Genomic DNA, 144,179 nt, shown 5'->3' on the forward strand with positions numbered 1-144,179 from the left:
TGTGTTGGGGGCCCCAGAGCAGGGTGCAGTGTTGCAGGTAGGGTCTCAGGAGAGCAGAGTAGAGGGGGAGAATCACCTCCCTGCACCTGCTGGTCAAGCTCCTTTTCATCAGTCCTCAGGATTCAGTCGGCTTTCTGGGCTGGAAGCGCACATTGTTGGCTCGTGTTGAACTTCCCATCAACCAACACCCCCAAATCCTTCTCCTCAGGACTGCTCTCAGCCAGTTTTTGTGCTTGGGATTGCCCCAGCCCAAGTGCAGCAACTTGCACTTGGCCTTGTTGAATTTCATGAGGTTTGCACAGTCTCAGCTCTTGAGCCTGTCAAGGTCCTTCCAGTGTCAACCACAGCGTATAGCTTGATGTCTTTATCAAATTTACTGAGGGTGCACTTAATCCCACTGTTGCTGACAAAGATGTTAAACAGTGCTGGTCCCAATACCGATCCCTGAGTAACACCAGTCATCACTATTCTCCACTTGGATATTGAGCCATTGACCACAACTCTTTGAGTGCAATCATCCACCCAGTTCCTTACCCACTGTGAAATCTACCCATTCAATTCATGTCTATCCAGTTTAGAAACAAGAACACCTTGCGGAACAGTGTCAAATGCTTTGCAAAAGTCCAAGTCGATCTCATCAGTTTCTGACCAAATTTGTCAGGCATGATTTGCCCTTAGTGAAGCCATGTTGGCTGTCACCGATCACCTCCTTATTGTCCATGTGCCTTACAGAGTTTCCAGGATAATCTGCTCCATGGTCTTGCTGGTCAGAGAGGTGGGACTGACTGGCCTATAGTTCCCTGGATCTTTCTTTTTTCCCTTTGTAAAAATGTGAGCTATGCTTCTTCCCTTTTTCCAGTCAGTGGGAACTTCACTAGTCTGCCACAGCTTCTCAAATATGATGGATATGGATAATGGCTTGGCAATTTCATCTGCCCATCAATTACATTGCAAGTAAGCATGCTCATAAAATCATAATCAATACACTGGAAATGTTCCTCCCTTAAGCTATTCATAGTTTTAGACAAGGTAAGACTTGACAAATGTACATTATTTAAACTATGTGGAAAGTACAACAGTGTTCAAAAACACAACTGTTCAAAAATTCACTATGAACACAGCCAACCTTGTAGTGAGGGCTTCACTTTTGATCCATCCTACTTTGAAATGGTTCTTCTGTGGCTTCATCAGATCTCTTTACTGCTTCCACAAGGCTACGCAACATGGACACTGTTTAATCAGTTTGTACGAAAGCAAAACCACCAGTCATCCCTAGGAGTTTTAATTTAGAATGGCAATCTTTTGTAAAACCTTTTGTCTCTAGCTGTGCATTTTTAGGACAGGCTAATCCGGAGTTTCACTCCAGTGTTCTTGCACCCAAACAGGGGGACTGCAATATCAGTTATGAGCAGCATTGGCGCAGTGCTGTAGGAAATACTTGAAAAACATCCAACTGACCAAGCACAAGAGAGTAGCTACACATCCTGCAGCCCAACCCTAACTGTTTTTCTAATATTAGGGCCAGGAGCTGTTGATGTACCACACCCAGAGGAGTAAACAGGAAGGGCTGCATCTATTTCTTTGTTCAGTAGTGCTGTGTGACAAGGGGAAACATGGGATACCTCCAGGCAGACCCATGCAGGCAGATAGGAGCTCTTCACTGCTATGCTCTAAGACAGGGGACAGGAAAATGGTTGCATCTAGGCAGCTTCCCACTCACAACCATTTCATGTACACCTAACCTGGGGGAAAGGCAGAGCTCTGAAACACTTTTCTTTCTTTCTCTCTTTCTCTCCTTCTCTCTTTCTCTTTCTTTCTCTCCTTTTCTTCATCTGTTTGCCTGTCTGCCTGTCTGCCTGCCTGCCTCAGCTGGTCTCCAGTGTTGCAAAATTGCTGCAGCTTAGAAATGAATATTCAAGATTAGCATCAGCCATAAATTCCAAATGATGCACTTCAGCACAGAAGCAGGTTTTTCTGATCTAAAGGACTGTATCCTCTGACAGAAGTTAAGAAAGTCCTCTAGCACTTGCAAAGAGAAGAGAAGGGAAAGGTACCTTGTGGGGGGAGGTCCAGCATCAGAAGATATGGAACACAGTCATAAGTCACTGGCAAGGAGGATAAGAGAGGGATGATAGGAAAGGTCCCATGTCACCCAAAGCCAGGGCTGGGAACAGTAGGATCACTCAAAGGAGGGAGATGAAATAGAGGAGGTGCAGTCTGGGAGATGCTCTTTTCTTCTTTTCTTCTTTTATTTAAAAGATACATCTAAAACCTGATCTCTCTTTTTTACTGTTCCACTGATCATTCTTACATCTAGAGCTTTCCTTGCAGGTGTTGTGTTCCCATGCTTCTCCATGGGAAGCTTCTCTCATGTGCAAACTACTCCTGATGCACATCTGTGTGACACTGCTGAGCAACTCTGAAAATCCTGAAGCTAACACCAAAGAGCTGGTATCTCACCACAACCTAGCCAAGTGCCATTCACAGATGGTAGCTTGAACTCAAGAAGGGTAGTTCAGCCACTAGTCTTCACCTGAACTTGCCAGCTTAGGCATGGGCAGCTGTACCACTCTGATTTGCAGTCTAGTGGGTCTGGCTCTGGCATGGGATCTCTGAGCTCAGCTGTATGGTGGAGTCTTGTTGTCTGTACAGAAAACTGAAGTACCTTCTGAACCATGTAATCAAATCCCGTATTTCACTAGCTTATTTCCTATTAGTCACCATCTTCACACCTGAAGTGGTTCCAAAGTCAGTAAGGAATAATCTCCTGATTGCTAGTCCTACACTGACTTTATTTGCTCCCCATCACCCTTTGAGAGAATCTGAATACCAACAATTGCCTGTATCTCACAAGAGACTGCATGTATCTCAAAAGTCTGCTGAATGATTAGAAGACATTTTCTCTCTACTACTAACAAAGGGTCTGCAGACTTGCATGGCAAATGTAGCAAAGGTAACAGCAGTACCAAATTTTTCTGAGTCTTGCTACGATAAACTTCTCAATCACAAGGCTGTAATTTACCCTCCTTATATGCACCTTCTTTGTCCACTATGGTGAGACTTAGTATCTAATCTCTATACTGAATAATAATATGTCAGCTGTCAACTGCCTGGAATTCTCTGGAATTCTTACAGTGGGGGGGAAAACAAAGAACATATGTAAATGACAAAGCAAATACTATTCTAATAATATTTAGTCTTTGCTAGTCAGTAGTGGCAATGAAAACATATGTAACTAAAATAACAAGATTTTATATAATAATTAACACGATGTTGCCTCAATAACATAACATTGAGAGCCCAGCTGTGGTCTGTTTTACCTGTGCAGTCTCCTATTTGGCTTCAGGGGCTCTGATGGTCAGAGGCTGTTGCTGCTATAGGACATCTTTACTAGAAAATAGGAAGACCTTCTTCCGTGCTGCTGATAAATAATGCCTGATTCCAATGAACACCACCCAGGTCTCTGAGGTTTCTTTTCTTTAAAAGCGATATCTGAAGTATCTGTTGGGAGCTTGGAGGGGTGGGAGAAGGGAAAGCCACTACACTACAGTAGTAGAGTGACTATGCAACTCAGCCTATCTCTGCTGCCTGAGCGCTTGTTGCATCACCCTGCCCAGCTCCAGACAAACCCCACTTTGTGAGAGAGGTTATGAAGAGATAGAGAGGTCATGGTGTGGTGCGGCAGATGAGGGAGATGCAGCTCTGCCTGCTGAAAGATATGGGCCATCTATGTGTTTCTTCATCCTTGCATGTGACATCTGCGAGCTGGAGGTTGCTACCACAGTGCAGGCCAGGCTGCAGTTACAGCTGCTTTTGTGTAACAAGCAATGCAGTGAAAGTACACCCCTTCCCAAGCTGATGCTTAATTATTTATCAAGTGCAGGTTACAAGGTTTACGGCACAGTGCACGTTCCTGCAGAAAATGCCTGTCTGGATACTTTCTGGAATTGCAGTGACATTGGTGTAGCTGTGTTTGGTCTGGGAAAATCAGTCATAAATAGAATTTATTGCTGGTGTATCTCCACTGTCTGCTAACAGCAGAAGCTGTATAGTACTGCAGCTGATTTGTTTGTGGTTTATACAGGGTTCATGAATTAGCAAGAGGACAAGGTGGACCATTTGCAGTGTTAAAATGTAACTGGGAAAATGGCATAAGGGCATAGTATTTGCCTTAAAGGGAAATTACTTAGGTCAAAACTGCATGTGAAGCATGAGACTGTAGTAGCAGCATTGAAAGCCTTTTTTGGTCATCAGGTTGTCTCACAACAGAACGCTTCCTAGAACTGTCTTCTAAGTCTGAAGGCAAAAATTTTAAGAAAGATGCAAATTAGCTGAAGGGCACATGAAAGAGTGAATGTGCAGTGATTTTTCACCTAATTGCAATTTCTTCAAATGGAAAATATGCACCCTGCTTTGCATTAATGGCTTCACTGCAATGATTAATGTCTCTGTGCCTTTCTGTGATTATTTTTCACTTAAGATTGCGGTTGCCAGTAACAGTTCGTCAAAGAAACAAGTGATGGAACATTAGCCACCTCACCAAGCACTATGAAATTTTCTTTAATTAATTAAATCTATGCTGTTGTAATAGCCCCTTCTTCCTAACATGCATTCCCCTCCTTTTCCACAAGAATACACTTAACTTCCAAAATATATTGCAAGATCTTTTATCTTGTGTCTATGGGAGAAGACAATAGGTCCCTGTTTTTATTTATTTGTTTATTTATTTAGTTAGTTAGTTAGTTTTAAGGTTTTGTTTTTTTTCTGTGTGTGACTTCCAAGATCATGTAAATCAGCCCCTGGCAGCATTTCTGGGTTCAGGCTTTTGAGTGTGCTGACAATACGACCTTTAGGAATCATTGCCCTGCAATATGGCAAAGCTGGGTGTATTCTGGTTGGAACTGGGTATCTGGTTGATTGCTGAAAGCTTTGTGAATTTCCTAAGTTAAAGTATAAATGATAGAGAAACCACACTCTAATGCTTGGTTTGTTGAGTGACCCTCTGCATGTATGGAATATAAAAGTAAGTGGATAATCTTTTGAAATTAAAACTAAAAATAAATATGCATATACTTTTATTTTATTTTATTTCATGTGGAGCCATTATTTAAAAAGAAATAAACTGCCAGGGGTTTTGATGGAAATTAATGTGAATGAGGCTATACATTCCTGGAAAGTTACCTAAAAAGTAGTATACTATTATTGGCCTTGCCTTTACACAGATGTGTGCAGGGGCTTAGCCTTATGCCATTCAAGCTCACACTACATCTATAAATCTTTGTAAAAGGACTTTGTAAAAAGACTCTTCTAAACACAATTAGGTGTGATATCATTATAAGTTACAAAACTTCCCCAGAACTAAGAAACTGTACATTCCTGTAAATCAAAGTAATTCAAGTAATTATTGTTTGCTAGAAAAAATAATGTCAGTTATTTAAACTGAATTGAAATTTGACTTCTGAACATATGGGTTAGATTTGTGTGTGGTCCTGCTTCCCTCCCCACCCAAAAAACAAATATAGAGTTGTCAAATATTTTATGACACCAGCTTCTATTCTCTATTATGTACTTAGCTGCTTACAGAAAAAACTATCAGGAGCTGCATCCTCCACAATCTGCTCAGAGAAGGCAGTTTTCACCTATGATGCCATCTAATTTTGAAAACCATGAATTGGTCAGAGCTGTAAACAGTTCCTATTTCATAGGGGTTTTTCGTGCATTAGAGGTAGTAACAAGCTGGAAAACAGAGAATCAAATTTTACAGTTAATTAACAATTTTTCCTGGAATATCTTCATGCAAGCAACAAGGCCAATAATAATAACAGTATTCACACACTGAATCAATACATGAAACTTCAAGCTTGCCTATTATACTCCAAGCATGCCTGATGCCATGGCTGGGAAACCTGCCCCACCAGTTGTTTGTTGTCAAAATCTCCTTTCATTTTGCAGAGAGTAAATAAAAAGAGTTGGTATTAGGAACAACAGGTGAGATTAATTCAAATTGATTTGCAAAAAGCTAAATCACAGTTTTTCAGCCAACCACTTGGATTCATTTCCAAAGCCTCACTTGGCGATATGTGGGGCATTTTCACTGTCAATGGGCAGCAGCTGCCAGCCAGATCTCATGCCTTTTGGACCAGCCAAGTTTGACATGATCTAAACCTTAAGGCTAATGAAGTAACATACAGATTTGAGTGACCCGTCTTTGGTTATACTGCTTAAATAAAAATAGTCCCAGGATCCCCTATATACTAAAATACTGGGAGGGATTCTTTTACTGGGGATTATGTATTCTTATGTCATATTACATGTGACAATTTACACTGATGATTTTGGATATATCTATCATACACATTACTCCTATTCCTACTAGCACTTCTTTGGAAGTAGTATTTTTTACTATGACTTCTGTCTCCCTCCCACACGCAAACATACAATTGTTTGCAGGACTGCTGCTGGCTGCATTTGGAGCAAGTCACTGCATTACTAGTTGGGTGGGGAGGGAAGCAGGAAAGGAGGACCACACACAGATCTAAACCATAGTTTGATAAGTCAGATTTCAATCCAGTTTACGTTACTGGATTTTTTTCCCAGCAAACAATAAACACTTGAATTGTTTTGATTTACTGGTACATAGCATTTCTTAGTTATAGGGAAATTTTATAACCTGTAATGACATCACAACTTCCCTGTAAACAGGAAAGTCGAGTCTCTCTTCCTACGATAATTGTATGGCTTCTGTTATCACAAAGTGCCTCCCAGTCTGATACAAGGCATCCTAACAAGAACTTTAAAGCATGTGAGGACCATCAGTGCCATTGCACAAGGCGCACTGGACCATATGGAAAGTGTCTCTGGCACCCAGGGTGGGCTAAAGCTCCCCCTAAGTGTTGGGCTCAGCAGAGTAGATGAGTGGGGTTGGCTGCAGAGGTGGCAGGCACCTGAGCATCCCCCTGTATTCCCCAAAGGGGGTGCTCATGCCCACAGGGTGTTCAGCTCACACCTATTACACCTGTAAGCTCACATTTCTTTTGCAGAAATAAGGGTCCTGCTGTCTTCCTCAGTTCATGGGGGTGCAATTCTTTAGTGTATTGGAGATGACAGGTTGGAGTTTATAATAGTGGGGTAGACTGTTTTTGAACACAGCTATTGTGTCCTTTCTGATGAGAATGGGAAGTATCAAGAGACGAATGCAGGTTTTACAGGTCAAGCAAGAAGAGAAAATTGTCTAAAGATAAAAAAAGCTGCAGTGTTTGCAGTAAGAGGTGTGGCTGGTAGGACAGACTATTGTGTTCTGGGACAGTGGGTGTTCCCCCTATCTTTCTGCCTTGGTCCACCTTAGAAACACTTAAAAAAACTGAGCCTGAAACATCAACAAAGGCCAAACAGTGTCTGATGGGGTGTTGGAGCAGGGATTTTTTTGTGATGAGACATGAGCATCACAAGTATTGAGCTGGTGAGTTATCAGTGACAGTCTTCAGACACAGGAAAATGCACAATTAGTACAAATTGCTGACAGTCTTTTCCTTTGCTTGTCAGAATAACATCTCTCTTGTTCAGGATGAGCTCTAGGACAGCTGTTCTGCCAAAAGCTAGCTTGGAAATATTATTCTGTTATTATAAGGGTCATAAATAAGGCAACAGTTAGGCAAAGCCTGACATCGTTTCCCCATGGCTGGTACCATTTCCTCTGATCAGTACCCTGCACCTGACAGAAAAAGGTCAGCAACATCCAACATCTTAGGACTCTCCAGGGGAAGAACTCTGCTCTGCAGAGCCTTCTCAAGAGGATTCATGGAAGATTACCTTGCTTCTTGAAATGCCACAAAGAACTTCCAGGACAAAAAGCTGTGAAAACCAGCTTAAGAGCCACAAACATCCTCTTCACTGGGATGTACCCAGCCCCACCTCCCACCCTGGGTGATGACCTGCCTAACTTCCAAGGTGGTGTTCAGCCTCCAAGAAGAGCATTTGCAGTGTCACTGCTGGCAGAGGAGTGTTGGAGTCTTGCCTCCGTAACAAGGGCCTCTCTGACCTTAATGTCAAAGCACAAACTGTAGGGAACATGGTGAGACGCCTCTGGTAACTGCCATGGCTGAGCTATTAGGCCTCAATTCAGGTATGACGCGTATTGCAGTGTCACTGCTGTGCTTTCAGCAGCAGGCAGCACTTTTGGAAACATTCCCATCATCTCAGGAAGGAAAACCGAGTGCTGCCAAGCTCCACAAGCACGGGCACTGCAGTGGGGTGGGAATCCCTTGAGGGCTAGGAGGTGTGTGGCAAAGATGGGCACCGTGCAGTGGTGGCATGGGATGGGTGAGATGAGCCACCCAGCTGCATGAGGGGTTCCAACGCCTCTGCACCTGCTTGGTGGCAGTGGTGGTGGTGCAGGACTCCTGTGGGCCTGTCCTGGTGTCAAACACAAGACACATTTAAGATTAATCACAGAATCACAGACTGGTTTGGGGTGGACAGGACCCTAGAAATCATCTTATTCCAATCCCCTGCAATGGGCAGGGACACCTCCCACTAGAGCAGGTTGTTCCAAGCCCCATCCAACCTGGCCTTGAACACTGCTAGGGGTGGGGCAGCCACAGCTTCTCTGGCCACCCTCTGCCAGTGTCTGTGCAGTGCCTCATGACACTCACAGCGAAGAGCTTCTTCCTAATGTGCAATCTAAATCTCCCCTCTTTCAGTTTAAAGCCATGCCCTCTTGTCCTATCTCTTCATGCCCTTGTAAAAAGTCCCTCTCCAGACTTCTTGTAGGCCCCTTTAGGTACTGGAAACTGCTCCAAGGTCTCCCCGGAACGCAACCAGCTAAAACAAAAGAAAGGGGATAAAAAGACGCCGGGCGAGCGCCGGGGTGACGGCAGAGGAGGCATGCGGGACCCTCACCGCCTCGGTCCGCAGGCAGGGCCGCCGGGGGCGGGGCGGGGCGGGGCGGAGCGTAGCGGACCGGGGCTGCGGGTCGAGGCGGGGACTGGAGCACGGCGGAGTTGGGGCATTGCGAGGCGCTCACCGGCGGGGGGCGGGGGCTCCACCTTCTCCGCCGCAGCGCGGCACCGCCTCCCTCCCGCCACACCTCCCTCCCCGTTCCCCCCGCTGCCCCGCCGCGCGGCTCTGCGTGCGCCGCCCCGTCATGGAGCAGGGGCCAGCGGGGGGGCCCGCTGCTGCTACCGCCGTCACCACCACCACCGCCACCGCCGCCGGCATCGGGGGTCTGCTCCTGCCGCTGAGCGAGAGCGAGCAGCAGCACTACTCCGAGCTCTTCTCGCGGTGCTGCCCGCCCCCCGAGGCGGCCGCCGGGGGCAGCAGTGTGGGCGAGCTGTTCCGGGCCTCGCAGCTGCCTCCGGACACGCTGCACCAGGTGGGTCGGGGGGGGGGGCCGGTTCGCCCCGAACTTGCGGGGTGCAGGGAGGGAGGGGAGCGGACCCGCTCCCTCAGCCCTGCGGGAGAGGCACTGCCTCTGCTCGAAAGTTAAGGGCTGCGCGGTGCCCCTGTGCCTCTGTGGCGCGCTGTCCGCGGCGGTGGGTGCGGGAGCGGGGCACATCCTCTCAGCGCGGCGGCGCGGACGGCGGCGGCGGGGCTGCTTCGTGCCCGCTGTCTTGTCAGGCAGGCTCCCCGTGCTGCTGGTGTTCTGCAGCTGCGTTCCTTGCCTCCTCTCGGGTGCTGGTGCCCGTGCAGCGGCGCGGGGTTCCGCACAGCCTGTGCGGAGCGCGGTGTGCGGGCTGGGTCGGTGATGGTACGGCTTTCTTCAGCCGGGCCCCTGAATCTCACACAGAGGCAGCTGTGTTCGCAGAGCTGTAAAGGACATGTGGTGTGTCCAGTTCCTGCTTTAACACTGGTACTCTTTAAGTGTTAAGTGACAGAAATGCTGTAGGTGAAATGATGTTGCAGTATTTACATGCCTGTTCTTGAGAGCAAATACATTCAGGTTTGAAGTAAGAGGGTCTCATGCGATCAGGGCAGCAGGGGCCCAGAAGTGATCCCCAACAGTGTTAGGGAGACGCAACTCTCCTTAACTGTGAGGAGAAGCTGTCGGCGGGCACGAAGGCTTGTGTCTTCCACTTTCCAATGACAGGGATATACCGCAAGCTGGACTTGCGGTATTCCCCACCTGTGGGTTAGTGATTTGACCAACGCACCATAACTGCATAATACTTCTGACAATAAACTAAACAGGTAGGGTATTCCTGCTTTTCTGAAGTTTTGCTTACAGGAATTCTATTCTTCAGGAGCTCTTTATTTATCAAGCAGAAAAGAGTTACATTGAAATTGAGCTGAAATATACTTCTACCTGGGTACTGCCTGAGGGTACCAACCTCGTCTCCTGCTTTCCTGATAGCTATCAGGTCATCTCCTAATGACTTATATAAATTCACATTATACAGGTGATTATGAATGAAAATTATGATATTTCAAGGATGTTTTCTCTCTCTTACTTGTGTTGTTTACCAGATCTGTAAAATCACAAATGTTACCAAGTACTGTAGTACTACTTCATTTTAAGCCGCACTGGGGCCTTGGTCTTGCAGGTGAATGGGATGGTGAAAGTACATTTTTCATGCAGATCTAGCACCAGGAGTTGGTCTTTTGCAAAGAGGAAGAAGAGGGCATTTAATTTCAAATAAGGTATATTTAAGAAACTTGTTAAAGACTTATTAGTCAATTTGTGTGACTTTGGTATTAGTAATTTTCATTTTCCAAAGAAGTATGGAAAAACCCTCGTATTTTTGCTTTGTACTTCCTTACCTTATCATTTAAGTGAAATTTATTACCATATTATTATCAGAATGTGTTTTGGGGGGCATTTTATAGTATTGTGTGAATTAAGCCTCTGAATTTTGGGGTTTTCTTTAATGCTTTTGTTGGCTTTTACTGTTTTTCCAGGCATATTTATGCTGTGAGGAGAATGTTACTGGAAAATAGCCCTGTAATTGGCTTTAGGAATATTCAGAAAATAAGGGCAGTGGGATCTGGGGATGTTTGGATGTTTGTCTTCCTTCTTAGTGCTGTCCCCCTCTTGTTTATATGGCGTTAATCATAGGCTTTCTGCTCTATGGCTAGAGTGCCTGTCCTCAGAACCTACTGCTGTCAGGTGTTCTTACTAATATTTAATGGAATTCAAGTAAAAAAGAATTAACATAATGTATTTGGGGGGAGGGGAAGAAAAATGGAAAAGTGGTTGTTTTTTTTCAGGGGGAAACCCCCGCAAAGTTGTTTGAGATATTTGCTGATATTTTGTCTTTTATAATACTCTGAAAATGCAGTCTAATAGTTTCTGTTTAAAGAACCCCACCATTCTAACAACTGTGGGAACAGGCACAGAGGTGCATGGTAGATGTTTTCTGCTTATTACAGGGAACACCCATTTTAGGCAGAGGCAGCTTGTGTGGGTTAAGATATTGAACTAATTGTTGACCATGGAAATTTTTTTCCTTTTTAAATGCTTTTTAAATCCTTGTGTGTCACAATTGGTGCTATACAGGCATCCCTACTGACTGGCTGAGAAATGGTCATGCTGAATTTTGCTGTGTCAGAAATGGGAAGATTTGGACTAGAAACCAGTTCTGGATTTCTACTAAGCAGAGCCTGCACAGGTGCTTTACACCATTCCTCGGCTCTTGTGTGGGCTGTGACAAGGAGCTGCTGTGGACCGTTAGTAAGCAACATGCAGTTTACAGCTTTTTATTCTCAAGGTATTAATTGAGAAACAATTTTACAGATCAGTATGCTTCTAGAAGTAGGATTTAGTGCCACTGGACTTGAATTTGTACTTGTGTAATAAGTGGAATAAATCTGTAAGAAAGAATGAGCCTTTCCTTATAGCCTGATGCTCATAACCATCATGGGAAATTTTCCATCTTCGTTAATGGTAATGGCAGGGTTTGCCATCTAGACAGAAATCACGTGGGTACATCCTGGCTGGAGTACTGCTGTTAATATGTCAATTCCTGTGGGAAAAACCAGGGATGCATGCTCCCAGACAGCAAACAGGCAAGGATTTTGATTGGTTTAAAGGTTAGTTTAGCTCATCCGAGAGGCTATTTAGGTGAAAGAGGCTATGTAACAGTGAGCCGGTAGGGAATGTCAGAACATGTGCCAGAAGCGGAAATGCTGGAATAAATGGAAAAATTCCAGGCTATGGCCAGGTCAGTAGGAGCAGATGGTGTGCACCCGAGTCCTGGGTCTTGCTAAGAATGAAGTGATTGAACACAGATTCATTACACCTAGTCTCATTAAAGCTAGCTATTCTGCTGGACAGTAGGGTACAGCAGAAGTTGTATGAACTTGTCGAGTTATTTCAGTTCTGGAAAAATGGGTGAAATTACCACTAAAAATAAAAATGTCAGACACTTTGCAGGGTGGAGAAGGACATGACAGGGACAGAACAGCGTATTTTTTGCAGACTGTATAATCATACCTCCCCCGTGTGCTGAAAGTCTTTGACTAGCCATATAGTGTGGTTAAGGGCAGAACCATTAAGATTTTATTTAGACTTGCACAAAACCTGTGGCAGATCTTTCGCCTTTCATCTTCAGGGGCTTTTAAAGTAACTCTGTAAAATGCCTATAATCTCTTATAGGCAGATCTGGAAGATCTGTGCTAGGATTGGTTTTAGTTTTGTTTTTATTTTATTTATTTATTTTTAACAATATTTAAGTCAAAGGAGGAAGGAGCAGATTAGTCATGTGCCATGAGGTTATGTAGACTGTCCGAAATAGAAGAAACTCATCAGCATCAGCTGGATTTATATTTACCCATGTTGGTCAAGTTCAAGATGGTGCTCCTTGTGGTTTGGCCCCTAATAAAGGAAAAAAGAACTGAATTTATGTGAAGAAAAGTCCCCCCAAAAATAAATGTCTTGAACTCACCAGAGCCACAGAAATATTGCTGAGGTAAAGACAGTCTCACAGTATACTCTGTTACATAGGTCAGTATTGGTAATGCTGCTTGTGTGGCGAGGAGGCTGGCGGAGGTACTCTAGCAGTAGAAGTAAGAAGGGAGAAGTAGCTGCATCTCTGGGCAGGAGGCACTACTGATGGCCATCGGTAGATGACAACAACAGGTTTGCATGCCCACAAGGGCAAACCCTCCCTGGGGTTTCTGGTCTTTTCCTTGGAGAAATCAGCTGGATTATGCTCCCTGTGGGTATTGGCATGTCAGTACATGAACTGCTGTGCCACAGGTGTTGATGATGGCTGGTTTGCCTTGTCTCACGTTGGGAAACCAATTTATGACCCCATTTTGAGTACAGCCTTTGCTCCTTGAGTCCAGGACCCCAAAGTGCCTTTGTTATGGGTGCCAAGTACCAATGGTACTGATGTCTGCATGGATTTCAGATAGAAGAGTGCTTTATAGAGTCATTGCTCACTGATCAGAAAAGGAGAGCTACCTTGTGCTAGTTTTACTGTTTGTTGGTATTACTGTGGTCTCTGGAGATTTTGCCTTAAGAAATTGGGGAATAAGATTGGACTCAAGATTTACACTGAAATGCTTATCTTTTTTTTTTATTCGTTTCTGACTTACTCTCACTTGGTTGTCTGATGGTATCTTTAATTCCCAGTTTTATAAACTTTATTCTGATATGCGGACTTGTGCTATATAAGCATAGAGACCCAAAACCGCATTCTTTCCTCTGCAAATGAACACACTTGTTTTGAGCTCTGAGGGTGACAAATACTAATTGTGTGATGCTGGAGCTGCACAAATGCTGCATTTTTTTTAGCTGGGACTCTCCTTCTAGCGCTCTGTGAATAGAAACACAGACCAGTGATCTTGTCTTTGTGAGTTAATTTGTGTTTATCATGACTTGTCTCTATAGTTACAACTCTACACTGTATCTTTGTGTTCAAAAAAGCAGAAGTGTGACTAGATTAAAAAAACAAATTGCCAAGTTGTTATTTTTTTGTAAAAATGCCACTAAAGTTTGGCTTATTTGTATTTTTTAATTTTTATTTTGGTAAGCATAAATTATTACCTGCATAATAGCTGGGGTGGTATTAACTGTCTGCCTCAGCCAGGCAGAAAAGAGCAAGAACTGTGCCGTTTAAAACAGGAGCTTTTTGAGTGAGGAAAGTCTGGCTACTTTATAGAAGAAAAAATTCACCCTTTTGTACTTCAGGAGAGAAAAGGAAAGGAAAACTGACATTTCAGTATCATCGTATCAGTACTTCTGGCCACAATCCCCCAAACTGTCATTGCTGTTCTAGAGTCACAATGAAATCTGTGTTTATGCAAGTAGGAGCATGCAGAATCCAGAGGTAAAAATCACAGTGGTATTGTCTATTAAAAAAAAAATAAATAAATAAAAAAGGTGTTTCAAATCACACTGTAAAACCAGAAACTCCTAGGCCTGCTTATCACAGGCATTGAGTGGGATGGTTAGAATTAGCCTGCTCAGGACCTGCAGCCTTCAGTAATTAACACTCATAACAACCAACTATGAATTAATTATTTTATTTTTCAATAAAATAATGCTTTGCTGTGCCAGTGATTTAAAATAACTCAAGAGGAAAAAGACTGGATGAAGCCCAGTATCTTTCTTTGTAAGAGTTTGCTGCAATATGAAGCTGGGATGATGATGAATGTTTATTATTACTATTTTTAAAAAATAATTGGTTTTGTCATGGTACTTGCATACATGCAGTGGGTTCAGCAAACAGTTGAGAATAACCTTTTTTACTTATGCATGTATCTAAAGCAATATGCTGTCAGTATTGTGATGTTTATATACAGATCGATGTTGTTCACAATCTGTTTTGCAAAGGAGATGTTATGTGTGGGATTCACCTATTTCAGTGGATGAATCTAGCACAGACATCTACCACGGACACCTGCCACAAAGGAGTGTTGGTATAAACTCTGAGAACATGAATTCATTTGAGCTGAAAAATTTAGCCAAGTTACATTCATGAAAGATAGAACAAGCATTTCTGTGACAAGGAATCAGGATAAATAATCTATTTAAAATATTATGAATCATGAGAGACACTTGATACGGTATTTGTAAAGCAAGGCTCTTTGATGTATTAACATCTAAAGACACCAACAGTATGGTAAAATAAAAAATTAATGAGCAACTTTTGAAGACAGTCAAACCATTGAACAGCTGAGTTAGTGGATAATTAATTAGAAGAGGTTGCTGGAGTAGAAAGCCAACTGTGGACAAATAGAAATCTGCTCTTCCTGAACAAAGGGAATATTTTCTTTTCCCAGTGTATTAAGGAGCATTATTTAGTGACCACTGCATAAAATTGAGAACTCTGTTGGGAAGGACTGGTTTTTTTTTTATTCTTTTTTTCTCCCCACTGCAGTTTAGACACAATGATGAGGTGGAAGGATGTGGTGGGAGGAGACCCAGCGGTTTTTTGATCTTGTAGGACACAGTGACCAGAAATAATCAGCTAAATCACTAGCTGCAAATTACACTTAGTTTATTTACCAGTCTGTTTAATAGACAAAACATCTTTTTATAAACTTCCAAATGTTTGTATACATAAGAAATGTGTGGTTTGTATTTCCTAGCAGATGTAGATAGTCTGTGTATTTTTAAATGAATTCCAGTTTTCCTCTAAATTTAACTTTGCATGTATCACATGTACTTACATAAGTAGGCGTATATCTTATTAGAGCTGATAATGGAGCAAAATTCCTACAAAATAAAATTTAAAATGTCTAGTTGCTTAAATATGTTTTAAAATATTAGTTGCTGGCAAAAAGAAAAATGTTACCATATTTATTTAAAAAAATATATTTTGTTTTAATGATGACCTTTAATGATTCAACTGATGAGACAGATCTTAATCTAAAAAATAGGAAGTTAGGGTCTTATATCCTTATATATAGGACTTATAGTGTTTTAAATAGTTTATTTAATAATGTTTATTTCTCCCATGGATCTGCCTTGCAAACATTAAGGTTGGGTTGCTTCTTGCTGGCAGCTGTTTTAGACTACATGGTACATTTGGAGAGGAGTGTTGAAGAAGCTGCCTCTGACAAGTGGCGCCCTATGCATAGCGTGCTTGTGGCGTGTGGTGGGTGCTCTCCTGTTGGGACTAGGTCTGCTTAAAGCTATCCTATGGTTACATGCTGCCTGTTAAATAATCTCTTGGACCTGGGAGAGTTATTCAGTGGCCTTCCTAATGAACTGAAATTACTGAGAAGAGCAACAAGAGTGCCCTGCTTACAGCAGCATTATTAGCAAATGTCTTAATAAATCCCCAGCAGGGTCTTGAGAAACTTTAGATAGCCTGACTACCAAAGCACATCTTCAGTGTTTTGTTTTTTTTTTCTGCTGCTTTATTTTTTATCTCTGTGGGTTTTTAACTCCCCTGAGCAGTAATACCCCATCCAAAAAAGCTGGAAATGGTTCTTCTAGTATTCTACCCTCACATCTACATAATCCTGCAGTTTGAATGTGTACCTCAGTAGGTCTTCCTTTCTGACAGGAGGTGGTGGGGAGCTACTCCTTTGAGCAGGGCCATACTTGAAACACTGGATTTAGACTTTATAATTCCCACTGGCTCAGTGGCACTGAAAATTTGGAGTCAGCTAATGGGAAACACTTGGCTGAGCTTGAATTTAAGGTGTCTGAACATAATCTATGGTGTCTGCTTGCTCACTGCAGTATGAGTCATGAACTGAATTCTACTTTCAATAGCAAATGTCTGTAGCATTGCTTTATTATTGCTGTTATTTTTTTTTATAAAACTTAAATGTTTTTTGGCATGAGCCTTTCAAATGAATTTACTTTTAAAAAAATCATTTCTTCTTCTTAAAGTCTCACTTTCCACACCAGGAAACATTAGATCAGCTTTGGCATAGGTAACGTTTCACGTTTCATGCATTATTTACTTTTGGCATAATTTACACAGTGATGTCCTGTGGAAGCCAAGATGATGGTCTTTCAGAATAAAACAATGTGTCTAATTGCTTGCAAAACAGGATGACTGCTATGGGCTAACAAATACAGTCAGAATTATTTTGTTACCAACAGTAACAGCAGAGGAGCAGTAAAAGGTGATGTACTCTTGAGGTTTCAAGTGCCAAAAATAAAAATAAATGTGAAGAGAGGCAAAATGAACTCAATAGTGTGATTTATATGTGGTTTTGTTTATTTATTTTTCTTTCCCGCGTCTGAATAATTGCTGTCTTTAGGAACAACTTTGTTTCAATAGCCATAGGCTGCTTTTCCTTTAGTATGTACAGACAGAAATGCAAATATAAGTTGTGATAAAAAATGTGCTATACCATGCTGACATACTGTGCATGGGCAGTGGAGACGATGTCGTTTTTGACTGTCTGATGTTGCTTTTTTGAAGTCCTGTGCTCTTTAGTTGAATTGAGGACAAGCACTTGGTTTAAATGCAAGCAAGTATGTATCACCGGCTGCACGACACATTTCAGCGCCTAAGGTGCAAGCATGTTGGGTGAAATGGTGGTAATTTTAGGGTGTGTCACTTTTTTTGTTTGTGGGATGTTTTTTTGGTGGTGGTTTTTGGTGGTTGGTTTTTGTTTTTTTTTCCCCTCGGGAAGAAACGCAAGATTCTGCAGTATTTTCAATTAGTCTAGTTCAAGATGACTAGATCTGGTGGCTGCCATCTAGCTGGATTTGTCAGACTTTGTGTGTGGTGTTCGTCCCTTCTTGGATACTGTTTCCTGTCGTTTTTAGCAACTTGAAGCACTTTCTGCCACTGCTTTCAGAATGAGGACTGGGAGACATCGTGTCAGATCTACCATGCACAGTTGTCTATAATTGATCCTCATTCCGAGAATTGAGAAGCAAATGTTTAAACCTCTGAAGAATGAGTTTTTTTTCTATCATTGTTAGAAGTTGCGGAAGACCTAGATAATTGTAGCTGCTAGAAGTCTTCTCTTATTTAGTGATGTGGACATGTCCCATATGTCCCAGCTGTCTGTTCTTCTCTTCTGTAAATTCTGAATTTAGTATTAATGGTAAAAAGGGGTCCTGGAAATTTTCCTTTGGACACAGAATACAGTAATTTCCTTCTTAAACAGAATAAGAGGGAGAAACTGAATACAAGGCTATTCCCAAGCAATAGTATGTTTTTGTAGGTTATCGTGAGCTGACTTCTAGGTTACTGGCTGGGTTCCTTTCTGGGTTTGGTAACTGACATTCATGCCTCTCAGTAGCTTTTTGTGCTTCTAGTGCTTACATGGGATCCCTTATTGAGCTGGTAGGAAGCATAAAGAACCTTGCATGAGGATGAGGGAGCTGGGAGGTAGTAGAAACAGGGCAGTAGTGAATCTCATTACAAGCAGTGGCTGTAAAATGAATTGGAAAAGAAGCTCAAAGGAGTCGGCCAGTGTGTGTATTGGGAGATAACTGGTTTGGGAGAAGATCAGAAGGCAAAAATAAACATGTTGTTAACTGCTGTTCCCTATTATTGAGTAATAAAAGGCAGGAACCAGGAAGCTGCTTGTTTCTGTTTTTTTATTAGATGCTTTAGATAGCATGGTGATGAGCAGGTTGTAAATACGAATGTCTGCTGCAGACAGAAGGTGAAACAGGCTAGAACCTGGTAACCTTTAAAAAGGGATAATGTAAGGTTTAAAATTACGCTGGTGCCTGAAGCTTCCTACAGAGTCCTTGAGTGGTCTTATGAAAAGCCTGTCGATAGCAACAACCCCATACCTCCCCAAAACAAAAAAACCCACACAAAACTACAGAGCCCAAATCTCATCTGGTTTTTCAGTTGAGTTTATTATGAGATGCCACTGAAGTTAGAAATTGAGAACCTCAGCCTTCTGTTTTCTCCACGTGGTATGTGATGGAGGTGTACATACAATGAATAGTCTGTTTGGGTTTTTTTGAACTTGTAACCTACTGCTATACTTGCTTAATATGGACTTTTTAAAAATACAGCACTAAGTTGTTATTCCAGAGATACTTATAATACTGTGAAGTCATGCCTCTCAAAACATGTTTTGAGCATTGTGAGAGAAAGGAACCAGGAAGGGGAGCCAGGGGGTGATGATGTTACAGCAGCTGGCCCCTCATAGAGTGGCAGGTCCCAGGTTCACTGGCCAGAGCAAATACTGTTTCAGGACAAGAGCGAGCAGCACTGGCCAGTGCTGATGTCAGCAGGAAAATCATTCTTAATGATATTTACATCATGTTATCAGTCCCTTTGTTTTCCTTCTCTCTCTGCTATCCCTCCCCCAGGCTATATTACAGTAATTATACCTTTTATTTGATCTAATCTAAATCAGGGCTGTCCTTGATGAGGATATTTTTCCAAAGGAATATTTTTTCCTTTGGAAATACTCATTAGCTGTTTTTGGACTGTGTTATTTGCCATGCATATATTTGATTGCAGGGGGAGTGTGCAAGAGGTAAAGCATTAAGTTAAGTCTACCAAGGCACTTTATTTTAGTACAACTACTAAATTTAAGCCCTGCAATAAAATAAGGCACTCTGGGATTGGACTGATGGTCTTCTGTTCATATACTGAAGGACAGGTCTTAAGGTCAGTATCTCTGAGTAGGGGAAACATCCAAAAGTGCAAAAAGTAGGGTATAGGTTGGTGAATCTCCTCTTCCCTTTTCCCCCACTATACAGTTTAAATTATTTGGCAAAATCTAAGTGCCAATATTAGTAACAACCAAATTAATACTGAGACAGGCCAGTAATACTTGGGTAATACTTCTAATAACTGGGTCACTCAGGGTAAGTTAAGTTTCAAAATCTGAGTGTTTGGTATTTTAATGAAAACAGGAGCAATGTGTCAGGGGCTGTAGATGTGAAATACATTTAAAGAAGTGGATGAATAGTACTATCTAGTTTTCTGTGTTCCTGATTCCCTTCCAGATGGAAAATTTTGGTAATACATAGTTGCAGGACTGTCCTGTGGTGAAATTGTCATTTTCCCAGAACAGCCTTTCTACAGTTTCCACAGTACTGTCTAGTTGAGTGCTGTGGTTTGTATGCGACTCTGCAGAGCACAGAGAAGAACTTTGTTTAGAGCAGTAAGATTATTTGGGCCAGCTCTAAATACTTGAAATTTTGCTTTTCACACTGGTGGCTACTGCAAGACAACATGTCTTGCAAGCAACATTGTACAGCAGTTTTAATTTGTAGGTGGTCATTAAGCAATTTCAAAACCAGTTCACCATTGCTGTAAGATGACGTAAGGGCTATAGTTTTGTAAGAAAAGAGTGTACTGGAGTTGTGTAGTTCCAAGGAAAGGTGAATTTGGATCATAAGCTATTACACATTGACATAGTGAACCATTTCCCAAACTTAATGCTTAAAAAAATTTTAACCTAAAATGACACTGGGTCCCCTGAAATACAAAATGTTTATTTTGCTGCTGATGTTTCTGTTCCATTAGAAGTTTGCCTGTCCGTGCTTTTAATACCTTGTTATGATATGTTTCACTCTGTTGTCTTAGCCTTTTCTTGTGGCCTGTCTGGGAGAACTGCTGCAAATGTAATATTAGAAAGACTCATTTGCAATAGAATGTTGAATTTACCCCTCCATGGCAGTAGTAGCTCATTTATTATGCAGTTTGCAAGCAGAATACGAAAGCTAGTTATATCCTTGTGCTAACATCCATCAGTCTAATTAACCATTAAATGGTCAAATGGCTGAAGACACATTTGAATTTCTGAATGTGTAACGTACTCTACAGGGAAGACATTCTTCTTCTGGTTCTCTGTTAGGGGCTTGCTTAACCTGTCACCTTGCTCTTTATGCAACACAAGCTTTCATCTTCTGCTGGGAATTATCAGCCAACTAACTGTCTTTTGGCTATTATTGTATGGCTAAACATGAGCTTATATTCCTGAAGTCTTGCCATTTCCTACGTAGCCATGTGGTTTCAGATCAAAAATGAGCACAAAAAAGAGGTGATCTCCTTTGATACTGCTTATTCCACATCATCTTTTGTAATGTAATCTAAAATTTGCCAATTTCCCACATCGTGGGTTGGGTTCTTTTTGGCCTGTTTTTTCAAAAGAAATGAAGCTTGTGCAATGATGCTGTTAATTCAGCCCAGTAATAACTCTGAATTTAATTCACCAAAATTTCAAGAAAATTGAGAGACTTTGAGAAGTTCATGAGAGTTGTATGAAAGACCCAAGTTATTTGGTAAAGGACAACCCTGTTAATTTTCCTGCTGAGAAAAAAGTCCCCAGGTGAACTCAGCCCTTGTTAAACATTAAAGAATCAGTAGAGGAGTGTCACCTGAAGTTAGAGGTCCAGAGAAATTTCTGATTTGTCAGTTCTGCTGCTCATGGGCAACTTAATAGAGCTGATGTAGGCTGCTCAGGGAAGTGATGGAGTTGCCATCCCTGGAGGTATTTAACAGACATGCAGATGTGGCACTTAAGGACATGGTTTAGTGGTGGACTTGGCAGTGCTAGGTTAATGGTTGGACTTGATGATCTTAAAGGTCTTTTCCAACCTAAATAATTCTATGATTCGAAATAGTGGTGTGGGCAGGAGATAGAAGATGGCTGTAGAATAGCATTTCAAAAGTTACTGTGGTAGTGAGTGGAGAGGAAGGGGAGTCTCTCCATATCTGCTCAGTGTCGCTATTTCTGTGCCCCTGTTTGCATCCCCCATCTCTTCCCACGCAGCTCCACCTGCGCTGCTCTTTGTTCCCTTTGCTTCCAGCTGGTGACTTCCACCAGCCAAGAGAGCTGCTGGTTCAGCACTTCTCTGCATCTGCCAGGAAATAAATAAATAGTGGGAAGAGAAACGGAAGGGATGTGTTCTTGCTCTTTTTGTCAGCTTTACTTAGGGCTTTTCTTTCTTTTCTTTTTTTTTTATAATTGTATGTCTTGAAAAAATGGATTACTGTGAGAAAATGTCCTTGAAACTACAGCAGAATCCTATCGCCCCTTTGGTTTCCTTAGTTTTTTGGCATTAAGAAAAATGCAAGTACTTTAACATTGATATATTGGAGATGGATTCTTATTCATATGGCTAGTAAATATGCCATTGCCATTGAGAGGTTTACTGTAGTCCCCTAAGAGCTTGCCAGGCATCTTGTTCACATGCAGCACAAATTTAATGCATCTCTGTATTACTTCCAAAGTGTATTTTCTGCCTTGGATGTGGTGTGAAACACTTGCGCAGAGGCACAAAATATGACACTGACTACAAGCTGCAGAGTGCTGCCAAATGGTCAATACGCTACTGTGGAGTTCATGAGGGTGGTAAAACACTGGCACAGGTTGCCCAGAGAGGTGGTGGATGCAACATCCCTAGAGACATTCAAGGCCAGGTTGGATGTGGTTCTGAGCAACCTGGTCTCACTGAAGATGTCCCTCCTCATCACAGGTGGGTTGGACCAGATGACCTTTGAAGGTCCCTTCCAACCCAAACTATTCTGTGATTGTATGATCACTGCTGGGCTTTCTGTCCTATAAATTCCCTCTAACTCCCTGGGAAGCTGAAGGCAATGTGCCAGTACTATTTTTGCTCCTTTAGTGCCAGTACTTTCTCTTAGTGTTTCCAGACTTTGTGACTGCTGTCTGTCTGGGAGCTGGAGAGGACATGCCCATTCCTTTTTTTTTTTTGCCCTAGTTATACTTAGGTTCAGGTTCCCTGTGATCCCATGCGATGTGTCATCTCAAGTGGGGGTTTCAGATGAACAGGTGGATTATACTTGGCATAAGCAGCAGGCAAGCCCCTCACACACAGTGTGGCATCTCAGCATGTCACAACTGATAGCTGCTTGTAAATCAAGTACCCAACTCCCAACTTCATTGCTGTTTGCCCATTCCTCATGTGTTTGTGAAAGGAGGCATTAATTTCTTCAGCCATGTTTAACAAGTTTAGATCATTCAGCAGTGGTTTCCCTTCAGGAAGTTTCACTGTTTGTGGTGCAGGAACTGCCGTTGCTGCACTGATGTGCAGAGGAGATTCCCCTGCCTGCCTGATTCCCCTTTACAGTGAGGTTATGTCCTAACAAAAAATACTTATCTTGTCATAGATATATCTCATTAATTATATCTATTTCATTCTTAATTAAGAGGATCATGTAACCTTCTAAAAGTATTTACAGGTTTTTATGTATACTTTAAAAATTTCCGTGGCTATTATTATGAGTAAAAATGGGCAATAGATTAATTTAATTGATTTCTTACTGTGTCTTTGCTGTCTGTTTTTCTCAACTTGGAAGGAAAATTTGCCTTGTTTTCAAACTTTTCTTACAGAAATATTTAAGTATAAACATTGCAGGGGAATACTTTCTTGTACAAAAACTGCACAACTATTTCCAGTGGAATTTACAAATTCCATCTTTCATCGTTTCTGCCGATACTGAACTTTGGAAAATATTATCTAATTATGAGTAAAACTTTGCTTGACCATGTACCTTTTGACATTGGAAATGTGTTTGTCTTAAGCTATACAAAATGTTTGTGTTGTGGTTTTTTTTGAAAGACTTTGGAATACAAAATAATTTCACAGGATGCGAGTCCTGTACGCTTGTGTTTAACCAGATTGCCAAGTGTAGAGGGAACTTCATGCATGTGCTGAAAACACCATAGCTGAGCATCTGCTGAGAAACAGGATATTGAGCAACAGACCATATACCTTTCATCCCTCTAGTGCTGGTCGGCTACATCTGAACATTTCTCTGCTCTTTGTTATTGACCCTGCTACTTGCAGTGCAAGAAACTGGTGGGGAGGAGCACCATTCCAGAGGTTTGATCATCAGGAAGAGTGGCAGTACTAACAGTGAGTAAGGTTCGATCATCAGTAAGAGTGAGATGGGATTTTGCCTGTCATTTTTACTTTTCAGGGTGTGACAGGGAGTAAAAGGAAGGATAGTCATAGAATGGTTAGGGTTGAAAAGGACCTTAAGATCATCTAGTTCCAACCCCTCTGCCATGGGCAGGGATACCTCACACTAAACCAAGTTGCTCAGAGCCTGTCCAGCCTGGCCTTGAACACTGTCAGTAATGAGGCATTCACAGATTTCTTGGACAGCCTGTTCCAGTGCCTCACCACTCTCATAGTAAAGACTTCTTCCTTATATCTAACCTAAATCTCCTCTGTTTAAGTTTTAACCCGTTACCCCTTGTCCTATCACTATGGTCCCTGATGAAGAGTCCCTCCCCAGCATCCTTATAGCCCCCCTTCAGATACTGGAAGGCTGCTATGAGGTCTCCACGCAGCCTTCTCTTCTCCAGGATGAACAGCCCCAACTTTCTCAGCCTGTCTTCATACGGGAGATGCTCCAGTCCCCTGATCATCCTCGTGGCCCTCCTCTGGACTTGTTCCAACAGTTCCATGTCCTTTTTATGTTGAGGACACCAGAACTGCACACAATACTCCAAGTGAGGTCTCATGAGAGCAGAGTAAAGGGGCAGGATCACCTCCTTGGACGTGCTGGTCACGCTCCTTTTGATGCAGCCCAGGATACGGTTGGCTTTCTGGGCTGTGAGCGCACACTGAAGCCGGCTCATGTTCATTTTCTCCTCCACTAACACCCCCAAGTCCTTCTTCGCAGGGCTGCTCTGAATCTCTTCTCTGCCCAGCCTGGAGCTGTGAAATGTATATAAACAACACTCAACAATAATCACAAAAAGCATGTCTGTGGTTGTTTTAGATGTCAGATACCACTGAAAATAAATGATGTTCCTGTTGTTTTCTCATCAAACAGCAACTGAGGTAGGGACTCAAAGGCATTGTTTTGTCTTACAGTACTTAGGACTCATGTCCTAAGATTTGCCCCAGAGGTGCCTTCCTTCTCTTGCTCCTGGCCGCGAACATTGCCTTTTATATTGGGAAAAGGCAAATGGGAGCACGAGCACTGCACAGCACTTTTCATGGGCCAGTGGCAGCATAAACATTAACTTGATCAGAAACAACCGGTACCCTAGCTACCTGATGGATGTGTCAGCAATTCTGCTAAGATCCATGAAAATCGGAGGCTGGGAAATGCATTTCTCTTGACACCTCTGCCCTTCTTTCAAACCAAATGGACACCAAAGCTAATGGGCTGTGAAAAGTACTGGGGAGAGTTTGGTGTGATCAGCCATATCTCTCCAGGAGGCTGGATTATCTACAGCTATAGAAAGGACCTCAGACCATTGCTAGGCACCCTCTCCTGTCTGCAGCAAAATCCCATTTGTGTTAGTCTTGAGAAATTTGTTAATCCCTGGTGATAGCTCTGTATCTTTTTATAGGCAATGTACTCCTCAGCTGCCTTATCTTTAGATTTAGAAGGTTGTTTTTAAGCCTTGTGTTTATGGTCTGTCTGTAGAGCATATGAAGAACAGATAATTCCTCTCCCTTTTCAAGCCAACTGTTATCGTGCCTCCTTTTAGTTCAGTGTTGCAAACTGTTGTTTACACATTTGAACATTTCTGCAGCAAGTCTTGGGAAAATGAAAGCAGAGAATTTTTTTCTTCAAGAATCTTGAGGTAGCATTATCTAATAACACAGACAACATACAAGTGGTCACATCAGACATAAGAATAAAAGCCATATGGTCATGATTCTTCAGATCCTTTGGGCTTTGAGCAGGGACTCTCTTGCGCCTGAGGCATGCCATTAAGTTTCCAGGGTCCCTGGGGAACTGCAGTGCCAAGAGAGGCCCTCCCTATGGACAGGGCTGTGCTACCTGGTCATGGGTCTGCTGTGTGCCCTGGTGACGCTGCTGTCCCCAAGGCAGCCAAAACGTACTGACTGACTGCAGGAACTTCACTGTCCATTGGTGAATTGTGCCCAGGGGTCATTGCCTGCCTCAAGACCATCCCCTCATCCCAGTGAGCGAATCTAAAGAGTTCATGAAGATTTTGATGTTCATAAAACCATCTTAGTTTCCACAAAGGCAGGCTGGAAGTTAGAGTTCCTCCTAATGCATTAAAATGGTGGACTCTACTGCGTAGTGTGTTTGCCAGTGTTTGGGATTGGTTTTGGATTTTTTTTTTTGTTTTCTTTGTGTGTGTGTGTGTTTGTTGTTGTGTTTTTGTTTTTCCTGAAAATTATCGTCTTAAAAAGACGATTGTTCCTACTGCTAGGGGCTTCCATTTGTGGTCATGTATGCGTTTGGCTTTGAAACCAGTCTTGGTTGTGAACCAGAAGAGAAGGCCTGTTACCAGAGGCCAGTTTTCAGAGGACCTTTGTTGGAAATCCTGGCACCAATGTGTAATAAAAAACATCACCAACAAAAAAAACACACAAAACCCCCAAACCAAGCTCCTCTCTAAGGGAATGAACTCACAGTAAATGACTTGTTGAGTAGGAAATGTTTCTTTTCCATTCCTTGAAAAGCAAACCATACATGAAGCTCATGGTGGTAAGATAGGTTGAATGGTTGCCATCTTACATGCCTGTCAAAATGTATAGAAGAGTCGCAGTTACTGTGAAAATTATTTCATTAGAGGATGTTTTATAAGGAGACTTAGAAAAAAATATTAAACTCTTGAATTGTGTTCCTCTATGCGCTACAGTTTTGTTTGGCACCAACTTGTTCAATGTGTTGTTTTTTATATGCTGCACTCTCATCTGTGGGCTGTGTTGTACGTTTGGACCTAAAGAGGCTGTAAATACCTTGTGCAGGAATCCAAGTCAAATCCTTCCCAAAGTTTTTGTAGAAATTCAATTTCCTGCTGGGGAGTGTCAAGATTTTTAAGGTTAATACGCCGTGGAAATTCCTCCAGCTTTTATAGCAGGCCAGGAAAAAATAGAAATCTGGTATTCTTAAGCAATCTGAATTAAATTTGTACTCTTGATGTGCAGTAAATACAGTTATATACCATATTAAAATTTCTTTTTTAAAAGGACAAAAGGTTTTGTATTTTTTCAGTTTGAATTAATTCCTTTTGACATTGAAGTATGGTGCCAAAGATTTTCAGTGTTGTGTGAATTATTATTATGAAAGCAGTTCTGAGGGATTTGAAAACAAAGACACAAGGGTATGGTGCCCAAATATCGTGACATTAAAAAAAAGGTACAAAATACAAATATTTTCTATTATAAACTGTATTTAATTGAATCATTTTTGCATGACTTGTTGTGAGCAAAGGGTTTTCCACATTCTGAATCTGGAAGAATGAAAAGTACAGGTAAGCAAATAGGTTTCTAAAAGGGCAGGTCGATTTTAAGGAATCAGAGTTATTTTTCTGAGCAATTTTTTTTTTTTTTTTTTTTTAATTGTGGTACCCAAAGTTTAAATATTATTTTTGTGGTATTTTGCTTGATTTTGCTCTTTAATGGAGCATTTACAGTTGTCACATTTTTTCCATTCTGGTTTGCATAGAAAGATAAAAGTAAACAGCAGGTTGATATATTTCTCACTGTTTATTTGTGAGAAAAAGGTAGCACAATTTGTCATCATTAGTCAGAATTAAAATCATCCTTGTTTTGTATATATCTAAAGATCACCTGAATGTACAGGCATACAGTTCCTCAAAGCTATATTTTATCTGTCAGTATTAAATACCTCCTTAGAGCTAGTAAGGTATGTACCATGCAGAGATTCAGAATTATTTGTGACATCAATCACAAATGTGGTTTTGAAGTTGTAGTGAGTTTATGCAGTATATCTGCCATGCATCCTGGTCTAGTGGAAGGTGTCCCTGGCCATGGCAGGGGGTTTGGAGCTAGGTGATATTATGGTCCTTTCCAACCCAAACCATTCTGTGATTCTATGATACATGTTGAGGAAAGGCTCCCTCTGTCCCCAGTACTTCAAGACTTTGTACTCACCAGAAACTTTTCAGAGAATTAGAAACTCTTTTTTTATTTTTTTTAATATTTTTTTTAATATTTTTTAACTGTGTAATGCACAAGGCTGTACTTAATTGTCTTGTTGGAGCAGGCAAGTTGTTTTAATCCAGAACTAAAATCATAGCACAGATTATTTTAAAAATGATTTTACCTTGGTGCAATATTTTCCATAAAATCTGAGTCTTTCAAATGGGTAATGTTATGAAATATGTATACAGTGGTTTGTTTACAGAAGAAAAAGTGCTTCTGGGTAGAAGCATTGAAATTTTTTCTGCTTGAAACTATTGTTGTTTCTAGAGCCTGAATATGCTTTGTACATGTGTTGTAGAACAATTTTCTTAGAAAGTTAGCATGGCAAAGAAGTTGAAGACAGACAAAACTCCTGTTTGTGCTCAGCAGTGAGCCTATAGCTGTGGCGAGAAGCAGGTCATGGATAGAGGAACTTTTTTGGTTACTCTGTGGATGGGTAATACAGGAGAAAAGTGTAAAACTGGCATTTCTTCCCTGTTCCTGTGCAAGCCACAGGCGCTTGTATGGCAAAAAAACTCCAAACAACAATATCTTAACTCTTTTCCCCTTCTTTCCTCCCTTCAGCCTAACCCAATACCAATGATGAAATGCAGTCTAAATTTAAGTATTCACACAAGTGGAAAAAATACTCCTGTGTTTTGACCTAGTTTCAACAGGAAAATTAAACTAAGCCGCAGTTGAAAGATTTCAAGTGAGGAAATGCAGCACTAATGTCTGTTCTGTCTTATTTAAATATTTTTCTTTTCTATTTTTCTTGCTTTCTGTAAGCTGCTGTTGTGGTTTAAGAACATCTGAAATTTAACTTCTCATGGTAAAATAAAACTTCATCCCAAGTTGAAGGCAATTTCTGTGGCAACACCCTTGCCGGGCAGCAGCCAGGTAGGTAGAGCAGCATTTGTTAGGTGGGACCAGAGTGTAGGCAACTGTTGGGGATAGGACGTTACCTGTATCTTGCTTCTCATGCTTAACAAAGTGCTTGTTGTAAGTCTACTAAGCCAACAGATTCCTGTGCAAAAGCACTGATGGAATTAAAAGCTTAAGCGGTTCCTGCACTCTCAGGAATTTAAGTGGTTTAGGCAAGGAAAATAGGGGCAAGAGTATATATTTGTTAAGTACTACTGCTTTTGCTTATTCTCAGGCTTCAAACTAACAAAGCAGTTAAAAAACTTGGGGGTTTTCAGCTCATGAGCTTTCCTAGTGAATTTTCATGGGGCTGTTTAATGTGAATCTCAGAGAAGATTTTTGAATTGTACAGCTCTTAGAGAAGAAAAGAATTTCTAGCCCAGTCATACAAAGAGTATGTGCTTACTAAAATATAGATTTATTAAAAGTGTTCTGTGGTTTTGCTCTTAATAAAGCTTTTGCACTTTGGCCCCCTTTTGTGAACGCGTTGTAGGGTTTAATTGCAAGATAAACTGTTTTCTCTGCAGGATTCCTGTTTCATTTAGTGCAGGTATTGCGCAAAGTGTAAGGCAGAGGGTTAGAAGAAGGAAGAGAGGCTGCCTTTAAGACGTGAATTGGCATGCAATTCAGGCTTGTTTTTTTGGTATCTAGCTTTCATTTACATAAAGCAATAATTTGTCTGAAGACTTCTGCTAAATGTGAAGCTTCCCAGTATTAAAGAACAAGGAAGAAAATAAAGCAATTGAAAAATGATTGCTGAATTGTTCATTCACTGTCCTGGTGCATAGGCTGGAGCAAAGTAATGCTAAAAATTAAGAGGTATTTAGAAAAGCTGCATGTCTTTTACAAATCCTTTTTATTTTAATATATAGGAATGTGTACAGATGTCTTTTTGTTTTTTCTAGATTAACTCCAGAAAGTCCTGTGAAAGAGTCATAAAAGCCTCACAGCTAATATTTTTAAATACCTTGCCTGCTGTGCGATTAGTCCTAATAATGGAGTTATATTAAAATAAGCATGTTAGTTGTTGCATTGTGACTGAAGAAATGAGAAACTCTGAATAATTTGAGAATTTCAAATACCTTGTGAGCTCTCCTTACACAGTTCACTATGTGCAAGAGCAGGAGAAGGTGTTTTGGTGGCGCCATGGGTGGAACTGGTACGTGGCCACCCTTTCCCAGTGCATCCCTCTGCTGTCTCTGCTGAGCTCCTTTTCCTTGAACAATGGACCAGTGCTAAATAAGTGCTTAATATAGCCATTATGAGAGCAGACTGTAGATATCAAGTTTACAGATCAACAGGGTTTGTGAAAAGAAGCTCAGAGCTGTCTTTCTAAGGCAGGTGGAGATTTACAGCCCTGTTTTTGGATATTATTCAAACATCGGTGATGCTGGCTTTGTGAATTGTCCCATTTGATTGCAGCAGGATTTCTTGCAGGCTTAAAGATAAGTGCTGGCTCATGTGCCTTTTGTGAAATGAGACCTGGGTCACAAATGCTCATGTTTATATTCTTATAAAATTGGCTTGTGGAAATGAGAGACAGGGATAGAAGCTTTCATTTGCTTAGTGCAAAAATGGGAAAATGTTACTTGTGAATGTGTAGGAGGAGGAAGCACAGACATAGGAATTATTTTGGAAACAGTCGTAATATTTTGTTAAAAAAAAAAAAAAAAAAAAAAAAGTGAAAAATTTTTCTTAAAATCAGTGTGTGGGGTTTCTGCTACTAGATGAAAATCAGTAAGATTTCATTGAACACTTCCTTCTTGCTTTGCAGATAGTAGTATATGTCTCCTGCCATGATCATTAGTGCCTTTGGAGATCTGAAATAAGTATGCAATACCAGCCATAGTTCACTTTCCATTTTACCCATCTCATCAGAGTCAAATAAATCAGCAGTCTTTGCCCAATGTGTTAAGTTCTAATGCATTAATTTGCTATTTTGAGCCACAAATGTTTGTTGGAAGTTGGGCCAGAACTTAGAAATTAAACAGAGATTTGCATATCTATTGCAAATTTCAGGCATTGGGTTGCTACCCTCAGCTGTGCAAGCCTGTGCAGCTCCCTGGTGCAGTGCAGCAGATATCCTGTGTGGAGAAGGGGCTGTTAGAGATATACTTTCAGTATTTGATTGAAGTCTTAGAAGTCCAAAGCAGTTTTGACACAAGCGCAGATTATGCTATTGTTATCTTTAGCTGAGGATGGGGGAGAAAGGTTGAGCAGAAATTGCTGCAGCAGTGATGTGTGATGGATCATGCAGCATCTGTGATAGATGAAAAATAGGCTGTGCCATTAGTGACTTTTGTCTTTCCAGAGTGAACCGGCCTCAGGTGTTCCACTCAAATTGCAACTGACCTGGTGGTTAGAAAATCATTTTACAGAATTCCACTCCAGACTTACCTCTCTGTCAGTGAATTATGGCTATTTCAGTTGAGGGCAATGCTCCTAATAACACATCAATTAATTTTAAATTGCACAGATCTTCACCCTGCTACCAAGACTTGGAAAACAAGTTCCATCAACTGCTCCCTTTGGGACTTTGCAAAAGACATAAAGCACCCTGTGTGACTCTTGGTCTCTCTCTCTCTTTTTTTTTAATGTACAGATTTTGATTTTTTCAAGTGGGTTTGCATTAAAAAAAAAAATATTTTTTTTTCTAAATAGTTTGCTATATCTTTAAACCTGTATTGCTAAAAGTTAATGCTGAATAATGATGTATTATTTGTGTAATGCTATGGAAGGTTTTGCAAGACAGCTGTGTTTTGTGAGTGGTGTATTATTTGGTTTTGCATATCGTGATATTTAGGTCTTTCAGTTGTCTTAAGCAATTAAAGATTTGGGAGGAAAGGAAATGGAAACAAGCAGTGTTGCTGTACTGAATATTTAAGCACTCATCTATGTTGCACTGTCCCGAGTTAAAAAAATCTTGTGATACAAAGTGAATGACACTAATTATGTTAAGCATTAACGTATAAGCAAAGCTTTATTCTTTTATTTACTGGAACCAAGGCCTACTGAAAACAAATGCAGAGGGATTAACTTGAGTTTTGTCTTGTAGAAAAAACTTGCTATGAGCAGTCTTCTATTGGAGAGGCCATCCTGCTTTAATCCATGCACCAGGCTTTCTGCAGTGAAATCCAGAAGCTTGCAGCTAATAACTTTGCTGCTGTGTTTTTTTTTGGCCAGCTCTGCTATATATCAGTCCCCTGTTGGGTTTAGGTTACTGTATTTTGGTGGGGTCTTTGCATGTTTCCCACATGCATGCCCTGGGAATGCCTTGTGCATGGAAGTGCTGGGAGGTGCTTTAGGAGCCTGCTTATGTCCCCCTTTGTCCCAAAAGTCATGGGAGAGCTGAATCAATCAATTGCATGCTTTGTTTGTTTTGGTTTTTTTTAGAGCAACATTTGCTTTAACTCTTTGTCTAGCCCTTTGTTTGCATGCTTACATACAAAATGAGGGACTTTAAGTACTGCTCTGAAAACCCTCACTCAGGGGTGTGAGCCCAGGAGGGGGAAGGTTGGCAGCCAGACAGGCACATCGGGGTACTGCCCTGCTGCTTGTCCCCTGAGCTGCTGAAGGTGTTGGGGAAAGGCTCCAGTACTGGCAGAGAAGGATGGAGAACTGGGTGTCTCTTGAGCTTTGGACAGGGATTTTGTAAGAGCTTGTGGGAGGAAACCTGAAGGATGGCTCAATATGCTTGCAGTCAGTCTGCTGTGCTACTGCTGCTCATGACCAGAAGATCTTGGCCAAAATGAGGTAAAATACTGATGATTGCCGAGTGGGGAGTTTTGATTACTACCTCTCCCAGTGGCTGGAGTGACTCTGAGCCATGTCTGCCTGTGGCTTTTTAGTTTCCCAGACTACCTTATTATTTGGCGTAAAATCCTGTGTACTAGATCTTACACAGCAGAAATCCATGTTTACGCAGAAACTTCAAAGCTAAAAGATTCTTAATTTCCTCACAGGCCTTGTACTGTAATAATTTGAGCTGTCACTGAAATGTAAAACTGTAAACATTAGATGTTTTACTGTAATCTTTGTGGTCAACTTCAGGTATGTTCTGTGTTTGATCTCTTGTCATCTGCAACCAATTTGGTTCCACAGAGGTACTATAAGTTAAAACATGGCCTGTGGGGGTCAGCATCCAAGTGTCTTGTGCCTGTGTAGAGGGGTATAGTGAGGTGCGTTTTTTGATTTTAATCAGAGATGAGTGAGGTGCCTTGTTTGATTATGATCCGAAATGAATTCTTTATTTACATCTAATTTGGCTGAGGTGCGTGACTGGGTGCAGCAGGACTGCAATAGTGGCTGGAGGGTTTGCATCCCATCAACAAGTTAAAGTGCACTCACTGAGAAGAAAAGGCAGTTCATCTTCCAAAATAAGTAGAGAAATGTTTTTGCATAGGTATGTAAAGATCACAGTAATTGTCACAAGGTTTGCTCTCGGTTGCTCTTGGTATGCTTTCAGCTGTGAAAACGCCTACAAATGGAACACATCGTAAAGTTATCCTGGCATAGCATCTGAGGGTGAAACTCCTGAAGTATTTCCTTGTTGTAGTTGCAAAGAAATGTGGAAATAATAAGGCAGCTGTTGTAGAGGCAGCAGAAGCATACTGCGGTACTGTCTGTAGGCAGTCCTGTTGACCTCTCAGTGGTGATGGCAAGTTAAAATAGCTTTGTTTTTCAAGATTCACCCCTAGCAATGCAGTGTACTTGGACAGAATGAGGTCTTAAAACGCTACCATTGAATGAGAAAAGAAAAATTTGACTGAAAAGCTCCATTATTTTGTGTAGCCTTCACTTGAATTCAACATTAGAAGTATCAAAAGAGACTTCTGATAGCACTTAATCTTTATACATTCACAAAGCAGATTACATGCCTTTCTGCCCATTTTCTTCAATGTACTTTGACTTCACCATTTATCAAGTAGTTGTTTCCATTTTTTTTCCTTAGGTGCTGAAAGAGTCTCTGAATTTGAGAGGATATTTTGATTGTCTATTCATAAAACCTTACAGCATGTCCACAGATGTTATCTCCTTACTACTAAACTCAAAGCTTGTCACTTTCAGCCATTTCAAGTTATTTTGTGGTCCTTAGGTGTGCTTGGTGAACTTCCTTATGGGTGGTAGGGAGGTATTTTCACAAACTGTGTTATTCACACTGAAGCTTTTTATGATGATGTTTTAACATGAGAACAAAATGGAATTATGTTGCTGAACGTTGTAAGTTAGCTCATTTATTGAAGAATAAGTTGAACAAAGAGTTGATGTTAGCTTCTTCAGAGGGTAAGGTAAATCCAGTCTTAACACTTCATGATGCATGTAAATAAAGTGGATTTTTCTGTAATACTTGTTTTGTATGAGTAATACTCAAACTGAGTTTTGACTTCAACAAAAATTACTTCAATCCAAACCAGTAGAGATTTTTTTCCAGAAGAATAATTGGTTTCTCAGTCCACGGGGTGCTGTTAAGAGACTGAAATTTGACAAAAGGTAGGATAAGCATTATCTGTATAAATAAAAAACTGCAAGATTCAGTCAAGTGTTTTTAAGAAGGCTAGGAAAGTCCTGCATTATAAATGTCTTCATGCTCCATTATAAAACCTCAGTATTTTCAATTTATTTATTTTAAACTCAGGGTATGCTTTTTAATCCATATCTGAACTGCAGCAATGGAGAGACCATTCTTCCATTTATAAAAAAGGCTTGGACAGATTGCAGAAACCTTTCCAGCAAAAGTCTGGTTGTTAAGGCTGATCTTCAAGTTCCATTTAATTTTAGTCTTGTATCTATAGACAGTGTTTTGAATAGATATTAAAAAATAAGTATATTGATACACATTTGAGTTAATAATGTCATTTTAAGTAATGAATTTAAGCTTATAAATGACTGCCACTTTTTAAGTCACTAAAAATGACTCTCAAAATGAAAATGTGCTAATGTATATACTGCTTGTGGAAAGTATTCCTTGAGGTAATTAACAGCTTGGTTGCTGAAGTGATCTAAAATGCTAAAACCACAAGAATATGCTACTTTTCCCTAAAATCTGTCCCTTGATAAAAATAGTGTTGTGCTTTAATGTTTGTGATCATCCAGTATTTTCTTTCCTACTGGGTGCTGTTGCATCTTCTGTGCTGAAGATCTCTCCATTCACTGTCACAAGTAGTAAGGTTTCCATACTACTTTCATTTCAGCCCTTAGAAAATGAAAGTTTTAGGAACAGATGTGTATTTTGGTTGGCCTAGTGCCAGCCCTGTTAAAATTCCAGTGTGGGATAGTTATATCGTGCTTCCATCAAGCTCTCCTTCCAGTGTCAGTTGTTTGTGGGTTAAGGGAGTTCAGGGTAATGTCTCTGCAAAGCGGGCAGGAGTTTGAGGGCGTGGGTTCTCTTCCGTAATGTCCTGGACCTTCTCTCTGTTATATCCCTAGATATGTTCTTGGAAGAGAAGAGGTGAGCAGGAAAATAAACAGAAATCCTTGGAATGACTAGTGCCTTTAAAGAAGCATATTTGCAACATATCAAATGTCTGGTATTAACCATCTATAGGATGGACTTTATGAAACTCATGTCTCACATCCAAGAGAATGAAATGTTCTTAGCAGGGGATTGCATCAGGAGAAATTCAGACAAGTCCTGTGAATGCTTCCTGCAATTTACTTGTATGGATGGGGCAGTGTGACAGCTCTGTACTTGCCATTTTACTTGGGACATTTTGCTTGCTCCCCTGCTTCTTCAGTAGGATTTGAAAAGCAGATAAAACATCCATAACCCAGTTCTGTGTACTCTGCAGATTTTCATGGGGTTTCAGGTCTTAATAGTGACTTTGGCAAGGCTGTGTGGGCAGTGTTTCAGAGTGACCTGCTGAAAATCTGCGTTTCCATATCCAGATGCTAAGGAACTGATTATCTACAAAGAATGTAAAGCAGTTCAGTGAATAAGTGGACTCATAATAATATAAAAATCCGTACTGCTGGTTGATATCATTATGCTGAGTTCTAAAATCTGGAGTAACCTGTTTTCAGACTTCTAATTTTTGAGTTCCAAGTGTTATAAACTTTATTAAAATTTCACCCTATACAAATTTATTGACACAAGCTGTATTTATTGACGCAGGGAGTTTTTTATATGGGTTTGAGAGAAACTAGTGAACATGAAACACACCTAGAACAATTTCAGGTGGATGAATGCTGTTCTTGGGGCATTCATTTTCCCAATAGCGAGAAGAAAAAGGCAAGGAGGTTTTGAAAACAATTTACTTTCACTCCTGCAGGCTTTTTACACACTCTTAAAGGCATGTGTTTAGTGAGGATGATGATGATACTAGGCTTTTCTTTCAAAGGAAAGACAGAGTGAAGTACCAGCAATGTATATAACAACCTCTGACCTAATTCTGTAGGCAGTGCTATCATGAGAATAATTTATTTGGTGTGGAGACTGTCAGGAATTCCTCAGTAGTTCTTAAACCTCCCAGTAAGATTGACCTTAGATGAAAGTGTCCACCTTTTCCATGTCACATGCTGATAAAAGATTCATTAACATTTGCATATTAAAGATGAAAGGTTGAGTGTAGGAGATGGGATTTCTTTCATCTGTACTTCAGTGCTTATGAATATTAGCATGCATCAGCAGCCTTTAGTCCCTGGCAGCATTTTTCTAACCAACACTCAATAAATGAAATATTTTGATTAACAGTGCTGACTCACATGTCCTGGTACCTGTGCAGTTCAGATCAGTATTTTGTGGTATGCTGGCATTGTCAGTCTTCCTACTTGAAGACAAGTACCGCATGATTCATGTGCTTGAGTTTCTGTAGGCATCTGCATCTGGCTGTTGTGCAAGAGAGAGGACTTGGAAGACCTTTGCACTGACTGAGCATGAGTGCCCTGCTCCTGCCCTGCTTGCTTGCAAGGCTCCGCTGAGTGGAAACATTTGTGTTTGTACTTTTGGGGGGTTTAACCGCTGCACAGTAATCAAGTTTTTCTAGTATATAAAATACTTTTGCTATTAAGCTTCACTGTGAGACTCAAGAGTTGTTTGAAAATGGTTTTGGTGTTTGTTTCATGTGATTCTATCTGGGACTGTGCATATGTGTGTGCACAAGTGTGCACTGAATTACAAGCCTTGTAGTTCTTTGTGTTGGCATAGAGCGTTCTGCTTGGGGCTGCTTGAAGAATGCTTCCCTGTTCCTGAAGTGCTTCATGCTGGATGTACAAACATGTGGCACATGGATGTAAATGGTTCTGGGTAGTTCCAGAGGAGGGAATCTGGGGAAACCCTGGCAGGGCTATCAGCAAGATTTTCCTGACAGATATGGTTGGTGTCTGCTGCTTTTACTGCTATGTTAACTGAAGTTGCTATGCTTTGGCAGTTGATCAGGAGCATGCCTTGCAATTTAAAACTGTGGTGGTTTTCAGTGTAAAGCTATGATCATGCACAGCTGAAACGGTGAGAGCGTTTTGTAGTTAGGTCTTTAAAAATTTACTGTATATGTGCTGTCTCATGCCTTAAGCTATGCTGTTCTAAATGCCTTTTTTTTTTTGGCTGTTGGAATCCTGCTTGCTCAAAATAGCTAGATTTCTAGTAAGCACTTCAGGTGATGTTTAAAAAAGTCTAAAATGGATAAACCATCTGTTTTTAAAAGGCAAGACAACAGAAAAAATAAATCATTACAGATATACCACTGATAGGAAGGAAAAGAGCTAAATAACCTAATCCATAGCAGAGCCTCTTCTCAGTACAGCTGGATACGTAACTGCTTCAGCATGTTCCCCTTCCTCCTGTTGCCTTCCCAGGCAGTAATCCTCCTGGATCCAGGATGCCTTTTTTCTTGTTTTGCTTTAAATAATGCAGAGACAGATACATAGCCACAGGCGCCAGGTAGTATTACAGATACCTGAACAATGATCCATTAAGAAAGAAATACCTGTTTAAGAATGTAGCAAAACTTGTCTGTAACAAGCAGATCAAAAGCTCTGTAAACACAAATTAAAAAAAATAAAAAAAAGGTGAAATAGGTCAGATGCATGAACAACTCTGAGATAAGCTGTTGATAAGTTGCTGTTGATAAGCCACTGCTGCAAATATTTGTCTTTGAAACAGTTATGAGAGAGTGGTTGATCTAGAACGGAGCCTGGCGTTGCTCCATGGCTGAGGTCTGAGCTGTGGCTTGAAGGCTGGTTGTCAACCAGAGAGCATTGGCCGAGGAGGAGGTGTGCAGAAGTGGATAGTGGTAATAGTGGCAGAAGCTTTTCAACATGTTCAACATTTTTGTCAGTGACATGGACAGTGGGATTGAGTGCGTCCTCAGCAAGTTTGCCGATGACACCAAGCTGTGTGGTTTGGCTGGTACACTGGAGGGAAGGAATGCCATCCAGAGGGACCTTGACATGCTTGTGAGGTGGGCTGATGCCAACCTCATGAAGTTTAACCATGCCAAGTGCAAGGTCCTACACCTGGGTCGGAGCAATCCCAGGCACAGCTACAGGTTGGGCAGAGAAGAGATTCAGAGCAGGCCTGAGGAGAAGGACTTGGGGGTATTGGTTGGTGAGAAACTGAACGTGAGCCGGCTTCAGCGTGCGCTTGCAGCCCAGAAAGCCAACCGTATCCTGGGCTGCATCAAAAGGAACGTGACCAGCAGGTCGAAGGAGGTGATCCTGCCCCTCTACTCTGTTCTTGTGAGACCTCACATGGAGTATTGTGTGCAGTTCTGGTGTCCTCAATATAAAAAGGACATGGAACTGTTGGAACAAGTCCATAGGAGGGCCACGAGGATGATCAGGGGACAGGAGCACCTCCTGTGTGAAGACAGGCTGAGGAAGTTGGGGCTGTTCAGCCTGGAGAAGAGAAGGCTGCATGGAGACCTCATAGCAGCCTTCCAGTATCTGAAGGGGGCCTCTAAGCATGCTGGGAGGGACCCTTCATCAGTGACTGTAGTGAAAGGATAAAGGGTAACGGGTTAAAACTTAAACAGGGGAAGTTTAGTTTGGATATAAGGAAGAAGTTTTTTACTGTGAGGGTGGTGAGGCACTGGAATGGGTTGCCCAGGGAGGCTGAACACTACCAGGGATGGAGCATTCACAAGGTGAGGTTGGACAGAGCCTTGAGTGACATAGTTTAGTGTGAGGTGTCCCTGCCCGTGGCAGGGGAGTTGGAACTAGATGATCTGGAAGTCCTTTCCAACCCTTACTATTCTATGATTCTATGTTCTTTAAAACACAGCGGTAGTTGATGAATTGGAAAATCTTTCTACCTCATTATGGCTTGAGAATGGACAAGTAAAAAAGTTGTGCTTTCTTTGGTTGGGCTGAGATGAAAGGTACAAGAAGAAATTTTCCTTTAACCTAGATGCCAGTGATGTGGCCTTTCAGTTCTTAAAAGGGGCCTATAAGGAAGATTGGAGAGACTTTTAGCACGGCTTGTTGCAGTAGGGCAAGGGGCAATGGTTTTAAACTAAAAGAGGGGAGATTGAGGCTGGATATGAGGGCAAAATTCTTGACAATGGGGGTGGTAAAATACTGGCATAGGTTGCCGAAGAGTTGGTGGATGTGTCATCCCTGGAGACATTAGAGGCCAGGCTGGATGGGGTTCTGAACAACTTGAGCTAGTTGAAGTTATCCTGGCTCATGGCAGAGGAGTTGGACCAGATGACCTATGTAGGTCCCTTCCAACTCAAACTACTCTGTGATTCTTTCCAAGTGCATTGAATATGTATTCAGCTTACACGTGTTCCTTTTAGAATCTCACAACCTACACAGATTTGAGTGCCTTTGGGCTGGGCTTGCCCACAGGTGTCAAGCAGTGACCATCTTTTTGGCAGGTAGCAACAGGGGTGCAGAACAGGGGAAAACTGTGCCAGTTAGATGCAGAGGGTACTGTAGCAATGTTAACAGATAAATGAAAAGCAAAAATCCTACCTCTGCCTTTGCCTTACAGCTGGAAACCTTGCCTTGAGGCTGCAGGATGGTCATTTCAGCCTATCCATGGGATTGTGGAATAGCTGTTTCTGATTTTACCTCTTTTTTAACTTAAGGAAAACATACTTCAGCTCTAGGCTCATGTTCATTTCCTGAAGTTTAGCTCTTGCAATCTAAATTAGACCTGCCCAGGGTGTTTGCGAGGTCAGTGCTTTTGGAGGCTGCAGTGGAAACTTGTTTGGAGAGTGCTCAGGAGAGCTGGAACAATGTCAGATTGTGCTGGGAAAAGCTGTTTCATGTGGGATGTCTTCAAGGAGCAATTACAAAAATAACACTCGCTGTCAGCCGATAGAGCAGAGCAGTGAGTGGATAATAAATACAAAAATCTGCTTTGTCTTCCAGCATCTCAAGATTTAAAGCTTTTTTATTAGAAGTTTGCGTGGAGAATGGTAATGTAAAACAGCCACTCTTCCAAACAGGTCATAGCTACATTTTAAATTTTAATGTTGATGAGTTGGTAATCTGTTTAAAAGAAAGGATATATTTTTACAACCGTAGAAGAACTTCTGGCCTGTCAGAAAAGTGTGCAGGCACCTAGATCTGGCTCTTTCTCCCCTTCTTATGGCTGCATGGTCGTGTGTTTTACGGGTGCCTGCTGAAATCCCATTGAACTGAGAGGGGCTGTTCCAGGACTGCCTGAGAGCAAACACAATATTAGACATGACAGTTTTCTATCCTTCTCTGAGAAATATTTTTACATGTTGTGTGAAATGAAATTTTATCCATAATTGGCAAATGACCTATGAAATTGTTTTATATAAGCAGTTACACCTTGCAGTAAATTTAAACTCGGTTCTGGTCCACTCAGCATCATGTTCTTGCCTCACAAACCATTGAATAGATCAATTTTTGACTATTTATCATCCTGAGGTTAGTTTTGGCAAGCAACATCTGTAACCTGCCACCATGAAAAATTATTTCCAACATGTTCTTCATTAAACTTTTCTACAATATTCAGCTGTCACTGGAGGATTGCGGCTTTCTGCTGAAGACAAAAAAACCTGCAATGAATATTGACTGTCAGTTGTTCTTCATTAGACTCTCTTGTTTAGATTTACATTTGTGTCTGTTTAGCAGCACACAAATAGAAAATACCAGTTTCCTTGCTAGTTTGCTGAAAAGTATGCAACCCAAACTGACAACAGGAAAGGATAGAAATTTATTTTTTTTAAACACCAGTTGAGTGAAATCAGAACTGATGTTTCCCCTGTATTTGAGGGGATGTTTTCATGTATCTTAGTTGCAAAGTGCTCTCTGTTTTATTAGAAAAAGAGCCTAGTTTCAGCTTGAAAAAAAAATAATCATATCACATTCATATACAATGCCTTTAATTTGGATGGATCTTGGAGACTTTTAATAGTATATTGCATAAACTAGCTTAATTTCAGTATTGCATATCACTGAATGTAATCTGTCCATCAAGAGGCTATGTGCAGTGACCCTGCAAAAGGTAAAACTGGGAAACAAAAAAGTAATGCAGTATTCAGTCTAAGCTGCTGTGGAAATTTGAGCCCGCAGCATGTTCTGAGGAATTAAATTTGGATAAAGGCTAATCTGATACCTATCTCTGGGTTCACTGGAGACAGGGGCTGCTCTCATTAGCAGCTTTAAGCAGGGTGCTGATGTAGTAGTACGAAATGTTGTCTGGAAGGAATGGACCCAAGACCCTCTTCTGTAAATGTACAAGAAACCTTTAAATGTAAGAGTAAATGCCTGTAACTGCAATTAATCTATATGAATACCTGCAATGAATTGGGTAATATTGTTGGCTACTCTTGTCAGCTTGTATCTTTTTCTCTGGGCTATTAAGAAAGAGATCAGGATTTAATTGCACAAATATCAGAGAGGAGCTTGTGCCTACAGAATATGTTTCTGTTGTTCCCACCAAAGAGCAGAATAGAGAGGCAGTTTCAGGTTGTTTGGCTGTAAGTGTGCTTGAGAAACAGCACTGTGCTCTTGAGAGATGGTGTACCCTTGATAAAATTATTTTAGTCTGCTTGATCCGAATAAAATATTCCCGTTTCCATATCAGAAGCAAGCAGAGCATTCATGGCATTCAGCAACCTTAATATTTTAAAGTATAGAAAAAGATATGGAAAATTAACTCTCAGTATCTTTTCAGGAAGGTGACAACATCACTAATCCCTGTGTGAAAGTGTTTCCTCTTTCCAGCAGCCAGTGAGAGGAAACACAGATCACTATGAAGCTGTTGCTCTGTGCCAGCAAGCATAGGATGCCATAGCAGGAAAGGAGTCTTAATAAATATCACTCTAAGGTACACCCCTTGTACACCCAGGGATTTTGCATGGTGTTTTTATGCCACAGTAGCTGCCATCCCAGCGCTGTCTGTGGGTGAAGCAGAAGTTGAGCACCATAATCCCCACAGGAGTGCCTGGGTGCAGGGGGATGTCCAGCTTTTGCAAACTCAGTTATTCAGTACTGGCCTTTGTTTAACAAACATCTCCCATAATAAAACAGGGTTCTCTACCCAGTCTGAATTTCAGCTTGGGTGTGCCCCTTCTTCACCGCTTTTCCCCAGGTTGTTGAATTTGTGTTCCTGGTATGCACACTAAACCCCAGGCTGGTGGCTTTCCATGTACCTGCCACAGTGGTGTTGTCATGTATGCTTCGTGTTCTGGGTCAAGCCCGATCGGTTTGTAGCTCTACATCACCATGTCAGGCAGAGACAGTGCCACTGGTGGGGAAGGATCATGCAGGAGTGGGAAGTGCAGGCAGCAGGACAGAGTGAATTAGGAGCATCCAGGGGCAAAGAGAAAGAACCTGCTTTGGAGTTTAGAAATGGTGCTGATGCTCTGCCCAGCCCTCCCAAAACACTTCAGGTACTGTGATGGGCTGTTCAGCAGCACGTCCATGCCACAGCCAGGCAGCCACACCACACCTGAGACAGACTGAGAGAGTTGGCTGTCAGCCTGGAGAAGGCTCTGGGGGGACCTTAGAGCAGCTTTCCAGTACCTAAAGGGTCCTACAAGAAAGCTGGAGAGGGACTTTTTACAAGAGCATGTAGTGATAAGGCAAGGAGTAATGGCATGAGGCTGAAAGAGGGGGATACAGATCAGATACAAGGGAGAAATTCTTCACTATGAGGGTGGTGAGGCCCTGGAACAGGTTGCCCCATCCCTGGCAGTGTTCAAGGGCAGGCTGGACGGGGCTTTGAGCAGCCTGATCCAGTGGGAGGTGTCCCTACCTGTGGGAGGGGGGTTGGAACTGGATGATCTTTAAGATCCCTTCCACCCCAAAGCATTCTGTGATTCTGTGCTCCCACAGCTCAGCAGGCATCCACCTGTAGTGTCAGCTCCTGCCCCAGGACTCCAGCAGGCTGCTGTTGGGGTACCCTCTGGTGCAGTGGGACCCTACACTGGACAGTGCTGCTCCCTGTGGCAGTGGGGAGTCCTCTGCAACACTGGGGTCTGTGTAGCGTCATCCACTGAGGTGTGACTTCTTCTCATGCCCCAGATGTGGCATAGTTCTCATCAGAGGAGTTCCCTTCCACCTGCTTCTTCATCCCCACCATACTCCCATTTTTAATCGTGCTTCAGCACCATCCATCTCAGTCACATGTCAAGAGCCCTGTGTTCCCATCCAAAAAGAAATAAGGCCAACAATGGGGGAGGGTGGTGGTGTAAAAAAGAAATAATTAGAAAAAGCCAGAGTGACTTCAGAAAAAAAAAATATTTAGAAGAAAGGGGATGGCAAATAGCACCAGTTAATTGAAGCTGTCCTCATACAGAGAATCAGTCTCCCTTTTCATCAAGCAGTAAGAGAAGAGAAAGCTGCTTGATGCGTCTTGTGATCAAGGAATTAAGCCATGCATCTCTGAATCTTGCAGGAAGAGAAGGAAGGCAGAGCTCATTCAGGCAAAGCAGAAACCACCTACAGAGAAGAGTTTGCTTGAAGATAATTTTCATTCATTAGTAAGAATTACCATTCTAAAACTTTTTTAGTAATTGTTTCACGTGACATTTTGCTGCTGTATGTGTGTATATATATACATATAGAAATAAATGAAAAAAATAGTTTGTGTGTGCTATTTGTTTATACACACGACATGGGAATAGTTTCTGTCATGTTGTTGTATCTTGGGACATGATTTTCCAGAGAGCATGAAAGACTGGCACAGCTTTGCTGTCCTTCTGTGTGTGGGCAACACACCTCGCCAACTAAGAGATGTTGCTAATCGAGGTGTATTTTCAGGGAAACAATATGGGGCTTCTCTTTACATCTGTGAAGAATGGGGTTTCAGTCTTACCTCAATGCCCAGCTGAGGTTGGTTTGTGAACATCTGGGAGCTCCAGGGGTGGGAGAATTCATGCCTGTATTTAAAACCTGCTGATAGCTGTTGTTTGTTTAGCTGTTGTCTGAGCGTGTGAATGTGGAACTGTTTTCTTCATAGAGGTGGCTAAGTGAAGCAGTGAAGTGCATATATAGAAATTAACATGGTCTCAGCACTGAAGCTTAATTTTCATAAAGAAAAATATTCTGCTCAGGCACTGCAGTGAGGTATTTCTTCTGTGGTGTTTATGTTCCAGTTACAGTAATTGTCTGAACTGTCATTATAAGGGCTATTATTAAGTACAGTTTTCTGTGAATACTATAGCTTGTGCAGTGGAAGTGTTCTACTGGACAGAGTACTTAACAAGTTATGATTTCACTTGCTGTGAAAATCATATGTAGTATGAAAACCTATGAGTTGTTTCACAATAGCAGTGTTGCCTAGCAGTGCTTCTGAAAAGCTTAACAACTACCTACCTGTCTCTGATATACTAAGGACAGTGAGATCAAACAGCAGTGTCCAGAGTTGAAACAAATATGTTTATTAGAAATCTTTAAATACAACAAGCATTTTTCATTGTTTAAAGATTTATTTTTTTTCTTTGTTTATGTAGAGGTGTTTACCTTCTCTGGAAGAGTGAAATGCATTTAACCAACAGTGTGTCTCTTCTCTCTTAGATTACCGAACTTTGTGGAGCCAAGCGTGTGGGTTATTTTGGTCCTGCTCAATTTTATATTGCTTTGAAGTTAATTGCAGCAGCTCAGTCAGGGTTCCCAGTACGGATTGAGAGCATTAAGAATGGTAAGTAGCGAATTTTGCTTGCAGCACTCTGCACTTGTTTCTTACTTTCTTTAATGCTTGTCAGCTCTCCATGGTGGTAAACCTTTTCTTCTAACATATCTATGCGTAGAGGGTAATGTTATATTCTCTAAGTGATTGGTAGAAAAGTTCAGTGAATTACGTGTGTGGTAAAGCTGAGATGACACCCCCTTCTAGAAAAAGCATCACCAAAGGAGTGGAATGAATGACAGCTGATGAGTGCTAGAGATGCGTTTCTCTCTCACCTTCAGCCTCTGATCTTGACAGCTGTCCAGAATGGGAGCTTACTGCTGAGTCGGGTGGAGGCTTGTTGTGGCGGATGTGGGCAGGTCACAGGTCCCCCTGTGGAGGGCAGCTTGCAACATTCATCATGCTTTAGCAAATAATCCTGCTTAAATAAATAGGTAATGGTGACAAAATCCTATCAGTAGGTATGACAATGTGTATTAGATGTAATTTGAAACAGCTTTGTTCTTCTCAGTGACTTGACAGCAATATTAGATGTACTATTTTTGATGAGGAAAAATGCTTCTTAAAGAGGCTTATCAAATTCAAGTGATGAGAGAAAGCAAGTCCCTTTTAGCTGCAAAACCTTGATAGCAGCTAAATGGCAGGAACTCTGTTTTTACCTTGGTGATGCATGCTCTGCCTTGCTGATGGATGCCTTGTCTTAGCAGGGCTCAGGCTTTAAAACACATGGCTTTTCACTTGGGCTTGAGCCTGAACAGGTTTGAACCTTTAGCTCCCATATCCCAGACAGACATTTAAACCATGCCATGAGGCCATGCCCTGGGCAAGAGTGCTTACCACCATCCAGCTGAAGGCAGTGATGCAACCAGCTGCCAGACCAGAGAGGAGGTAGGAAAGGCAGGATGTAATCATAGCCTTGCAGTTGGGTCACTATTCACAGCACAGTTTCTGCTCTGCTGTAAGGGCAATGAAATGTAAAATCCACCTATGTTACAAAGCACAGTGAAGGGATTCCCTGGTCTGCCTCCATCTGAGAGGGGAGCCAGGCTGGCAAGCATGTGCAGACCTGTGTGAGCTGAGCTCCTGTGATGCAGGGCTCCTGACCAAGTGGAAGGCATTGGATGCAGGTGACGTGGCTCAGTGTCTGGCTGGAAGGGGAGTGTAAACCAGAGGTGAAGCAGGGTGGCTTGAATTTGTCTGTCAGTTTTTCTTACAGACAGTTTGTGCACTCTCTCTTGGCACTGCTATCCTTGTTAAGCATGTTAATTTGAACCTCATCCTCAAAAAAACCCCGAACCCAACCCTAAAAACCACCAACAAATTCATGTAGAAACATCAACTGAGATTTACTGTTTACACATAACAGCATAGGATCATAGAATGTTTTGGGTTGGAAAGGACCTTAAGATCATCAAGTTCCAACCTCACTGCCATGGGCAGGGACACCTGACCCTAGACCATGTTGACCCAGGCTCTGTCTAACCTGGCCTTGAATACTGCCAGGGATGAAGCATTTACCACTTCTTTGGGCAATCTGTTCCAGTGACTCACCACCCTCACAGTAAAGAACTTCTTCCTTATATCTAACCTGAACTTTCCCTTAAACATAAGTTTAAATCCATTATCCCTTATCCTGTCACTACAGTCCCTAATGAAGAGTCCCTCTTCAGCATCCTTGTAGGCCCCCTTCAGATACTGGAAGGCTGCTATGAGGTCTCCACGCAGCCTTCTCTTCTCCAGGCTGAACAGCCCCAACTTTCTCAGCCTGTCTTCATACAGGAGGTGCTCCAGTCCCCTGATCATCCTCGTGACCCTCCTCTGGACTTGTGTCAAGAGCTCCATGTCCTTCTTACTTAGAGGACACCAGAACTGCACACAGTATTCTAAGTGGGGAGTGCAAATAATCCACAGACTTGAGTGAGAAAGGGTACTTGCAGTCCTGGCATTGATATCCTGCTTGCTTACTCTTATTGAAATCCTTCCAGTCCTAATTTCATTGTCTCTTGAAATATATGAGTGCCTTTAGAGTGGGGTGAGTTACATGTACCAACCCAAATTGAGTTCTTTTTCTTCCTGGTAGTAGCTGTAGGTGTAAATTATTACACAAGTAACGTATGGCTTTGCTGAGTTTTGAGCATTCTGTTAATTTGAATTGTACTGATCTTTCAGGGTGACTGTGCACAAAAATAAACGGTGTTTCTTCAAATTAATCACGAATTGTCTTAAAGGGTGACAGAGTGTACCCCTGCTGCTCTGTAGAGCAGATGCAACATGGGACCTTTTGACACTGTCATTTCACCAGGCCTTGGCATGATCTCTGAACCCTACCATTTTGAATTTGTTCCTTTTATGATGGCAGTGTTGAGGATACTGTGATCCTGACTGATTAATTCATCAGTCCCACGGTTTCTGTGGGAAACCATTCTTTTCATTACACACAACGTTTTGAAGACAGGAAATGAGTTTGCCACTTGCTTTAATAATGTGCACAAGGCTTATTTCTTTCTCTTTGCATGGAGAGATTATATATTAAGCTAGTGAATGTAGCTTTGTATAACATTCACATTTTTATCGAGATACAAAATAATCACAGGAGTTCCACACTTACAAATGTTACAAAATATAAATAGTAGTCTTTTACAGATAAACTTTTCATTGGTTTTACAAGACTATACTGCTTAAAGTACTTTTAATGTGCTGCAGTCTCAGCTGAATTTTTCTCTCTTTTAATGAAGAATTGCCCCTGCCACGGTTTATGGCGCTGAAAAATGACAGTGAAGCACGTTACGGGACTCCAGCAGAACTCCATGGAGTTAAGTTTCAGGTTCCACATGCAACTTTGGAAAAAAATTCCTACAAAAGAACAGATGAAGGGGACAAACAGGTAACAGGCTTGTCTCCTTCAGGCCAGTATGTCGTTACACAATCTCCTGGGTCCAATGATTACACTCACAGGGGCTTACTCAGTTTCGTAGTACTAGACAGGAGATAAACTCCTGTCATGCAAATAATCCCCATTGGGCTGTGCTCTATTTTTGATGCATCCCAGTTGCATCCCTGAAGGGAATTTCTCTATATGAGCTTGTATAAAGCTTTCAGCACTGTAATATTCTGTGTAAGTTCTTTCAGCGTTGTCTTCCTACTTAGTCCAGCACTGCTGCTTGGAGAGGCCTAAGGGAGGAGCAGCAAATAGAAACCTGTCTGTGAAAGAGAATGAAAGCAAGCAATTTCTCATGGCCAGTATGATATTTAGTAACTACAGAAATATTCAGCTGGAGAAGAGTTGTTGAATCATGAGCAACTATTTCTGGGTGGGATAAGACCACCAGGTTTTCTTCCATTCTGGCCCTTTAGAGGAGTGGTCCAGAGTAAATCTGCTTTTCTTTGTCCTCAGCGAAACATTGTCCCAGCATTCTCTGTTCTGAGTAGCCAATTTAATAAAGCTCTCTAAGGGAGATTTGTATTACCTATACTTAGTAGAGTTGAGAGCACTTACTCAGATACAAGCAGCTTCACAATGCAACCTTGATTTGCACAATTTTCCCCAGGCCTGACACCTTCTTCTCTGGTACTGTATCAGGTAATGTTGTAAGTGCCTAGTGGCAGGCACTTTATCTTCCTGTAGTGTGCACACACATTTATCACACAGTGTGCCAGTGTGAGTAACAGCATTCCCAGCCTGAGGTCAACGGACAGGAATGAGCTGATGACAAGATGGTGAGAATAACAGGATGAGGAAGAAGAGCATGTATGTTTATCTGCCTGCGTGTACTGACACGGAAGCGGAACATTGCCTTCAAACCCCTGGCTCCATCTAGGTTATCTTTGTTGTGCTGTATTTTCCTTCTTACTCAGTAAAATGTTTCAGGATCACATCCTCCTCCTAAACAATCTCTGTATGTCAAGGGAAAGAGAAAGCTTTAGGGTAGTTACCCAGTAACACCTACAAATCTACAGAGTGCCTAAAATACTGATTCAAGAGGCTTATTTTAATTTTTAATATGTTTTTATATGGAAAATGCTCTCCCACAAAGAATGCACTCACACTATGTTATGCAAATTCTAAGATACCCACTCACATTAAGCCTTCTACGTGTACTTCTTAAGTCATCTTTGGAAGCAAAATATCTTGAGCTGTTCATTGCAAAGCTTTGCTATGGCATTGCCATGCTTTACCTCTAGAAGGCTCAATACCAAAATCTGTCATGCTTTCTCATGAGCTTTTTCGTGGAAAAAAAGGGCCTGAAGGAGCTGCAGTATTTGCAGCTTATCAGTCATGCTGCATGTGTTTGGATAACTGTGCAGGATTACTTGGTGTTTTTTTGGGTCTCAGAATTGCTTTTTGTGTTGATGTGTTTTAAAATAGGAGCCCAGATCTCCTCCAGTGTCTCCAATATGCTCACCTCCTGCTTCTCCATCTACTTACCAGAGAATACCCCTAAGTTATGGATATGGTAAATCAAGAAGTGGTCTGGAGCAGCAGCACGGAGGTAGGATAAAAATTGGGATGCACGCATTGCTTCCAATTTTTTTTTTGTTTTCTTTCTCAGAAGCATCAAATTTCAAATGCAACTGACAATCAGCATAATGATTAAAAATTTAGCTAGACCTGTATTTTGAAAAATTATTTAATCAACTTTATTTTGATTGTTCAATCCTGTCTTTCTATTCATGATCTGGTAAATAAGTTAGATTTATATGTCATGGCTCACAGACAGATGCAAATAGGTAATCTGTGACAAGGCTATGTGCAATGTATCACAGTGACAGGGTGCTTGTGACTATTTTCAGAGTGCATGGTGCCTTTGGTTTTATTAGAGGGGAAGAAAATCTCCTGATTTCAGTAGCCACTATATTAGTTTTCAGATTGGCAGTGAACCTTCCTATGCCAGGCAGGATAATAATCTCTCTAGTCTCTTCGGTTTTGTAACAGAAATAACACTAAAACATGAATATAAAAACAGTCCCACAGTGTCATATAGGCAAAACAGTCAAAAATAAGACGTTGTCCTTGATCTCATTGCCATTAGAGTAGGTGGCAAAACATTCCGATTTTAGTAAGAAGGTAGTGGGCAGGAGCCAGTTTTATTAGTAACAGGAACTTCTAAAGCCTTAGTAACATTCTTGCATTCTCCTAATTGCAACATCTGGTGACCAAGATGCTGGCAATAGTAGGCATTTGTGTCTATCATCCTTCCCTCATTTCTCCTGCCTTCAGTTAGTGTGTTTGCAGTGAGTGAAGACTGAAGTTTGGTACTAGTCCATTAGCTGTTGTCCTTGTTTACAAATGAGTGAAAATACAGAGCTATTTCATTTTGAAACTCAGTACAGCCATGATAAGACTGTGTTTGACATTGTCAAGTGGCCTTCATGTGAAAATCATACCAGTACTGAGTCACAGACATTCACTTGCTGATTAGGTAAACTGCTGTTTGCTCAGTGATGGGATTTTTCCTCACCCCACCTTTGGCATAACTGATCAAAACAGTGATGGCTGACTTCTGAAGTAAGCAGTACTAGTGAGGTGGTACAGTTCATTTCTGCTGCAGTGAAGAAGACATGTAGCAGATAGCCCACACCCTGAAGAGCTAGGCAGGAGGTGGCCGTCAGGAGCAGCTGACTGTGCCACCTCTGCTCTTTTCTGGGACTCTGTTCCAGATTGGTCAGTGCTATGGGGGCATTTTGAGTGTTGGGGTTTTTATATTTGTTCTTCCCCTCTCCTCTTCCTCCCTCCTGAAGCTGGTTGCAAACGTAACTCATGGAGTCAGTGGCTGTGCAAAGTGAGTAGAGGCATCCAATCTAAGCTGTCAATTTCTTCTAAAATTAATTATTAAACAGCTTGTATTTTTAAGCTGAAAAAATACTACAGGTATAGAACACTATGGTTATTTTCCAGAAAGAGAATTTCTCCTATATTCCAGAAAAGGAAGCTCTCCTATTCTAATCCCATCAGGGATACTTCAGCCAAATGTATTCTCAGTGACAGTAGTGGATCACATTTTAGAACCCATGCTGTGCTAAGTGCCAAGCTAGGTGACCTACTGGTTCTTCCTGGCCTTTAAGATGAGGACTCTTCCAGTTTTTTGAAGATCATTTGAAAGGATAGTTCTGGAAGCCACTGTATTAGTGTATGCACAGGAGGTGCTGGTGACACAGCACTGACACAGGTCGGCTGGTCTGCACTGCAGGTCTGACCATGAAACTGGGTGGTGTGTCTTCAAGGGTCAGCCCTTTGCACTGCGACCGTGACTATACTTTTTTCTTGATAGTTTTGGATGCTTTTCTTGCTAGCAAACACAGAGCAGTGTGGCCTTGTGTTTAAATCTCCTTTCCGAGGGCATCTGTATATTTCACAACTTCCTTCCCATATTTTTTTTCTGAAATTAGAAGTTGCTTGTACAGGAATAAAAATAGATGCCTTACAGGAATAAAAATAGATGCCAATACAGGATAAAACCACTTAGAAAAACAAGGGGGTTAGGGGTATAATTTTTAAGGTCAGAACCTATTTTAAGATTTCTTCATCTCGCTTTTCATTACAGGTCTTTTGAGTTCTATCTGTAAGTTTTGAATAGGCTGGCAGCAGAAGTTCTCGGATCTGTAAGGGTCTATGAGTGGGTTGCCTTTTTGTTTGCATACTTGAACTATTTTTAAAACATTTTTCCTAAATGTGTTGTTATGCCACCACTTACTGTATTTTCTGCCATGGAATGCAAGCGATTTACTTTAGCAAGAAAAGAAGCAATTGTTACTTTTATTTACTAACTTTACTCCAAAGAATGCAAAATGTATTTTGATTTTCAGTCGAAATTAGGGAAGGGAGAAAGAAGAGTATATAAAAAATAGTGATTTACTAATTGGTAACATTGTCAAAGCATATTTTTTTGAAGCTCCATTGAATTGTTTCTTCTTATTTGTAGTGCATTCTTGTGCTATATATGGCTATAAGTATACAAAACGTATAAACAGGCTATATAAATATATATTTCAACATGGTGAACAATGATTTTTCTTATCTAGTAATATATAACTGACAGTTTCTATCAGTAATGTCTGAAGAATGATGTAAAATAAAAGACAAGTATGTGGCTGGAATATTGTTGCAGAAGACAAAATGGATTTTGATACTAGGTTCACAAGGTAGATTCTTGACCTTGTGGTATTTAATGATTTCCTTTACCCTAGTAGGATCTTTTTTATTATTCTTTTTATTTTATTTATTTTATTTTTAAATGTCTGCAGTTCCTTATGAAGTCAGACACTCTACTCACCAGCAAGATGGACCATCATCAGGGAATTACGGAGCCAAGCCTTCACTCACCTGCTCAACTCCAAATCGGGTAATGAGTTACATGTTTTTCTTTAGTAGTACTACTAATAAAACAACAGAGAAAGAAAAAAAGGGCAGAAAAATTCTCACATCAGAAGTAAGAAGTGTTCTTCATGGTGTTTTTAAAGTAGAGGCTGAAACATGCTTTTTTAGTATATGAAAAAGAAAATAAAAAGCCAATGGGGAAGGAGGAATTAAAATAAATAGTCCAATTAATTAAATTGCTGAAGCTAAGTAGAAGTAGTATCAAAGAGCATAGATAGGAAAACTATACTAAGAATCTTCAGTTAAAAAGTAAAAAAAAAAAAAGAAATTGGGTTATCCTAGCAGAAGTAAAAGTTTTCATTTAAAACCTATGAGGTTTCACAGAGATTCTTGTTTGATTTAGAATGTTGTCTGTAACACATGCACAGAATTTATGGCCTAATATTTTGTGTAGTGTTTTTTCACCCCAGTTAGTTAAATCACATTGCAAATAGAATAAATTATTTTCTGACAGTATTTTTGGTTTTATGAGATGCGTCTTATGTTTTCCTGCTTTTTGCAAGAGCAGATCTTTCCAATGTTCCTGCATACCTGCTGTGCATTTATTATGTGAACAGGTAGTTTACCCTAAGGATTAGCTTTTCCTAAATAAGTAAGACTCAGAGACTCTGTGCCTTTTCCCAAGTGCTTAGCACTCAACACCCATATTAAAATGTCACTTGAGCCTCAGGAAAAGATGTATAGGTAGTGTCGCGTAATTTGTGCTAACTTGAAAGGAAAGTGAGTGCATTTGTGTAGCGCTTTGAAATGAAAATTAGTTTAAGGCTTTATGATGTTGCCCGTTTCGGGGATCTTTTGATGTATTTCAGAACAAGTGTTTTGTGTTTGCTTCTTAGGAAGTGGACAGGTATGTCAGAGAAAGGGTTTCAGAGCTGGTTGGAGTCAGGCTATTGTTAATTCTTGTCCTTCCTCTTTAAAAGCATCGTCATCCAGGCCTTTATCTTGACTATTAAGTCATTACACTTTAACAAAGGTAGTAACTGTACCAGCAGCCCTCTTCTAGACATCACCACTCAACCTACCAAACATACAGACCTCCCTTAGACAATTCAATCAGAAAACAAAGACAAAAATGGACAAAATGTCCTTTTCATCCAAAATATTCTTCTTCCTGAAGTAGGATTTTTTTACCTAAACCTTAGGAAGTGACAGAGGGTTGAGGAGGTCTCAAGAGTTTTGCATGTCTCTCTGCCTTGGTGTAATGTGTTCTTGAGTTACTTGGGGCACATAGAAGTGGTGTAGCTCTGTAATAACTAAATGTATACTTTCTTTGAAAAGCTAAGTTGTCATGCACTGTGCTGCATAAATACAGCTTTAGGTCCTTTACTGTTTCCATCCATTTCAGGTGTACAGTGTGCATTTCAGTTTTGAAATGCATGGCAGCCAAAATGAACCCCTAAAATAAATCCAAAGGTAATAAATTTTGACATGGACTTTGCTTTTTTGCAGTCAGCAGTTTTAAGATTTCTTTTTTTCTTTTAGCTTGGGTCATGTAAGACTTTCTTTAATTGTCTGGGTAAACATGCCTAACATTAGCCTCAGCTTGACTGGAAAAGTAGTGAGACAGTAGTCTGTGTGGCTGTTTCTGCTTCACATCTTTTTAAAATGCGTATTTTAAATGTGAATCACTCCCTAACAGAACAGAGTGAGTGTGGTTTCTTGAGGTGCCCAGTGCTCTTCTACCCCACCACTGGTGGCTGGTACCAGTGTCCCTCCCTTCAGTCTCTTTCAGCAGAGCGGGAGCAACAGGACAGCAGCACCCATTATTCAGATGACCCTTGGAGGATAACGGAGGAGCAGCGAGACTACTATATCAACCAGTTCAGGTCCCTGCAGCCTGACCTGAACGCCTTTGTTTCAGGTAATTTCTACCAAACACCATGCATGTCAAACAGAGGGACCAGGCTGAGAAGTGAGAAGTATTAAGTAGATAAATTAATTATTTTTTTCTGTCTGGGGTGAGCTTATGAGAAAAAATTGGTTGTGCAGACAGCTCAAAGAGCAAACCAGTACTGTGGCTATTTTGTTTTTCTTAAATATCCTCATTTTAGAAAACATTGTATCTAAAGGAGAAGTGTTGGCAATTCAGCAGAAATTAAAAGTGAGCTCTCTGTATTTCATCCACTGTATTTGTGGATCACATCTGCAGTGTATACTGAGCTGAAAAACTTAGGGTATATATTGAGCTTAGGGTTGTGCTTGCTTTCCCAGCAGAAATGTGGCAGCGTTCATGGGATGAAAGTGAAGCATGTGGTTAACTGTCACATGTGGCCAAGCCTGAGTGTTTATGCCTCTGCAGACTGAGATTTTGATCTTCAGGTGATTAGAAGCAAATCCTGGATAGCACACACATGCTAAAAGTATTGTTAACAGCATGAGATTACCTTTCCATCCTGAATAGGAGGATCAGGGTGCTCATGAGAGTCACTGTGGGTATAGGCAGTACCTTTCATGCTTGGTTTGGTAAGGAAGACATCATAGTTTGTAAACAGAGGTGTTCTTACTGAGCCCTGCTGGATTACTAGGGTTCGGGAGGCTTGGATCCGGCTGAAAATTTAAATAACTTGCTGCTGACAGAAATTAGTGCTTCACCAGTTCTTTGCCTCAGTTAAGACTCTTTCATATAATCTTGAAAGAGAAAATGGTTGTCCAAGAACACTGTATTTCCTCAAAGACTTATTATATGTCTGGAACTGTGTATGCATGTATATATGCATATACAGGCTCTCAGGTAGTTGTGCGTTTTCCTTTATGTGGAGCAAGGTGCTCAGGCAGTCCTTGCCTATCTAAAATTACTGTTTATAAATGGTAAATTTAAGCTTCCACAGCATCCGAACATAACTAAGCTGTAGAAGTCCTTGCTACAGCATGTTATGGACACTAGAGGTTTGTTCAGGTTCCAGAAGTTATTTGAGAAATCTGTGATTGAAGAAATCTGTCATAAGTTACTGAATATTTAAGTGCTACCCCTGGTTGAGAAAGTTCCTGAATTGCACGTGGTCATAGGGTGGGGGATGTTCTGGAGGTACATTGTTATTACATGGTTTCTTCATGGTTACATACTCCTCTCTTGGTATCAGGTGTTGGAGAGGACATGGCTGTGCTAGGCAAATCTTGGACAGCTTTTCTTATGTACTGCAGTGGGTGATCTGTCCTGAATGCCCAAGGGGAAAAGGAGTATAGATCTGGAAGTCTGTGCTTCATGTTGCCTTATGTTTTGTAAGAGCCTGTATCCAGCTAGGGCTTCCCGATAACCCTGATAGCCTATGCATATGGGATGGTGAAGAAGCGACTGTGTTAGCTAGGAGAAGAATGAGAAGGACTGTTGTGGCAGGATGAATGAGAATGTCTGCAGCAGGACAGTAGCTCTGTGGTAGCTGAATCTCCTTCTTCCCCTTCCCCCAAAAATCTGAGCCTGAAGGGAAAAATCATGGTTAAAGCAGCGTCTTGGGAGAGCAGTGTAGGTGCTACAGGACTGTACTGCCACACACATGGCTTCTGAGTGAAGTAGAGTTGTTTGTGTCTGTTATTTCATCATTAGTGACATAGTAATTATGCTGGTTAGAATTGCTAGTACTAAAGCATGTTTTCCTTCCTTCAGTTTTTCCTATATGGAGGGATTGGGGAAATGAGGTCAACAGCTCTGTCTGGCTTTCTCTGTCACTTATTCAGCAAGAGACAAATGGTCCAACAGCCGTAGTAGCGTTCAGTTAATCTGAGTGTCTCTTGGATGTAAAGAGACCAGCTGCTTCTGGCGTGGCAGCTCTGGTCAAAGGTAAATAATTGGAGAACTAATTTTCAATGGTTGATAAGGCACGGTTTCCCAACAGGTTCTGTGGCAAAGAATTTCTTCACAAAATCAAAGCTGCCCATCCCAGAGCTTTCTCACATCTGGTAAGTACTGTAATAAGTGTTGGGGATGTGTATCCTTGTATTCCCCCCCCCTTTTTTTTTTCATAAAAGATGCTTAATTCAAGAGTTCTTGTTAAATTCTGAAAAGTGTCTTCAATTATGATTATTGCTCTTATCTCCAGAATCACTTTCAGGCCCAAGCAGCAGGGTGCTCATTGATCTTCCTGACACGCTTGTTTTCTGGGGAGATGTTCACCTACTCAGTGGGACTGGGAAGGTTTGAAGAGATATATAACTGAGAGCTGTTCTTAAGAAGCATCATTAGCTCCATGAAAGTGATGTTTTTTCATTAAATGACACAGAGGAGAAGCACCTCTGGAATGTTTTAGATGTGTTGTTGGTTTTATGTTTCTGGCTGTGTTTTGTCAGAGGAGGCCTAATTAATGCCTAATTTTTAGTAAGTACAGCTACATAATTCATCAGTGCTTTTCTAATGAACCAGTATACTTTTAATGAGCTTATTTAGAAATGATTGCAGATGGAACTGTACATGATAAAAATTGACAATAAACAACATGGTGCTTTGTAATTCAGTGTCATCCTTGCATCTCAGATAGGAAGAACAGTTTTAAACATTGATCAGAAATGGTGATAGAATTTATATATGCTTTTATAAAGAGAAATGAGAAAAAAGCTTGCAAGAGCTTAAACATCTGTTGGGGTCAAAGAATATGTCTGGAATCTTTTCAAAAGTTGTGAAAATAAAAAAAAATAAAAACCAAACAACTGAAGAAACATAGTGTTGGGGGAAGTGAATATTGGAATTTAAATTTAAAAATACTAAAGAAGAATGGCTTAACCCAATATGTTAACAAAACATGTTTTCTTTTTATTGCTGACACCAGTTGTTCTCTGTGCAAAATTTAAAGAAAAGTATTCCTTTTTAGTAGATAATTATAATTTTGTGATGTGATGTGTCAGGTCATGTTGCTGTGTTAAACACATGGGAGGTTTCAGTCTTCTTCACTATAACCTCAACAGCTTGAAAAAATCTCATTACTTTCAAAGAGTAGGAAGTTATGTGTTTATCTGCTTTAGTGAATTTATAAAATTGAATTCTTGCATTTATGAAGAGCGGTTTTAGTGCTTAAGAAGAATCCTAGAATTAGGACTGCTTTAGTGGGAAGTTAACAATAACATTTAAACTTGTGAAGATCATTAATTTAACTCTTTTCTTGAAGCTAGTCAGTGGTGCTAACTAACCATTGCTGAAGTCTGTAACCTTCTCTGCTTGAACTGGTTTAAGATCCTGCATGGATTGGTGAAAAGTGCTTTCAACCTTTGGAAAGTTAATTCACCCTTGGAAGTACAAGATACATATTTCATGTTCTAAAATATGCATATCATATTTTATGGTATGATATATAACAAAAAATTTACTTAATTAAAAAAGCAAAATGTGACAAGTCACTATAGAAACATATAATGGTTTGGGGTGGAAGGGCCTTCAAAGGTCATCTAGTCCGACTCCCCTCCAATGAGCAGGGACATCTTCAACTACATCAGGTTGCTCAGAACCACATCCGGCCTGGCCTTGAACACTACCAGGAATGGGGCAGCCACAGCTTCTCTGGGCAACCTGTGCCCGTATTTTACCACCCTCATTGTAAAGAATTTTTTCCTCACATCCAGCCTGAATGTCCCCTCTTTTATTTTAAAACCATTGCCCCTTGTCCTGTCATAACAGGCCCTGCTGAAAAGTCTCACCACATCTTTCTTATAGGCTTCTTTTAAAGGCCCCAATAAATTAACTTGCTTCATCTTCATGAGACAAAGTTAGAATGAAGTGCAAATGAGAGATGTTCATCTTGTATTAAAATATTCCTTCTCAAAGTTGCATTTCTGTCTCCCATGTGATTGCACACATACATTTCCCTGAGGTAATGGCTTGGAAAACATGTGTCTCTTGTATCCACAGGGAGCTGAGCGATGTGGATTGTGATGGGGCGCTGACACTCCCGGAGTTTTGTGCTGCTTTCCACCTTGTGGTTGCAAGGAAGAATGGTTACCAGCTGCCCAAGACACTGCCGGAAACACTGCTGCCAGAGTACCTCCAAGCAGGTAATGTCTCTGTGGGAGGTCATGTTCCTGCTGCCACCTTAGGAACCCAGTGTGCCTGTAAAACAGGTTTCATGTTCCATCCTGCAGGTAGGATGGCTCTCCAGGTGCTTTCTAATGCATATGTTTTTAATGTTGCTGTAAAAGTAATGTATAAAAGCAAAAAATAGCTATGCAAAGTGTAGCAGTTACCTGCTTCTTTATGTCTGCCTCTTCCCTCAAGTGTGCTTCAGGTGTCGTTATAGCTAAAATGGCAGATGATACCCATAGCAAAGATAATCCAGTGACTCTTCTGATGATTTTTTCCCTTAAGTATTTGTCTCTTGAAGATGTATTGAAAACGAGACTGGACTGCTTTAGAACTTAGTATGCCAATATATTTTGTTATATACAGTACTGGTTTATATCAAAGGTTGATTTTTTTTTTCTCTTGTAATTTATTTTATGTAATCCACAGATTCTTCTATAAGCAATTTACAGTAATGATGGGGGGATTACAACAATTTGTGTAGTACAGGGATGAATTAATCGGAAATATAACATACCTCGGTAAGAAAGTGCAGTAAGAGACCTGCCCCTTCATTTGTTCTCTTCAGTTATGTCTCTTTTAATTATAAATGAGCATTGAAATACATACTGTTCCATCTAAAAAATGTGCATGACTTTCTAGGGCAAGGAGGATTAATCACAGATGATAATTACAGTGCTAAGGGATAATATTTAAGACCTAATAAAATCTCCATTGAATTTGATGACTCTGAATATATTAAAAGACAGGAAAAGAGCTAATCAAGCTGCTGTTAGGAAAATTAAATGTTCACCCTGTATCAGATTTGTGAAGTAATTTCTGGTGGAGTCATGTTCCTTATAATTCACTATCTTCATACCCAAAGTGAGAAGCTCCTCTAAAACCTGCACTTCCAAGTCGTCTTCTCTTTTAGTCTCTCTAATTACATTCCCTTTTCATAATTACAGCTACCCTTTCCCTCCAGGACCACCACTTTGTTTGCTACTCTTGCGCCTCATGATAATGAGCTTGTAAGCAGGTTCTTGTAGTGTGTCTTCACATCAAGCCTTTTTGGGTAAAACCACAATGGAAATACTTATCTCTAGTTGTAGGGAATTGTAATGTCTATGGGAGGAAAAGCATGGCAAGCTGTGGTTGTTGCCTGGAGGAGTCCTCCATTTCCCTAATTTCCCCCTTTCAGCACTGGGGTCTTAACCGTTTCTTTTAGGTAATTGTTTCATGGTGTTGTACGCAACCAAGCATTTCAAGCTGATGTGTGTGGAAGAGATGAGAGGACTGGTTATTGTGGACACTTTAAATTCCTCAGCTAATATGCTAATTCTGGTCAGCTTGAGGATCTGAAAATGTCTTGTGCTTGTTCTTCTACCTAGTCAGGATTCAAAAATCTGTCATTTGAAAGACTCGCATTAATAAAAAGAACAGCATCCCAACACACTATGAATAGCATAGAGCCTGGTTGTATCAACCTCTGAAATTAAAGCAGTAGTAAGTAGGCAAGTACCTCATACATATGCCTAAAGTCCTGAAATGTCAAGAAACTGTTTTCATGTTTCCATAATAACCCCAATGAGGATTACTGAAAACTGCTTTTCATTAGGTTCATTAGGTATTAGTTTCAGAATGAGGCAAAATTTGGTTAAAGTGAAATATTTGCATCTGATAAGAGTACTAAAGCTTCAAATAAAGTGACTTGGAGCATAAAACAGAGCATTTAAGAATGATTTAATCTTGCTGTTTTATGGCTCGTTCTGTAAACTGCAAGCACAGGTTCCAGTGCTGTCCTGGCACAGCTCCATTAAAAATCTGACTCACTACCTCCTTTTCTGAAAGTTTTTATTTAAAACTAATTTAGAGAATCTGTAAAGCTATTTGTCCTGTATGTAACCCACTGTATTGTAAGTTAAGAAAGATTGCAAGAGCTTAATTTATGCAGGAAAATTAGATGCTAGTCAGAAACTAGAAATTTGATGTCCAAACTGATTATTCTGCCTTTCAGTATATTTCATGTTGAAGAGCTCAACATGACCTGGCAATGTGCAGTTGCAGCTCAGAAAGCCAAGCGTATGCTGAGCTGCATCAAAAAATGAGTGTGACCAGCAAATTCAGGGAGGTGATTCTCCCTCTCTGTTCTGCTTTCATGAGACCCTACCTGCAATACTGTGTTCAGCTCTGGGGTCCCCAACATAAGAGGGACATGGAGCTGTTGGAGCGAGTCCAGAGGAGGCCACAAAGATGATCGGAGGGCTGGAGCACTATGAAGACAGGCTGAGAGAGTTGGGGCTGTTCAGCCTGGAGAAGGCTCAAGGGGGACCTTAGAGAGCAGCCTTCCAGTACCTAAAGGGGGCCTATGATAGAGCTGGAGAGGGACGTTTCACAAGGGCCTGTAGAGGTAGGACAAGGGGGAATGGCTTTAACTAAAAGAAGGTGGATTTAGACCAGGTAATAGGAAGATGTTCTTCACTGTGGGGGTGGGGAGACACTGGAACAGGTTGATGAGAGAAGCTGTGGCTGCCCCATCCTTGGAAGTATCACAGTATCACAGTATGCTAGAGATTGGAAGGGACCTCAAAAGATCATCTAGTCCAATCCCCCTGCCGGAGCAGGAACACCTAGATAAGGTTACACAGGAATGTGTCCAGGCGGGTTTTGAATGTCTCCAGGGAAGGAGACTCCACAGCCTCCCTGGGCAGCCTGTTCCAGTGTTCCGTCACCCTCACTGAGAAGAAGTTTCTTCTCAAGTTTAAGTGGAACCTCTTGTGTTCCAGTTTGTACCCATTACCCCTTGTCCTATCATTGTTTGCCACTGAGTAGAGCCTGGCTCCATCCTCGTGACACTCCCCCTTTATATATTTATATACACTAATAAGGTCACCCCTCAGTCTCCTCTTAACTATAGAGACCCAGCTCCCTCAGTCTTTCCTCATAAGGGAGATGCTCCACTCCCTTAATCATCTTAGTTGCCCTGCACTGGACTCTCTCCAGCAGCTCCCTGTCCTTCTTGAACTGAGGGGCCCAGAACTGGACACAATATTCCAGATGCGGTCTCACCAGGGCAGAGTAGAGGGGAAGGAGGACCTCTCTCGACCTCCTAACTACCCCCCTTCTAATACACCCCAGGATGCCATTGGCCTTCTTGGCCACAAGGGCACAGTGTTGGCTCATGGTCATCCTGTCGTCCACTAGGACCCCCAAGTCCCTCTCCCCTACACTGCTCTCTAACAGGTCGTTCCCCAACCTATACTGGAACCTGGGGTTGTTCCTGCCCAGATGCAGGACTCTACACTTTCCTTTGTTATATTTCATCAAGTTATTCCCTGCCCAACTCTCCAGCCTGTCCAGGTCTCGCTGGATGGCAGCACAGCCTTCTGGCGTGTCAGAGGCCAAGGCTTCATGGGGCTTTGAGCAATGTGGTCTAGTGCAAGGTGTCCCTGTCTGTGGTGGGGGGCTTGGAACTAGATGATCTTTCGGGTCTCTTCCAGCTAGTGCAATAGAAGGGACGTTCTTGTGAATATTCCCATGAGAAGTTAGAGTTGATTTCCTCTCCCCCGTTTTTATTGTTTTTCCCCTCTTTTTAGTGTCATTCAGGTAAAGATGCTATATACTGCAGCATCTAGTGTTTGGTGTCTTTGGTTTTTGCTTCAATTTTAGTGTATAATGTAGATTCCACTATACTTTTCAGTATTTAGAATGTCAAAAAATTGGAGTAGAAGGTTTGGTGAGTGCCTTCAACATTCCTAGGACAACAAAGTATAAACTATGAGGCCAACTTACTTGATACTGGAATGTGAGGAGGAAAAATCCAAATAAATAGTTGTTGTTTGGCAGTAAATGTTTGCGAAGAATCACTTCTCCCAAATTTCACAATTATGTCTGCAACAGAAATACATGCTGACCCTTTCATGACATTGATTTACTCAAAATATAAGACAGATTTTCTTCATGGTGTTTGTCATCTGTGGTGTACAGGTCAGTAGTGATATGCAGAAATGAAGAGCAAATGGTGCTGGAACACATTTTTAAGAAGTGTGTATTAATCAGAGACTTGGCATATCTCTCCCCCCCCTCTTTTTCCTTCACTTGCAGCTTCTTTGAAGCCCATGTGTGACTGTGCACTATTTGATTCTTATTCTGAGCCATTGCCAGGCAGTCAGCAGACTCGGGACTTCAGTCGGTCAGAGGTAAGGAGGCCTGAGTAGAGCAGTTCTCTTGCAGGGCACAGAGGAATAGGCCAGCTTCACAGTGACTGTGGTATGGGTAGCAGCAGATCTGCGAGTCTCTGAGGGGATTTTAGGAGTCTCCAGGTTTCCCATTAAGCCATCTTGAACCCCTCTCAACAGTTTCTGAAGTGTGTGGAAAGGGCTGACACACTTTTTAAAAGATACTCCCACATAACAGAGTTTGCAGTAGTCATCAGGGGACTCCAGCCTTGCGTGATGTTGGAGCCTGCAGAGAAACGCACCGTACCTGCTCGTGTTCTGTGGGGCTGCCTTTGGTCCTCTGTCATTGGGAGCCAGTGGTGAGGGGCAGAGCCCACGCTGCTCGAGTAGTAGTGTGGCACAAGGATGGTGCACAGGTGAAATACCTCCTGAACTGGAATTGGTCCAAAATGTGAGGCTTCAGGCACAGACATTGTCCTAGTCAGGCACTCCTGACACTCGTAGCTCTTGAGTGTTTCTACCATTTACAGTGAATGCTCCATCTGCATACTTGCTCCCCCAGTTTTGGTGACGAGAAGAAAATGTCTTAGCTTGTCCTGATTCCTTGTACTTTGCTTTTTTGGAGGCTGAAACTATTCCGGATTTTGTACAGTATGGACAGGTATAGTTCTGTCCTAAGCAATTCAGTCTTCATTTTAATATCCAGCCTTTTCATAGTCTAAGGAGTTACCATGCAAGGGTCTAGGTAATAATTGTAAGGAGCTGGGAAGAGTGTTTTGAGGGAAGAATGTGGATCCACCATAGCAGTATCGTAACAGATACCATACTTATAATGGAAGGCTGTTGCAAGCAAAGCTATATTGAGAAGAGTTTATCACTGAGGTTAAAACTTGAAACTTCAAAGATCCTGTATAACTGAACTAAACATGGCCACTGAGTTGTACCTGGATGTTGCTGCTCTGTATATATACACTGTGGGATTTATGGGTTTAGTACTTAAGTTGATCAAATGGCAGACTGACTGCAAGAATGGGCCCTTCCAATGCTGCTTACAAGTTAAAAAGATATAATTTATAATTAAATTATATTAAAATAGATCTAAACATATAATTATGCATCTTTTTCCGAATGCTTATAAAGCTTCAGTTTGTGTAACTTCTTGAGTTCAGAATCTGCTGCAGTATCTCTGTGGCCTAGGGAGCTTTTGTTTTTTTTTGTTTTTTTTTTTTTGTTAGGATACTGCTTTCACAAGTGTCTACCCATATATGCAAATTGGTCTTTGACTATTGCAGAGTTGTGAGGAAATTTGCTCCTTATTAGCGCAGGACTGCGAGATTAGAAAGTTCTTTTATATATTTCAGAAGGCTTAGAAATCTTGCTTTCAGAGTTACCTTGTGTTTCTTAGAAATAAAATATCATTTCAGTAACCTAACCAGTACAATTTTATAATCTTATTAAATGTCTGGTTTTTAGGCTTGCTGTTGTTTGTGGTCCCTAAATGTATGTGCAGAGTAAGGATAAATCTAGAAGGAGATGATTTCCTGAGAAATGAAATCGTATGGTTTTTTGATTTTTAAATTTTTCTGCTGCAGTGGAGATGATAATAGTAGGAATATTACAGTAATAATTAAAGATGTAGAAGGTATACAGCACAAAATGTAAAAAAAACCAAACAAGCAACAAATCCCATTTTATGTTTAATTTTTAATTCAATTTTCAATAGTTAAGCTTTCAGACCTCCTCTGCCTTATCCCTGAGCTCTCCTCCTGAGACATTCTTACCATAAGTGCCAATAATTTGTAGATTACTATGCTGCCTTTGCAGTCAGATAATGTTCTTGGGGGAATAGCTGGATTTTCTGTTCCATTCCTAGGTTCTGCAGGGTGGCAGGATGTTCTGCAAAATCAGTTTTTTGTGGCTAGGTTGAAAATGAAGAACATGTAGTATGATTGCCTGCTGGCTAAGCACAGACAGTAGTTCCTGTCTATCTCACAACTGTTTGACTAGGTTTGTTCCATTTCTTCACTATCTGGGCCCTAGAAATATAGGACAAAGTTCTTTGTTTCAAGGCCTTGTTATTTTGCTCCTTGTTATCCAAGATTAATGGACTAGAAGATCTTTTCTCAAAACTGTTTTGAGAATGACTCGACTTAAATTTTTTTGTTTTGTTCAACTGATATTTTTATGTTCAGAATTAATACATGGAATGAGTATCATTTAGCAGATCAACAATTCATCTCCCTCTGTGTTAAGTGCAGTAATTCACTGCTGGAATTTAATTTGTAGCCTGGCTATTTGGAGAAATATAGTTTAGATACTTGATCACTACATTAAAAAAATATATTATCAATGCAATCAGTTATCCATTATCTCCATGTTTCTTTTCACCTATCATCTATTCAGGCTGTTTCATTTCATTTCAGAAGACCATTTTTACTGTGACTGCTTCACTACGGTTCTGCAGTACAGTAAGAACAGTTGTTGAATGCATCCATAAAGAAAATAATAGCAGGAGACGGGCCACCTGAACGCTAGGCTTCGTTAAACTCACAAAACACGCAAAGACTGCTGATGTTATGCTCAGGAATGACAAGGGTGACTGCATTTTCTTGACCAAGGAGGCTTTGTTGTCCCATTGGTTTTTTTCTCAAGTTTTTGTCTCCCACTCTAGTTCTGGTCCTCTTTTTCTTTTCTTTTTTTTACCCTCCATTCCTTTGGCTCTTTTCCACAAGCTTCCTCACTGCCAAAAGCTTAAAGATAAAACACAGTATTTCACACTATATGCATATAACAACTGGCTGGGGTTGCTCTAAGCTCCCTCAGAAACGTCATGTTCACAGTTCACTGAAAGTTGTGAAAGTCATTCTGTTGATTCAAGCATTTACTGAATTAGGCCTTTAGTCTGACACTCTTTAGAGTGTCAGGGCTAGTTGTGGATGTGAACTGTTTTGTCCATACATTTTCAGAGTCCTCAAGCCGTATTTTTGCTGTGTTGCTTCCTCAGAAACATGCAACTTCATAAAACAGATCTCATAGATGTTTACTCTGGACTTCACCTTCTTGAATTACTGACTTGAGGTTTTTTTTGTTTGGTTGGTTTTGTTTTTTTTTTTTTTTTATTTTTTTTTTTTTGTTTAATGTCTACAAAATCTGTTTCTCAATTTTTTTAGGCCCAACCTCTTCCCTGGGAACAAAACCAGCATCATTTAATATTTAGAGAAGCTTGAGGTTTATGATGTTTGCTTTATGGCTGTTTTGGTTGCAGAGTGTATCCTTGTTCTTAGAGGTAATGGACGTAGAATTTGTTCCTGGTTCCATTTTGCGAGTTAGGCAGCAGAAGTTACAAGAACAACAAATGCCTATAAGTCTACTGAAATAAAGAAAAATTACGGAATAAGACTGGGGAGAAGTTCCCCATTTTCCTATCAGAGGCCTGAATGGGCCTTCAGCAGACATGCTAATGAATTTTTTTTTCCCCACCTCAATGACTGCATGTTGAAAGAAAAGAGTAGTTGAAGGATTGGCCACCTCAGCCTGGAAGGCATTAAATGCAGAACTACTGGGTTCTGGAGTTTTGTCTAGGGAGACTGGATTTTGGGAAGGGGCTAGAGAAGGTTTCCTCAACCCTAACATGGATGTGACATCTGAGGAGAAAACACAGAATGACATTTCTCTTTTGGGAGAAGTTTCTCCTTGCATATAGTCCTTAACTCCTTGTAATTCATTGTGGAAGTGCTTCGCTAACTAATTTCAGGTATGGAACTGCTGTACTTTAAAAAGCAAAGTTATATTGTCTTTCTGTAGGTTCTCTATGCTTCTTCAATGTGACAAAGCAAATCATGGTGCAAAAGAGATTATCACCTTTATTTGTGTTAGCCTGTACTCATAAATATTTGACTGTGGAAATGTGTGAGCTCTACCAGTCAGTATAATAAACAGATCTTCTTTCTTTAAGAAGACATCAGCTGAAGAGGTACCTGATAACTCTGCCCTGTTACAAGATGGAAAGAAAGATGACAAAGAAGGTATTTTAATAAATATATTTTTTCCCCATTAAGAGTTAAATTCTGTGTGTTTTTAGTAATCCCATATATTTGCTGATAGAAGCAATGGTATGTTTAATTTCTAACATGGCTATGTGTTTCTGTAGGTTAAAGAGACAACTTATTGGTAGCAGCTGAGTTGAAGATGAATGAATGGGTTTGCTTCAAAATTGGTTTTATCATATAACAATGATATGAAATGCACCTTCTAAAATAAGTCTAGTCTGAAGGCAATTAATGCTGCAATTTTTATTTTAACACAGTTGTAATTGTTGTTATCAGGAATTTTGTAAGAGTTCCAAACAGTGTGCCAAGTCTTGGATTCCCCCTTCTGCAGGAAATAGCGACACCTAAAAATTAGTTTTTATTCCTATTAAAAAAAAAACACCAAACACAAACCAACAAAAGAAAAAACCCAAACCTAACAAAACCCCCCAAACAAACAAAAACCCACAGAAAAAAAAAACAACAAACCAACCAACCAACCAAAAAAAAAAACCAAACCCAAAACCAAAAAAAAACCAAACCCCACCAACCTGTATTTTCTTTCAAAACAAAAGTTTTGGACAAACTGGATTGAATATACTTGATTAATTTAATTCACTTAAAATCCATCAGCAACAAGCCATGTGAAATTGAAGTGATCTGTTCAACTCAGTAGCTTCCAGGGCTTACAGAATTGTCAGTGGATCATCATGCAATGAATTCATTCCCATTTACATTTTCTTTAGCTAACGTTTCAGGTTCTCACTTGCTGTCCCTCAGTTGTGCAAACAAAACAGTTGTGGGTATTTTGTTGCCTGATTCTCAGAACTGTAGATTATACATTAAATTTAAAAAAAAAAATAAATAAAATTTTGACCTCCCAGTTGTCCACATGTTAAGTTTGCATCCAAGCTGTGAGACCAGGTAGTCCACATTCCTAAACCACCTCCACATTCAAGTGTGACAATGTTTGTCAGAGTCCCAGTGTCCCTGGTTCAAAGAAGGGTTGTCAGAGTTGATGGGTGTTTGTAAAACATTTTGACAAGTCAAGGTATTTCAAGAAAGTAATGAGTCTAGGGAAGGCTTACTTTTTATTATGGGAAATTTTTTTCTTCCCTGTTTAGGTGAAGAACTTCTTTGTTTTTCATAGCCGACATGTTAAGTCAGATGAGAACCTGTTTTGGTACATGCAGTCCTTCAGGGCTGAAGATTTGCTGTATCTGTGACACAGATTCCTACCTTTCCAGGCAAAGAACAAGTACTCTTGTTATACCATTTATTGCTATTCTGACAAATGTAAGAGCAGACTGCTCCCCTGACTGAGGAAATGTCCCCAGAAGCCAAGAACCTGTAGAGTGAAGTCTTCTGCATTTTCAAAACTGTACATGTCAATTAGCTCCACTGTCAGGTTATAATACAGTTAAATGTGGAAGATAATGTAAATAGAATTGCATCACAAGAACCAGACTTTTCCCATGTGTTTTATTTGATAAAGGCAGATGGAGATGAGGGACTTCAGTCCAAGTGGTCATTTATAATACTGTGGATTACAATACATAAAAATACGCTATAGTGAATTAAGGACACCTGAGTAAAGTAATTAAAAAAGTGTGTGTTAGGCATCAGAGGAAGGGGAATAAGCACAAAGATTGGGATTTCCTAAATTTTGACCCCAGCTCTCTTGGTGCCCTGTGAGATTCCTGGCTGGTGAGTTGCCAAGAACAGCCGGTCCTTCCCATGCCTTGGCTTTCCAGGTTTGTAACCTGGGAGAGATGAGTCCCAGCTCTACCAAGTGTCCCCAGCTTCTGCCTCTGTGAGAGTGTTCCATCTCGAAAATAGAAATCATCCTTGATTTTAGGCACTCAAACCCCCAAATTCTCAAAATTTGAGATTATTTGAACACTTTGGCATAGGCCTTTCTGTTCCTGACTTTTGTATGCTTAAAATTGTTACTTTTTTAAGTGCTTGGGTGTTCTGAAGGTATTTGGCTACTTTTCAAGTATGTTTGGTGCTATTAGATGTTCTAATACTGGTTTAGATGCTCCTTTCTCTGAGATGATACCTGTAGATTTTACCTGCACATACTTAAAGTAATTCTCATTGTTTTGCTTTTTTCATTAAGCTCTTAAAGTCAACACTGCTCTCAAAACCATACCAAAGGAATTTCAGCACTTGACTGTGAAAACAGGTAAGAACAAAAAGATTTCATGTGTTACTTCCATTAGAATTTTGATAAAATATTTTTATATCACAGCCTAAATTAGTGTAATTTGATTCATTTTATTAAGGTATTTTTGCTTTTATACTATTTTACTGCTGAAATTAGCTTCTACTTCAGAATGACTACTACGTGCAAGATAAATATTGAATACTACTTCAGAATGTCAGGCTTTCTTGTTTCCTTTGTGTTCTTCATATATGGGAAATATTTATAACGTAGTATTTTTTAAGGAGTCTGAAGCTTTTCTGTGCTACAAAGAATATGCAAGAGCATGAATGTCATACTTGGTAAGACTTCTAAAGTGCAGAATAACTATGCAGTGTTTCAATAACCATTCTGAGATGGTCTGTTTTTTTTTGTGAGAACTGAGCATTCATATTTTCTGTCAAGAAGTTTAAGGGTAACACCGACATTGAGGCATTTACAGCACTGATGCAGGCTTTTGATTTGGAGGGGATGTTTCTATGTTGAAACTGTCCCCGATTTTTCTTTCTCCAACTCCAGCATACACTCCTTGTTCCTATCGTACTGTAAAATGTTATTTCTGGAACAGCATATGACAGAATTACTTAGCTGCTCCAGAAACTTTGAGTGCGTTCAGTTCAGTTCATCAGACCTCCCTTGCCTTTGTCATTGTTAATCTCTCTTAGAGTGGTAAGAGTGTTCACAAGCCCTCCCTGCTCCCAGTCAAGCTAAAATCTGGACTTGCTTTCTTTTTCCTTTGCATAAATGTTTTTACTTGTAAAGATATCCTTGATGAAGGAAACTGACCCCACATGCCTCTCACAGCAGTTTTGTCTTATAGTTCAATTTCTTCATGACTGCTCCACAGCTGCATGCCTCATTTCCCAACTCTTTTTTTTTTTTCCCTGGCTTCTTCCCAAACACTTGGCAGTTGCCAGATTTGTTATCTTCAGCTCCTATTCTCAAATGATTGCTGCTTCTCCTTCACACACACACTCTTACACTTCCTTCTCAGGAGGAGAGGAGGGTGGTTGTTAAGACTTTCAGTTCTGTTCTCCTTCCCCCCACAGTTGTACCCAGAGCACCCTGGGGAGTTTTATTTTCAGTTCAGCAGTTCCATTTTAGATTCACTTAAGGAAAAAAACCCCAAACCGTACTATTACCAGAACATCTCCTTTGCCACCAACTTCTTTTCCCCATGTCCTTTATTTCCTAGTCAGGGAGGTCATCCCAATGCTTGTGTGCTCCTCCAGCAGTGTTGCTGTGTTTCTGTACCAATGGAGATGGTGGCAGAGTTTCACCCCATCGTCATGACTTCCATCACTGTACGGGTTTCGCCGTTGGTGTCCTGCATATTGAGGGTTTGAGCAAGCACATTCACAGGCTACGTGATGCAGTTGATGTTAGGAGTAAAAATGGTTATTCATCCGATGGGCCTGACACAGCACAGTAATTGAGGGGCTATTTCAGAATTGGTCACCATTCTGAAAGGTCATTGTTGTCATCATCATTGTCATCATTCACCCACTTTCAGGATAAAACTCAGTTGGGATGAAGCAGGAGAAATTTTACATCCTCCTTTGGTTATTCATTTGGACTGTTTATATAAATGATGTAATTTATGCAAAGATGATACTGTCATGCTTCATTATGAGAGTTTTCTTTGCCATCTGGAGGACTAGAAGTTTGAAATCAGTAAAACCTTTGTATGCTCAGCATCTCCAAATATCTGGCCAGTTTATTTAGGCTCCTAAGTGCAAGATCGTTGTTGGCCTTATACTATTAAAGGGTTGAGTTCCAAATTTACAAGAGTTTAGGTTGTAGCTTTCTGCCTAGGCCACCACTAAGAGTTGAGTCAGTGGAGGGGATTCAGACTAGTGAGGAATTCTTTGGGATTTTTTTTTTTCTTAGCCATGTGGCATATTTGTACTTTTTATGGTAAGATTTTCCACCAGATCTTCAGCCTGTAAAGCAAGGTGGCACCAGCTGAGTGTAACGTATTAGGCTACAGATGAAAGTACTGAATAAGCATCCTTTGGAATGTTAAAATGAAGTTGCATTGGAAGAGGGGTGTGGGAGCAGTTAAACACCCAAAACTGGAAACTTCACACTCTCCTGTGATTCACACTCTTCTGTGAATAAATAAATAAGAGTTCATGATCATCTATGCCTTTAATTATAGCAGACCAAGCTGTTCATTTCATCAGGCTCTACAATTCCAGGAATCTTACAAACTTCTAAGTAATGCAATTAATTTTCTCAACAGCTTTAACTTTTTATCAGTTCCATGTAAGTTAGGCTTATGTATCCATAGCTGTTTGTCCTGGGTTCAGCAGTAGCAGTCATTTTTCCCCTTCTTGGTAGCTGGTGCAGTGCAGTGTTTTGACTTTCAGCTTGGGAACAGAGCTGATAGTGATGTTTAGGTTTGGCCAAGGACTTTGTGAGCCTCATGCTCTGCCAGGGAGGAGGGGAAGCCAGGAGGAAGTAGAGACAGGACAGCTGACCCAAACTGACCAAAGAGGTATTCCATACCACAGCACGTCATGCCCAGGATGTAACTGGGAGTTAGCCGGAAGGGCTGGGGGACTGCAGGGTTGGAGGAGGTATCGGTCAGAGCTTGGTCGGGCTGGGGGGGCGAGTTATCGGTCGGCTGGTGCTGAGGTGTTGTATTCTCTTCCCTTGTTATTTCCTGTATCATTATTATCATTGGTGGTAGCAGTAGTGATCTGTGTTATACCTTAGTTACTAAACTGTTCTTATCTCAACCCGTGGGAGTTGCATTCTTTTCGATTCTCCTCTCCGTCCCTCCGAGAGCAGGGGGAGGGCAAGAAAAGGGGGGGAAGTGAGCGAACGAATTGCCTGACTGGGTTTAAACCACGACAGTTCTTTTTGGCGCCCAACGTGGGGCACGAAGGGTTGAGATAACGACAGATTTGACTGGATTAATAGTCACTCGTCACAATGCTGATTTATTGGCTCTCAGAGTTCTTTCGCTTGATCTCACAGCTTCAGAATGTTGTAACTTACGTAGAGCCGGTATTTGCTGTGTTAGTGTTTATCAAGTATGGGGCCTGGGCTAAGGTTCTTGTCTCACTGTGCTTTATGGCAATGGCTTGTAATACGGGCGGGCTCCAGCAGCAGGGCGGGACGGACGTGACCGTGGACTTGTACGTGGCCGTCCGGCTGCTCTTCACCGTCCTGGCCCTCGCCCTACTCTCCATCTTCGTGAGGCTGCGGGGAGCCGAGGGGGAGCGGCCCCGGGAGCCGGCGGCTGCTGAAGCGGCCCGGGAGAGCGGCCCCGGGGACCAAGCGGCGGCGGGAGCGGGGCCGGAGGCCGCGAGGGGACGGCTGCCGGTGGAGGAGGTCGGGGCGGTCGAGGAGAGGAAGGAGGTGGCTGCCGAGCAGCGGGAGAAGGCGGCGGAGGAGCCGAGCCCCGCGGAGGAGCCGAGCCCCGCGGAGGAGCCCAGCCCCGCGGCCGAGCCCAGCCCCGCGACGGCCGAGAGCATTTCCCGGAAGCCGCCCGCCGAGCCCCAGGAGGATGCAGGAGACCACGCAGCATTTCCCAGCAAGGCAGAGGAGGAAGAGCTGGACTCAGGAAAAGAGAAGCTGGCGGTGGGAGAGCCGGCAAGCACAGCAGCTACACCAGCCCCAGTGACAAGTACAGCAGCATCAACTGAGAGTTCTGAAGGTTTTGAATGGCCTTTCGGTATCCCTGGGACATGCCTGCTGATTGTGGTGGGGATCAGCATGTTGGCACGCACACAGACTGTGTTCTACCCACAACCATTTTGTCTGATCTCAAAAGTTAAGCAGAGTCAGGTTTGGGCCTTGTCTGGGGTTAGACAACGATATAGGGTGACCAAGAGATTTTCCCCAAAGCTGGACAGTCATGAGTGGCAGGGTGTGTGGGACAGTATGGGCAAGTATCTAGTCCACTGGGCCCCTCCAGTGCTTTGGAAGCATCGGAGATGGAAGGCAGCTGTATGGAGTCCCCAGCAACAAGTTGCAGAAACTGCTGAAGGGGACAGTGAATTATTTTGAGCCTGGTGGGCCCAATGCACTTCAGGCCATCAGAGCAGAGATGCAACACAGAGATGGACTCATGATCGAGGGGTGGACTTAGCAATGGACACTATTGCCCAGGTTATTCACGAGTGTGAACACTGCACACAGTCTCTCCTGCTCTGGAAGACTGTTACAAGAGATGGAGCCTGACATCATGGACCAGATGGACTCAGCAGCTTTATAGGGATATAGCTTTATAGTCCATGCACTTAGATAAGAGTGGAGTGATGGGTGTATTGAAAATGTGGGATCTGAGCATGACGTGAATGGTATGGAATAAGGGGTGGATAATGTCCTGGGTTCAGCAGTAGCAGTCATTTTTCCCCTTCTTGGTAGCTGGTGCAGTGCAGTGTTTTGACTTTCAGCTTGGGAACAGAGCTGATAGTGATGTTTAGGTTTGGCCAAGGACTTTGTGAGCCTCATGCTCTGCCAGGGAGGAGGGGAAGCCAGGAGGAAGTAGAGACAGGACAGCTGACCCAAACTGACCAAAGAGGTATTCCATACCACAGCACGTCATGCCCAGGATGTAACTGGGAGTTAGCCGGAAGGGCTGGGGGACTGCAGGGTTGGAGGAGGTATCGGTCAGAGCTTGGTCGGGCTGGGGGGGCGAGTTATCGGTCGGCTGGTGCTGAGGTGTTGTATTCTCTTCCCTTGTTATTTCCTGTATCATTATTATCATTGGTGGTAGCAGTAGTGATCTGTGTTATACCTTAGTTACTAAACTGTTCTTATCTCAACCCGTGGGAGTTGCATTCTTTTCGATTCTCCTCTCCGTCCCTCCGAGAGCAGGGGGAGGGCAAGAAAAGGGGGGGAAGTGAGCGAACGAATTGCCTGACTGGGTTTAAACCACGACACTGTTGAAATATGGAAGACTCATGAGCTGAATAGTTTTGTATCATCTTGAATGATTATGTCGTGTATGTGAATAAACCAAACACAAAGTCCGCACAGACTGAGTGTACCGAAGTAACTGCACGTTTATGGAAATTCTGCCAAGGTGATTTGCATGTCCTAATAATGAGCTACCTGCTTTACAGTATTTTTTTATAGTATATTGAAAGGTAAAGCTGAGTCTGGGTGTTGCTTATTGTAGCCTTGGAGATCCTGATTTTTCAAAAGCTTAAAAGAAAATCCTTGGCAGTAGTATTCTATTGCTATCATTTTTTATTAGTAGTCATTTTGGGATTCTCTTTTCTTTGTGTGCTTTCCTGTTTACCTCGACAAGATGTCCTTGAAGAGTTAGAATGTCAGTTCTACCAGGAGGTTTTTAGAGGAAAGGCTTTCTGAAAGAAGTATGAAGAGAATTACTGTCTCCATAAAAGAAGGAAAACTTGAAGGCTCTTAAACATTGCTTAGCTTGTAAAGGATTTATGCTTCCTATTTCTAAGTGGTATATATTCAATAATTGTGCATGTAATTAAATAATCAGCAATTTCAGCATTGGAGAAATTGGGTCATATGGCTGTAGGGAAGCGGTGTCTAAAGTTGTATTCTGGGAGTTTGATAGAGAGGAGGATTATCACCACTGCGTATTTTAATAATAATTCCCTCTCTGTGCTTTAGTTGCCAGGAAGAGTTTGTTGCACAGACATCTGGAATGACTGCGCGCCAGTTTGGTGGTGACAGTAATCTACTAGAACTTGGTTTATAAGTGGTCCTTTATGTCACTGCCAGCTGCATTTGGGTTTATTCCATCGAAAGCACCAACTAGCAGTGCGTGACCTTAAAAGCGGTTTCTGTTATGAAGAAACTCTGTGGCTGTACATGTGCCATATGCTGCTGCTTGTCTTCTGTGAGCTTAAAGCCTCCTGTGGAGGGTCTATGCAGTAGTACAATGCAAGCTATTAAAAAGTCAGTATTTGCCAGAGGCTACCACAGGTAGCTTCTGCTTCGTGTTTTGAAGGATATGCCGTATTTCAGGTAGTGCTGTATAGTAGCTGGTGATAAACATCTGACTTGGAAGTAGGCATATATCTGAAGGAAGCTAGAAAATCTGAGAATTATGGTTTGGTTGGTTGGTTGGTTTGTTTTTTTTTTCTCCAACCTACTTGGTTCTCTTTAAGTGTTGTAGCTTAATTGGGAGAATAATAAGAAAAGTACAGGGATTCACTTTGTACGTGCATTGGGATCATTGGTACTACTGTAGTACTTTGAGGATACTGCAGTGGGCTGAATGTGAAAGCAATCGCAGATACGTTTTCTCAAAATGATCTGATGTTAGCAAAAGTCACAAAAAGACAATGTAAACCAAGGAACAGCCTCAAGGAATTACCCAGAGAAGATAATCAGCACTGTCATTTTCCTATTATGTGAAACCTGTGTGTGGCAGCATGTTTGGAATTCATCCACATAAAAGAAACTGATTTTTACATTGATAGAAATGTGGTTTATCAACACTTAGCCTGTAAAGCTTTCTACCTTCAAGTATCTTTCCTTCCAAACATCAAAGTAGTCTCAACCTGATGTGTTAATTTATTTTTATGGATGGTAAGATGCATGTTTATACTAAAGTATTTAGGAAGAGCATAAAACTTCGTGCTTTGGGAAGCAGAACAACTGATAGACATCTAGCTAGGAGTAAGATGTTTTCTGTGGAAAGTTTATGCTATTCCTTATGTTGCTTTGCCACAACTATGTCCAGGAGCACAGGTCAGCTGTCCTATTGCTTTACCTGTGTCTGGTAACCAAATTAAAAAGTGAAGCTCTGACCACATGTGGGCTTTTGAATTCTTAGGACATCCACACACTATAAAAATAAAGGGGAAGGAGAAGAAAAAATTGCTCATGTGAGATGAGCACACTCTCACATCCACATTTGCAACACTCTCATTTTTAACAAACACTGATTCTGCAGCTAAAAGGTTTTATTTTAAATATGATGTTTGAGTGATTCTCTTTTCTGTTCCAGCCACTCAGGAATCTAATGCACTTAAAGCCAGACCACGATCCAGGTACTGCTTTCATTTCTATTTCAGGACAAAACATACGTTCCTCTGGTGTTAGATAGAAGGCATAAGAACTGGTGTCACATTTTTGACCTTTTTTTTTTTAATTGGTGGCATGCTGAAAGTACAGCTCAGACGAGTCAGGTTTACCAGGAGGGGTCTGTAACTACAGACCCTACGTAAGTACTGTCCTTGGGCCCTGTGGTCTCTGGTCATAAGGCACTAGGGCGTTTGCCTCTCTGCCCAGCCCTGCTGCCTTGTCAGGGTGGTGACTGCCTCCAGCCTACCCCCAGGGGCACTGGGGAGGGGCAGTGGGGATCCCCCCATCACTGGGAACGTTTTAGCAAGTTTGTGCTGTGAAACCTACACAGTGGTTGCATATGGAGGGAGACACTGCATGCTCCCATAGAAACAGCAATAGTAGCTCAGCTCTTGGATGTGGGTGAGTGAATCCTTTCATTGGTGTGCATGTACTTGACTATGGCTAGTTGGTGCGTGATGGAAAGGCTAATAAGCTTACAGTGTTGCGTGCTAGAAATGATGTATGCTGAAGCTGGATATTTAAAGTAAAGGGAAACCTGTGCCAGAAAATACTTTGTATAAATGGATGATGTGTTGGGTTTGGAGTTCACCATTCCCGTATGCAGCCATATGGTTCCTTTAAAACTTTTGGTTTAGGTGCTAATTAGAGGGTTTCATTTTTTATTCTTTTGTTTCCTCAGTTAATGAGAGTATAATCAGGAGCTCCCTCCTTACAAAGCTTGCTAATAAGACAGAATCAGCTATAAGCATGATGGAGGAAGACTGAAATGCTCTCTTCTTAGGACCTACATCCAGGCAGGCTGAACTGCCTTGTGTGCCATTTTTCTCTTGCTAGCCAAAGCTTTCTAGTTTTCATACTATTCTAAATTTCCTTGCTGTGTTAGAGAATCATAAATTGAAAATGTGAAAAAAAGGCTTAAAAAAGTATTTTATGCAAAAACATATAAAATAGCAAATGCTTAAACAAGTTGGAAAACAGTCACTTGAATGTGACTACTGTATCATATCTGTCTCACATCTGACTATGTGTCACTGCTTCAATGCAGAACTTGAGACTAAAGGTTCCTGGGCACATCTTTGAACCCAGACCTTCTGCTGCACTTGTCCTGCATAACCTGGAGGGCTCTATAGACTTGAGGGTCTCTGTCTTCAGGTGTGCCTGATGACCAGAAGATACAATTTGAGTCTGTTACAACTCTCAGCTCTGGAGAGATTAATGGCTTTCTAGCCTAGGCTGTGTAGATTCTTAGGCTGTTGACTCTTAACTAACTTCTAGATGCCAAGTCTGCCTGCTGCAAGCAACGATTCACTGTCACAGGGCTCTGTGTTGGCACTGTTGGGTTGGCATATTTTTGCCTGATAGCTGCTATCTTACTTAATCTTTTAAAAGAATTTAAGGATTTCAAACTATTAAGTTGCACAATTTTAATGCAAAGAAAATACACGCTGCATGATATGGGAAGTAGGAGTATAAAACCTTAAGATCCTGATTGAAAGCTTTTCCATTTATTTCAGGGCGTTTAGTTAGGTTTGATCTGATAAGGCCAAGACAAAAAATTCATCATCAGTAGAGGTTTTTGTGTTGCATGTAAAATTTGAAGCAATAACGTCTTTCACTCCTGTATTTATTAAAGTTTATATCAGAAACATAGGAAGAGCGTTGCCAAATGTCTGTCCTGCTGAAGAGCTGTTTTTTAACAACAAAAATCAGTTTCCCATTAGTGAGAGTTATTTCTGTTCTACTCGAATGTGTTTTTGGTCTTGCCTGGCATGTGTAATGTGTTATAGTAAGTGTAACATCTCACATTGTCAGTGATCATTTTGAACACAGCTCTCAGTCTCGCAGAAAAAATGGTAACTACAACAGCTGAAAAATATCGGACACTGTTCAGCAAAATCAAAATTCTTAGCAAACATACTGCATTGGGATTGATGTGATGTGGGAAGGCCTGGAAAGACATACTGAGTCATGTATTTTATCAGTTTTGGTCACTTTGGCGCCATTTGGTTTTTCTGGATTTTGTGGAGTTTGGTGTCTTAGGAAAAATTTATTTTAAATATTAGAATATTGTAAATGACAAAATGCGCACTTGCAAGAGGTATGCTGAAAGTATACATGTAGAAACACTATCCATACAGTTGGGAAAGGCAGCAGAAACTCTAAGTGGCAGGGGGAATTTTACTCATTTTTATTCAAAGCAGTTGCTACAGTTGTCCTGTTGACAGTTCAAGGTGGGTAAGAAAGTCTGAAGCTGTGACATAAAAGGCCTTAAAATAACATTAGCCCTGTTAGCATGACTCGTTCCATTCTCCAGATGTGTAGGTCCCTCTGTTGCCAAATTACAAGTGTCTTAGTACAAGTGGGAGCTTCTAGTCATTATGGCAAGGAATTGCCACCATGAACCTGAGTTCTGCTCACTGCATTTTTAGGTACTATTCACTGTAGTTGTTTAAAATTAATTTCTGAAATAAAATAATTTTCTGCCTTTCACGCCCTCTGTTTTTCCTTAGGTCTTACTCTAGTACATCAATAGAAGATGCAATGAAAAAGGGAGAAGAACCCCCTATTCCACCTCCAAGGCCACAGAAATCACATTCCAGAGCTTCCTCTTTGGATCTGAACAAAATATTTCAACAAAACACACAAGGTAATGTTTGCTTTCTTTCCCCATTTTGAGACCATTTAGGTAGTTACGTACTTGGCAACTTGATCTGTTTGCACAAATGCTTGACAGTATGCGTGTATGCTCGCCTTTGCTGTAGACATTAATATGCTACAGAACAGAAGTAGTTGCACTTTCTTGCATTACATTGCCACTGAGGGGAAAAAAAATCACTTTTGCTATAATTAAGGTGATTATAATGTTTTCTGGCACAATAATGGGAAGTTTAACATATGGTGGTCTGTCATCACTGACTGTTTATATCTAGTCTAGCTGTTTAGACAACTCTCATCAGTAACTACAATATATTTGATTTTTATTACCTTTTTTATTGTGGTTCAGAAGCTGGAAGAAACCCCATAGTGTTTAAACTGGGAGAAAAGTGAGCAAACATTTTTGATGTTAAAAGTCTACTGCATGGGGACAGTCAGAAACCATTCTTTAAGTAAAAAGAAAGGGTAATTTCTTTTGACATGGGTGCATATTGAGGAGAGAGAAAGAAGATGTAAAATAGTAGCTGGAATGAACTGAAAGAAAATGGCCTTCCAGCACATTAGTGTTTGAGTGTTCCTCTTGCCTTGCACAGGGAGCAGTGGAAAGAGGAGCTTTCTGTTCAGGGTAGCAGTCATCCAGCACTGCTGTGCTTTAGCAGTGTCTTTGAACTAGACCAGAGCTGTATGTGGTGCAGACCAATCATCTGACTCAAAGACTAGGTTAAACACTGTCATGTTTATGCTTCAGAAGAAAGCTAATGCCTGACTGTGTCAAGGAATGTTTTAACTGCGCTCTTTAATGTGGTTGTTGGAGAAGAGTTTCACCTCTTGCTATATGGGCCTTTTTTTGTGCAAACACCAAAGAGAATTCAGGAATCCTGCTCTCAGGAGCAGGAGTCCTGTGCTAAGGAATAAAAGAATAAACTACTTTTTTTCTTTCTTTTGTTTTCTTTATTTCCTCCTCCCCCCCCCCCCCCCCCCCCCCCCCCCACCTTACAGAGAGAAGCAATTCCTGATCTTTGACTGTGGTTCATGTTGAGAGGTCTATTGCCTCCAGTTTTGGTTTCATTTCTATATCAAAATAAAACCCCAGACAGAGCCAAGGACACATTTTCTAAGGCAGTAAATATTCTCAGAATCCAGATAAAAAGTGTAATTGGAAGGAAGTAAACTTGGATTTAAGTTTCTCTTGGAACACAAATGAAAGGAGACTCTAAATTATCAAAGAAGTAATTCTGTGAATGAAAATTATCATCTTACTTTTGAAATGGATTATTTTGAAAGCTACCATTACTTCAGAAGTAACATTTATTTTTTTCTGGGCAACAGAAACAAGCTGACAGTGTTATAGTGAGTGCAGAAACAGGTAACTTGTCTTATCAATACTTTTCGGAGGGTTTCCTTACAGGAAATGGGACAATTAAGTAAGGACAGGCAGTTGATTGCTTTCAAAAAAAGTGCTTTGGTCACCCTAAGACTGTTCATCATAGTAGGTTGAAATTTATTTATAGTTGGAATAAAAATTGGCTCTAGGTTTACAAACCTGAAGTATAGTGTGCTACCAGATTGCAGAAATGTGGAAGACCTCCCAGAGGCTCAGCTTCTTCCTGTGCTTTCAGGGTGTTGGCTTTTAATTTTTTGCTCTCTTGAATGTTCCCTGATGGCAATGCTAAGTAGTTGTGGTGGTTATCTTCCTCTAATGGAGCTGTTCTATTTTGTGTCAAAAATGTAAATACTTGTTGTGAAAGGAGGAATTTGTGGTCTTGGAGGATTTAAGGAAGATCTTTTTAAACAATTTGTAGCCCACCCCAAAAAAGGGTTCCAGGTCAAAGAAACGTGAATTGTCAGGAGGGGATTAAATCAATCCATCCCAGTGCGCCCAGGTGCCATGGAGTATTTACCTTGTTCTGTTTTGAAGTAAGATGTCAGCATTGAAAGTCCTATTTTCAAAAACATATGCACATTCTTTCCCGTCACTAAGCCCTGAATAGCTGTTCTGTAACATCCTATTGATAATAGGGTTTTTTATAGCTGCTTGCTTTTCTTCTGCTTCCCTTGTTTTGATCATCTCACTTTTTTTCTCATCATTTCCCTACTGATTTTGCTTCTCAGGTAGAAATTCCAGTCTAATCACTTTCAGATACGTTTTTCACCTAGGGACAGTTCTTCCTCAGGGAGTGGTCATTGTTTCAGAGCCAGTCTCTTTACCGAGGTGCACTTTGCACTTTCTAAAAAGGCAGTCTGAAGGAAGACATAGATTAAGCACTAACTGCCTTGCCAAAAGGGAAGTGTGTTTGTGTGAAGTAAATTGCACGCATTTGTATAATAACAAGCTGTATTCTTATTTCTGCTGGCAGTATAAAAAATAGAATAGTTTCCATCTGCCATCAGGACATACAGATTTATAATACAGATCATGTGGCGGCAATCTACCATTTATATTTCTTGGCTATTGGGATAATACAGCCTGGCATAAACATAAAACCTGATGTGTTTCTGTCCACAGGTCAGTTGATTACTTTCTGTTCCAGTGTACTCTCGACTGAATTTTTGGCTTTATGTTTTCTCCCTGTTTTCCTTCCTTTCTAGGTTTTCAAAAATAGTCTCACTGTCACAGCTGAACAAGAAAAAATAGTGGTAACGACCATCTCTTATAGCACCACTGTGTTGCCTGGTGTCAGTAGAGAAAACGAGACTATAAAATCCACCATTTAAATAGTTTTCAAAGTATAACCAACATGATTAGAATAATCACATTTTGGTACATTAGATTTTGGCCTGCTAATTCTTATTCAAAAATAAATCTGATTTTAAGAGTTTGGTGGAAAATGTTCTCCCACACCTATGAGGAGTGCTCAGGAGTGTTGAGTTTTATTTTCAGTTCCTTGTTGGTCATGTTGATCCATAAGTATCAGTTCTTCAATTGTAAAGCAGTTTGAATTGATTTGTAGAGTCATTTGAAGCATTTTTTGTCTATTCCATTTTCAAAGGGCAAAAAAAGAAAAATCTCTTTTCTTCAGGTAAGTTCAGCCAAAGACTGTGGCAGATTCTTGTTGCATGCACTGTTTTTTTGGGAGTGTATTTTTGTTTGGTTTTATTTATTGTTGGTATATCATGTTTGCCACTATCTTACTATTCCCCTCTCCTGGCAACTATGAGCAGAGATGAAAAGACTATCTGAGCTCCAGAGCCCCTAGCCACCTCTCCCAGGCCTCTGTAGTCCTTATGCTCCCCAGGCTACTGCTATCTATATCCCTAGCACCCACATGTATCACTAGAAGTGGGTAATAATCCGTGGGACTTACTAGAACAGGCAGCCTCTCTGCAACATCCCTGATCCGTGCCCTAGGTAGACAACACACCTCCCTTGAGACCGGGTCAGGCAAACAGATGGTTGCCTCTGTCCCTTTCAAAGTAGAGTCCCCTACTACTACGACCCGCCGCTTTTTCCTGGCAGCACCAGCAGAGATCTTCTTTACCAGTGCACCAGACGGCTGTTTCTGGTGTGAGTGCGTTTCCTCATGAGCCTCCTGCAGGACAGCAAAGCGGTTCTGAGTGGGGACAGCAGATTTAGAAGGAAGCCCCTTACTTTTAATTGTTCTCTCCCTTCTTTCTTTGTTGTTTTGTTTTGTTTTGTTTCTAATTCCCATCTTCCCCGGTTAATGGCCTCCTTCTTTCCACCATGAGCTAGAGGTGAAGCTTGAGGCCCCTGCACAGTTAGGGCCAGGAGCAAGCATTCCTGCTTCCTCTCAGCTTCCCTGACATCTCGCAGTCTATTAACAGCATCCCGCAGCTCAGCCCCTGCTGCAGGAGGACCTCCACCAGGGAGCACCGAGTGCAGCCCTGCCCACTGTGCACCCTCCCCTCACTAGACCGGTGCAGGCACCCTCTACACCCCGAGCTCTGCACTGCAGCCTCCCCTCTCACTGGCCCTGTCTGGGTGCCTACGCTGCCACCGCCGGGGCAGCCAGAGCAGAGCTCCCAGACCCGGCCCTGTCATACAGCGAGTGCTCACCATCCCGCTCACCTGCCCGCACAAACCGCCTCGACCCGCTCCTGGTCGCAGGTTTTTACCCAGCCAGGGCTGGTGCCGCTGCTCCTGGCTCCGCCCCGTGTGAGTCAGCTGCTCGCTCTCGTCAGCTGAGCTGCCGGCTCCTGGGCAGGACCTGGCGAGGACTTGAGGCTCCCTCGGTGGCTCTCGTGGCTCTGAGTTGAGGCTCCTGGACGCTAAGCTTCCCCCTGCTCTGGTGTTGAAGGCGTCCTCTCTCGAGCTGCTCACCTCAGCAACTGACCCACAAATAAGCCACTGTCCATCATATTTGAAAAATCATGGCAGTCAGGTGAAGTTCCCAATGACTGGAAAAAGGGAAATATAACCCCCATTTTCAAGAAGGCAAAAATGGATGACCTGGGGAATTACAGACCAGTCAGTCTTACCTCTGTGCCTGGCAAAATCTTGGAGCAGATTCTCCTGGAAGGCATGCTAAGGCACATGAAAAACAACAAGGTGCTTGGTGACAGCCAGCATGGCTTCACAAAGGGGAAATCCTGCCTGACCAATTTGGTGGCCTTCTATGATGGGGCTACAGAACTGATGGACAGGGGTAGAGCAGTTGACGTCATCTACCTGGACTTTGTGCAAGGTGTCCAACACTGTCCCACACAACATCCTTGTCTCTAAATTGGTGAGACATCAATTTGATAGGTGTACCACTCGGTGGATAAAGAACTGGCTGGATGGCTGCACGCAAAGAGTTGTGGTCAATGGCTCAATGTCCAGCTGGAGACCAGTAACGAGTGGCATCCCTCAGGGATCGGTGTTGGGTCCGGTCTTGTTCAACATCTTTGTTGCTGACATGGACAGTGGGATTGAGTGCGCCCTCAGCAAGTTTGCCGATGACACCAAGCTGTGTGGTTCGGTTGATACGCTGGAGGGAAGGAATGCCATCCAGAGGGACCTTGACATGCTTGTGAGGTGGGCTGATGCCAACCTCATGAAGTTTAACCATGACAAGTGCAAGGTCCTACACCTGGGTCAGAGCGATCTCAGGCACAGCTACAGGTTGGGCAGAGAAGAGATTCAGAGCAGCCCTGCGGAGAAGGACTTGGGGGTGTTGGCTGATGAGGAATTTAACATGAGCTGCCTTCAGTGTGCGCTTGCAGCCCAGAAAGCCAACCGTATCTTGGGCTGCATCAAAAGGAGCGTGACCAGCAGGTCGGAGGAGGTGATCCTGCCCCTCTACTCTGCTCTCGTGAGACCTCACCTGGAGTATTGTGTGCAGTTCTGGTGTCCTCAACATAAAAAGGACATGGAACTGTTGGAACAAGTCCAGAGGAGGGCCACGAGGATGATCAGGGGACTGGAGCACCTCCCATATGAAGATAGGCTGAGAAAGTTGGGGCTGTTCATCCTGGAGAAGAGAAGGCTGCATGGAGACCTCATAGCAGCCTTCCAGTATCTGAAGGGGGGCTATAAGGATGTTGGGAGGGACTCTTCATTAGAGACTGTAGTGACCGGACAAGGGGTAACGGGTTAAAACTTAAACAGGGGAAGTTTAGGTTGGATATAAGGAGGAAGTTCTTTCCTGTGAGGATGGTGAGGCAGAGGAATGGGTTGCCCAGGGAAGTTGTGAATGGCGGTGTTCAAGGCCAGGTTGGACAGAGCCTTGGGTGATATGATTTAGTGTGAGGTGTCCCTGCCTATAGCAGGGGGGTTGGAACTAGATGATCTGAAGGTCCTTTCCAACCCTAACTATTCTATGATGATGGCTGGGACATCCAGCAGTGCATTACTCACAGAAACTGTGCTTCAGAATTGTTGAATTGGGATCTAAGTGCACTTGAAGGAGGTGCCTTCATTCATACTCCATAGCTGCACTCTTCTGGCACACCTTAGGTAGTGTTACTCAGGAAAAATATAAAAAAATATGACAACTTACTGAAAGGTCCCACCTTCTGGAATGTCCATATGGGAATTTCTGTTAAGAGATGTTAAGAAACAGAAATCTCTTTGATTTTATGGGTTTGTTGTTTTTTGGTTTGTTGTTTTTTTGTTTTTTTTTTTTTTAATGTAGTCTTTGTGATAGCATCTGAGAGAAATTCAGTCCTCCTAGATTCTCAGAGTATTTCTTTTTGTTGAATGTACAATCTCTGGCATTTGGCTTGTGTACATATTAAGAAAATACTTGGCTAGGTTTTATGCATTCCTGGAGAGACAACAGCAGGTTTTAAGTAGAAACAAAAATGTGAGTTAAAATGCATATGTGACCTGCTTTACAGCATCTTTTCTTCTCTAGCCCACTGTCTTGTCTTACTCTGGGAGCCAAGAGTGAGACCTGGGAGCCTGTGGCCCTCAGATCTTTCCTGCTCTGTTCACAAATGTCGCTTGCAGAATTAGTTGCTCTCTGGAGCTTCTTGTGCTCCCTTTCATCTGTCCTGTGATCTGCGTGATGGGGCAGGTATTGAGGGGAGGAAAATTGCCACAGCTCAGAGCCTGGTGCTCCTGCAGCCACCTTTTACCCTCATCAGCAACTGTAAGCTCGAGTCTTGCCTTGGGGTAACTCTGGGACTGGGGCAAGTCTCAGCCTAAGTATTAAAACCCCAAACGTGTCTGTTGTCTTCCAGTGTTTTGCTCAGTTGTATTTTCTGCCCATGACAACTATTAGAGGATTTATTTCTTGGCGATTATAGGCAGAGACAGCAGTCTGGGCCTTGTTAGATTGATAGAGATGCCTCTGAAATTCATTTTATTTCCCATTTAGTTTCATTTCTTAATTGCATAACATCTTTTAATTAACAGTTCTCTTGAACAAAGGATACTTGTTTGGAAAAGAGATTTTGCTTTGATGAAACAACAAATTGTCATAAGCAGTGTAGTTGATGTGGGAGCAGACTGAGTGTGTAATTCATCAAAACAGCCATATAACTATTTACAAATGAATTCTTGACTGAAGGTTTTCAGCACTCATTTGCTTTTGAAACTCGCCTCCTGCTGTGGCTGTCCCTGCAGTGAAGAACGTGTGGAACGCAGGCAGTATTTCTAACGTTTTCTTGCGAGCAAATACTATAACCTGGATTTGCTCCTTTGGGGGTGCTGTTTTCTGCCAGCAACGTGGAGCTAGTACTTTTGGATTTTTTCTCTCTTTTAAAATGTGAAGTGTTAAGTACCACACTTGGTAAGGGGAAACACAGCTAGTATTTTTATTTTAAGTGCAGTGTTTTCTGTTACAGATGTTTTCCTAACTACAGTCAGATATGTAACCTCTGCTTATCTCTGCTGGGCTGGTGATGGCTGCCAAACAAGAACACTTTCCCTCTACTCTAAGTGTGTTCTTGTATTCATAGAATTCTTTAGGTTGGCAAAGACTGTTAAGCTCGTCAAATCCAGCCATTAGCCTAGCACTGCTAAGTCCACCACTTGTGGACACCAAGTCCACAAGTGTCACATCTGCATGTCTCAAATACCTCCAGGAATGGTAACTGAATCACTTCCCTGGGCAGGTCGGTATTGGTCTTGATTTAGTAAAATCCAGCTATTTTCTTGGGTAATGGGGGTGGATTTTACTCATATTGTAGTGCTGTGCTGTCTTGCATGTTGCTGCATTGTGTTTATTAATCAGACCAAAACAATAAATTAGGAAGATGTCTGAAAGATGTTTATTTTAGAATAGCAATAATGGCAAATACCATCAGCAAAATATGCCATTTCACTGAATATCATTTGCAGAGTATACAAGAGCTCTAATGTTGTCAGCTTCATTGAGTTAAGAATGCAGAGTCGATTTAATATCTTTAGTTGTAAGGGTTGCAACAACAACTGCAATTTAAATTAAATTAAATTAAATTTGAAGCATACAGTTTTTTCTTTTGGGACCCAGCTCCTCGTGTGTTACTGGAGCTGCTGTTTCCTTCTAGTCCTGTTGCCCTCCACAATATACGTGATCACTGAACTGAGCTTACTCTGAATAAAATATGAATGTCTTCCCTCTGATTTGAATGGAGGATTTTTACGCTTCTCAGCCTTTTCGAATTTTTTATGAAGGATTTATGTGTTTACAACTATGTAACTTATTTCTTTGCCCAACTGGACAAGGGCATAATTAAGATTGAATAGACTGGAGAAAATAGTGAGGGCATAAATGGATGAATGGTTATTACATGATAGGAATCTGATGGGGTAACTTATTTCTGTGTTTTAAGATTTTTAAAGTTTCATGTGAATCTCTGAGGGCTGAGTCCAGAGAGTACTTGTGTGCAAACTGGAGTAAATCTCGGCAGCTTTTAAGTGTAAATGTTTCTTGGCAGTTTGTGTAAGTGGAACTTCTTTGAATTACTTTTTTTTTTTTTTTTATTTCTAACTGTAGCTCTTTGTAGGATTGAGGAATGGTTATCAGTCTGTTTTCATTCTGTTCCAGGTTGTTTAAAAAATGAAATTTTAAACCAAACCCTCTTTTATACCGAAAATTGTTAAGATTTAAATGTTCTGACTACCCCTGCCAACCTCACCGACCTATTTTCACGACTCTGTGTGTGTTCCTTGAGAAATACTCTGTTCCTTGAAAAAAATGTCCATCATACCTGCTATTTCTCATGTGGAACAGGGAGGCAAGTTACCTCCCTTGCAGAGGAGACACTGGAGATGCAGATGTCCTCTGGAAGTGCCTGAGCCATAGGTGGGACTAGAGGAGGGTGGTAGCCCACTGCTCTTTCTGGCTCCCCTGTGCCTGCTCCAAGTTGAAAATGCTCACAGGTGGCAAGTGTTGGAGCCTCAAGCACTCCCACTGGGATCTCCAGAGGTGAGAAGCTCTGATGGATATGTGGGAGATAGGTGGAAGGACTGTGCCTCACTACGAGTGGAGAATGAAGCTAAATGTGAAGTGAAAGGGAAGAAAATCATGAATAGTTTACTTTAAGGGTTGGAAGCAGAGGGGGTGAAACAGTCCCCAAATACAAACACAAAGGAAAGGAAGGGGTAGAGAAAACCGTAACTAGAAAATGAAATGTTTTAGAGAAAATGGGAGACAGGAGGTTAAAAATACAGATGTTGTGGTCATATGATATTTAAAAAAAAAAAAACAATGAAACAAAAAAATACCCCAAACCCAAGCCAGAAAGTAAGTGTTAAAAAATACCTGGTTTGCAGATTTTACTGAAAACATGCTGAATTTCATGGATAGGGCATTAAAAAAAGACATAAACCCCCACCCCAGTGGTGTCTTGCTTGTTTGATTAGAAAGTGACCCATCAAATATATAAGCACACCAGTGCCCTAAAATGAAGTCATACCTGTGAGTTCACTGTGCAGAAGCATTGATTGCTTAAGGTCTGGCTATATCTCTTTCTAATTACTTGGAAAGTACTTGGATAACTTTCCATGCAGTTGAGGTATGAATAATGTTCTGTATGATTAGCGCATGAAACACAGCTGTAACAAGTGTGTCTGTGACATCAGGTATGTCACATCATTCACACTGTGTGATGGGTGCACAAAGCTTTGCTGCTGCGCAGGTTCCCAAAACTAACTGTAAGAAGAAAGGTTATTTTGGTGCTGACAATGCTTGCTTCAGTCTTTTACAAACCTGATAAAAAAGGAGTATCAGGATTAGAAAATTTTTTTTTTGCATTGCTATGACCTTCTGAGAAGATATTCGTAAGAATTATTGATAAATAGATATTTCACAACCACCTTACACAAATTCTTCATTAAATTTACATTCCTGGCTACAGCTTTAAAATTTCTCATGTTGCAACTTTTTGCAGACATAGGAGTGAGAATTAATGACTCGAATCACTTGAAAAATAGTTATTTCACAATCACCTTACTAATGCTGTTGTTGGGAATGTAAATAAATGAAGGAGTACAAAGAACAGTGTCAGTATTATGGAATATCCAGGTACCAGTTTCTGTGAGCTAGAAGGGAAGTTTGGTAAGATGGAGATAAATAGAAACCGGCTTAGACACAGAGCCCTTCTGCAGTCTGCCTTTGGCAGCAGAAGCAGGAAGAGTATCTCGAACTCTCCAAAGTAGTGTCAGAGTGGAGGGCTGAAAATGCCATCTTCCCAGGCTACCTAAGGAACTGAAGCCTTATGTGGTCTGAGGAACTGAAGAATAATTCGTTCTGTTGGAGTGTAGTTTTTCCATTGTTTTCGGTATTGTTGATCATTGCTTCCCGATAAGATTAATTGGTTGGTCTTGTTAAGCCTGATCTGGGAGCTAAACATTCTGAAGCAGCATAAACCGATGTAAACCTGCTGTGCAATGAGCCTTTCCCTTGATCAACAGTGCTTTAGCATCCACTTGAAAAATGACAAGCACATCAGCTGGACAGACTGCTGAGACTTCTAGTCTAGATCATGCTTTTGTCAAGAAACATTGGGCTAAATGATCCTTGAAGTTCGTTCCCACCTGGCATTCTAGGACTCTACTGAGAAACCCTATCAGAGTTTTCTTACAATTTAAGTCCCTGGATGATCCCCACCCAGTTGTGGAAGGGGTGCTATTTGTGGTGATGAAGCAGAACAGAAGCAAGAACCTAGATTTAGGATGGGTTTGCTTAGGGCTACACTCTGTGTCAGCTGAGAAATGAAGGCGTCTTCCTCTGTTTGGGAATGGTGACTGAAATAAGAAGAGTGACCAAACTCGGAGTGCTCTTTCGATTATAGGATTAAAAGTGTGTAGGGTTTTGATGTGAGATGAAGTCAGCCTCCTTTGGTAGGTGGTAAAGTTTCACTTTAGCGAGGTACAAAATGGGCCCTTGACCTAGGAAGACAACCCTTCTTCAGGACACTGCTTATGTTACATATTCAATTCAGATGAAAAAAAGAACTACATTTTTTTCATCTAAAGCTTTAATTTGTCTGAGGTGATACTCAGGGTAAGGTTGATATACCTATAAAACCAAGAAGGAAGACAACTGCAGAGAAGGGAAATGAAATAAAAACATGGAAATTATTTAGGAAGTCTTATATGCTGCTGTTCCAGTATTAATTTTTAAAACCAGCACACATACAGAAAATCAGTATATTATGGCAGTTTTCCTCAACAATGAGAAACAAGAGGACAAGTAACTATCATTGGGTGAGAGAGGTGCAGGATGTTGTTCTTACTGGTTTCTCTGAAGGGTCCCAAAGGCCCAAATTTGTTCCACCCTCATTTTAGCACCCTCCCCTGCTGCTGCGCCTGGTGAGCTGAAGACCTGCTTCCCATAGGTTTGATTGGACTATGATAATTTTATGTTTTCCCTGGTCTCCCCTTCTTAGATTGTTGTCTGCCAGGGAAGCTGAAGGCAGAGCAGCATGGCCAGATAGCATGGCATGGCCTGTTCTCAGAGTGCACAATTACAGCCTGCTGTTTGTTTTAAAATATTAATCTAGTTTCAGATAGGAAAAACCTGTTTCTCTTTTTTTTATCTAGTGTGATGTCCTGTTAGTGATATCAGACCTTTGTGATTGCCAAAATATGGCAGAAAAAAATGGTCCTGGAAGCTTTCCATGCAGATAATCTGCCTTAAAGTGTAAACATGCTAAGTAAAGAGCCATGATTTTTGAACCAAAAGCCTTATCGCTATCATTGTGGGAGTAACTAGTGCATGAAAATGCTCTCATTTACAGGATTACATGTGATATGGATGCTGGATATGCTTAAATCTATTCTACTGGTACCTGCATGGCCTTTCTACAGTGCTGTCTCTGAGAGTTGCTTTATGTGACTCACCCTGGTTTGAATGTCAGTGGACTGCTCACTTACAATGAACCTGTGCAAGGCTCATTGTGCTCCCTCCAGCTGCCTCTGCTTTTGCACAGCCTGTGAAGACTTGTTTTCCAACAGCAGTGGCATGCAGCTTATCCAGGCTCTGGGGTGTGAACCTGAAATAGGACATTTGGCTGTTTGCTGCTCGGTCACAGTGTACCTTCATTTTAAAAACAGACCTCCTTCCCGTATTAGTGTTGGCTTTCAGAGCTAACATGCTGTCTCTAACAGCAGGAGGCTATTTGTGCAAGGGGCAGTCTCCCAGAAAGTAATGAGGAAGGTATTCTGAAATAGCCTGATAGTACAAGTCACCTACTGATATACATAAAAATCTGTAAGTATCTGATAATAGTGTCCTCTTTTAGGGTAATGGCACTAGAAAAGGCTGAAGCATGCAGCACTTGCCTTTAATTTTTTTGTTTTATTGCCCTGTGGGGAAAAAAGGAAGGTTTTGTATGAGTTTTTGTGAGTCCTCAAAGTCAAGTAACTTGTGTTTAGCAATTGTGCTCACATAAGTATGATTTCCTTCTAACAACAGGCCAAAGATGTTCTGCAACAGCAGGAATTTTATGAATATTTCATGAGTAGCTTAAGTTAGATTCTGCAGGATTAAAAAGAGGAAACTGGGTCAAATGCGCATGGTGCAAGCATCTAACTTCTTTAATGCTAAATTCATGTATACTGTAATTTGAAAGCTGAAGAAGCAAGTTTTGTGGGTTTTGTGGTTTATATTTATTTTTCTTCTATTAATTTTTAATTTGACCATCTGATGGAAAAATTACTTCTGAAATTTTGTGGGCCAAATCTCAGGAGACTTGTGGAGTTTCACAGTGTGTGCAGCCACTTCAGGAGATGCTTTTCCAGCAAGCCCAGTGACTGTGCATAAAGACTGTGCTGCTTTCCTAGGTATTGGTTTTGAAGAATCAGGAAGTGAGGACAGTAAGTGCTGTATCCTCTAGAGCTGAAGCTGTGGTGAGTTCTCAATGGATGCAGCACTTGCAGTAAAGCTTTTGAGGTCCTGCCAGAGTAAACCAGCAAACACAAAAATTACGGGGCCCTGGAGGGGACTGTGTATATTCAGAAGGGCCAAGGGAGCTGCTGGGGCCAGTGCCTGCCCTCAGCACCTCTGATCCCCATACCATGTGCCACTTCCCAGGGACTCCCATGCTAGTGGCAGCAATGTACTACTCCATAACTCCATGATTGGGCTGCTATGGGCTTGTTGGGAGGCATGTATGATTTGTGCTCCCCCATGACGTTGGAGCTGTTTGGAGAGCGGAGATGAAGCCCTCACAGTGCTAATCACTGGTGGTGGTGGGAGGGAAAAGTGCACAAAGGTATTCTCCATGGAGTGTCACAGCACAGCTCCATCAAGGTTTCCTGAAGATGCCATATTGAGCAAACCTACTAATTGGCTATTCTGGCGTGTGGCTTGTGGACATACAGAGTGCTGGTGTTTGAATTGGATGGTGTTTTCAAATATTGTTACTAGCTGGTGTTGCCAGTGCTCAGATAAAGTAAATAATAACCTGAAGTTCAGACTAAAGGAAAGGAAGTTTTCTTACTCCACTGTTCCTTTGTGAAGATCAGTTGCACAGAAAAGATGGAAAAGTAGTGATGACATCATGCTGCTATGGCAGTCGTCTTAAAACAGAGCTCATTAAATGCAAGACAGAGGATACTAATGACCAGGTTTTTTCAAATCTCTTAACACCTGTAGGTGTGTTAGTGGCTCCCTTGCTTAAGCTAAGTTGGGTTTTAATTGTCTTTGGCATTGCATACAGTGATAATAGGCTTCATTTTGATTCAAAAGATGATCAGTGATTTTAGGCCTCATTATTATTTAAGAGACGAATATACAGAAAGCATTAAAAAACTCTGATATGTTGTAAGTCTCTTTGGAGCTGTATATATCCAATCTGACTGTTATCACTGTTTTTACCCACACATTTTTTACTCTGTTACTGCTGTCCTTAATGGTTAATAGGTTTTGTCTTCATATTTTCAGCGATGTAGACATTTTTAGACTTGGTGTATAACATATGTAAATGGATAAGCCATTTACAAGGTTCATAATGGTCTTTGTGGCTTTTTAAAATATGCATAAAAATAAAAAGTGTATAAATGTAATTGCTGGCTTCACATTATTGTGGTAAAAGGCATTTCTGAGTTTAATATTGTTGGTTTTTTTTTTGCTATGCAAATAATCACCTAAGTGCAGAGCCCCCAGTGCAACAGGAGCCTGGGGAGGGTAACCCATCTAAGGTCTCCTGGTTGCTGTCTCCATGTTAGCTTCCTGTCTTCCGATGCCTTTGGAAGCCATCATGTGTCCTGCAGTTTTTTCCCGTGATGCTTTTTAGGTATTTTACAGAAACTCAGAGATATTGTGGCTGGACCTACATGATTGTTGCCCTCCCTTTGTGCTGGCTCAAATTAAAAGCAGACATTGCATTATGTTAGAGGGGCCTGAACTAACCATTAGGATGTTTTCCTCTCCTTACTTCTCCTTCCTCTAAAATACCTCCAGCAAGTGATAACATGCAAATACAAAGCATCAAGCCAAAGAAATGGATTTCTTTTTTTTGCTTCATTTAAGCATTTATCCTATTAATTCCGTGGCAGATGTTTTCTTTTTAAGCCTGCACTCTGTCACACAGTGTGTTTTATTGGAGCAAATGCTAAAGCATCACTTTATAAAAAAACCCTGTTAATGGCAAAGAGCAAAGTCCCAAGGACAAGCAGACAACATTTCTGTTTTTTTTTTAAACTACAATTGGATTGCTTTAGTGACAGCTTTTGTGGCTTACTGCCTTCCATCTCTGCTGTTTTACCATAACATTGTGGGGTTTTACAGCAATTAAGTCACTACTCATTCAACTACTCAGGAAGTCATTTCAAACAAGGTTTTGCTCAATAAAGTTTGGTTTCTGTTATTAAAATATTGAATATGGCCTCTTCAATAGTAATTAGCATGGAAATTAATTCTGGTTTTATTTAGAATTAATGTGGGTTTTTTTGTTGTTTTTTTCTCTTCTCGCTGTTCAGCTGTGAGGTCTGGCTGGCTGCCACCACCACCACCTGCGCTGCCCCCTCGACCTTCTGTGTCTCAGGTAAGGTCAAAGGACAAATAATACTTTGTGTGTTTTTCACTTACTTGTGTTACTGTTGCAGTGGTTAGCACAAGTTGAGTTGTGTATGGCAGTTATTCCTGCTTCCAAGTTAATGCACATCTCCAGTCTGCTCTGCAGTTTCCTTCATTGGTCTTTCTAGCCCGGTGTGTTACTGTGTCAAATTACACACTCATTACATCTCTTTGTAGTGGAGCTGATATGCACCCACTACACAAAACTGTAAATTAAAGGGTGCTAATGCTAGCCTACTGAGAGTTTTATGCCCGAAAGGCATGGGCTTGATACCTGCTATTTGGTTCTCAAGCTTCAGCTGCTCAGAGGACACCTGCTATGGGAGCTGTTTATAACAGTGAATAAGAGTTTATTTCACTCAGGGGTTTAAAAAGTAATGCTGAAAGGAAGCGTATGCAGTGTCAGTGATGTTACCAAGTTTCAAACCATTAGTGGTGTGCTTTTGGTTTGCTTTTGGATGAGTTTTTGTTTGTTTGCTTTTAGAACATGACAAAACCACAGCACAATGTAAATTGACTCAATCATGTGTATGTGTATCTGAATCCAGATTCTTCTTCAGGTTTTAGGAAATGATGGAGGATCAATGTCTTGCTCTTTTTATGTTCTTGGCTCTCTTAAGTCTCAGGCAGAAGTATGCTTCATGTATTATTCCTTTAGGTGAAGTACAGTAATAGAAAACAAGGCCATATGGGAGCTAACTGCCTATTACGTATAAAAACTTATTGAGACACCATCCACGGGCCAGAAACATTCTTCAGTTATGTTTTGGATCTGCTCTTAAGCGTCTGCTGTTGAACTCCTATGGCACAGTGCTTACAATAGAGATGATAAAAGGCTCATTGTCATCCTGTGCTCCACCAGCAGCTAGTAGCTCTTTTCCTCTCCACAACCTTTTTTTAGCATCTGAGTGCAGCTAGTTTCTACCTTGAGGACTGTAGAGTGTTTTGTTTTGAGCTTGCATGCATCCTCCAAGTTGGTATGGCATTAGCCATACTGTTAATACCACATGCCCCTTGTTTTGACCTATCAAATTCCTGCTTTCTCTAACACTTTATAGAGAACAGTGTTTTCCTTTGGCTTCTCCTGATCCCACAACAAGCTCACTGCCTCCCTGCCTTGTACTTGCAGCAGCTGTTGCTGCAACCCACACTGGCCCTCCTGCCACTGCTTGGACTTGCCACAGCATGCCAACTCAGTGCAGTGCAAGCCCTCTTGCTGCTATTGGGAAAAGCAGTGAATATAACAAATCCTGTTCTTGGGGGAGTAAAACCACTGTTTTCAAGCAAGGTTCTGCTACTTGTTAGTTTTCTTGTACTAAGATAGATTTGTGTTTCCTTAGCAGGGCAGTGAGGAGAGATGTTAGTTTATTCATGTCCAGCAGCTTCCTTGCCAGAAAATACTGCTCATCCTACACTGAGCCATGCAGATTATAGGCCTTTTTTCAACTGATAAACACAAGAAGACTCTTACGTGAAATTCTTGATCCAGTCCTCTCCAATACAAATATCTGGTTTCTGAAAGAAAAGAAAAAAAATAGAGTGGCTTCTGTACCTACTCAGTAATGAATATGTAGCTGATGCTTTGCTTATATGCATCACTTACGTTTATTCAGTTTATTTCTGATGCTTTTTGAAGATATCAAATATCTCATAAAAATATTCTTGTTCTGACATCTAGCAAAAATGTACATAAAACTGGTTCTTGAAAGCATAATAAACCTTGCTGGTCACATTGCTTATTTTATCTCCAAGCATGCCTTTCTGTGATAAACGTAACAGGCAGTAAGGAAGTATGTGTGATGTGGTCATAATTCAGCTGAGCTGACCCTTACAAATAGGACGTAAGCAAAAGTAAGCATGTGGATTACAGTAGTCCAGTGGGGCCCTAGAGTTAAAGAGCATGAAGAAGTTAGAGGGAGGAATCTGCTTTCAAAACTGAGGCAGGATCAAGAACTGAAGAAAAGTCATGATGCTGAAATTGCACCTTCAGCTTTTCCTGTTTCAGAGTTTACTAAACTCTTCTTAAATTTCTGGTTTAACTTATTTTTCAGCAATGCTATTGCAAATCCTATTTTATTGCCATATCATTTTGCTATATGCCTGCAGTTAAGCACTGTGAATGACAAATGCAGCTTGTAAATGAAGCGAATCCCACATACATCTCAGGTGGCTGTGCACCATATAAGTGCGCTCATGGTGTGATTATTTTGGCTCAGCTTTGGAAATCAGTTGATGGAGGAGGAGGAGAGGGAAATAATTTCTTCTGGGGACTGCAGTTTTCTATAGATGGCTGGGAAGCAGCTTGAACCAGTTGGCTCTTTAGAGTGAGATTAAAGGCCTCGTGGGATGTAAAGGCCAAAGTGTGTAAAAGAGAGGTACCAAGGCCTAGGTATTACATTTCAGTGGAGCAGAAGTCCTTCTGTGAGCTTAATCAATAGCAACATAGAAATGGCATCTTGACTTTGGTCCTGGATTGCTGTTGGTTTTAGTGGAATTTGCTTCAACCTTTAGGAAAACGTTGTTTTTCCTGTCAGAACCTCCAAGGTAATCAAGCTTGGTAACACTGAAACACTGCTTATTCAGAGTGTGCCAAATGTCTCTAGTCACATCACAAACTGCTTAAATTATGTCCAACTCTGCCTCCATAGCTCAGTCAGCTGAATGAGGGTGGAGGACTGTATCACTGGGTGAGCATAGTACAAGGTAAATCTTGAAGCTAATACTGCTGTGCCCTTGACTCCAGAGCTCAGTGGGTGCCCAGGCTTACTGTGGGAGGCTCAGATCTTGGGATCCTGTGATTACATGGCTGGTTTATGGGGAACCTGCCCCTCTACTCTGCTCTTGTGAGACCTCACCTGGAGTATTGTGCACAGTTCTGGTGTTCTCAACATAAAAAGGACATGGAACTGTTGGAACAAGTCCAGAGGAGGGCCATGAGGATGAACAGAGGACTGGAGCACCTCCCATATGAAGGCAGGCTGAGAAAGTTGGGGCTGTTCAGCCTGGAGAAGAGAAGGCTGCGTGGAGACCTCATAGCAGCCTTCCAGTATCTGAAGGGGGCCTATAGGGATGCTGGGGAGGGACTCTTCATTAGGGACTGTAGTGACAGGACAAGGGGTAACGGGTTCAAACTTAAACAGGGGAAGTTTAGATTGGATATAAGGAAGAAGTTCTTTATTGCGAGGGTGGTGAGGCAGAGGAATGGGTTGCCCAGGGAAGTTGTGAATGCTCCATCCCTGGCAGTGTTCAAGGCCAGTTTGGACCAAGCCTTGAGTGGCATGGTTTAGTGTGAGGTGTCCCTGCCCACGGCAGGGGGGTTGGAACCTAATGATCTTAAGGCCCTTTCCAACCCTAACTATTCTATGATTCTATGAAATAGCAGTGGGGCTGGCTTCTCTGTGCTGGGTTGCTGTGTGGTCAGCCTGTGCCATTCCACACCTCTGGTGGGTAGACACCTTTACAGATGTGGCTGCATCTCTTCTCACCTCTATGATGAGTTTTAAAGAGTTTGTGGATTAACTTTGCGTTTTCTTTTCCTCTTCTTGGTGGCCTCTAAAAGGCTATGGTAGCTCCATCTCCTTGGGATTTTTCTCCATTGCTAAAGTCAGCATTCTGTCAACTTTGTATCAGTCCACAAACTGTACCTAGGTTTACTCAGAGCTTTCAACAGACATTTATCTGGTGCAGTAGTGCTTTTGTCTGATGTCCTTATGGTGATTGTAAATAAATTGAATACATAAAGATGGACAAAAGACACGTTTCTATAATGTGGATACCCCATTATCTCCAATTTATGATCTTTTAACCCCAGTTCTAGCCCATATGATGTTTCCAGTAAGATACTGTGAAATGCAGTATAAAATGCTTTATTAGTATTTTCAGTTCATGTTGCTTTCCTATTAAGAAAAGTAATTTGAGATTTGCCTAAATCCTATAAAGGGCACTTGAAAAGATTATGTACGGAAACAGGTTTATACAAAGACTAGAGTTTTGTTTGGGATAATACGTCGTTTTGAAGCATTTTATTCCTGTGTATATGCCTGTGTAACTTCACTGACACCTTCTGTAATCCCTAATAGCACATCTCACACTTAGCAAGTCTGCAGTAGTCGCTTGGATTTAAGAGTAATTTTCTCTCCATTAGTTTCCCTATTTCTTTGGACCACAAATATTTAACATGCTGCAAGCTGTTGTACAGACTTTGGACACTGGCAATGTTTTAACTCCCTCACTTCCCATAACATGCTATAGTTATGGCTTTTCCACTCTTCTTTAATTCTGGGGGCTTTTAAAAAGTTTTTAGAGGGTTCTGTATCAACCCCTGAGCCTGAGTGATGGCATACAGAACAGATAACCTGTAGCTTGTTGGAATACCTATGGGTTTTTTTGTCTGGGCTTGTAGAGGACTAGATTCAGAGGCTCAGGTAATTTTTCCTGATCCCACGTTCCTAACTTAATAGTAAACTGAAGTCATCAAGGAGAAACGTCATAAAGATGGCCCCCAAACTTTTGTGCAGATCCAGGGCTGTACATGGAATATTTGTGTAACTTGGAGGCAGTAAGAATCACAATAGGAAGGCAATAGCTATGTAGCTGATTCGCAGTGACACAGATTCCAGATAGGAAATAAATTTGGGTGCTCATGAATAACATTCCACTGGAATCAAATGTGTACACCCATCTCATTTAAACCTCTGTTTTTTTTTTAAATGGAAAACAAAGTAATACTTCATTACTGCCGGCTTTTAGGCCTACAGAGTTGTTTACCACAGCTGCTTACTGTGGTAGATTTAGTAGCATATTTATGTTAATAGGAATTATGGATGAACACTGAAAAGCAAATATAACTTTAGGATTTTATCCAACATCAGCTCACTGTCCGCAACACTGCCCAATTAGATCAACATTCCTTTATTTGAATCACTCTATTTCACTACCTTCCTGTGCAATAATGAAGGCGTATCTTCAGACCTGCCCGTGCTGTATAAGGGCATTTGAAAACAGTGCGACTGGAAAAAAAACATGTGTATCTTGGCTGAAAAAACTTATGTTCCTAGTCTCTTTTCCCAGACTCTAAATTCTAAGCCTGTTGATTTTGTAAATTCACACTGGTTTGTTCTGGACTTTTATTTCTGGAGACTTTGGGACCTGGTTTTCCCACTGGTTCTCTACTGGCAGTTTTGACAGGTGCTGAAAAAAATTATGGGTGAAGGCAAAGTGTTCAAGTGGAGTGAAGTAGGTAGGCAGCTGTTAACATTATCAAATTGAGGTATCCTGAGTACAGTGCAGCTCTGAAGAGTAAAATCTCACTGTGTTACATGAGCTCAGAATTAGGCTGTCAGTTTAGTGGTGATTGTTACCATTACATGTTATGGATTTGGTGAAGTCATCATGGAAACCAAGTGCTGTGAGGGATGATGGGTGGGTCACCCTGCCCAGTCGCAGGCACCTGGTGTTTTTGGAAAGCAAAGATATTATTCTTTTTAACATATTGAATGTTCTGCTCTCCAAATGTTACTTGATACTTCAAAATTCCGTGAAGCTTTTTGGCCATTCATCATCCCGAATTGCAAGTGGAAACTGGGACCCAGTTCAAAAAGTTGTCTTCACTAACATGGCTCCAAGTTGTGCTGAATCCACTGAGAGCCACAAGCACGGGGTATGCTTAGTCTGGGTCTGTCATTTTTGATTACACATGCCCATGCTGATCTGCAGCACTGAGACTGAGATATGGGGAAGGGTTCCTGTCTGTCCTGCTGGGACCTCATGGCCTCCTGAGGCCACCTGTAGGCTCTGTGCTTGGAGCTGGTCTGGCTGCTTCCCCACCACCAATGTCTGTAAAGCTGAGATACATGGAGGATGAGGTAGGGCTTGCTTGTCTCCGTTATCACAGAATCATAGGTTTGGATTGGAAGGGACCTTAGAGATCATCCAGTTCCAGCCCCTCTGCCATGGGCAGGGACACCTTCCACTAGACCAGTTGCTCCAAGCACCGTCCAACCTGGCCTTGAACGCTGCCAGGGATGGGGCAGCCACAGCTTCTCTGGGCAACCTGTGCCAGTGTCTCACCACCCTCATAGTGAAGAATTTCTTCCTCATATCTAATCTACATCTCCCCTCTTTCAGTTTAACACCATTCCCCCTTGTCCTATCACTACATGCTCTTGTGAAAAGTCCCTCTCCAGATTTCTTGTAGGCCCCTTTAGATACTGGAAGGCTGCACTGAGGTCTCCCCAGAACCTTCTGTTCTGCAGGCTGAACAAGCCCAACTCTCTCAGTTATGAGGTTGTTTGGAGAAAATATTCATCCAGCTGAGGCACTGTCTTACTCTGTAAAATTATGTGAGGAATTTCAAATACTGGCAGGACACCTGGAGTTTTACAGGAAGGAACTTCTTTGTAATACGAATAGAAATTACAAAACAAAAAAAAGTATGAAGAATTCGCTTTTGGGAGCATGCTATTTGTATACATGGTGGTATTCTACTGGACAACCATTTTATATAAAACCAAATGAATGCTTTCTTATCTTGCATTTACAACCACTGTGCAAGAAGAGGGAGAGTTTTTTGATCATCTCCATGGTCTTGGCTGCAGAATAACATACGTACTATAATCAATGCCGCAAGTACTGAAGAAGCCTGTAACTGCAATAGAACTGAAAGTCTTCTAGAACATGAAAGATTTTGCCATCTGCCACTTTAATATAGTACAAGTGGATTATCTTCCTCTCATGAAAATTATATATTAAATCTACACCAGCCAGACAATATAAATTACAATTTAAGAAGTGGTGGAAAGTAGCACAGTTAAAATTGAATTTGGGGAGTAGTTGATGGATGCCATAAAATCCTTTCTGAAGAGGTTTCTGGGAGAGTAGAAGAAGGGTGACTACCTTAATTAAAACGTGTTGTAACAATTTTTGAATTTGGCTTCGCATTTATTGTAATAACAACAAAAAAGCTAAGAATCCAGTGCTTCTATCTCAAGTGGAATGCACATACCCCTTTCTAGCTTACATTAATCTGGTTTTGTGGAAGCAGAGTATTAAACCAGATTGTTAATGCTTCCATCTGGGTCCTGTTCTTTCCCTGCAAATGGGCTGTATTTTGCAGCAATTTGTTTGTATTTACTGCCTCTTTCCTCAATCTTATCACCAGCCCTCAGATAGCTCGGGGAAAGAAAAAGCTTATGAAAACTTCAGGGCTTCACAGCGCTGAGAAAGCAGGCAGCACACTAAGACCCTGGCAGCTTGTTGCATTTGCATCCCTATGGGTTTTCTTTCCATCTTGCCATTTTCAGTTTCTGAAACAAGTAATAAAAAGAAATGATGATTCAGTGTGGGATGCACAAGACTCACAGAAACTGGAATTGAGACATCTTGACTTCTTAGGAATTGTCATTTAGTGCAACAATATGAATGTTTAGAAAGGAGCAAAATACCTCATAAATGAACTTGCATAGAGATGATAGAAGATTGCAGTGGGCACATACTGAGCATTAAGCATATTTAGTATCCTCCTTTTTCTTGCAGATAAGCTGTTCTGAATACTTTTTTTGCAAAGCTAAGCAGTGGCATTGTATAGGTAATGATTATAGGCTATTCCAGTGAATGCACAGAGATAATTTCATTTCTGTGAGTAGTACCATTGACTACAATGGGACTATTTCCATGTGTAAAGTTGGCCTGGAGCATAAGTGTGGGTGAGATTGAATTGGGGGGGGGGGGGAAGACTGAATGTATATACTTCACCTCTTGAGAAAAGGCTCTTGGATAACACAAATATGAAAGCTCCATGTAGCTTCTGTTCTGGAAGATCACTGACAGATTGTCTTGAAAAGTGTATGTGAAATCTACATATAACCCAGCATTGCAAAGCAGAAGAACTGGAAATATAAGTGGAGAACCAGTTGTTAAGGTAATGTGCTGTCTTACAGTTATGAAAATCTTTCATCTGAGGTTTTCAAAGCACTTAGTGCTTAAGTGAGAATTACGTATTCTTTTAAAAAGGTACTGTTAAGTATCATCACATGGAGCAGTGAGGGGATTATGAATAGCTGGTCAAAGGTCATGTGATGAAAGAATGAGCATTTGTGACTTCCTCATGCTCTCCTTAACAATGAGGAGTTATCTCTCATAATGCTTACCATTTGCTGTAGGTCACAAGTTAGTGTCTGGCCATAGCAGATGTACAGAAACTTTGTTGGCTAGTTTTATCTTCTGCTATTCCTAGAAAATACAAGACTGCAGTGGGGAAAAAGGAGATACTGCCTGTTAATAACTGGATTTATGTCTTTGCAAAGAGAAGATCTTTAGGAGGTTTCGAATAGGACACTCTTGCTCTTTTCTGTGGCCCCTTACTTTTCTAAAATCAAGATACCCTTAGTCCTGGTCTGCAGACTCTTTTTTTTTGCCCTGCTGATGGCACACATGAGCAGGATATTCTTTGCTCATCTACTGCAAACCTTGGATATGGACCCAGCCGTACTCGCCAGCACAGCAGCACTTCTATACCAGTAGTTTGCTCAGTTCTGTGGACATGAGTGAGAAACTTCCATTGAAGCACTTTTACACTACTAGCTGAATTTTCTTCCAGAAGACCATATTGCATACTGTATAACCTTTCAGTTTTATAAACCAGTGGTGAAGATTTTTAAACTCTAATATAATGGTGAGAAGCATCAAAGATGTAGGAAAATTATAAGACATTGCTGTGATTGAAGGAGACAGTTCATTGCTGAGTTTCTGAATGAGAAATGAGTTGTCCAGATACTATACTAAGCATGGTATAAAGCCAATGCGGAACTGAAGGGAACCCAACTCAGCTGCTCCTGATGGATTACCTTTTCCTTATTCTACTGTAGGAGATCAGACTGGAGTGTGGAGTGCCCTTTAGTCAGTCTCACTGTATCCATGACCGGAAGACCACAGGGACTTGCTTTCATCCCGCATCCAAATCACTGAAGGAAAGGCAATCTGTGAAGAATCTCTACCAAAATTAAAAGCAGGAGCTATTTTTCCTTTAAAAATCTGTGTGGGCCAATGTGGGGAGACATTAACTTGCAAATGTATTTGTAAAGCTTCTGAGGCCTTGGCTGGAGGACTTGTTGGGTTAGCTGGATGAGCAAACCGTTTTTGCATTGATGTATGTTGCAGTCAAAAGATTTTTGCCTGGTTTAATGCCTGTCCATCTTCAGGCATGTCGCACTGAAGAATGGAGATTTTTTCATAGAGGAGAACTTGTAGCTGATGGCATATCATTAATGTGTAGACCTGGCCTCTGCATGACAGGGAAGGGAGACTCCAAAGAGCAGAGGTTTGTGTCCAGCCCAGCTGTCTGCCCACCTTGCCGACCAGGCTCAATCTGCAGACTGAATAATGCAGACAGTGAGTTTTTAGTATTCTCCTCTAAGCAGAGAGCTCAGAAATGGCCTGGCGCACATGCCACTAGGTGGCACTTTAGGGACATGGCAGTCACTTGGTTTTGTTCATTATGCATGAGCTGCATCATCAGAACTAGTTGGGTTTTGGGTTTATTTTCCTTTTTTTAAATTTAACTACTTATTTATTTTTGCCACCTGCCTGGTCCAGCCATCCCCTGCCTGGCTGGCTGCTGAGCTTTGCTGTCCTCATGTCCTGGCAGCGTGTACTGCAGCCCTGCAGCACAGTGGTTGCCACAGCTGTTAGGCTGACAGCCACATCACAGCACTTAGCTAGTGAAAAGACATGCCTTGCATCAGTAGGAACAGTGATGTCAAGCCGTTGGAAATTTTGAAATCTTGCCCTTTTTGGCATCAGCACTCTGATTTGTATTTGCTTCCACATAAAGTTTATGTGTCCCTCCCCCCCTCCCCTTTTCAATTCCCTTCGGTTTAAAACAGTATCCTCCTGTAATGAGACCATAAAAAAAAAAGGGAGGGGGAAGAATGTGGATGTTCCTGCAAAAGTTTGTGAGTTGTTTTTGTTTTTCTTTTCTAGGTCCTTTACATTATGGTCATTTCAATTTTCCAGCTTGTTTGCAATTGCCATTGTAGAGTGCCATGATATTTAGTTACATATACACTGTTCAAACACATTGGTTCTTGAAAAACTGCATTTTTTCTACATGCAAATAACATGGAGTTGGTCTCCATTCTTTTTAATTCTGTGGAATAAATTGATCTATTCTTGCTTTTCATGCAAGGTGTAATGTAGATTCTGACAAGAGCGTGAGCATCAGAAACTGCCCACCTTCCCAGGTCAGGGGGATATCTAGTGCTCCCTGTCCAAGAAGGGTCATCAAGAGCTGGTTCTTGTATTTCTCTGTTACTGCTTTGTTTTGTGCAGTAAAACTATGCCATGAGGAATTTATAATATGTATATTATGTGGCTCTCTGAAAGACTATGTTTACTCTTGCTGTCCCTAAATTTGTCAAAGTGATGTTGTTTGGGCCCAACTTTATTGTGTGGCTCTGTGGGTATTTGAATTTTCCTACCCCCAAATTATTCATGAAAGCCATGTGGACTTTGTCGGGCCACTGTTACAATGCTTAGGGCCTTCATTTCTTTCAAATACATAAAAAGTGGATGTAGAAATTGTGGAGATTGTGGGCTATTCAGCTTGCTGATAAAGAAATTCTCTGTTGCATTAAGTGGACTTTTAAATGTCTTTGATTTTTGTAGACAGAAAAAGAAGATTGCTTTTTCCATTTCACTCTCCTGTTTGTACCAGAAATCTAGTTACAGAAGCATTACTTCAACCCATGAAAAGCTTTCTAGAATTCAAATCTCAATATCCAATATTTATTAAAGTCCCAATATTTAGGATATTGATATTAAGATATTGGAAAATTACAGGGTGAGGTTTTATTTTTCTAACCATCACATAACACTACAGATATAGCATACTTAAAAAAGGGGGGAGAGAAATCTTGTCAGCCAAAACCTTTTCCTCTTCTCCCAAGGAATTACATATGTGTCTTAAAAAAAAGATCTCAAATCTCCCTTCTCTGTGCACATATGCAATGCCATATGGCTGGAGAGCAGCAGTAACCTGACAGAACCATGTTTCCCCTGCATCTTACTGTATAGTTCTAACTTCTGTTTAAGTATGCCAAATTCTGTGCTTTCTGTCATTTTTGTTTGCCTTATGGTTAAACCCTGGGTAATCCTGGCCCCTTAAAAGTTTGTGCTTTACCCTGAACTTGGTTTTAAAAGCAGGCTTTCACCTCTGAGAAATGTGCCTTTTTTGAGGAGGGAGCAGTACGTTGGGTTGCCTGGAGGCTTCTGTCAGCGTGGCTCCAACTTGGCAGGAGTTGGGAAAGAGGAGAAGTCTGCCAGTGCCGGCTACCCTCAGCCTCCTGCTCCTGTCTGCTTTTCCCCTCTGGGAGAGCCAGCTCATACCTTCTGGACAGAAAACAGCCACAGTGTTTATACCGTTTTTGCTGCTGCACACCCGGGGCAGGCAGCTCTAAATCCTGCTGCCCTCCCTTAACTGATGTGCTGTGCCCTGTCCTGGTGAAGGACATGGAAAGATGTGGAAAGATTTCAGGAGAGGCAAAGCAAGGGATCAACCCTGTGTTTTAATTTGCTGCTCAGTCAGATATGCTAGTGGGAGCGTGTTCTTTTTTTGCAGAAGCGTAGACCTGTGTGGTGAGCATTCAGCTCAGTTTCTGTTTGAAAGGTGAGAAGGAAGGAGGGAAAACTTATTTGGCTTCTTTTATGACTTGTGTTTTCAGAAGCTTTCCTGGGATTTTTGGTATAATTCCAACTTTCTCACTCTAGACTTGCAAACTTCAAAGGCAGAGGCTTACTGCAATGAATTTTCATCACTGTCAGGAGATAATAAGGTGAAAGGCCACATCCAAGATCTTTCTAGCTTTTATCTACCTCTTCTTCTCTGATTATTTAGACCATAAGAGTAACTCTAGAAGAAATTCTGGATATTAGGTCATTTACAGAGACATGTTTTTTCACAGAAAAACTTTTCTCTGGTTTTCCTAGCACTATAAAATACAAGAAAACCATTTCATTAAAAATCCGCAAAATACGTACGTCATCCATTCAGCTGTCATCCTAAATCCATTTCCCCTGCTGCTGAATTGTTAAAATAACTTTTCTTTTGTGTATAACGTTTCCTTTCGTTGACTTTATGTGACTGCTACTCAGTTTCTGGGTGTAGCAATGACTGACTTGTTGTTGCAGACAGAGCAACCATCTGAGGTTGAATTACATCCTCAGATGAACAGACCTCCGGTGCAGGCAGAAGAAAACAGTTCAGCAAAAAAGGTGAGACCTGCACGCATTGTGCCGTTGTGGAGTGGTTTGTCTTCATCAACAAATGTGGTTGTTTTAAGTTTTAAAGCAATTAAACAGAGGGTTGGGGTTACAAATTTTACATGTTTACCTTCTCTGGAGGTCAAGGCACTAGAGAGAGCTGGGTTCACGTGTGACAACAGCTCAGATAAATCATTAAGAAAGCTCTCTTTACATACACACTGATGCATGTGCTTTAAGAGAGGCAGCTCGCCATTTGTTTCAAATCAATAAGGACTTGTGGAGCCTTAGGGAAGAAAATAAAGAGTTTGATTATGCTCGACCCCCATTCGCTTGTGATGCATTTCTTGCTTCCAGTTACTGAGGATTTGGGTTTGATGTAAACACACCGGTTTGCTAGAGGTCAGGATCTGCCACTAAATGTACATAGACTGGGAGAGATTTGCTCAAGATGTGCGGTTTCTAGTATGTTTTTGCATGAACATTTGTGTAACTTGCAGTGACGCTCTTCAGAGGGCCTTGCTTAGGGATAAAGTGGTCTGTGAGCATTTTCCCGCTCTTGGCACGATCCTACTGCCTCCTTCCACCCAGAAGGAATGTTCCAGTCCCAGGCAGAACAGGTTTTGACAAATCTGCCCTCAGATCCTCCCCTCTCTGGCAGCCAGGAAGCACCTGCAAGACCTTTGCTCAGCCCAACCAGGAACCGTTGGCAGGTGCTGTATGTAGTATGTACTTTGACCAGGGAGAGTTATTGCACGTCTTACCCTAATGGGGGGCACAGACAAATGTCCAGCGTAATTTCCTATATATGATAGGGCTTTCCAAGCAGCATCCTTGATCTGTTTGTGCTCACTGCATGCTACTTTTAGCCTGGCCCTGCTTCTTCCTTGCCTTGCTTTGCAGCCCTGCTGGGGAAATGAAATACTTGCGGTCCACCTACTTCATGCTTGCCCTCACCCCATCTGGATCCGTAAATACAGAGAACCCCAGCCTGTGAGGCTCAGGAGGCAGGTTGTTGGCTCAGTGCTGACCCACCTTCCACAGGCTGGTGCAACAGCAGCCAGCCAAAGAGCCCTTGTGGAGGATTCTGCTTTTAGGTATTGGATCTTTTAGGTATTTCTTCCAATATTGCATTTGAAATGGAAGAGGGACTTATCCTATGGTTTTTATTAGGTTTTTGGCAGTTTATGATAGACTGGGGTAATGGATTTGGCATCTAGCCAGTGTATAGTTGTTGAAGGCATATGCAAGTTCCTCACTTGCCATACGTGGTATGTTTGCAGGAGCTGAACATATACGTAGGATTTCAGAGTATTATATTCTTTGAGATCTGTGCAGTGCTGGTATGCTGACATCCTGATCAAAAGATCTAATAGTATTTTTAGATTTTTCCAATAATGGCAGAACTGGTTTTTTAGTGTTGAAATCCCTTGTTTCCTTATAATTCTACTTCCTCTAATAATTGTAACCCCTCTAATACTCATTATTGATGGTCCTATGTTGGTTTCATTCTGTATCACTCATACTAGTCTCTTCTGCTGAGTGAGGCTGCTTACTACAGTGTTGGGGTTTTGTTGTTTTTTTCTCCTTATGATTGCTAAGTCATTAAATGCTTCCTTTTTCTTTTTTCTTTTTTTTTTCTTCTTAAATTAACATATGTAAGGAAGAAAGTCTGGCCCAGTAAAACGTGCACTCTTGAAGTGATAATAAAATTTGGTCTCTGGTCTGTGACTGACACTTTTATCAAGTCACTTCATCCTTTTAAATCTTAGCTTTCTCATTCATGAAATGGGGCAGTAATAGTTATATTTCTTGTAAAAGAGCACTAATAATAGAATGCACTGGAAAGGATATATTTATATTTCAGATTTAAAACAGATATAAGGCATTAAAACTGCTTCTCATTGCAAAAGAAAGGATGTCTTAATTTAAAACACTTTAATGAAAACACTTCTTACTACTGAATTGTTAAAAATCCAAGACACTTTCTTTTACCTAAAAACCAGACTGTTTCTTTGATGTAGCTTATCAAGAGAAATAACTGGCTTTCTACACTTCCAGCATGTTAATTTTGCATGGATAATTTTATACATTTGTCTTCCTAAGTTATTTTCAGTGTTGATTCATGTAAGAGAGGAGGGGAGCAAGCAGAGTCTCCATGCTGTATGGGTGAGGTAATAAGTTGCACACAGAGCTATACAATCCAGTTCTGAAAAGCCTGTCATCTAGATGAAGACAAAACACCAGTATAATCATTTCATTCATTAAGGGGTTGCAGGAGTTATTGTTCCTTTTTCGAAGTCAGAAACCTGAGAGGCTATTACTACATCTGAATTAAGCTCTGTACCTCTTTAAATTATGAAATCGTAGGCCAGCTGTCAAGAATTTCTGTGTCACAAGTATTCCCCAGCCTTATGATGGGACACATATGGCCTGACTAAATCTTGATGTTTCTTCCTTGCAGGAGGTTGTTCTTGCTCAGCCACCCTCCAAACCCACCCGCAGGAAGCTCCGGGCAGAGGCACAGGGGCTGGAGACCCCTGAGCTTTCTCCCACTATAAATGCGACTCCTTCCGCACCAGCAGTCAAGCCTCACCTCCCAGTCCAAAAGTAAAAACCTGTACCAAGCACGTCAAACTGCGCCATGAGATCTGATATGGCTGGCTTTGCTCTTCGCGTGATTTTGTGCTTAACAGTTCTGGTTTTGAGAATGCTTCACAAGATGCAGATCTCTGACATCTACATGTGTCTTCTCAAACACAAACTAAGTCTGTGGTGACTGTTTAAGTTGGAAATATTTGATTGATAGCCTCTTCAAAGGTGTTTTACCTCTGTATGTGGTAGACATGTCTGAAGAGCAAACCTAGCTGTTCAACCAGCATCTCTCACACAATCTCTTTTAGATCTGTGGATGTGCATTTTTCCTTGCACATATCTTCTGAAGTTTTCCTCATTCATTCTGTGAACCACAGAAATGTCCAGGAAACTGAGTCACGAAGTACTTGATGTTGGTCATATCTTTGTGATATTTCTTCATCACAAGGCAGATTGGAAATGAGCTCGCCTCTGGTATGAGCTGAGCCATAGACCACTTGTGATAAACAGTGATTGCCAAATTGTTGTTTGCTGTCATAAATACAGCTGTTGAAGATGTCAGCAACAAAGACTTGTAGGTATTTCACTATATATTTATTTAATGGCAGTGGAGAAGGGGCTGTACAAACGGTAAATGAAGGCACTTGAAGCCCTATTGGATCTATACATCTCCCTCAACTGAAAGTGTGCAAACATTATAGCCCATCTTCACCAAAAGCTTGTAAAGACATCTGCTTCAGTCTGAAACAAAACCAAGCTGCCCAGATCAGTTGAGCAGCCCTTAGCAAACTGTTTATCAGTAGACTGAATCTGTGCTGCATAATTGGAGATTGGAATACGTAGTAAGACTCCTAGAATGCTCTTGAAGTGTTATTTTGTACTTAGGGAGTGCATATTCTGTTAGTGGTTCAAAGAAAGATAATAACATTGTTCACACTTCAGCTTAATCCTGCTTTCGCTGTATCTTTCCTAAAATGTTTAAATGACCACAGACATATTGCCCGTTTTTTAATTGTTTTTCCTATAATTTATTACCTTATAGCCTATATTTTACTTTCATATAGTCTACCTGATAAATTTCAGTGTTACATTTTTCTTCTCTTCAATCTGTAGTTTGTACCTTGTCTTGAAGTGTAGTCCAGTGTGTCTAGAGCTGTAGTCCAGTGTGTATAGAGTACAGACATGCAAAATGGATGTCTGATCTTCTGGCATCAGCCACTATTGAGGCTCTTAATTGAAATGTTTTGTATTTATCTGTTTGGCAGACAGTCTTCCAAGCAGAAAAGGGCTATTCAGACTGCTATACGCAAAAACAAGGAAGCCAATGCTGTGCTCGCCAGGTTGAACAGTGAGCTCCAGCAGCAGCTGAAGGTAAGGAATGCATTGAAAACTGGTGACAAAGCTCTCTAAAATCAGTTATGTGTCAACTCTAGCAGAGAATCTTGTTCATCCTTTCAGATGAGACCTTCTGCATTACTTTCCTGCTTTCTGGAAGGGAATAAGTATGCTGTATGAGTGGGTTGGATGAGGCTTTCTGGGAAGATTAAAGCCTATGGGCCTGCAGCTCCACTGGCAGTTAGAGCCCTTTGGTCATCTTTGTGGCCCTGCTCTGGACTCACTCCAACAGGTCCACATCCTTCATATGTTGTGGGCCCTAGAGCTGAACACAGTTCTCAAAAATTTAAATATCAGTTCTTATTTTTCTGTTGCCTTAGTTCAAGCCTAATACAGGCTTTAGTTTTTGATCAGCTACAGCTTTTTCCTCTTTGTATATTGTGAATGGCCACTTGATTGGAAAGAGAGGTGAACCCCCAGTTCAGTCAGTGTGAAAGTTTGATTACATATTCAACTTTATTTAATAGAACTTTTTAACTGCTTTTAGGGACCTCCTGAGAGAGAAGCAGGGTGGATGCTTTGTAGTGAACTCATAGCAAAATATAGGACAGCAATTGAAATAAGCATGGAGATTAAAACTTACAATGACAACACATTGCTGTCATTCCTTGGCTCAGATCTTATTTGCTTCCATGCACTATCTTCAGTATTCTCTGACCTTCACAAAGCAGGCCAATGCTGTTACCTGTATTTTACAGCAGCGTAGAAGAGGCACAGAAAGACAGAGATTTGCCTAAATTCACATGAGAGCAGAAAACTGAATTTGTCCTTTAAGTCATATTGCTGCCTGGAAGCTTTCTGATGGAGCAGGGCTTTGCTGTTTTCATGAATGTCCCTCAGTGTAGGGCCAGCCTTGAGACCAGGAAAGGCTTTCCCAAAAATCACTGAGAACCAAAGCCTTCACAGTTAGTTTCTGACTGAGGCGCATGATCTTCCTGCCACAACTGTCAAAGAGGTAGATTGCAAAACCTGTGTTGTCTTAGAAAGGCTGTCTCATTCATTTCCAAAAGGAAAGAGATTAGTTGTGTCAACCAGAAATTCTCAGAAAGCAGTTTTGAGGGAAATGTATTTTCAAGATAACCTGATTTTCTTTGGTAAAAATAGCCATTTGTGGCCAGCTTCCCTTCATCCCAAGGTATCGGATGACTGCTCCTCTCCATGATTGTCCAAACAAGTATTGCTCCACTGTAAGGAGGAGACACTAGATGGCTGTGCAGGGTGATAGTGTGGCAATAGTACAGTGTTTTGAGACCACAAGGAGAATTACTTCACAGCAGAGCCTGAAGCCTCCAGTCAGTGCCAGTGGTTTGCCTGGATGCTTTTCACTGGAGTGCAGTGGGGCATGTGAGCATCCCAGAAGTTACAGCACATCTCTCCGTCCTGCAGGAGGTTCACAAGGAGCGAATTGCCTTGGAAACGCAGCTGGAGCAGCTACGTCCTGTCACAGTCTTGTGACTTCCCTCACTGCCGTGCAGCAGCAAAAGCAGAGCACGTGTCCCAGCAGCCTTGCAAGAAGAGGAGCCTGGTGGGGCTAAGCAGGGTTTCTGCCAAGCTGGTGATGGTGGGGAGGACCGGCTTGTTGGGTCTCCCTTCACCCCACAGCACGCAATTGCCTTTGAAGGTGAAGAAGGTACAGAAAATAAATATCTGACTGCTGGATGTTTCTGAGCTGAAGGATGCTTTGCCTTTTTTCCTCCCTCTTCCCAGTCTAACGTGTAAATGCAGTTTATCACTGAAATGAATAACCTGAGAGTATTTTATTTATGTAAAGAATTCCTGATTTATACATGTTCTGTGAGCACCTCCTGCCCCGGTCATTAAGAGGTACAGCGTTTCTGGGTTCTTGCTTACATTTAAAACTCATTCTCTGAGGCGGGCTATTGGATGCTACTAGTTCCTGTAAGATTGTATCATGGTAGAGTTCCTGTGAGTTCAATATGCTACAGGAATAAAGCTCCCTAGACATAGAGTCTGCAATCACATGTCAGATAATTATTTTCTTAGTACTGTTTATTATGCAATCATGGATGTATTTTAATGTTAGAAAACTTGTATTTTATAAGTTCAAATCATAGCAGAGAACAGTGAAAAATACAAAAATATAATTATTTTGGTAATTACAAAAAAAAAGTGGGTTTTGAGCTATAACTGTTTCTTCTCCACTAGTGTTTGATCACTTGCTTGCAACTGACAGTGTCTCTGCATACTTTCAGCATGTCAGAGATCACTGACTTATAGCTTTTCTTCTTTATTTTTTTTTTTTTAACCATCTATTTCTAACAAGAGGTTCAAAATGCATTCGGGGCATTTTACAAAAGCTATTGTATGTACCTTTGTATTAGTCTGCTTTGTCTTAATAGCTGCTGATTTGTTCTAAGGATGTGTACAAGAACTGTATTTCCAAAAGAAGAAAGATAGCAAAAGTGCTATACATGAGGTTATAAAATGTGTGATGGAAATAATTGCCTTCTACAACAGGATTTCATTAAGGTTCCTTTGTACCTCGCTGGAGATGCTACTGATAGGGTGAAGCTGCTAATGCCCATCTATTTTCTAAAAGAAGAAGCAATGATTATTTTTTAAGCTGATCCAGGGCAAACTGAATCCCATGGGGATTTTTCCGTGGATGCAGTGGTCCTTGGCTTCGGTCTCAGTTCTGGCAATGGAAGCTGGCTCAGTACTCTTAGATGGGGTGACTTCAGGCATAACGTCAGCCCTGCTCCCACCATGGATACGATGTGTGTTTCAATGCAAAAGAATGTCACTTACTTGTTATCCATCTTAAATGTGATGCTGCAGGTGTTTCATGTCCTGTTGTTCACTGACCTGATTTAAGTGTACAAGTTTGCCTTGCAGAAATGATGGCAAAGGTTTTTACTGTTGCTGGTGTGAAGCTGTAGGGAGAAAGGAACAGGATGGCTCTGGGGCTGAGAGGAAGGAGTAGTGCGTTTGAAGTAACTGGGTATCCTTCCTTCAGGGTGTATCACAGAATGACTGCAGAGGGATATCAGAGGACTACAGAGCAGCTAAACATTTTGTTGAGAGATAAGGCAGACATCAATGGGAATGTTTAAAGTGATGAGGAAACAGCTTATTCTTGCTGAAAGCAATATGGATGTGGGACATGGATCCAGAATTCTGAAGGTGAAAATAAGCATTTGCGGAATTGTTACTAAAAGTCTGTTTTTGTAACATGTTGGTTTTGATTCAACTAAACATCATTATGTTGACAAGCAAAAACCAGTTCTCTGGAGTTGGGACTTCTGTGCAGCTGTTGCATACCAGGGTTCAGAAAGTCATTCCTGGTCTATGATAGAATGTGAGAACTGCAGACTATTCTGGGAAGCTGCAAAGGAGCTGCTGTCCTCTTATCAATAGTGGTACTGTTCAGAAGTTACCATTTATTTTGTATCTTCATAACAGTTATAGAATCATAGAATAGTTAGGGTTGGAAAGGACCTTCAGATCATCTAGTTCCAACCCCCCTGCCATAGGCAAAGACACCTCCCATTAAACCATGCCACCCAAGGCTTCGTCCAACCTCACCTGGAACACCACCAGGGGTGGAGCACTTACAACTTCCTTGGGCCCATTACCCCTTGTCCTGTCACTACAGTCCCTAATGAAGAGTCCCTCCCCAGCATCCCTATAGGCCCCCTTCAGATACTGGAAGGCTGCTAGGAGGTCTCCACGCAGCCTTCTCTTCTCCAGGCTGAACAGCCCCAACTTTCTCAGCCTGCCTTCGTACAGGAGGTGCTCCAGTCCCCTGATCATCCTCGTGGCCCTTCTCTGGACTTGTTCCAACAGTTCCATGTCCTTTTTATGTTGAAGACACCAGAACTGTGCACAATACTCCAAGTGAGGTCTCATGAGAGTAGAGGGGCAGGATCACCTCCTTCGACCTGCTGGTCATGCTTCATTCCTGAGTCTTTAATGAGGTTAAGTGCTTGCTCTGTTTGCTTTCTAGGTCTTACATTGTCTTTTGGTTAATAAACCCCTACTATTCAATAGGAAACAAAATCATATGGCATGTTTGTTTTTTCTTTTAAGAGTGATTTTTTTAAGGAAAGCTTTTCCATTATTACAAAGAACTGTGCACCTTGCATTTTTAAGGCAGTGGAGACTTTTTCATGTTTCATAGGGACATCTTTTAGAATCCCCCATGTATTTCACTTGTGTTATTCATGGAATAGATGCTGTTCAAAGGAAGGGTGGAAAAGCCTGCTTTGTATGTCTTTTTCAAATGTTTCCCTTCAAATACAGTTTTTTTTTGTCCACTGGAAAGTAGGATACCTGGTCAGACAACAGTGAAATATTTGCTCAGTTGTTATTCTACCACAGGACTTAATACATTAAAAATTTTAAACATTCCTGCATTTTTGCATTCAAATGTCCCACTCAGCTTCAAGGCCTAGAGTGAGCTGATTTGTATTCTCTTTGATGGCATTTTGGCTATGATGATCATATGCTACTTCACAGAGAGAGTAAAGCACAGTATTCAAGGAGAAGTGTTGGTGGGTTATACATACGATGCAGGAAGTTAACCCTTCTGTATGTCTCGGTACTTAAGCATTCACGATAACCCATGCACAATGAGAAAGTGTGACTGGCTGGGGAGGCTATTAGGATTTTGAGAGGGAGAGGAATGCCCTATGAACCTATAGACAGTGCTTCTGGCAGTTGCTCCATGCAGCCACACTCATGGCTACTATGAACAGACCCTGGCTGTTCAAAATTCACATATGAATACAGTTTCACAGATTCTCTCAAAAAATATTTTTCCTTTGGAAAAATGTGGGTACAACAAAACGATCATTTCTTGCAGAAACCTTTACTTCCTGAAATGCTGGATGGGAGATGCTCCTAGACCCAAAGAGACCATTTGGTCAGAAAGGGAGAACTTCACAAGCAGTTTGCCAGTGTTCAGAGGACTTTCTTGAGCTACAGGAGAGCAATTAACTTCAAGCACCTGGCAGGCCTAACCCAGCACAGCATCTAGGATCTGCCTGACCAAGGAAAGAGAGCAGCTTCCCACAAGTGAGGTCTCAACTCTTCTCACTTCCTGGTTTCTGTAGGTACTTCTGCAGGACAAAACATGCCCAGCAAGAGAGGATAACTGGGAGCATGAGCTGGAGCATAGCTTACCTGCATCTGAGAGGATGCGCTGACCGTCAGCCTGGGGCCCGTTCTAAATCTTCAGTTTACTGCAGCTATTCTGGTTTGGATAATTAAATATTTTTGTCTGCAAGACAAGACTAGGCAGAACAGATAAGGGTCTTCCTCAGTGTGTGTGTAAATGTGCATTCACATGTCTTCCTTTTGATGAGGTATTTCTTCATGGATCAGTTAATGTTCATATCACCTGGTATCTTTCTGTGAAATACTTGTTTCACATGGTAATTCCGTGGTGAAAAAAGAAAAATGCCCTGCTAAGTGTAGTGACTGGTTGCCTTTGTAGATCAAGCCATTTTTATTTGAGCCGTTAAATGTAAATAATGACCTGGTAATTAAGCAAGGCAAGCAGCTTCCATTCATTTCATAGGCATTCCTTTAAACAAATTGCCTGTGTACAAACATTAATCCTTAATGATCAATGTCCTTCTCCTAGTTATTAATTTTATAGTCGGATGCAGTGGAAACATTACCACCTGTTTCCAGACAGCTCTCAGTTCTGTCTTCCGGAGACTTTTGGTGCCATAGCAAAATGTCAGTGATTGGTGGATTCAGCCCTCTTACTGGTAAGTTGGTGAATATCCTTTTTAACTCAAAAGATTATCTCCAGACTGTTCTTACATGTGTGGCAATAGTTTTGCTGCTGGGAATTCTGTATCTGCATTGGAGAGAGGAACTTGGTTTGGCTATCATCCGTAAAGTGCCAGCTTGATACTAGCCTGGGCTAACCAGCATGAGGTGGTGACAACTTGCACAGTAAAATGACCCGTGTGGGATGGCCGGGACTGGGAATCCCTCCCAGGAAGCATTTAGGATGGGCATGATAGGAAAATTGCCTTTTGGTGGTATTTAAGCTTTCCTCTCAGTTGAACTTCCAGATCAGGAAGAAAGAGAGCCTGTAAAAGTTGCGAGTCAGGGAATGAGGGGTGTCCATTTTCCAGGACCATCAGCCCTTTGGCCTTCAGCACACACAGTTCTTGACAAGAAAATACACAGGCTCATGAAGCCACATATTTTATTGACTAAAGAGTGGAAGTATTTTTTTGGGGGAAAAAAAATGAAGCGATGTAGTACCTTCAAGAAGAGATGATGTATTTTCAAGCTTTTTTCAGTTATCTTCATGATAATGTGCTATGAACATATGCATTATGTTTTACTCTGTTACTGATTTTTTTATATATAAAAAAATCGTATTGCAAGCATTATCACTGTTAATCTAAAAAGAAAAAATACCCCGAGGCTAGGATATATTTGAATTTTAACTTATAAAGTAGATAACCAGATTTAAGCAATTTGTTTTCACAGCTGCAGACTGTCCACATGGTACGCTGCAAAATGCATAGTGTTCTCTACTATGCCCGTCTAATTTTGGAAAATGTATGTGATACGGAGCTGGGTGCTACATTAAAATAAAAGCATCCAATAACTTCAAATTCCCTTGCTTTTGTGGCTTATTTAGTATGTTGATTGTGCAGATCTGCCAGGAGAGCAGAAACTGTGGCTCGCTGTGGAAAAAATACACCATTGAAATGGCTGACCTTCAACTGTGAAAGATGAAATCACTTACGTTGGGATTGTGTGCAAGTGAGAGACACAGACTTATTTAAAGTGAAATCATATTTCCTTAGGCTTCAGTTAAGTCAAAATTTCACCTTTACTTTCTCAGGCCTTGCTTTGTCTTCACTCAGACTTAGCTTCGCAATGAAGCCCAAAGAGGTGCACCCTTTTCTAACCTGGATGGTACAGCCATGCAGGCAAAGCCTTTCCCAGCCTCCAGCAGACCCTTGGTCTGAGGATACCCAGGCAGGAGCAGAAGAGGACTAAAGCCATTCTCCCCAGCACCCCCTGTGATCAGTGTTTCTGGCCCCTTGTCAACTGCAAGAGCTGAAATTAAACTGGGAAAAGAGAAACATTTGAATAGCTGGCCTTCATGGGCAGGGAGCTGGAGGGGACGGTGTACTTCTGCCCTTCGACTAGTGTGATTTTTAAGAATTATGTCACAGCTATCCAAAGAGCAGAGCTTTAGAAGAGGAAATAATTAGTGATAAATTAATTCTTACAGCATTAAGCCATGACAATGGATGTTTTATTTGCCTAAAAGTATGTCTCTGGTGCATGTGAGGCACAAGGCCAAGGCATTAAAAACTCGTAAATATCCTGTAGGGACCTATTCTGCATCTGTAATGGGATGGATTTAGGTGGCTCCTCCATTCTTAGTTTTTACAATTAGATGGTACTCTGGGGTGTCTTCATGCAAATCTAGATTGGGTCTCCATATTTAAATTTATGCTCCAAATACTCTTTTTAAAAATTAAAAGATCCAGCTTCCTGCCCTAGGAAAAAAAGTTCTTAGTGTGTAAGTGGGAAAGAAACAGAAGCTTCAGAAGTCCTTTTTTATCCTTATGCTGTTTTTAAGTGCTTCATTCCTGCTTAGTTGGGGTGCTTACATTGCTTCTGTGGCAAAGCAGAATAAAGGAAAATTATTGAGTGAGTGAATAAACCCCCTGGGTATCCACAGTCTGTAGCTGAGTGAGAGCTCTTTCACCTAATGGTATCATCGCTACCTCCTCCACCAGCCCCTTGTGCACTGTGTGCCTCCAAGCAAATGCTCCTTGAAGCAGGAGGCCTTGGGTATGTAAGGTCAGCTTGCAGCAGTCTCTCATGTATTCTCTCGGTGCCCAGTGTTTTGGGCACGTTAGCTGTGTCCCAGAGGTTCCCATGCTAAATGCCTAATCAGTATTCCCAATTAAATCCTGAATTGTTTCAAGTTTATTGATTGTTACATAGCATGGGGTAGGAAGAATGTCTTACCTGCAGATATTTTGAGAGTGCTTTACATATCAGAAATGTGATGGGCTAGACAAGGCCAAGGCTATGTATTACATCTAGTCTGTTTTTTTATTGTAGGGGAGGGAAAGAGGAAGGGAGGAAGAGAGGATTTTTCCCTTAGCTAGGCTGCTTGCACAACAAATGTCATTTTATTTACTTCACTTGTAGTTCATGTAGGCAAATTATTTACCACTGTGCTGTTCTCTTCAATGAAATTTGGATGTAACAGTTGGCAAATACATGGATAAGGTCTTTGCCACAGGGCCCTTCTTGCCCATGGAGAAGAGCAGTAAAGGAGCAGTGGTAGTGTGTGCAGCCCTGTGACATGACAACAAATGACACACAGAGCTCAGCAAGGAGGAAAGCAGAGGAGGAGGCAGTGTGTCAGCTCTGGTGGGACCACAAGGGAGGGCAAAGGTGACTCAAGGAAAGTAATTGTGCTTTTGAGGTAGCAGGGAGGCAGTATACCTCTATCACCTTGCTGCACCCCACACAAAAGAATACCGTGCTTAAAAAAGCTTTGCTCGCTACCAGGAGGCTTGGATGTAGGGTTGCCACCTGATACGTGAGCTATTCTCTTCCAAGGTCACTTAAGGAATTCAGTAGTTCATGCTGTCTGTCACAGGTTTAGGGTGTGTTAAGCCAGTGATACTGGTGTTCAGCAGCCAGATACAGAGCATGCATTGTTTGCTATAGTTTTCACCCTCTTCTGAGAGGAAAAAGCCAGCACATGATCTCACCTGGGTCTTGTTTCATAGCTCTGTGCTGTTCCTAAAGGACACTGTATACTCGATGAGAAATAATGGCTTCCTGTTTCATTAATGAGTCCTTACAGCAGTTTCCCGTCAGAGTAATCACCTTAGGTGATGGAGGTGTGCACTTCCAATACAATTAGCTCTCCTGGGGGGGCATGTTGGGAGGCACCATTCGCCACCATCAGAAAAGCAACTCCCATTTGGGTGTCTCGGCTTCGATGTCAAAGCAATCAGTACTGCTAGAAGCATCAGTCACTTGAAGCTGTTAGCCAACATGTCTCGTGGGATTTAAAGAGCCCTCTTTGGGAAGAAGTTTTTTTCCAGTGCTTAGTACCACACTGCATGGCAAAGAAAAAAGAAGTTGCTTTGATTGCTCTCCAAATATCTGGGTGATCATGTTACTCAGAAGGTGCCTCTTCAGTGCTGTGCTTTCTTTGTTACTGCAAAAAAACTCAATTGGGAACTTTGATCCAGGCATCCCAGGTCTTTTAGGGTGTTCTGATGTGGAACTGGCCTTCATGTTTCACCCCAACCCATTTACTCTAATCGCCCACATTAGTGCAAATGATAACCCATATTTTTAAGCCTGTATGTTTATCCTTATGTAAATCATGCTCCAGTTAGTGCTGTTCGTTAAGTGCCCATAGAGCTATGTCAAAGTGAGAGTAAGCACGTTAACAGTGCTTCTGTCAAGTGTGGCAGGCAATAGGGCTAGCACTTTCCTCGTGCTCTGAGTTTTACCACAATGGGTAAGCTCTAATTTAAGGAAGAAAAATGCAGTTTGATTTCCACCACCTTAGTTATGAAGCTAGCTTAGCTTAATGCATTATTTTTAATGAATTGGATCCTCAGCCATACTTTCTTATTCTTCCCTCTAGTCTGATTCTTTGCCTTGTTTTGAATTTGCCTGGCACCCTGCAATTGCTTGGTTTTGCACAGACTGGAAAGACTGAGCAGAGTGCAGGTGCTTACTAGCTGGTCTTTGTTCCAGCCCATAACCTGGGGACTCAGTGTGATTTTGCTCTCATGTACAAATATGTGGTTGGGTTTACTCTGGGTTTACTTTGTTCTGGTTTTGTTGATTCTGGAGGTGCCTTTAGCTGCAGGTGATGAAACTCAGGGGCCTTTTCATGATGTAACATCTGGGCCCAGAAAAGCTGTGGCTGCCCCCATCCCTGGCAGTGTTCAAGGCCTGGCTGGATTGGGCTTGGAGCAACCTGGTTTAGTGGAAGGTGTCCCTGCCCATGGCAGGGGGGTTAGAACTAGATGATCTCTAAAGGTCCCTTCCAACACAAACCATTCTGTGATCCTATTACTTGCAGCTTTGCAAGCTGGATATCAAAGCAGTCCATGGAAACCTGCACTCAATTCAGACTTTGAGCACAGAAACCTGAGGATGTCTGGCAGAGTTTGGGAAAAGTTTCAGAAATAATATCTGAGGCTAATAGCAACACTAATGCAGAACACGTGGAGCTGCTGCTCCATGTTGGCTCATCTCATCCAGGATGTCACTCTGACATTGGGCCATGCCAGAAAGTGTTAAGAGGAAAAGGAAGAACCTCAAAGTTGTTAAGAAAAGTTCAGCAAATAGAGTTTCAATGACCACTGCCTTGGCTAACACGCTGGCTTTTCTCCTGCCATCTCTGGAAGCTGAAGCATGGATTGCTGTGGTCTGCTCAAAACCAGCATCTGCCTCACTTTTGACCACAGCAATTTCTCTCCTATAAATCAAGACAGAGTAATACCTGTAATACACACTCAGGAGTATAATCTGTATACAAAAGTATTTACAGAAGTTTCTGCTTTACTTTTCCATTTCCCATTCATTATTTTATATGTGGGGTTCTTTTATCATTTCCTGTGCAATTTTTCTCCAGTATAGACAAAGGAATTCACATCTGTTCTGCTGTCCTTTTCTAGACATTTCTTTGTCTCTAGCTGGTTTTGCCGCTTTTCTCTGGGACTTCTGTCCTTCATTTTACTGCTTTTTTGTTGTGTGTTTTTTGTTGCTTTTTTTTGTTTTTTTTTTTTGCACGTTTTGGGTTTTTTTGCAGGTGGGAGGGTTGGGGCTTTTTTTTTTGTTGTTGTTGTTTTTTTTTGGAGTAGGGTAGCCAAAATTAAAGCCCATTTGTTGTCACCTCATTTCTAAAGCAGTGACTCGGGACTTTATACTTCCTGCCTCTCCCCTCTATCTGGCAGCCCTGCAAACATGAGTGGGCACCCTGGGAGGGTAGGATCACCCTGGTGGATTGAGAATTTGTAAATAACTGTACAAGTCAGTAAAAGAAGGTGTGAATCTCTGTCTTTTTTCTCAATGCTTGCATCAAACCTGAGACATCATTTTAAAGTAATAATTTGTTTTGCTAAGCCATCAGAAACAGGTGTGAGCCACCCTGCCCCGTAGCAGGTAATCTGTAACCACGCATTTCTCAGAGAACTGCATGGAAAAGTCTCTGCATGAGCTGGAGAGGAAGCCTCAGGCTTTATCTGATGGAGCGCCTGCATCTCCCTGAAAAACAGTGCTAAAAAAGCTGTCTCTTCAGACAGATAAAAACTGTCCCCGACCTTGTGTGCTTTGATTTCTGCTCCCTCAGACAACACCATTGGTGTGCGCATCTTCTGAGAATGCAGATCCCAAGCTCAGGAGCTGCTTTGCAGCTTATGGTAATGGTGACTGTGAGCCTGGGCTTGTGGAGCTCCCAGGGAGAAGGACAACTTCGCAGGTAATTCTGCATCCTGAGGTGTCTCATTAGCAGTCTAATCTGTTTAGTCTCAAGACGAAGTGGGATCAAAGGCAGGAGAGGAGTGAGATATCAAAATTAGTTCTAATAAAATTAGAAGTAACTCAATTTTTATTTCCCTCAAATAGGAGCGTTTATTGATCCTCTTTGAATTTTCCAAAGCCTTTTGAGAGTTGCTCTCATTTTTGTGCTCAGACATCACTGCGCATTTTGCCATATGCAGCTGTCTTGTCATTAGGGAAGAAGTAATAATTGAGGCCTCAAATTAACTTTTGTCTAAAAGAAATCAGGTTGATTATTTACTGCCTACACAATAGGATACCATATAATTCTCTCATCTGTTAGAAGGGCACGAGTTATTTATGTTAATCCTCAACCTAGATGTGTATGTTAGTAGCTGTTATTTTGCAACAACAGTTTCATTAAGCATCTTTTAATACAATGGGAAGTGGGTGACTTGTAGGGGAATGTGAATTTGCTCACTGCATGTGTAAGTTTACTGTAGGCAGGTGTGGAAGGTTTAAAGCAGTAATTTAAAGAAGCCGCAGTACTCAGAAAAGCTGATTTGTTTTCATTGTCCAAGTTGAGTGACATGCAAAAGTCAATACACATCACAAGCGGTAAAAATAAATTAAATTTTAGAAGTTCTTTAGGGACTTAAGAAATTAGTAGGAATAATAATCTAAAAGGGTTTGATTTTTGCTTTCCCTGTGTTGTGTTGGCCAAAGTGTTACAAGCCCTAGTGACTGAAATTTGTGGATCCAGCTTTCAAAATCACAGGGTGGGCTTACAACCAGCAAGAACTAAAAACAAAACGGGAAGTTTGTTTAACATGACTTCTGGCTTCTGACTCTATCCAGGGCACCTTTTTAATGCTTGGGCACAGATTTTTCAGAATTTAAGCAGCTAAGCTTACTTTTTTTTTTCTAATCCCTTGCTTCCAGCAGCTGGAGCTTTAAGAAACACTATCAATACTCAGAGCAAATAGGCAGCATTGTTGTTCAGCTGTTGATACTCACATAACAGCATTGCTGCTATCCTAAAGTATTGTATCTAATGTGTAAGTAATAGCCATATAAAAAAACCCTCAAACAAACACCTTCGGTATTATTCATTTTCCAAAATAAATAAGAGAATTTCAGTGAGTGCGTCATTATTTTGCCCAGTTTCTGTTTATTCTAAATCAAAAGTGTCAAAACGGCTAGTATTTTACTCAAACCTGTCCTGTCTCTGGTACCAACTGCAGAGCATGAAAGCTGCCAGACTGACTTTCCTGGATGTGGAGTTCCTGCTGCTGTAAATCAAAGTGTTTCCAGCTTCTCTTCTAAAGCTCTTTCTGCTGGTGGAGGGTTCAGTGGTTGCGACTTCCAAGGGCCTGCCATAAAGGACTAAATGCGCATGAGCTGTATTTTCCTCTCACACCAAGGCTTCCTTCTCAGAGACAATTTCCAGTGTTTGGGATTATGAGGTGCCCAGTGGCAGAACTAGAGGCAGAGGGCACAACCTGAAAGAGGAGGCTCCCCCTGAATATCAGGAAACACATTTTACTGCGAGGGTGACCAAGCGCTGACACAGGTTGCCCAGGAAGGTTATAAAGTCTTCATCCTTGGAGATATTAAAAAGCCATCTGACCATTGTCCAGGACAAACAGCTGTAGGTAGCCCTGTTTGAGTATGGGGGTTGGACCAGGTGATACCCAGAGGTCCCTTCCAAACTCAACCAGTCTGTGATTCTGTGATTAATACAAGGTCAGTATTGTCCTGTTAGAAAGGGGAACATCACAACTGTATTAACCACTATATCCAGCTTTGTAAAAGAAATTAGAAGACATCCCTTGCTGTATTTTGCTTATGTATTGTACTCTGCATATATTTCATGTTCAGGCATCAGCCTATATAATTATTTAGCTGAGTTTCCACAGGGAAAATTTATGAAGGAGAATTCTTGTTTCTGTGCCCTGGAGAGGCAGGAGAGCACTTTGTTCTGAAAACTCTCTGGGGCACAGAAATCACAGCCTGTGTTTGTGACAAAGCCAGCTTGTTACTGCAACTCCTTTTCTATCAAAAATCTCACCCAACCCAACAGCGCTGGCCAATACCACCAGCATTCCTTGAGGCAAACAGGATTGCTCTCAGCACATAACCTAATTTTTTGAGGACTGTCCTTTCAGAGAGATTGAATTATTTAATCAGCAGCGACCTAATAACATGTATGTGGCAGGTGCAACAAGGCTCAGTGAACTAATGAAGTATGGATGGCCCTGGCTCAAGAGTCTGGGGGATGAATCAGAAAGCTAATATGGGATGAGCCAGCCAAAGAGATTATTTTCTTGCACAGGCAACAGGGAGAGCTCCACAAAGCTGTCTGAAATCCTGCCTTCACAGAAATGCACTCCTTTAAGCTTATGGACTGGATTCTTTGGCCCCACAGAGGGAGCCAGGACATGCTTCCACTTCTCTGCAGCCACCTGACCAGGAAACAAGAGAAAGCTGGACTTTATTCAGCATTAGTATTAAGACAACTGTAAAACCTCTACTGGTGCTGCTGATGGGGGGGAGATGCTGCATCCTGTCCACTGTACAGCAGTACACTGACAGGCAGCCCATGACAGGCAGCCGCTCATAAATAAAGGTATTAATGAAATGGGTTACAGCTACATTAATAAAATATTATCCTGAGGAAATAATCTGATTAATTCTAAGAGGAAAAAGTGCTTGAGTCTGTTTCTACTGTTGTGGTGTTTGATTATTTGCCACTGACACTGCAGATGACAGTCTGGGTCTCAGGTGCCTGTCCCCAGAGAATAAAGATCATCGGAGTGCTGGTGAGCACTGGAGGGCTCCCAGCACCTCAGACTTGCACCTTAAACTGCCTTGTGGCAGTGCTAGCCTCCTGCCTTACCTGCCCCACAGATCCTCCTTCCAGGCAATGCCCTGTGATCCCTGTGCTACACAAATCAAGGGAGAGAAATGAATAAATGCAAACCTGGCAAAAAAAAATGTGTCTTTTTAACACAAACAGATTTTTTCCTTTGGCTTGCTGTGAGGCCATTTGTGGTGGCTAAAGGCAGAAGTGTTGGGAAACAAGGTCTTGGTGGTGGACATGTGCGGAGCAGGGCTGCCACAAATGGAGACTTTAAATAGACACCCGGTTTTTAACTGGTTGGCATGAGGGGAGGTGAGCCCCATCTCCAGCCTCCCTGCCTTGGCCCAGGGCACTTCCCTCTGCCCAAGGAAGGATGTGTGTGCTGCCAGAGGGATGGGTCCTGCCCCATAATGGGGACAGGCAGGCACCAGCTGGGCAGGAGTCTGAAGAAAGGGGTAGGAAAGGGATGCCCCCCAGCTCCTGAAATACTAACACAAATTGGGAATGCCTGGGACAAGCTCACTGCAGGTAGAGGATGGCACCAAACCTATCAGCACAACCTTCACTGCTGACTTTCAAATCCAAACCTAGCAGCCAACAGCTGGCTGGGGCAGTGTCCTGGGTTTAGCAGTAGCAGTCAATTTTTCTCCTTCTTGATAGCTGGTGCAGTGCTGTGTTTTGACTTCCAGCCTGGGAACAGTGCTGATAATACCGATGTTTTCAGTTGTTGCTAAGTAATGTTTACCCTGACCAAGGACTTTGTGAGCCTCATGCTCTGCCAGGGAGGAGGGGAAGCTGGGAGGAAGCAGGGATGGGACACCTGACCCAAACTAGCCAAAGAGGTATTCCATACCACAGCACATCATGCCTGGGAGGTTAACTGGGAGTTACCCGGAAGGACACAGCATCTTCTGGGTCAGACTCGTTTTTTTTGGCAGGTGGTATTGTATTCTCTTCCCTTGTTATTTTCTCTTACCACTGTTGTCATTGGTGGTAACAGTGGTGATTTGTGTTGTACATTGGTTGCTGAACTGTTCTTGTCTCAGCCCATGGGAGTTGCACTCTTTCGATTCTCCTCCCCATCCCTCCGGGAGCAGGGAAGGGGAGAGCCCCGGGGGGGGGGGTGTGCCTCGATGGCTTCCAGCCCGGCACCACTCACTGGGAGTGAGTGAACAAGCTGTCTGGCTAGGGTTTAAACCATGACAGGCAGCAATCCAGAGGCTGGGGCTAATGAAAAGATGAGCATGAAAGAGAAATACCCTGGCTGTGAGCTTTGCATGTGAAACAAAAGCTGTTGTCCTGGGCTGTGAACAGAGGCACATCTCTTTGCCATACAGGCGGCCTCTGCCCTGCTAAGTGCACAGGACAACCCAGCCACATGGAGGAACCCAAACTGCACCCTGACAGTCCTGAGTGCTCCTCCCATTTTGGAAGGTAATGTCAAGGGTAAGCAAATGAGGAGGCCTGCAAGGCAAGTGTCCATCCTGCTTTAGCTCTCTTCCCCCAGACAAAAGTTTTTAAACTTTCAAAGGTCATGAAACTGTGTTCAGCAGCAAGGAAAAGGAGAAGTTGCATCTGAGCACATGCTTGTAATTTGCAGCCACCTTGTTAGAGTGGGTCCAAGCTTTGGGGCACTGTGGGGACCACAGGCAGACACAGGTATACACGCATGCGTATACCTGCCTGCAGCGACAGCCATAGCACTGCTTCAGCTACCAAGCCAAGGAGCCTGTACCGTCTCCTAAGTCTACGCTCAATAGCCAAAAATAATCTTCTGCAAATAACGTCATTAACTGTGATAGGCTCCATCCATGAAAAGAATTAAGGCTATTTGACCAAATAAGGGCAGAGCCAAATCCTCACTCAGCCCTGCAGGGAGATTTTTGGCAGGCCAGGGCTCTGAGCCACCCTTTGTGGAAGAGCCCTTTCCCTTGGCATTGCTGCAGAATAATCACGGCATGGTGTCACATCAGTGTAGCACCATGACTCATCACCACAGCGGCTCCGTGTCTGCTTAATCCATCCCAGCCTGTTTCTCACATCAAATTGTTTTGAAAGTTTGAGAAAGTTTGCTTTACTCTTGATTTCTCATTTCTGCACAGTTCATTCCGTTTGGGGCTGAAAGTCAAAGCACTGAAATGTTGCAATAACAGCTGTGCTTGCAAGCCTTCCATCCCAGCTGATAATTAAATGCAGAATACCTCAAGAAAAACTCATATCTAGAGAAGACAAGCCCAGATGTTAAAAAGAAATAAATACTGAAATAAGCATCTGAATCTGTAGGTGCTTGTGCAAACCAAAGCTGCTCTCCTCAGGTTAAAGATTTAGCTGAAGTCACAAAGGACCTTGCCTATTGTTTAAACCTGCTGGTGCCTAACTCTTGAAAGAACCTGTGGTTGTGCTGGCAGGGACACAAAGTGTCTGCAACCATGGCTGTCCCTCCCACCATCTATCATCTGAAAAGACTGATTTTCTCCAGGCATGGACAGAGCTTGTAAGTTTGCCCTGCTTCTATTGTTTCCCAGCCTGTGAGCTGGTACAGCGGCATGGGTCAGTGCTTGTGGCCCTAGAGCTAGAGGGGAAAATAATTTACTCAAGGGTGGCTGAGGGTAGAGCTCTAGCCTGAACCAGCTGGCCTTGGCCAAGGCAGGATTAACTGTGCCTGCATGTTATCGATAGGAAAAGACCCACTTGATTAGAGATCATGTCTATCACGGATTGATTGCTGTCTTGCAGTGTACAGGTTGCTGAGCAAAATGTGAGCTGAGGAGCTGACCTGAACAAATATCTATTTTTCCTCTCTTCAGCTAGGACTTCTGTTGAGTTTTAATTTGCTTATGTACTGCAGCACAGTAAGCAATACCTGTGGACCCCAAGTTTGGGTTAGTATAGTGCAGTCCTCCCGGCAGCTCCAGTGGGGGACAGTAGTTAGGGACAGTAGTCACTTTGTGTGGGTATGTCTTGTCTGAAAAGTGCCTGTGTCTCATCCCTGATTTCCATGATCCAGCAAGGGACAACTCCAGAGGATCTCTGAAAGCTGGAAATGGCGTGGAACCTCCTCTTGTGAAAGACCACCTAGTTTTCTCACGGGGTGACACTTCAGTATTATTTCAGGTGAAGAGCAGTGGCTTGGGGTTTGTCAAAGGCAGCCCTGGGGTCCAGGCAAGAGACAGGATGCTGGGGGCACCCAGGCCCCCAGGACAGCTCTCCAGACAGTACCCACCAGGCTGGAAGGCAGCCATCCCTGTCCAGGGTGGCTCCAGGCAGCTCTGCCAAGCAGATGTGCTCCAGCTTCTCACATGTAGGTGAAATGAAGACACTGAAGTATTTTCAACAAGAAGTCTTTCTCGTCCTTCAGTCTATAAAATCTTGATCTATTTGGACAATATTTCCACCTCCAAACTTAGAGGTAAGGGGTGGGAAGAGGACACTTTAATGGAAGGAATGTCAAGTGCTTGTTCGCAGGGGTGGAGAAAGCATTTTGAAAGGGGTGCTGCACATCAGCACTTTGGTGAAAGGTGCTGTGTTTACACGCACTTGAACTTCCAGAGAAGCACACTTCATAAATCAATGAAAAGCTTCCCTGGAAGCAGAAAGTTGTAGCAAACAAGGGAGGTGATGGGTAAAGACTCAGCTAGTTGATGGCTACCTTGTTCTTCACAGAATTAGCCATTTACAGCAACTCTAAAATGCTCAGCAGGAATTATAAGGAGACATAGCTAGCCTTTGTGTTTGGGAAATGAATTTTGAAAAATGTGGGCTAAGTATAAACTGCCACTGGGTCTTCTTCACAGGTCTACAGAAGTCTAGAAACCACAGTTTTGAGAGAGGCAATTAACTCCTTAACCTGAAGATGTGCATTGACACACAGCATTATTAACGGTTCCCGTGCTAATCACTTCTGTGGTCTTAATCAGCTGACACACACATTCCTCCACTCCAGACAGCTTTCTCAGACAGCCAAAAGAAATGACCTTCCTCTAACTCAACCTCTACAACACTTCCTTAATACTTTCCATGTTGCACATGTTTTCTTAATATAAAAATCTGTGGTATATTGAACTTGTGGGGCACCATAAAATTAATATGAAAACAAATAACACTGAATCTACCATGCTTATTTTATTACTCTGGTTTGTATTTTATTCATTAAAATACTTTTTTTTTTTTTTTTCACTTCAGTGAGCTGTCTGACAAGTTCCCCACCTCTTACCCTGGAGCTCTGCTGGAACTCAGGGGACTTGCTGGAATATATAGTTTGATCTTATAACCGTCTCGAGACAGAGGGCCAAATCCCCACTTCAGTTCTAAACTCTAGATGACAGGAAACCAGCAAGAACTTCAGTCAGGCTGTTACCACCTCCACTAACTTCCCCTTCTCAGGGAGGCTCCAGGACTTCAAGTGCTTTCAGACCTAAAATAGTTCCCCCCATCCAATCCTTAGCTTCTGGGTGTGGCTCCCATAAGGAAAGGAGGTGCACAGGTTGCCACCACTGTCCAAGTTACCTCTCCAGGAAGAATGTTGCTCAATGATGCTTTTGCTGAAGCTGGTAAATAGTCATTGACCAATGCTGCAAGGTCTGGGTATTGCGACTGGAGGATGATTGGCATTTTTCAAGGTAAACATGGGGATTTAGTTGAGAAGCAGCTGCTGCCACAAATGCTAGCCTAGCTTTTAGCACCATTTGGTGTGTAATGTCAGCTCAAGATGAGAGGCTGTAACCTTCTAGGGGAAAAAAAGAAAAAAAGGCCAAATGGGCACAACTGAGAAATGAACTGCACCCTGTTTAATCCTCCTTGATTCAGTGCTGACTGAAGGACTATGAAAACTCCATTTTGTTTCCAAATTTAAACAAAAGATAATTTATGCTGTTTCTTCCAAAAAGGCAAACCATTACTATTTTAAAATAATAGAAAAATCCTCAAACTATAGTAGTTTCATCCATAGGTGAAACTACAGATCATTTCAAAATAAGATTTTTTTTTTTAAATAGATAAATTTGGTCTTTCCCAGAAGTGGCCTGTCACCTTAGCTCTTTCTATTTTGCCCATTCAGTATGGGGCACTTTTTGAATCTGAGGGACTTCTTTGAAAATTAAAGGCTTTTGGTTTGTCTGCATGGATAGGTCCTTTCCAACCCTAACTATTCTATGATTCTATGACACATATGAACAGTGAAGTCAGAGTTTTATGATCTTCAGGACGCTCATGACTATTCCCTTTCCCTCAGCCAGTCGGCAAATCCCTATTTTGCCCCACTGCCCTCAGTCCCCTGTTGCTTTTGATTTAGATATCTCCAAAGTTCATTAGGGATTTTAAAAAGCTCCTTTCTGCAGTCATTCCTATTGAAAGGCTACCCAAGTTTTGTTATTTAGCTCATTCTTGATGCTTTTCTCTGACATTTTCCATTTCTCTCAGCTTGCGTGAGAAAACAGCCCACAATCAACTCCCAGTTCACCTGATCATTTACTACTAATCCTGATAAACTGTCAGTAGTTACCTGTAGGGACTTGCAGCAGGGTTTCCTGACACAAGGTGTTCAATCATTTTATCATAGAATAATAGAACACATAGGGTTGGAAAGGACCTTAAGATCATGTAGTTCCAGCCCTCCTGCCATGGGCAGGACATCACACACTAAACCATGTCCACCCAAGAATCCGTCCAACCTTGAACACTGCCAGGGATGGAGCATTCACAACGTCCTTGGGCAACCTGTTCCGGTGCCTCTGTGCCCTTCAGAGTAGAATCACCCACTACTATGACCCGCCGACTTTTTCCTGGAGGCACCAATAGTGATCCTCTTCACTGGTGTATCAGCCGGTTGGTTGTTTGGTGTGGTGGCTGTTTCCCTGTTAGGCCCCTGCAGAGCTGCAAAGCAGCTCTGAGTGGTGAAGTCAGAGGAGATTCCTTAAATTCTTCTTTCCAAGAAGAAGACCTCACCATAAGCAGCCTAGTAGCAAATGCCACTTGGTGTATTGATAAAGGATGGTGAGGGAATCCTGTACACTCTACGTTTCTGCAAAGTTCATGCAGAGGAAACCAAAACGCCTTTCACCTCTGGGATCGCCACACACAAATGACTGTACGTGGTATAACAGCCTGTACTGATACAGTCTGAACACACAGATTGATTTACAGGGACACTCAGCAGCAGTGCCCAGCGTGTGGCTGCCGTGGGCAGGAACATCCCCCTGGGCCACCTGGGCACAGGCACTGCCTCAGGGCCAGCAGCCCAAAGGCCTTTCTCCAAGGGATGCTGGGTGAAGGGGCAGCAGCAGTAGGGCTGCAGTGGGCAGGGCTGTGGGGTACCGTCACCCCCGTGTCATAGTGCCAGCACCCTTCAACACAGCGTCACAATGCTCTGGGGCAGTATAAGGCAGCATCCTCCTATGTCTCACTGCCAGAGTGCCCGGCACTGCCACCAGGACAGAGCTGGCAGCCTGAAAGCACCCAAGAAGAATTCCCTGAGGGACCAGTGGAATTACTTGGAGGGGCTGAGGAGAGAAGACTGCCCGAAGCTGCTGGAGGTTCACTGCTGCAATTCCAGCTCCTGGAGGGGCCACGCTCAACGCTCATTAGATGGATGGATGGATGGATGGATGGATGGATGGATGGATGGATGGATGGATGGAAATCCTGCTTCAGTCACCAGGGAGCTCACCGTCCTCATCTCCTGGGCACCAGGGAATTAGGTGGGGGGGGACTGAGGGAGGGAACACTTGAAGCTGCGAAGCTGCACGAGGTTCTCTGCTGCAGTTCCAGCTCCTGGAGGGGCCATGCTCAACGCTCATCGGATGGATGGATGGATGGATGGATGGATGGATGGATGGAAATCCTGCTTCAGCCTTTGGGGAGATCGCCGTCCTCATTTTCTGGGGAGATAGTGTAGTGTAGCCATAAGAAATAGGATCCACAGATGGCCCAGTGCCCCCCCCTCCAGTGCTTTATAGCTCCCACTGCCAGGCACAAGAAGGGTTCTTGCCCCCCGAGTTAATCATGCCAGTGGCATTTTGCTACTCCTGGAAGCCCCTGAGATGGTTCCAGGTGGAGGCAGAAAAGGCAGTGCCAGTGTCGCATTGTCCCCTTAGAGCCATGCCCAGCGTGTGGACCAGGAGCAGGTCTTGCTCACATGCTCAGGGAGTAGCCGATCGCCAGCACTGGGGTCAAGAAGGAATTTTCCCCCGGGGCAGACTGGCACCGGTCCCCGGGGGTTTTTTGCCTTCCTCTGAGCACTGAGCATGACCACTTGTCAGGGCTCCTCGGTCCTTTCTGGCTGCGTTATTGCCTGGTGCTCATGCTCCGCGAAGGTGGCCCCTCGTGTCCTGCAGCTGGGGGGGGGGGGAAGGGCTTTTTTCTCCCAGGCTGGACTGGCAAGTGTCCCTGGGGTTTTTTGCCTTCCTCCGCAGCCGAGCACAGCCCCTTCATGGGGCTCCTTTGGCTTAGTGTGACCCAAAGGCAGCTGCTCGTGCTCCACGCGGGTCGCCCTCATGCCCCACATCCGGGGAGAGGCAGCCGTCTGCCCCTGGTGGCCCCAGAGTGGCCCCAGGACTTGCTGCTCGTCCCCTGTAGCACTGAGCACCACCCCTTGTCAGGTCTTCCCCGGCCTATTCTGGCTGGGTTCTTGAGCTGCTCTCGCACCACCAGGGCACCGCTCTGAAATATTTACAAATTGTAAACGTAATCTAAGCTAAACTAGACTGAAATTAACTGAACTAAACTAACCTAACTTTACAAACAAATAAAATACTCTTTCCACCTGTAGGCTTCCTGATTTCTGCCTCCACCAGGGCGGACCGAGCGCAGCCCTGCCCGTTGCGCACCCTCTCCTCACGATACCGGCGCAGGCAGGGCAGGCACTCCCTCCCCACACCCCGAGCTCTGCCCTGCAGCCTCCCCTCTCACCGGCTCTGCCTGGTGCCGCCGCTGTCACCGCCGGGGCAGCCAGCGCAGAGCTCCCAGCCCGGGCCCGGGCCCGGGCCCTGCCCCGCGGCCACCGCTCCCCATTCCCCCGCCGCCCGCTCCAGCTGCCGGCTCCAACGGCCGCGCCACGCGCTGTTCCCGCCCTCCCTGGGCCGGGCTTTCCCCGCTCCGGGCGGGGCCGTCCCTCCGGGCTCCGCCCCCTGCGAGTCCCCGCCCGCCTCAGCGGAGCTGCCGGCTCCTGGGCAAGGCCCGGCGAGGGCTCGAGGCTGCCTGGGCGGCTCTCGCCGCTCGGAGCTGAGGCTCCTGGACCCGGGGATTCCCCTCGCTCCGGTGCTGAAGGCGCCTCTCTGGAGCTGCCCAGCTCGGGCAATGACCGTTAGTGGCCGACAATGACCGTCTTCCCGTATTACAGTTATAAATCCATAGGGAGATTTTACTTTTTGATTGGAACCTGTTTTAATTGAAAATCTAGGGAGCATTGAAGACTGTGAATGGCACATGCTCAAAAAAAAACAAAAACAAAAACAAACCCCCAAAACCACCAACCCATAATGAAGGAGAGGAAAACAGAGGATAGACGAAGAAAAGAGAAGACAGGAGAGGAGATAGGAAAGGGAAAAAAGAAAGGGAAGAGAAGAGAAAATAAAAGGAAAGGGAAGGGAAAATAAAGGGAAAGGAAAGTGAGAGGAAGGGAAAGGAAAAGGAAAAAGAAAGGACTTGGCATAGTTGATGGCGTCCTTTCAGTTACCTCAGAATCAGGACTACAGGTTTGCAGTAATTGAAGACAGCGCTGTTTCTGAATCCACAGACTTTGGCAGTGTTTGAAACATCAGCCTGCATCCTGTTCCCCATTTCATCTACCTCCCTGTTCTGCACAGACAGAAACAAAGTTCATGTCCATGTTCCCCAGCCTCCCACAGCTGCCCCACAGATCTGCACTGAAGGTTGTGCCCTGCAGTGGACAAATGAGCTTGAGTGTGTGAGCACGTGTGTGAGCTGGAGGGCAGCTCCCGATCTCCACTGCTTTCAAACCAGGACTGATCACACTGCCTATCACCATGCAAAAGAGCACTTCTGGGAGCAGCGTGGTGTCTTCCCAGCTGCAAGTGTGCTGGGCATGCCACCAGCTTGGGGACCTCTGACATTGGCAGCTGACAGCTGTTGTCCTCTGCAGCTCTCTACCTTCCTGTTGTTTTCTTTGTCTGACTAATGATCCAGATTAATACTAAAGTGTCCTGTTTGACAGCATCATTTCTCATGGTCCTCATTTCTTCCTCATCAAAGACTAACCTTCCTGATGTTAGTCACCTCCTGGAAACTCGTTGGGTGTTTTGGGAGCCTGGGAGGCAAGGTTGATTTGACCTCTTCTAATTCTCTTCTTCAATAGCTCACAGCTTCTCCTACAGTGGGAATCCTTCCCAAAGAGAGAAATGAATCATGAGATAGGATTATGGGATCAAGTAACAAAAACAACTATGCCGGCAGCCTCCATGCTCTTTAAAAACACACTACAAATCTCTGTCATATCAGGGGTCACCCAGATTCTCTGAAGCCACATTAATGCTCTAAAACCAAGAAGCTCTGCTCTCTCTGGGGGACATTTCCATGGGTAACCCACTTACCAGATCAACTACACCTTGACAGAAGTGTTGCTGTTGCAATAAAGCCAGAACGCAGACTACATGCACGATGGAGTGCATGCATGCCATGCAGGTGGGAACAGACAGCAGGAGGTATTTCAGCAGGAAGAGCAGAGTGCAAAGGTTTAGGTGGCAAAGGGGCTATAGGGAGAGAGCGAAGAGGCTATAGGTGTTGAACAGAAGAGAGATGGTGACCAAAGGGGTCTGCAGTAAAACTTCCTTGAAAGTCTGTGATCTCCTCTGACCAGCTCCGTGTGTGGAGGTTAGGCCCTGATTTACACACTGAAAATATTGAGGATGCACCAAGAAACACTGTTTTGTCATTCAACCTGTCAGATTAGAGGGGTTTGCTGCATTGGCTTGACCTAGTATGGTGAAGTACTGGCTTTTACTGGTAAAGTGAAAAACATTCAGAGGTTTTTGTGTGTCCTTGCTGGCCCCTGTTCTCAGTCTGGGTTACTTGTGTATGGCAGAGAGAGATGATAATGCCTCAGCCAGGCAAATTTATCTCAATATATAATCTGAGTCTTCTGTTGCTGTAATACCCAGCATTCCTGACAGTGAAACAAGTTCTATTCCCTCTGCTTCACCAGGTGGGAAAATGGGGCTCCCAGAGGCTGCATCCAGCCCGGCAGTCAGGTCAGACCTCAGTGGGGTGTGAACCCTGTCTGCATAACCCTCCTGGCACCATGGGAACCATGGCGAGGGGTTGCTTGGGCATCCTGGATGGGACAGGTGCCCAAGGCAGCCCACCAAGGGAACACAGGGGGTTGCTGGCTCAGAGTATGGAGCCAGTTCACTGGCCTCACCATTCTGCTGCTCTGGCCAGTCTTCTCTGGGCAAAAGGCACTTGTGATTTTGAAGGAAGTGAGAGATACTTATCACCCAGAAATTATCTTGGCTACATAATTTCTTGCTGGAAGAGGTAATTCAGCAAGATCACCATAACTGACATAATTGGGTCCAACTTCTTTAAATACACTGCCCTGTATAATAACAGAAGTCTTTTGCTGCCAGGTTGTTGAGTCACAATGTGAAAGAAAGAAACCCAAAAGAAACCCAAATGAAACAAATTACTGAGGAGTTTAACCTGGCTATTTGGATCCATTTATAAGCAAGACTTCAGCAGTAAGAATATTCAGAATTAAAATTCTGCCTGTATAAAATAAAATCTGGCACTTCCATGGAGTTCAGTGTTCAAAGTTCAAGGAACAGCCTGGGTTTGGGCTTATCCATTGATATATTGTCAGCAATTGTTGTTATTTTTGCAATGCCCACAGCATTTGCAGTTGTGTAAAGCACGTGAGCTCATGTTGGTCTTAAAGGAAAGTGGCAGCTATAGCAGCCAAGTGCTGTTCACAGCGCCAGCTCAGATAAACCTCTCTTTCTTCCTTGGGGCCAGCCCCACTTCCCAGAAGTGCAAGCCCACACAGTTTGCATGGGAGCATGGAACTCAAACTGCTGTGCTGTAGCTGAAATACGCTTCCCCCCGCCAGTCCGCTGCTTCTCGGCTCCTTCACCCGAGGAGGAGGGTGGGTTTGAACTGTCTCAGCCAAACAACTCAGAGCTGTTTGTTGAGCAAAACCTGACAGATTTGTGAATATCCACAGAGATGCTCAGATATGACCCTGAATGAGATTTCCTCACTTTTATAGACTCAGAGACAGGGCAAAAACTGTCCAGCCCATCTCTTTGCCATCACGGGTTTGTTTTCACTGTATTTCCTCCGGCAAACATCATGTGAGTTGTCCTACTTTAGAGTCAAGGTGAAACTTTCCTGCCCCTATAAGGAAATGTTGCTTTTTTCACTGCAAAATGGCAGGCTTCCTCTGCAGTGGCAGCACAGCATCCAGCACTGGTGGCTCACATGCTGGTTCAACAAGTGGCACTGCCAAGGCTGACCTTTCCCAGTCATAGAATCAAAGAATCATAGAATAATCTGGGTTGGTAGGGACCTTCAAAGGTCACCTATTCCAACCCTGCTGCAACGAGCCGGGGCACAGTCCTCAGAGGTGGCTGCAGCCTGGAGAGCCTTTGTTTCAAATGCAGAAGGCAGCTGTGAATCCCTCCCAACTATTTAAGGTAATAAAGGTTTAAATGCAATAAAGTTTTGTTTCTTGGACCAGGAGCACTTCTGGTGGTGAAAACGAAGACAAACATCCTCCTCCCCATCCCTGGCTTGTATCCCCTACTATTTTCTACTCCCTTCCTTAGGGCTGTAGCAGCAGGGTAGCTCATAGGTCTTGAGGAGGTTTTTGTTCCATCTGGGAGCAGAAGTGGATCCAGTGCAGCCACCAAAATACACATGGGGCCAGGTGGCCAGGACAAAGCAGCCTGGCTCCTGCACCCACCAGGCTTCACTGATGGATGTTTAGTTCTCAGCTAATTTAAGGTGGATGGGAGTAAAACAGATTTGGAAGCTAATTACAGTTTTTGTCCTAGCTGCAGTTCACAGCTGCGGAAATGTGGGTTTGAGTGGGTCTGGACCCACAAGACCCTTGGCCTGAGCTGCATGCCTATCTTTGAGTGGACATGTGTCAAAACCCACCTTGTAGCTGCTCCATGACACCTTCCCTGGCTCTGCAGGAGGTGCTACGGGGACCTCCTGCAGCCGTCTCCAGGGGCACTGCTGTACGCTGACAATGCATTCATGCTTTACTGTAGGAGCACATACTCTTTCTAAGTATTTGAAACCATAAAGACTATTATTTATTTATTATTATAATAGTTAGCAGCAAGGGCGCATGGCAGGGGATGAGAAGGGGGCTGAGCTGTGCCCTCCTCCTGCAGCACCCCAAATGATGAGTGGTTGTGTGCCCCAATGGAGACATCCCACAGCAGGGAGCAAACAGTAAGGGGAACTGAAGCTTGCTTTAATCAGAAGGCATTTGTAAGGCTCAGACTGACATATTAAGGCAAATAGCAACTGCTCCTGGACCAGTTAAATAAGCTGTCTCTTTGAGTAAATACGCAACTGAAAAGCAGGCAGATTTTAAAATGATCTAAAAATAGTGGAGCAAAGATTAGCAGCACAAGGATCAGCTCAGAAGCGTCAGGACACTCCTGGGCTTATTGAAATCACAAGTTCTTAAGGGAGAATTGCAAAGATTTTGAAGATATACGGGCTCTACACATTTTTTGGGCTTGCCTGAACACCAGGAGAAGACCATGTTCCCAGCAGGGCACAGTGGCTACCTGGGAAGTCTTAGCACTTTTAATGTGTGTCATGAAGAATTTTATTATCTCAGAAAGGAATATAATCATTTTCTCAATAAAATATCTCCTTAGTCAGTAACTGCTGCCTAGCACTGAGCAGCAATTCAGCAGTCTTTAGCTGTCATTTCAGAAGACATATGGCAAGAACAAGATCAACCTCATACTGCCTTTCGTATCAGGAAAGTTTCCCATTAATAACAGGTTTGTCTATATAATGTGTGTCTGGGAATGAAATAATTTGAGCTATGTGGGGTTTTATGAGCCACTCTAGAGAGAGAAGTCAGTAGGAATCTCTGACCAGCTCCTCCTACCTTCCCCCCCCCTCAGACCCAGCTTAGGAATTTCACAGACTTCAGTTTGTTTTTCTACTGCCTTTCCATGATCCTGATGGTTTTGTTTTGCAAGCATCATTCATTAAATATTTATTACTTTATTAAAGCAACTTGGAGCACAAATACATATTTTCTTCCCCTTATTTTTGCCTGCTTTTTATGGTGTACCCATTAAAACTTGCACCCCTTGTTGTGGGAATATGATACTAGTCTAATACTAATACTATTGCAGGAGCTTGATAGCAGGGCTGCCTCTGTTTTCTCCTGAGTAATGAGACTTCCAAGCTGACACCTCTCTTGCAGTTGTTGTTTGAGGCCTCACCACGGTGGCCTGAAGCATTGAGCTTGCCATGAGAGCTTCCAGCAGCTTTCACTCTGCAGCTGTAGAAGTGACTCAGCTGCCTAGACACTGTTGTCATCTGTTCTCTCCCTGGTCAGTAAGGGCTTGGTTATGGATGAATTAGTATCTAGCTTCTGCTACAGAAGGGGAGAGCCCATTCTCCTCCATCTCTGCATTCCCTCTTTACCCACCTTTAGATGCCAGTCCATACCACACACTCACCACCTCCCTGACTGTCCTTGCACCAGCTCTGGCACTTGTCTGATTGCAAGGTAAGCTAATTCAGGCCACTAAACCAGAAAAGCCATGAGTTACAAATTCACTGCAAGGTGTCTTGTGAAACCATACCCTCTTGCTGAAAGCACAGCTGCGCATGAAGCTGTGTCTGGACACAGGTCACACCGTAACAAGAAGTATACAACCTTTCGTTTCTTAAATATGGAATTATAAATTCTGGAGGGTATGGAAAAACATGTCAGCAGTGCATTTGAAACAATCTGCATTTGAACAGCTGCTATATTGTGTGATCTCTCAGAACCTGTGTCATTTCTCAGCAGGGCTCTTAAGAGCCTGCATTTGAGTGGACAAGGTTGGACAGCTACACCAAAATGACCTATCCCTTGCCAGCAACCCAGCTACTTCTCTGGGTGGTTTGTCCTGCAGCTTTGGGTAGGTCAGCCCTTTTAGTCCTCTTGTGTCCCTAAGTGTGAAGCTGCTATCTCCTGTACATCAGGATGCTCCACAGGCTATGCTCCACAGCAGATGGGGCGCAGTGCAAGTGGTGAATTTTTAAGAGGGAGATGTCATAGAACTTTCTCTTTTATTGCTTGTTCCCATTGTCTCTTACACATATCCTTAATTCCTAGGAGAAAAATGTTCTGAGCTCTGGGAGTAATTAATAAGAGAGCACAGCTGATAAGCAGTTGCAGTAAGCCTGAGCGATGATCGCAGGGCTAAGTTATAGAACTTGGGAAGTTATAGAACTATTTTTTTTTAAAGCGTTTTAGAGATGAAGCATGCTTTTTCATGATGTATTTTCATTATATGACCAGTCTTTCCATCTACAAAGGAGCAGTGACACCTGCCACGGCTTGCTATCTCTCTCTGTTATTAGCAAAGTGTGTGTGGGGGGTGTCACTGTAGAAAGCCTGTGCTGGCAGTCAGTCCTGGGCATGCTGCTCTGGCAGCACTGCTGCCTTCCCTTGCCGTGCCAGGGGAGCCTCTCTGCACCTCTGTTTAAATGCAGGCAATAGTTACCCACAGCTTGTCTCCTCAGTGTCATGAGACTGGACTCATTAGAGTTGGCAAAGTATATAGCCACCTGCACAAAAGAGAGAGAGAACCTCTCAGTTTCATTGTTTGAAGACCCAGATCAAAGAGCTAGGGGCAGCCTTGATTTACCATCAGAGGTACACCTGCAAGAAATGTCCAAGTGGAAATCAAGCAGTAAAACTACTGACAGTAAAAACAACAATGAAGGCATGAAAAAAAAGTCTGCAGCTGGTCAGCTGGAACACAATGAAACAAGGAAAACCAAAAAACAGCTGCTGGTTTGCTCTGACACTTTTTACCCTCTTGTTGCAGAGGTCTTTAAAACAGAGAAAACAGTCCACAGGATATATAACTTGTGTGGGGACTTTTTTAGAGGAAACAAGGAAAAGGCAGAAAGATCTTTCCCCCTGTAATAACTGCTGCTTTTGGAGGAGGGAGGCTCTACATGAGAAGTTAATAATTGAACAATACATTCCTGGTAGTTAAGGCAGGGACGAAGCACAAATCTGTCTCTGCCTCTATTCCCTGCCACTCTGACAGCTATCAAAGGTTGTCAGGCCTAAAGCTGCCAATAAATTTCTCTGCTCCCCAGCAGCATACTGTAGTCTTCATGCCCCAGCGTCTCAGGTAAGTGCCTTCACATGGTATTATGTACAAGCTGATATGTTTTATATATCCCCTCTGGTTAGTACGCACTCACATTCCTGCAAGGTCAAGAAAGGGCATTCAGCCAGAGAGAAGTAAAAGGATGCAGAAAGGTAGATCATGGTTATTCAGGAAGGGAAAAGAAGGAGCACAAACCTTTCTGGAGAACAAGCCCTGGGTGCTGGGGGTCTGCAACCCTACCTCCAAATGTCAGGCATACCACCACCTGGGCTTGAGGCGCACAGAAGCCGTTGTTTCCCACCTCCAGCACCGTGCATCAGCATGACACAATGAGTTTCCTAATTTGTAGGCTACCTCAAGACAGACATGATGTGCCACTGTATGGAAACCAGCCACCTAGAGAGAGGGGATAAGTGATGTGGAGCTGCTGGTTACATAGGGCATGAGCTGTAAATCAGAGCTGGGTGTTAGGGAAAGGGATTTTTCTGTTGGAGGAGCAGAGGGACACCCTCTGGCTTTGCTCCATCAAATAGTGAAGGCTACTTCAGCCTATCACAGTTCTTGTGAAGAAACTGAAGTGCTGTGGATGGGTGGGTTTAGGGGGTGCATTAAAGATCCTTGCAGAACAGCAAGAAGTAGAGGCAGACAGGTAAAGCAGATATAAAGGAGGGTGGTCAGGAAATGTAGGGAATCACTCAGCAAATCTAGGAAACTTGATTTGATTAAATATATAAGGAAAGATTTTAAGAAAGGGGGAAGAAGAGACCACCAACATAGCAAATGCAAGTCAAGCTCGTGGAAGAAATGAGTTTTTATTATTTTAGCAAACACTGGTGGAGATGGGATTTAAACAACCCCTAAATCCAAACTCCCCCCTTTAGAAAGCTGATCAAGCTCCAAATTTCCCTGCTAGCCTCAGCTCCTCTAAGGGCCAGCCCAAAGCCCTGGAGATGAACAGTGGGAACATGAGGAACATCAGGAGCAGATCCAGCTCTGTGTGGCTTTGGCTTGTTTCCCAGCAGACACAGTAAGAGAGGGGAGAAATCAGACCTGTGGAGGCTGGAAAGCATTGAGACACCAGTGGGGCTCCTCTCATGTAGTTGTAGCCGTCTGAAAGCAGGGTGTACAGCTCTGCCTGGCTGTCTCAGCTCTTTATTGCTTCTGGACCTGCAAATGACTCCAAAAGATGATTCATCCCAACAACTTGAGGTGCCTTTGAGCTATCAAATCAAAATCACATCCCTTCCCAGCTTGCTGTCAGGGGCCAGTCCCCTCATCACCCGGACTGCCCACACAGTGATTTATACTGGGACCCCTTCCAGCATGAAAAGGAATGCTGGCCACTTCTAGCAGGACAGTCTGCCCTAGCATCTGCAGGGACTGTCCCCCAGTCCCATTATGGCAGACCTCATACTCCCACACATCTCCGCACACCTCCCAGGCTCAGAGTATCTAGCCTTAGCATCCCATCATAAGAACATTGCTGTAGCAGTTCCATGCCATGTCCCTCCATGGAGCACAAGGGGGATTTTGTCCTTCCACATGACCGTCTTTCCACTGACCATAGAGAGAGGGCACATGGCTTTCTCAAAGCAAACACCCTGCTTACTGATGGTGAACACGAAGTGTTACTGCTCTTACCCAGAAGGATAATGAGTTGTCCATGGGCACCCATACTCACAATACTGCAACACTCTTTAATGGAATAGCATTTCTGTGATTCTTAAAATAACTCTGACCCTGAAACTAATAGCACTTAGAAGATGTCTGTCCTTGGTATTGCAATAAACCCAGTGTTTTATCTGCAGAAGCTCCTGCTGCAGAGAAACAAGTATGGGCTGGGAATCCAGACCTTCCTGGGAGACATGCATTTTTTAAAAAGCCAACCCAATACACTCCTTCCAAAAGCAAAGACATCAAGGCTTAGGTAGTGATGAGGAAGCATAGTGAATGAACTGGAAGGGAAATGAAAAGAGGGCTGGTTGATCTGGCATTCCTGTAACTGAAAGGCTGCTGTTTTTTTCTGTGTGATGTTGAGATCTTACCAGAGACCAATAAATTTTAACTGTATTGCCAGGAGGGGAAAAGGCTCTCTAAGGGTTCCCTATGCCATATGAGACTAAATAGGTCATGTCTCTGGGAGGGGAAGGGTGTCCCTTGCAGTGAGCAGTGCTGTTTGAACACTGAGCACCCAGGCCTTTTTATGTATGAAGCATGTCAGGGCTTGGGGAACGGCAGTATCTCTGGGAGGAATTCTTCGCACACAACTTAGCTGGCCTTTTGAACTCAGTGAGAAGTAAGAATAGCTGGATGAGAAAAAGGTTGCAGTATAAAAGAAGTCCTTAAAAATACCAGACACATACTACTGTCTCCCACTGCAGGCCCATCCCTGCTTGCTGCCTCCCCACACTTCTTCTAAACCAACCAAAACCAGAAAAAGACTAGATTTCAAGGAAAATAGCATAATTAAGTTTGTTACCATATGCAGCACATTATTCAGGAAGTTATAGTGCAATAAGCTACTGTAAAAAAACATGAGATACATATGCTACCAAAAACTACCTACATTTGTACCCTTATCCCATATGAGATTTGGCAAGAGCAAGGTAACTTCCACCTCCTCAGCGGAAGGTAGACTTCCTTACTTTAACTGAGAGGTAAGAAGTTCTCCCCAGGGACCATGATCATGCCACTGCTCTCCTTCTGCCATAGCTCTGCATCCCTGCCAAGAGCTGAAGATGCTGCTGGATCTGCTCCCTCCCTAGTAGACAGAGAAACCAATGCTAATAACAGGTTGCAGCCTTTTTTAAAAATCTCCGGTTTTAAGGAAGAATATTGTCGAAACTGCAGGTTGTCTTCATTAAAACACAACTTTTTTGCCTTAAAACACTGTGCATTTTTCTGTTAATCGATATTTTTCTCACCCTTCTCCAAATTTATTTCCCTCTCAGCTTATATCCCTTTCTAGATGCAGTGCCTTTCACTAAAGAGTGTTACTCTCCCCGGGTACCCTTTGCCCTTTTGCTCTAGCCCCTTGTAGCAGACCCCATGTAAACACACAAACAAGAGATTACTCTCCCTCTGTAAGACCAAGAATGACCTCCTTTGGTTATGAGGTCCTGACAGCACCTGAACCAATCTCTGCCATGTTCCAAACTTTTGTTCTTGGGGTATTTAGCCAGAGATGGAAGAGCCATGTTTCTCCTTACACTCTTATTATTCTCCTTCAAACGAATATGAATGAAAACAAATCAGATTATTCGTCAGATCTGATCATCTCTGCATGAGCAGGATACGGAACACCTCTGAATGAACAAATGCTGATAAAACCCACTATTTGAACACAAAACCAAATTTTCTTTTATAGTATCAGATCTTCTTTTATGTGCTTTCCACCAACATCGAAATAGCTGAATTTTCCTATCTTTTTATTTTGCCAGAAAATAAATCTGTAAAATGAAAATCATGTGAGAACACATCTGATAGTGATCACCTGGGGAGTCTCACTGGCAAGGCTGGTGGGACAAGACTGAAACCTCTTTTATGGTCTTGGAATTGTTTGGCCTGAGAGAGAATAAATATGAATGATATGACCAATTACACAGATCACATTTCAGATAATAACCAAATTGTAAATAGTCCCATAGTTCCTATCTAATTCATGAATGAGAAAATAGTTGAACTGTGAAAGCAAAATTGTGGCTTTCCAGGTTCCCTTCCCAGTTCTGTCTGACAGCTGGAAGAGGAAAGCATTGGACTCAATTACAAATACATGGCACAGCCTGCAAGCGCTGAGCTTCTGAGCCTGGCTGGAAGTGCTGATAATCGATTTTCATGGAGCAGTGTTTTCAGAGTTCAACAGTTTGATCTGTAGTGCATTTTGAACTGACCTCTTTTTTAAATTAAAAATTCAGATAGCTTTTCTTAGTGAGGAATCCCTCACCTATGAACACAGAAAAATAAGATTATTAATGGCCACCAAATGAGGATCAGATGAAGGACTTTTGAAGCTCTACAGCCAGATATTCACAGCTCTATGATAGGGATCTAGCCAACAGAAGCATGTAGTTTACATCTATATTTTTGGCCCCTGATCAAATAGTGTTTTTTAAGTAACCGCCTCATTTCCCTATGGAGAAGTGCATGCCTTCAAGAGCCTTCAAGGAGATGATAAACCCTAGGAACAGAAGCACCTCGGTTTCCCTCCATTGGGTGAACAGGAAAATTCTGTGGCAATATTCACACGCTCTCTGAAACACCTATTCAGCAGTGGCTGCAGCCTCTGTGGGGGATGTCTCTCAGTCCAGGGAGCCTAAACTTGTTTTAGGAACCACCTCAGCAGAAGCCAAAGCTTCAGGAAGAAATCCTGTGTTTTTATCTGTGCAGCCTGAAGCCCTGCCTACCTGTTCACTGAAGTAATAGCGTGTTTAGGATATTGCATGAATGTGCAGACATGCAAAACTTTGGCAAATGCAGCCTTAGTTTTAAATATGTCAAAATTCAACTGTTGAAAAGAACATGCTAACTGATACCATAATGTTCACATGCCTTAATGTCTTTTTTTTTCTTCCACAGCCAAGAAGCTTAAAATACTCAAAAGCATTAATAGAAATAGAGTGGGTAAGCATTACTTTCTTTTAGGCATATAGTTATCTATTTAAATGCCTATTTATATATTTATAGGACGAGACACAGCAAAATACACACAGACACAGAGACACATGCATGCACACACATACTCATATTGCTGAAATTACATAGCAAGGCTGGAGATTAGACCAGAAATAGGACCCAGATCTCCTGATGTAAAGCCTTTTGCTTTAACCATTTGAGAATAAGTCTCCCTAGCCTTCCAGGCTGTCAGATTAAAATGTAAGAGGAAAAGAATCACAGAAACTTCAAATCAAAGCATGAAATTGAAAATCTGTCAGATACGTAAAATGAAAATTCTCTCTAAAGGAAAATTCCGACACAATCACATATTCTTATGAAATTGGAGTGGGAAATAAGGACATTCTGGGGAAAAAAAAAAAACAAAACCAAAACCAAACTAAACAAACACCCTCACTCAGCATCAGCCACTTCTGTAAGAGAGTCTGAAGGGGTTTGACAAGTACTGTGGCTAAGCCAAAACCCCCCAGGGCTAGATCTTCCACAAACCCCAGAAAACTTAAAGGGACATTGTCACATTTGGTA

General features: G+C 42.3%; 1 protein-coding gene across 2 annotated transcripts; it reads left to right on the forward strand.

The window, feature by feature from the left end:
• The first annotated feature begins 9,086 nt into the window (after nt 1–9,086).
• Nucleotides 9,087–115,897, forward strand: REPS2 (RALBP1 associated Eps domain containing 2). 2 transcript variants are annotated; one of them, XM_062603736.1, is made up of 18 exons: nt 9,087–9,370; nt 44,594–44,717; nt 47,441–47,589; nt 49,072–49,195; nt 51,948–52,045; nt 53,803–53,941; nt 55,911–55,974; nt 57,911–58,053; nt 62,162–62,256; nt 66,191–66,260; nt 68,386–68,451; nt 75,422–75,464; nt 78,012–78,148; nt 92,951–93,015; nt 105,231–105,314; nt 107,767–107,912; nt 109,163–109,268; nt 110,679–115,897. In XM_062603736.1, the coding sequence occupies exons 1-18, from the start codon at nt 9,143–9,145 to the stop codon at nt 110,745–110,747; spliced, it is 1,950 nt and encodes a 649-aa protein (XP_062459720.1). In that variant the 5' UTR covers nt 9,087–9,142; the 3' UTR covers nt 110,748–115,897. The 2 variants fall into 2 exon arrangements, with proteins under 2 accessions (XP_062459720.1, XP_062459721.1); XM_062603737.1 differs by lacking the exon at nt 9,087–9,370 and adding an exon at nt 36,863–37,097.
• The last annotated feature ends 28,282 nt before the right edge of the window (nt 115,898–144,179 follow it).

Source organism: Pezoporus occidentalis, unplaced genomic scaffold (assembly GCF_034315485.1).
Source record: "Pezoporus occidentalis ecotype Australia unplaced genomic scaffold, CSIRO_AGI_Poc_V1 ctg81, whole genome shotgun sequence".
NCBI lineage: Eukaryota > Metazoa > Chordata > Aves > Psittaciformes > Psittacidae > Pezoporus > Pezoporus occidentalis.

Excerpts from the sequence above, each read along its gene's own strand:
- REPS2 (XM_062603736.1), top strand. The coding sequence starts at position 9,143 with ATGGAGCAGGGGCCAGCGGGGGGGCCCGCTGCTGCTACCGCCGTCACC. Across the intron at positions 58,054-62,161 it reads GCCAGAGTACCTCCAAGCAG|CTTCTTTGAAGCCCATGTGT; the intron begins GTAATGTCTCTG and ends CTTCACTTGCAG. Across the intron at positions 107,913-109,162 it reads CCTCACCTCCCAGTCCAAAA|ACAGTCTTCCAAGCAGAAAA; the intron begins GTAAAAACCTGT and ends TCTGTTTGGCAG.